The 140,105-nt window shown below is 47.4% G+C and overlaps 5 protein-coding genes across 19 annotated transcripts; 2 read left to right on the top strand and 3 right to left on the bottom strand.

The window, feature by feature from the left end:
- The first annotated feature begins 9,578 nt into the window (after positions 1 to 9,578).
- LOC308676673 (matrix metalloproteinase-14-like) lies at positions 9,579 to 49,430 on the top strand. Its single transcript, XM_081342660.1, has 10 exons — positions 9,579 to 9,832; positions 24,560 to 24,708; positions 30,863 to 30,985; positions 32,025 to 32,332; positions 34,147 to 34,308; positions 35,771 to 35,934; positions 39,481 to 39,619; positions 41,488 to 41,638; positions 43,025 to 43,140; positions 46,843 to 49,430. Exons 1-10 carry the CDS (start codon positions 9,728 to 9,730, stop codon positions 47,157 to 47,159), a joined length of 1,734 nt encoding a protein of 577 aa, XP_081198786.1. The 5' UTR covers positions 9,579 to 9,727; the 3' UTR covers positions 47,160 to 49,430.
- A 9,205-nt stretch (positions 49,431 to 58,635) lies between these two features.
- On the bottom strand, positions 58,636 to 73,716 carry LOC308676736 (large ribosomal subunit protein mL52-like). 14 transcript variants are annotated; one of them, XM_081342745.1, is made up of 8 exons: positions 73,592 to 73,666; positions 69,070 to 69,202; positions 68,853 to 68,928; positions 65,153 to 65,220; positions 64,964 to 65,076; positions 62,088 to 62,388; positions 61,663 to 61,727; positions 58,636 to 58,874 (listed from the first exon to the last, which is right to left on the bottom strand). In XM_081342745.1, exons 6-8 carry the CDS (start codon positions 62,356 to 62,358, stop codon positions 58,728 to 58,730), a joined length of 483 nt encoding a protein of 160 aa, XP_081198871.1. In that variant the 5' UTR covers positions 62,359 to 62,388; positions 64,964 to 65,076; positions 65,153 to 65,220; positions 68,853 to 68,928; positions 69,070 to 69,202; positions 73,592 to 73,666; the 3' UTR covers positions 58,636 to 58,727. The 14 variants fall into 14 exon arrangements, 12 of the variants coding, with proteins under 12 accessions (XP_081198871.1, XP_081198873.1, XP_081198874.1 ...); XM_081342747.1 differs by lacking the exon at positions 69,070 to 69,202 and adding an exon at positions 71,138 to 71,173 and having other exon boundaries at positions 73,592 to 73,639; XM_081342748.1 differs by lacking the exon at positions 69,070 to 69,202 and adding an exon at positions 72,479 to 72,556 and having other exon boundaries at positions 73,592 to 73,631.
- A 4,368-nt stretch (positions 73,717 to 78,084) lies between these two features.
- Positions 78,085 to 105,747, top strand: LOC308676674 (Y+L amino acid transporter 2-like). Its single transcript, XM_081342661.1, has 10 exons — positions 78,085 to 78,125; positions 79,223 to 79,741; positions 91,317 to 91,442; positions 93,987 to 94,131; positions 97,644 to 97,767; positions 98,174 to 98,277; positions 99,407 to 99,503; positions 100,348 to 100,497; positions 103,399 to 103,582; positions 105,471 to 105,747. The coding sequence occupies exons 2-10, from the start codon at positions 79,225 to 79,227 to the stop codon at positions 105,545 to 105,547; spliced, it is 1,524 nt and encodes a 507-aa protein (XP_081198787.1). The 5' UTR covers positions 78,085 to 78,125; positions 79,223 to 79,224; the 3' UTR covers positions 105,548 to 105,747.
- A 1,843-nt stretch (positions 105,748 to 107,590) lies between these two features.
- LOC308676676 (mitochondrial inner membrane protein OXA1L-like) lies at positions 107,591 to 125,106 on the bottom strand. Its single transcript, XM_081342662.1, has 10 exons — positions 125,001 to 125,106; positions 119,368 to 119,517; positions 118,972 to 119,161; positions 116,831 to 116,974; positions 116,492 to 116,577; positions 116,229 to 116,393; positions 114,741 to 114,845; positions 110,594 to 110,756; positions 110,409 to 110,489; positions 107,591 to 107,990 (listed from the first exon to the last, which is right to left on the bottom strand). Exons 1-10 carry the CDS (start codon positions 125,058 to 125,060, stop codon positions 107,881 to 107,883), a joined length of 1,254 nt encoding a protein of 417 aa, XP_081198788.1. The 5' UTR covers positions 125,061 to 125,106; the 3' UTR covers positions 107,591 to 107,880.
- Positions 125,107 to 127,138: 2,032 nt separating this feature from the next.
- On the bottom strand, positions 127,139 to 134,313 carry LOC308676785 (mitochondrial inner membrane protein OXA1L-like). Of its 2 annotated transcripts, none has more exons than XM_081342809.1 (10): positions 134,217 to 134,313; positions 132,553 to 132,684; positions 132,249 to 132,441; positions 131,301 to 131,444; positions 130,934 to 131,019; positions 130,690 to 130,854; positions 130,231 to 130,335; positions 127,925 to 128,087; positions 127,750 to 127,830; positions 127,139 to 127,376 (listed from the first exon to the last, which is right to left on the bottom strand). In XM_081342809.1, the coding sequence occupies exons 1-10, from the start codon at positions 134,274 to 134,276 to the stop codon at positions 127,297 to 127,299; spliced, it is 1,209 nt and encodes a 402-aa protein (XP_081198935.1). In that variant the 5' UTR covers positions 134,277 to 134,313; the 3' UTR covers positions 127,139 to 127,296. The 2 variants fall into 2 exon arrangements, with proteins under 2 accessions (XP_081198935.1, XP_081198934.1); XM_081342808.1 differs by lacking the exon at positions 134,217 to 134,313 and adding an exon at positions 132,796 to 133,043.
- Between the last annotated feature and the right edge of the window lie 5,792 nt (positions 134,314 to 140,105).

The following is a 140,105-nucleotide window of genomic DNA, read 5'->3' as shown; positions in this document are numbered from 1 at the left end:
TTGTCACTCTTTCTCTCTCTCTTCCTCTCTCATTCTCTCTTTGTCTCTCTCTCTCTCTCATCAAAGTTATGAGAGAAAGCGACTTACTATTGATACCTGTCCTTGAAGTTACAACTCTCTCTTCCTCTCTTTTTCTCTCTCTTTCTCACTCTCTTTCCCTCATTCTCTCTCTGTCTTTGTCTCTCTCTCTCTCTCTCATCAAAGTTATGATGAACTTCAAAAAAGTGACTTACTTACTGTCCTTGAAGTTACAACTCTCTCACTCTCTCTCTTTCTCTCTCTCTGTCTCTCTCTCTCTCTCCCTTCTGTGCTGATTTTAAGATTCTTTGGGAGACTTTTAATAAAATTGACGTCTTAGATTAGAAGATCATTTGAGCTGAGACTGGTGCCAAATATCCACCCACAAAGCAGGGCATGCCTAAACATTGGGCGGAGCAAGACCCAAAACAGGGCTGGGCTCTTTCCTTTGTTTCTCCTCTCAACTTCTTTTTATTTACATCTTTAATTCATTTCTCTACTCCTCAGCTGCCTCGACCCCTGAGAAAACTCAGTTATTTGCCAGAGGGCTTTTAAAATTTACAGCCAGGCCCAGGTTTGCCTTCAGGGCCACCAGTTGCCAACCCCTGTGCTAGAGGACTCTGCTTCCATACCCCCAAATCTGAGTGTATCCTGAATGTTTCAGGATGATTAAAAGGCAGCTTTTTTCACGCTGACTCCAGGCTCCTCGGTCATTGCAAATTTCCTTTTTAGCACACCACCAATTTCCTCCGGACGTTGTTTGAAACCTTTCAGAATTTCTGGGGTTTTATCCTCCGTCTTTTCCTAGCCTCATTATTCTTCTCAACCCTGACGGGAGGAGAAAATTCTCCAAACATCCCTCCTGCTGAGAACAAGATTCCTGGAAAATAAAAAAAAAAAAGATTACGAAGCAGGCCCCCCCCCCAACCGTCAAATCTGCAATGCTTCTGATATTTGTGGATCGGCAACCAGAAGTGTCTTGTGTCTTTCTTCTTTCCCCTCACCCCTTCGTTCCACGGATTTTGGGTTTTTATTTATTTTTATTTTATTATTATTATTTTTTTAAAAAATCCTTGCTCTCCAGCTCCAGACGTGGTTTCTGGCATTTACATTCTGCTGATTCCAGATTTTTTTTTCTTTCCTTTCCTTTCCTTTTTTTTCCTTTTTTTTTAAAGCTTTCCCACGTCGGCTTTCTCCGTACCTCCTTTATTCCTTCTTCCTTTTATTTTGGAGGGTATGGCTGGACGCCAGGAAGAATAGTCTCTAGAGAAATTGCACAGATTTTTTAATAAATCTGGGCTGGGGTGGGGAAAAAAGAGATTGATTTATTTTATTCACTTGGGGAGAGAATGGGGAACCGTTTCAAAAGCCCCCTCACCCCACCGCCCCCAGGAGGGATCCTGTGGCTTTCAGAAGGCACGGATCCTCTTTTAATGACGGCTTTCCCAGAAGACAGATGGGCGAGAACTAGGAGCTCAGCAAAATTGGAGGGCTGAGTCAACTGGGCAACCCAGTATTCCCAGCTGACTGGCTGTGGGGTGGGGTGGGGGTCAGGCAGGGGTCATAAAGGCAGAGATGGGAGGAGAGGGCAAATGGAGGGGAAATAATCTGCTGAGAGACAAAAAACAACAAAACACAAACCCACAATTTTTGGAGAGGAACAGCTTTGCATTTCCTTCGGAGAGGATGGATATTTTTTTTTTCAGCTTCTCAGAACAATGTTTCTGAACCTCGGCGACTTCAACTCCCCAAATCTGACCCCAGGCAGTTCATGAATTAACTGATGGATTTATATCCCGTCTTCATTATTATTTTTATAAATAGCTTAAACCGACAAACGTGTCTAATGCTCTTCCCTTCTCCTATTTTCCCAACAACAACCCTGTGAGGTGGGCTGGGCTGAGAGAGGGACTGGCCCACAGTCATCAAGCCGGCTTTTGTGCCTATATAGCAGAACTAGAACTCAGCTTCTGCTAATGATTGCCCCAGTCATCCAGCCGGCTTTCGTGCTTAAGGTGGAACTAGAATTCACTGTCTCCAGGTGATCGGCCTAGTTACCCAGCCAGCTTTCATGCCTAAAGTGGGATTAGAACTCATATCCTTCTAGTGATTGCCCCAGTCACCCAGCCAACTTTCACACCTAAGGCGGAACTAGAATTCACTGTCTCCTTGTGATTGGCCTCGTCCCCCAGTCAGTTTTCACAGCTGAGGCAGGACTAGAACTTACTGTCTCCTAGTGATTGGTCCAGTCATCCAGCCAGCTTTCATGCCTAAGGTGGGACTAGAAGTCACCGTCTCTTGGTGATTGGGCCAGTCACCTAGACAGCTTTCACGCCAAAGGCGGGAGTAGAACTCCGTATCTTCTTCTGATTGGCCCAAAGTCCACCCATCTTCAAGTTGCTGAGGTTCAGAAACAATGCCTCAACCAGCTTTCATGCCTAAGGTGAGACTGGAACTCACTGTCGCCTAGTTTGGGAACTAGACTACGGGTCTTCAAACTTGGCCCTTTTATGACTTCTGGACTTCGACTCCCAGAATTCCTCAGCCAGCATGCCTGGCTAAGGAATTCTGGGAGTTGAAGTCCATAAGTCATAAAAGAGCCGTTTGAAGACCCCTGCTTGTGGACTTCAACTCCCAGAATTCCCCAGCCAGGCACACTGACTGAGGAATTCTGGGAGTTGAAGTCCACAAATCATAAAAGGGCCACGTTTGAAGGCCCCTGAACTAGACCAAATCTTCCTATTTAATTGTGGCCATTTCTATATTTTTAAATCTGAAACCACTTTAAGTCTAGAGAGGCAGTAGCATGCCTGCCATTGCCGATAAATAAATGAAAGGAAATAAAATCAAATATTATTTGACTGTCTTCGAATCAGAAACGGCTTGGGAGCCTCTGTTTTGGGCGAACAAATTTCATTAAAGAGCAGAGGCATTTGCACTGAGCTGCAGCTCGCTTAAGCAGATCACGACAGCCGAGGCCTTTATTTTTTTTTCTTTTCAAAATCTTATTATAAGATAAAAAAATACAGAAGGAAGCTGGATTTGGAAGGCCGAGAGAAAGCAGGAAAAGAGGGCAAAAAGAGAAAGAAGGAAAAAAAAGTCGTGTTTTCACGCTTTTTTCAGGGCAGGAGAATCCGAAACAACATTTAAAAAAAAAAAAAAAAAAAATTGCCGCATGCCTCATGGTCACATGATCAAAAGCTAGATGCTTGGCAACGGACTCAGATGTATGACGGTTGCAGTGTCCCCGGGATCACGTGATCCCCTTTAGTGACCTTGTGGCTAGCAAAGCCCACGAGAAACTAGATTCACCTAACCGCCGTGATACTAAGTTAACAACGCAGTGATCCACTTAACGACTGTGGCAAGAAAGGTCGTACAACAGAGCAAAAGGCACTTAAGAAATGTCTCACTTAACAGCGGAAATTTTGGGCTCATTTGTGGTCGTGAGTTGTCATAAGAGGTGACTTGTGACCGTTTTTCACCCTTACGACCGCTGCAGCGTCCCCAGGGTCGCGTGATCCAAATTCAGACGCTTGGCAACTGACATGTACTTACGGCGGTTGCAGTGCCCCAAGGTCACCTGATCCCCTTTTGCGACCTTCTGCCAACAGGGAAGCCGGATTAACGGCCGTATGACTAATTTGACATCTGCGGCGATTCACTTAACGACTGTGGCAAGAAAGGTCGTAAAATGGAGCGACGCTCGCTTATCGACCGTCTCGCTTAGCACTCTGAGTTGTGATCGTACGTCGAGGACTCCTAGAAACAAAGCGAGATCAATTTTTTTCTTTAATCAAAGCTGTGGTTTTGGCCACTTCTGAGAGCTTTTGCTGTTCCTCAAAATGGCCGAGTTTTGATTTTTTGGGGGGGCTAAAATCAGACAACACAACTTTCCTCCTTCAGGGAGTCTTCTGCCTTGCTTCACAGGGTGCAACTAATGCCAACTAATACTTCTGGAATGCGTTTCCACCAGGTAGGGGATTTTTAAACCGACAGCAGCTTTGTTTTGATCACTGTTGCAAGTGGCTGGCTCACTGGATCCCAGCCGCACCCATCTGGCAGGGCTTCACCTTTCTCCTTGCTCTTTGTCTAAAAAGCACAGCTAAAATAATAGGTGTGCGTACCCGCGCTGCACGGGTATCTATTGTTATACGTAATTATGCTTATTTATTTATTATACTTTTCGCCTGCCTTAATTATTGTGTAGGTAAGTCAAGGCGACAAGCATCCAGAATAGAGTGTTCTTTTCTCCTCTTTTCCCACAACGACAACAGCCCTGCGAAGTGGGTCGGGCTGAGAGAGAGAGAGGAACTGGCTCCAAACCACCCGGCCGGATTTTGTGCTTAAGGTGGGACTAGAACTCACCGTCTCCTGGTGATTGGCCAGAAGCCACCCAGCTGGCTTTCGTGCCTAAGGCGGGACTAGAAATCACCGTCTCCTGGTGATTGGCCAGAAGCCACCCAGCTGGCTTTCGTGCCTAAGGCGGGACTAGAAATCACCGTCTCCTGGTGATTGGCCAGAAGCCACCCAGCTGGCTTTCGTGCCTAAGGCGGGACTAGAAATCACCGTCTCCTGGTGATTGGCCAAAAGCCACCCAGCTGGGTTTCGTGCCTAAGGCGGGACTAGAAATCACCGTCTCCTGGTGATTGGCCAGAAGCCACCCAGCTGGCTTTCGTGCCTAAGGCGGGACTAGAAATCACCGTCTCCTGGTGATTGGCCAGAAGCCACCCAGCTGGCTTTCGTACCTAAGGCGGGACTAGAAATCACCGTCTCCTGGTGATTGGCCAGAAGCCACCCAGCTGGCTTTCGTGCCTAAGGCGGGACTAGAACTCACTGTCTCCTGGTGATTGGCCTGAAGTCAGCCAGCTGGCTTTCGTGCCTAAGGCGGGACTAGAAATCACCGTCTCCTGGTGATTGAACCAAAGTCACCCAGCCAGTTTTCATGCATAAAAACGAGACAAGAACTCACTGTCTCCTGGTTATTGGCTAAAAATCACCCAGCCGGCTTTCATGTCTAAGGCAGAACTAGAACTCACTGTCTCCTGCCGATTGACCCAAAACCACTCAATTGCCTCTCACCCTTAAAGTGGGATCAGAATTCACCGTCTCCTGCTGATTGACCCTAAGTCATGGCATCTATAGCTGCTCCGGACTTACGTGGTTCCCAACCTGGAGATGGGGAGACTTCAACTCCCAGAATCCCCCCACGGAGCTTAGTCACTGCTGAGAACTCTGGGAATTGAAGTCCCAGAAATTGTCCAGTTCAGAAAGACTGTTCAAATGAAAGAGAGAGAGAGAGAGAGATTGAGATTCTTAAATTCTTGCTGCTGTCTTCTTTGTCAAGAGCGAAAGATATCGTAAAATACTCAGTGCCGTTCCTATAATACGGTGAACATAATTTTCCTACTGGGGATCTGTTACAACTTGTTCCCGTTTAATCACAGGCTAAAGGCCGTTCTATGAACCGAGCACTTTCTTCTACCATGTTTCCCCCCAAATAAAACCCAATTGGGGGTTATTTTCGGGGAAATATGGTAAGCGTTATTGGTATTCATTTACTGACCATTCGAAGTACAACGGCGCTGAAAAAAAGTGCATTCTTTATTTTTATTAAAAAAAAGAGACGATTGTGTCTTGTCCCCTTTTTTTGTGCAGAGAAATGCAGGTGAACGAGTTATTTTTATCTGCAACGAAGTCACCATCCTGCATATGACATTACGGATAGTGTCAGAGCGTTCAGAGTCTTATTGCGCTGAGATAAATCTCGAGTAAACACAGTAAACAGTGGTTTGTATTAAATGGTGGTTTATCTTACACTATCTGCTATATCATACACCAGGAACAATACACATACACGTGCTAATACAGCAGGATCCAACAAACCATAATTACAGCAGGAAACGGAAGAGAGAGAACACAGCAGAGCCTTCCCTTTAAAAAATGGCTCTTAAAGAGACACAGACCCTGCTGAGTCATCCCCATCATTACATCTTACATCAGTTGGCTAGTTGTTAAATCAATACCTTCACAGATAGTCCTCAACCTACAACTTTTACTTAATGACCTTTTGAAGCTGTGACCGCCCTGAAAAGAGTGATTTTCATCACGTGATTTCCCCCTCCCCCCGCTTCACAATCTTCCCAGCTGGCTTTGGATGGTGCAAAATCGATGAGAGGAAGCTGGATTTGCTTAACGACCGACCGCATAATTTGCTTCAAGCCTGCAGCAAAAGAGGTTGCAAAATTTGGTTGTTCCTCATTGAATGAGGGACATTCCGATTGTGGTCGCTATCAGTATTTAACATTTCTTGGTGCCAAAATAATGATGACAAAGGAAGTTTCTTCCCCCCCACCCCAAGGAGTTACTACCTAAAATTCAAAGCAGAGCAGAGGGAATGGGGAGGGAGGAGGGGGGAAACTAGGAAAATGTGCATTTATTTTCCTTGCATAAACCCTCAGACTTCCAGGTGTAACCTGGATTTACTCCCAAGCAAATACTTGTGTGGAGTTGAAAGAGGAAAGATTGTATGATCTTCCTTCCTTCCTTCTCTTTCTTTCTTCCTCCCTCCCTCTTCCTTGTTTTTCCTTTTGTCCTACCTCTCTTTTCCTTCTTTTATTCATTCTTCTCTTTTCTCCTCCTTCCCTTTCTTTTCCTACCTTCCCTTCTCCCTTTTATCCTCCCTCCTAGTTTTTTCTCTTTCCCTGTCCTCCCTCCCTCCTTTCCTTGTCCCCTCTCTCTTTCCTTATTTCCTTCCTTCTTCTCTCTTTCCATCTTCCCTCCCTCCCCCTTTCCTTCCTTCTATTCTCTCTTTTATCTTCCTTCCCTCCCTTGCTTCTTTCCCTTCCCCTCCCTTATCCTCTTCCCTTCCCCCACCTCCCTTCCTTCTTTCCCTTCCCCTCTTCCCCTCCCTTCTTCCTTCTTCCCCTTCCTCCCCCACTCTCTCTTCTCCTCTTTCCTTCCTTCCCCTCTTCTCCTCCCTCCCTCTCTCCTTCTTCCCTCTCCTTTCCCTTCCTGCTCCTCTCTCCCCTTCCTTCCTTCCTTCTTCTCCTGCCCGCCGCTCTTTTTCTCCCTCCCTCTCCCTCTCCTTCCTTCCTTCCTTCTTCTCCTGCCCGCCGCTCTCTTTTTCTCCCTCCCTCTCCCTCTCCTTCCTCCCTTCTTCTCCTGCCCGCCGCTCTTTTTCTCCCTCCCTCTCCTTCCTTCCTTCCTCCCTTCTTCTCCTGCCCGCCGCTCTTTTTCTCCCTCCCTCCCTCTCCCTCCTTCCTTCCTTCTTCTCCTGCCCGCCGCTCTTTTTCTCCCTCCCTCTCCTTCCTTCCTTCCTCCCTTCTTCTCCTGCCCGCCACTCTTTTTCTCCCTCCCTCTCCCTCTCCTTCCTCCCTTCTTCTCCTGCCCGCAGCTCTTTTTCTCCCTCCCTCCCTCTCCCTCCTTCCTTCCTTCTTCTCCTGCCCGCAGCTCTTTTTCTCCCTCCCTCTCCTTCCTTCCTTCCTTCTTCTCCTGCCCGCCGCTCTTTTTCTCCCTCCCTCTCCTTCCTTCCTTCCTCCCTTCTTCTCCTGCCCGCCACTCTCTTTTTCTCCCTCCCTCTCCCTCTCCTTCCTCCCTTCTTCTCCTGCCCGCAGCTCTTTTTCTCCCTCCCTCTCCTTCCTTCCTTCCTCCCTTCTTCTCCTGCCCGCCACTCTCTTTTTCTCCCTCCCTCTCCCTCTCCTTCCTCCCTTCTTCTCCTGCCCGCAGCTCTTTTTCTCCCTCCCTCTCCTTCCTTCCTTCCTCCCTTCTTCTCCTGCCCGCCACTCTCTTTTTCTCCCTCCCTCTCCCTCTCCTTCCTTCCTTCTTCTCCTGCCCGCAGCTCTTTTTCTCCCTCCCTCTCCCTCTCCTTCCTTCCTCCCTTCTTCTCCTGCCCGCCGCTCTTTTTCTCCCTCCCTCCCTCTCCCTCCTTCCTTCCTTCTTCTCCTGCCCGCCGCTCTCTTTTTCTCCCTCCCTCTCCCTCTCCTTCCTTCCTTCCTTCTTCTGCCCGCCGCTCTCTTTTTCTCCCTCCCTCTCCCTCTCCTTCCTTCCTTCCTTCTTCTGCCCGCCGCTCTCTTTTTCTCCCTCCCTCTCCCTCTCCTTCCTTCTCCTGCCCACCGCTCTCTTTTTCTCCCTCCCTCTCCCTCTCCTTCCTTCCTTCTTCTCCTGCCCGCAGCTCTTTTTCTCCCTCCCTCTCCCTCTCCTTCCTTCCTCCCTTCTTCTCCTGCCCGCCGCTCTTTTTCTCCCTCCCTCCCTCTCCCTCCTTCCTTCCTTCTTCTCCTGCCCGCCGCTCTCTTTTTCTCCCTCCCTCTCCTTCCTTCCTTCCTTCTTCTGCCCGCCGCTCTCTTTTTCTCCCTCCCTCTCCCTCTCCTTCCTTCCTTCCTTCTTCTGCCCGCCGCTCTCTTTTTCTCCCTCCCTCTCCCTCTCCTTCCTTCTCCTGCCCACCGCTCTCTTTTTCTCCCTCCCTCTCCCTCTCCTTCCTTCTTCTCCTGCCCGCTGCTCTCTTTTTCTCCCTCCCTCTCCCTCTCCTTCCTTCCTTCTCCTGCCCGCCGCTCTCTTTTTCTCCCTCCCTCTCCCTCTCCTTCCTTCCTTCTCCTGCCCGCCGCTCTCTTTTTCTCCCTCCCTCTCCCTCTCCTTCCTTCCTTCTCCTGCCCGCCGCTCTCTTTTTCTCCCTCCCTCTCCCTCTCCTTCCTTCCTTCCTTCTTCTGCCCGCCGCTCTCTTTTTCTCCCTCCCTCTCCCTCTCCTTCCTTCCTTCCTTCTTCTGCCCGCCGCTCTCTTTTTCTCCCTCCCTCTCCCTCTCCTTCCTTCTCCTGCCCACCGCTCTCTTTTTCTCCCTCCCTCTCCCTCTCCTTCCTTCCTTCTTCTCCTGCCCGCTGCTCTCTTTTTTCTCCCTCCCTCTCCCTCTCCTTCCTTCCTTCTCCTGCCCGCCGCTCTCTTTTTCTCCCTCCCTCTCCCTCTCCTTCCTTCCTTCCTTCTACTGCCCGCCGCTCTCTTTTTCTCCCTCCCTCTCCCTCTCCTTCCTTCTTCTGCCTGCCGCTCTCTTTTTCTCCCTCCCTCTCCCTCTCCTTCCTTCCTTCTTCTGCCCGCCGCTCTCTTTTTCTCCCTCCCTCTCCTTCCTTCCTTCTCCTCTTGCCCGCTGCTCTCTTTTTCTCCCTCCCTCTTTCTCTCCTTCCTTCCTTCCTTCCTTCCTTTCTTCCTTCCTTTCCTTCCTTCTCCTGCCCGCCGCTCTTCTTCCTTCCTTCCGTTCTTCCTTCCTTCCTTCCTCTCCTGCCCGCTCTCTTTTTCTCCCTCCCTCTCCCTCTCCCCTCTCCTTCCTTCCTTCCTTCCTTCCTTCCTTCCTTCCTTCTCCTGCCCGCCGCTCTTCCTTCCTTCCTTCCTTCCTTCCTTCTCCTGCCCGCCGCTCTCTTTTTCTCCCTCCCTCTTCCTCCCCTCCGGCCCGGCTTGGCCTCGCCCTCCCTCCTTCCTCCGAGGGGAGCCTCTGCCCGCCCCCTTAATTGGAGCCCGAGCCCCAGGCGGATCCGGCTCCAGAAGGGCCGGACTCAGCCACCCGAGCCAGGCGGGAGCGGCGGGGCCGGGAGGCGGCGCGGGCCAGAGGGAAAAAACCAAACTCTTCCAACAGCAGCAGCAGCAGCAGCGACTCCGCCGCGCTTCTTCGGCTCTCTGCCGTCCGTCCTGCCTGCCCGCCTGCCTTCGAGGCCGAGCGACCGCGCGATGTGGCCGGCGCCCTACGCTCTCCTCCGGCTGCTGCTGCCGCTCGCCTGGGCCTCCGGAGCCCTGCCCGCCGCCGCCGCCGCCCCCCCGCAGTTCAGCCCCGAGGTGAGTAGCGGGCGCCGCTGCCGGACCCGCTCCGGCCGCCCTGGCCCGACGGTCTCCCCCCCCTCCCCCGCCTTTGCCGGGGCCCCGCCGGCCCGGAGGGCGATGGGTTTGCGGGAGGGAGGGAGGGAGGGGCGTCGGGCAGGCGGTCGTCCTCGAGCGGGGTCGCGGCGGGCGCTTTCCGGGCTGCCGTCCCGTTTCTCTCCTGCCCCCGCGCGTCTCTCTGCCGGGGAGCCCCGCTTTGGTCTGAGGGAGTTTTGATTCGCTCCCGCCGCTCCTTTCCTTTCTTTCTCCTTCCTTTCCTTTCCTTTCCTTTCTTCTCTCTTCCTTTCCTTTCCTTTTCTTCTCTCTTCCTTTCCTTTCTTCTCTCTTCCTTTCCTTTCCTTTCCTTTCCTTTCCTTTCCTTTCTTCTCTCTTCCTTTCCTTTCCTTTCCTTTCTTCTCTCTTCCTTTCCTTTCCTTTCCTTTCTTCTCTCTTCCTTTCCTTTCCTTTCCTTTCCTTTCCTTTCCTTTCCTTTCCTTTCCTTTCCTTTCCTTTCCTTTCTTCTTTCCTTTCTTCTCTCTTCCTTTCCTTTCCTCTCCTCTCTCTCCCTTTTCCTTCCTTGCCTCTGTCTTCTTTCCCTTCCTTTTCTATCTTCCCTTCCCTTTTCTATTTTCCTTTCTTTGTGACCTTCCCTTCTCTCTTCCTTTCTTCTTTTCTCTCTTGCTTTCCTTTCTTCCTTTCCTTTCTTTTTTTCTGTCTCCCCCTCTCTCTTTCTTTCCTTTCTTCCTTTCTAACTTCCTTTCTTTTCTTGTTTTCTCTCTTCCCTTCCCTTCTCTTTTCCTTTCTTTCCCTTTCCTCTTTTCCCTCTTCCTTTCCTTTCTTCTAACTTCCTTTCTTTTCCCTTCCCTCTTCCTTTCTTTCCCTTTCCTCTTTTCCCTCTTCCTTTCCTTTCTTCATTTATAACTTCCGTTCTTTTCTTGTTTTCTCTCTTCTCTTCTCTTCTCTTCTCTTGTCTCTTCCTTTCTTTTCCTTTCCTCTTTCCTTTCTTCCTTTCTTCCTTTCTAACGTCCTTTCTTTTCTTCTTTTCTATCTTCCCTTCCCTCTTCCTTTCCTTTCTTCTTTTCTATCTTCCTTTCTTTTCTTGTTTTCTCTCATCCCTTCCCTTTCTTCCTTTCTTTCCCTCTTCCTTTCCTTTCTTCCTTTCTAACTTCCTTTCTTTTCCCTTCCCTCTTCCTTTCTTTTCCTTTCCTCTTTTCCCTCTTCCTTTCTTCTTTTCTGCCTTCCTCTCCTCTGATTTGTCCTCCCCCCCCCCATGCTTTCCTTAAGAGTGGGGGGGGGGGAACTCAGTTTCTGCATTTCTCCCTCCCCCCTTCCCCATTTTCCTGCCTCTCGTCTCTGCCAGGCTTCCCCCTCCTCACCTCTGCTTTCTCTTTGCAGCTGGTTTGCTCGTTTACTCCTCCCTTCTTCTTCTTCTTCTCACTATCCTTTGTTCCTCCCTTTTCTTGGACGAGTTCTGCAGCTGGATGGAGAAGGGCCGTTTCTAGGCCAAGGCACGGGCCTCCTCTTTCGCACTCGCTCCTCCTGCCTGCGGCCAACCTCGTCTCCAAGTCTGGATTCACATCGCCCGGATTTTCTTTCTCTTTCCTGGTTTTCCCCTTTCTTTTCCAGCCCCCCCTCCCCCCCTCCCATCTCTGTGAAAACGTGGTGTCAGTTGACTTTTTCTCCTTTCCTTTCCTTTCCTTTCCTTTCCTTTCTCTTCCTTTCCTTTCCTCTCCTTTCCTTTCTTCTCTCTTCCTCTCCTCTCCTCTCCTCTCCTCTCCTCTCCTCTCCTCTCCTTTCTTCTCTCTTCCTCTCCTCTCCTCTCCTTTCCTTTCCTTTCATCTATCTCCCTTTCCTTTTTTGCATTTACGGGTGCAATCTGTTCTGTAGGATTTATTATTATTATTATTGCAAATGGCTCCTGGACTTGAAAAATGTCTTCTTCTTTAGCTCCCATCCGATGGTAGGTCAGGCCCCCGGCCTCCATTCCTCCTTGTTCTTCTCCTGGGCCAGGGGATGGCTGAGAAGGACCCCCCCCCCGTTCCTCAACTCCATAGGGCCACTAATGGGGTCTTCCTGAGGAAGAGGGGATTTGGACCCCCACTCTCCTAGACTGCAGGATGTTAGGGGAAGTTGAGTGAGTTACTCTTTTTCTTTCTTTCTTTTTTCCTTCCTTCCTTCCTTCCTTCCTTCCTTCCTTCCTTCCTTCCTTCCTTCCTTCCTTCCTTCCTTTCTTTCTCTTTTCCTTCTTTCCTTCCTCTTTCTTTCTTTCTTTCTTTCTTTCTTTCTTTCTTTCTTTCTTTCTTTCTTTCTTTCTTTCTTTCTTTCTTTCTTTCTTTCTTTCTTTCTTTCTTTCTTTCTTTCTTTCTTTCTTTTCCTCTTCCTTCCTTCCTTCCTTCCTTCCTCTTTCCCTTCTCCTCCCTTCCCCATTCATAAGACAGCAACGCATCAGCGTGAGACTCTCTCCTTCTAATTCGAGGAAAAATACCCATTGTAATTGGGGGGGGGGGGAAATGGGAAGGTGTCCAGTTAACTGTTTAGCTTTCTAGGGAGAGAAAAAGAAATAATTTAGCTAATTTAAATCGCATCAAGTCTCCTCCTTCACCCACCTCTCCCCTTTTCCCATTTGGGTCCTCTAGCATCCAACTAAGACAACCATTTTCTGTGAATTTGGTTTAGTGGCTTGTGTGAACTAGTCATTGTGGTTTGACAGCTTCAGTTTACGGCGGAGAGGGACAACCAACCAGCTTTTTTTTTTTAATGTGATGGGAAGACATTGGGATTCCTTGTGTTATATGCCTCTTATTGTGTGTTTGTGTGTGTGTGTGGGGGGGTTGTCTTTCCATTTAACAGTTTTAGAACTTAAACCAGAGGACTTTATCCCCTTGGGGATCCATCCGTGTGTTTAATTCGTCGACGTGTGCCTCAAAATGCCAGCAAAAGCAAGAGCGAAAAGCAATTCCCACAAGCAACAAATCTCTAAAACACATGCTAAGGTCACAAAAGTGGGCCCAGGATGACGGTTTGGCATTATGTCTGGATATATCCAGGGTGACATTTTTTTAAAATAAAAAAAAAACCAAGGTTAATGGATAAAGGCAGTGTGTGAGATCCTACTTTGCATTGTTTTTAATGTGTTGGAAGATTCTCAGAATCTCCTTTGCAAGATGAATAGCTACAGATGGTAGAATCTCAGGACTGGAAGGGAACCTTGGAGGTCTTCTAGTCCACCCTACCCACCCCCACCCCCCTTTCTCCCCCCCACCAGGCAGGAGACCTGATTCTATCCAGGACAAATGCTTGTCCAATCTTTTCTTGAAAACCTTCAGTTGGTCTAACCAATAAATCACTAAGTAAATAAATAAATAGCTCATTCTGCTCACTTAGCCATAAATATCCCTGTTTCTCATTCCATCCTTGCCTCTCTTCTGGTCACGTTCCTTTTTTGATTACACAATAGTTCCTTGAAAGACTTAAAAAGCTGTTTGGGTGCCTTCCCGCTGATTGTTGTTATTTTACATTTTTTTTTAAAAAAGGGGGTGGGCAGTGGGAAGCTATTGTCCACAATTTCTCTCTTCTTCTCTTTACTTTTCCTCTTCCCATTCCAGTTTTTTGGCTATTGGGGAGGAAAAAAAAAGTTTGGTTGTAGTGTTGAAGCCGCAGCTTGAAAGAGTTAGAAAGTGACCCAGTTCTCTCTGTCCGAATTCTCTCAATCTCTCTCTCTTTCTCCCTCCCTCCTGCCTTCTCCTCTCTCAATCTTCGGCTCTCTCTCTCAATCTCTCTCTCCCTCCCTCTCTTCTCTCATTCTTTCTCAATATCTCTCTCTCTCCTTCCCTCTCTCTCTCTCTCTCTGTCTCTCCCTCCCCCCCTCAATCTGTCTCTCTTTTCCTCCCTCCCTCCCCTCTCTCAAACTCTCTCAATCTCTGTCTCTCCCTCGCTCTCTCTCTCAATCTCTCTCTCCTTCCCTTTCTCTCAATCTCTCTCTCCTTCCCTCCCTTCCTCTTTCAATCTCTGTCTCTCCCTCCCTCTCTCTCTCAATCTCTCTCTCCTTCCCTTTCTCTCAATCTCTCTCTCCTTCCCTCCCTTCCTCTTTCAATCTCTGTCTCTCCCTCCCTCTCTCTCTCAATCTCTCTCTTCTTCCCTTTCTCTCAATCTCTCTCTCTCCTTCCTTCCCTCTCTCTCTCTCAATCTCTCTCTCCTTCCCTCCCTTCCTCTTTCAATCTCTGTCTCTCCCTCCCTCTCTCTCTCAATCTCTCTCTCTCTCCTTCCCTTTCTCTCAATCTCTCTCTCTCCTTCCTTCCCTCTCTCAATCTCTCTCTCCTTCCCTCCCTCCCCTCTCTCAATCGCTCTCAATCTCTGTCTCTATCCTTCCCTCCCTCCCTCTCTCAATCTCTCTCTCCCTCCCTCCCTCCCTTTCTCTCAATCTCTCTCTCCTTCCCTCCCTCTCTCTCCCTCTCTCTCTCAATTTCTCTTTCCCTCTCTCTCTCAATCTCTTTCTCTCTCCTTCCCTCCCTCCCTCTCTCAATCTCAGTCTCTCCCTCCCTTTCTCTCAATCTCTCTCTCTCCTTCCCTCCCTCTCCCTCTCCTTCCCTCCCCCTCTCTCTCTCAATCTTTGTCTCTCCCTCCCTCCCTCCCTCTCTCAATCTCTCTCTCCTTCCCTCTCTCTCAATCTGTCTCTCTCCTTCCCTCCTTCCCTCTCTCTCAATCTGTCTCTCTCTCCTTCCCTCCTTCCCTCTCTCTCAATCTCTGTCTCTCTCTCCTTCCCTCCCTCCCTCCCTGTCTCTCAATCTCTGTCTCCCTCCTTCCCTCCTTCCCTCCTTCCCTCTCTCAATCTCTCTCCCTCCCTCCGCTCTCTCTCTCTCCCTTTCAATCTCTCTCTTCCTCCTGCTCTCTCTCAATCTGTCTTTCTTCCTTCTCTCAATCTCTCTCTCTCAATCTCTCCCTCCCTCCCTCCCCCTCTCTCAACCTCTCTCTCTTTTTAAAGGGAGAAAAGGCAGACAGACCACCACCCCTCCCTTCCCTCCCCCCCCCCCCCGTCTTGGAGGAACAAAGACATGGGAAGCGAACGGGGTGGCTGGCTGGTTGGCTGCCTTGGCGGGGATCAAAGGCGCCGTGAAATGTAGTTTGCCCCCTTATAAGAGCTGTGAGACGAGAGAGGAAATAAGGGATGCAGCTTTAGACATGCTTAGCGGGGTGCCTGGAAAGAGAGAACCAGCCAGGAAAAAGGGCATCGGGGTTCGGATTATTTTGGGGCGGAGGGGGGTTAGGGGTGTTGCCAGTGAATTTTACACTCAGAAGGGGGGCGGGGGGGGGAGGAGAAAAGGAGAGGCCGGAAGTGGTCCCGAGCCTGGAGCGAAGCAGAAAGGAAGGAGTGGGGGGGGAGAAACATCCCACGGAAAGGAAAAAGGGGGCTTGGGGTGGCGACCTCTGCCAGAGCTGAGAACGACCACATGAGTCAACGCTCAGAGGATGCCAGGAATGAGGAATTTCGAAGAGGGGAGACAAAGCCGGGCCTTGTCTAGGGTCTTGGGAGGAGGGACTAGCAGCATGACACGACTTGGAAGGGGACCGTGGAGGTTTTCTAGTCCAGCTAGCGGCTCGGAGATGATGGAGAATTTGCCCCGGAGCAGCTTCCGATACCGAATTGGCGCCTTGTGGGCGAGAGGCCTTGTTGGCATTGTGTTACTTTCCCAGAGGATATTTTGGGGACTCTTGGGGGATGACACACACACACACACGGCGATCTTTTTTTAGGGTTTCCGCCAGGGACCCAGGTGGGTAGCTGGCTTGTTGGACGGGGGGGGGGGGGGAACAGAAGCTTTTTTTATACCCAACGTTGGCGAGAAATCTGGAGCACAAAACGGACGAATGAGGTCATTGTCACTCACACACACTCACACACACAAACACACAAATCCCAGGGGGGTTGCTGAAATCCTGCAAACCCCCCCCCCCAAACCGGGCTGTTCGAATCCTTCGTTTCCTCTGCATTTGTGTGGCTTAGCAAGAACGGTGGTTAAGTAGGTTTCGCCCCATTTTGCGACTTTTCTTGCCACTGTTGTGAGGCGAGTCATAGGTCCCTTCTTTCAGTGTCGTCGTAACTTTGAACGGTCACTAAGTAAACCGTTGTATGTTGAGGACTATCTATAGAGCAAGGTATCTTTTGAAGCCACGCTCTGTAAAATTGCTGCGTGCAAAATGTTTGCGGCAGATTTAGCTGGGAACTGAAACAGAAATTGAAAAAGAATAAGAGAGTTGGAGTTGGGACCTTGGAGGTCTTCTAGTCCAACCCCCCCCCCCTGCACATATCAGGAGACACCATACCATTCCAGACAACTGGCTGTCTAGTCTCTTTCTTTAAAAAACCTCCAGTGTTGGAGCACCCACAACTTCTAGTGGCAAGCTGTTCCACTGGTTAATTGTTCTCACATAGGAAATTCCTCCTTAGTCCCAGGTTGCTTTCTCTCCTGGATAAGTTTCCATCCGTTGCTTCTGGTCCTGCCTTCAGGTGCTTTGGGGAATAAGTGGACCCCCCCACTTCTCTGTGGCAGCCCCTCAAATATTGGAAGGCCGCTATCACGTCACCCCTAAGTCCTTCTTTTCACTAGACTAGACACAGCCAATTCCTGCAGCCGTTGTTCATATCTTTTTGGCAGTGCTTTTTTTGTAAAAGAAAAAGGTGCCGGAACTCACACATGTCATACAACCCACCTTGCCTACCCTACAAGGTTCCATCCAAAAAAGGTGCCGGAACGCCGTTCTGAGCGTTCTATGAGGAAAAAAAGCCCTGCTTTTTGGCCTCCAGCCAAATTATCTTTTGTTGCTCTCCTCTGCACTCTTTCCATAGGATCCCTTTTCCTCAGGAGTCTTCAACCCTGGGCCCTTTTGTGACTCGTGGACTTCAACTCCCAGAATTCCTCAGCCAGGTATGTTGGCTGAGGAATTCTGGGAGTTGAAGTCCACGAGTCACAAAAGGGCCAGGTTTGAAGACCCCTGCTTTTCCTAAAAAAACAAAACAAAAGATGTTTGGGCTTTTAATAAGCACCCACAGACTTACAGCTTACCACCGGCCTAAAAATAAAATAAAAAGTGGGCCTACGGATAAGTCGACGTTTGTGGCCTACGAAAACAGATTCTGCTTATCTGCTTGGATGTAATCCTCTCTTCCCCCCCCCCCCCCCACTTCCCCGGTCCCATCTAGAGGAGGCCAAGATTAAACTGATGGGCCTGCTTAAAATTCGGATAATTACAAATAAGTCTTGCCGGGAGAGGAAAGCCGTGTGGGCCAAGCCAGAAACCCAGAGACGTTTTGCCAACGGCTTGAAGCCATGGCAGGAATCTTTTAACAAGAATTGGCTGGGATCAAACCCCAAAGATTATCCCAGATAGCGTCCCGTCCCTGGCTTTTTTTCCCCCCCAAAGCCAAGGAAAAAAAGGATGGATGGGGGTGGGGGGGTTGCATCTGCTTTGAAATTCAGAAGCTTGCAGGTTTGGGGAGCTGGGCCTCTATTTAATTCACATTTTGGTTATCTGGCACCACCCACGCATTGCGAGAGAATGCTGCTAGCAAGGAATTTTTGGCAGTGCGCTTACATTTTACACACGCACACACACACAAACACACACATACACACACCGGGTGCCAGTCAAGGAAACCAGAGCACAGCTGAATAATCTGGATGGGATCCTGTTTGGATTTATGACCCTCTTTGACGGGTGGTTCTCCATTTACGACCGTGAGCGATGGATTTTTTTAAAAAAGTGACTTGCTATTGACGGGGCCCCCGTCCTTGAAGTTACAACTCTTTCTCTCTTTCTTTCTCTTTTTCTTCCTCTCCCTCTCTCTTTTTCTTTCTCTTTTTCACTCTCTTTCTCTTTCTCTCTTTCCTTCTCTTCTCTCTCTCTCTTTCACTCTTTTTTCTTTTTTTCCTCTCTTTTTCCTTTTCTCTCTCTCTCTTTCTCTCTCTCCTCCTATCTCTTTCTCTTTCTTTTTCCTTCTCTCTTCTCTCTTCTCTTTTTCCTTTCCTTTTCTCTTCTCTTTCTCTCTCTCGCTGTTTTTCCTTCTCTCTCTCTTTCTCTTTCTCACTCTCTTTCTCTCACCCTCTTTTTCTCTCTTTTTTCCTTCTCCTCTCTCTCGTTCTTTTTCTCTCTCACACACACTTACACCCACACACCCTGCGGGCACATGATCACATTTCAAGACTTGGCATCTGACTCCCATGTAGGACCAGTTGCTGTGCCCTGCAGTCATCTGACTGAGATTTGTGATGTTTTTTGCTGATTTTTTTTTTTGCAGACGAGGGCAGTTGAATATGCCAGATTCACTTAATGACCACACAATTAACTTACACTAAAGACCACAGCAACTTGCTGCACGATCATAAAATTGAGTCCTGGTCACATAGTGCCTTGACTTATGACCGCAATGATTTAGCACCGAAATTCCAGACAACATTATTAATTTGAAGAATATAAGTAGTCCTCGACTTAACGACCATAACAACCCCAAACGTGGGTTGTTAAGTGAGACAGTGGTTAGTTGAGTTCTGCCCCATTTTATGATCGTTCTCGCCACGGTTGTTAAGTGAATCACCGCATTGGGAACACGGTTGTTCAGTGAATCGGCTTCCCCACTGACTTTGCTTGTCAGAAGGTCGCTAAAGGGGATCCAGTGTTCCTCCGGGACCCTGAAACCGTCATAAGTACATGCCAGTTGCCAAGCATCTGGATGTTTATTGCATGAACATGCAGTGGTCCTAAGTCTGAAAAAGTTATAGGACACTTTTTTTTAACTGCCGTTGTAACTTCCAAATGACCACAAGTGACCGTGAGAGAGAGAAAGAGAGATGAGAGAGAGATAGAAAGAGAGAGATAGAGAAGAGAGAGAAAAGACAGAGAGAAGAGAGAGAGAAAAGAGACAGAAAGAGAGAGAGAGAAAGAGAAAAAAGAGAAAGAGAAGAGAGAGTGTATGAGAGAAAGAGAAAGAGAGTTGTAACTTCAAGGATGGGCCGCCAATAGCAAGTCCCTTTTTTTTGAAGTCCCATCATAAATTTGAATGCTCACAGTCGTAAGTCGAGAACCACCCGTAAAAGAGGGTCATAAGTCCAAACAGGGTCCCATCCAGATTATTTAGCCATGCTCAGGTTTCCCTGACTGGCAACCGGTCACAATTAAGCACAAATCTCCCTTCCCTTTTTGAACCTACTGCCAGTCAGGGGTTTAATTTAATTAATTAATTTTATATTTAAAAAAGGAAACAAGAGCTTGCTTTCTTTCTGCATGAAGCGGAACCTCCACCCGCAGTGGCAGTCTACCTTTGGTTAGCGGAAAGAGGAAAAAAAGCAGCGCTTTGCTGCCCTGGATGGGCCCAGGTGGGCCTGTAGAAGGCTTTTTGACAGGGAAATACGCAGATCCTTGGATTGGGAGAGATTAAATTTAATCCTCTGCCCGTCTGTTAATCCATTGCTGTTGACTTCCTGGATTCCAGCCACTGTCCGACAGACCCTTGGCGTCACCTACATTACGCAAGGAGAGGCTAATTGTGAGCCAGGAAAGAAAAAGGCTTCGGCCTACGCTACAGCTAGACCTCAACTTACAACGGATCGTTTAGTGACCGTTCAAAGTTACAACGACACTGAAAAATGTGACCTAGGACCGTTTCCCCACAGGGATGACCTTTGCAGCACCCCTCATGGGATTAAAACTCAGACTCATGGCAACCGATTCATGTTTATGACCATCGCTGTGTCCCGGGGTCATGCGATCACCTTTTGCCAACCTTCTGATCAGCAAAATCAATGGAGAAGCTGGGTTCACTTAATGACGCGGTTACTAACTTATCAACTGCAGTGATTCGCTTAACAGTTGTGGCAAAAAAGGTGGTGACACGGGGGAAACTCACTTAATAGCAGAAATTTTGGGCGGAATTGTGGCCATACGTCGAGGACTACCTGAGTTTTTCCCCAATCTCAGCCACTTTATGATGCGTCGACTTCAACTCCCAGAATCCCCCAGCCAGCATGGAATAGAATAGAATAGAATAGAATAGAATAGAATAGAATAGAATAGAATAGAATAGAATAGAATAGAATAGAATAGAATAGAATAGAATAGAATAATGGAGTCGGAAGGGACCTTGGAGGTCTTCTAGTCCAACCCCCCACTCAGGCAGGAAACCCATTTGGATTGTCCAATCTCTTAAAAGACTTTTCTGATCAATATTCAATAAAAGCTAGAACTTTTCCTTTTCAAGATTGATGGATAAACAGGTAGAAAAAAGGCAGAAAAGATTATTTCAGTATATAATTCCTGGGTGAGATTATTATATGTACAGAGATAAGAGAGATCTGACACTATCCACTATGGAGGCCTGGATGATGAAGTTGGCAGATTTTATTTTTCTTTTTCCAAATGGATAAACTGACTTTGTTGATCAGAGAAAAGGCAACATCTGCATCTATTGGTGCCAGGAAGCCTCTAATGGATTTTTGCATAACCATAAAAAGCAATAAACTTGCGATTGATGGGTTGATTGATTAAAGAGGAGAAATTTTTTAAAAAGTGTAACAATACAGGCAGTTCAGAACAGACCTGGAGTTTCACCCTGGGCCTTCCCTCCTCAGAGTCACCCAGTTTGGATAGGGTTGCCAAGAATGTGTGGTGAATCACCCTTGAGATTAAGAAAAGGGGGCAAAAAGAAGAAGAAAAAAATGACTTGGCTGTGTGAGTGTGTGTGTGTGTGTGTAATGATGCATCAGCAGCGATAGATAATCACGGGTGTGGATGGAAACCAGCATTTTCCAAAGCCAGGTGGAGGGGCAAATATGAAGAGGGGGCCAGACAGAGTGTCCAGAAAGAAACCTGTCTGCCTTTTCTCTATAATTTTCTTTAAAAAGTTTTTCAACAAGACGATAAAAACTAGGACAACCTAAAATCTAAATAAAAAATAAAATAAAATAAAATAAAATGAAGGAAGGAAGGAAGGAAGGAAGGAAGGAAGGAAGGAAGGAAGGAAGGAAAAAAGAAAAAGAGGGTAAGAAAGGAAAGAAAGTTGAAGAAAAAGAGAAAAGAAAGAGAAAAGTTACCAAGTGGTAGCTTCCAGGATCTTTCAAAGTGTGTGTGTGTGTGTGTGTGTGTGTGTGTGTGTGTGTGTGTGTGTGTGTGTGTGTATGTATAAAGGTAAAGGTTCCCCCGCACATGCGTGCTAGTCGTTTCCGACTCTAGGGGCCGGTGCTCGTCTCCGTTTCAAAGCCGAAGAGCCAGCCAGACATCCGAGGACGTCTCCGTGGTCGTGTGGCCGGCATGACTAGACGCCAAAGGCGCACGGAACGCTGTTACCTTCCCACCGGAGTGGTCCCTATTTTTCTACTTGCATTTTTTACGTGCTTTCGAACTGCTAGGTTCTAACCCACTGAGCCACCACATCCCTTGGGGCAACTCTAGAATGTTCCGTTTTGCCCACAGGATGGCAAGGTCCAGAAGGGCTGCGTCGCATTCCCGCCAAACTGCCGACCTTCTGATCGACAAGCTCAGGGTCCTAACCCACTGAGCCAACGTGTCCCTGTTATATATATGTATATGTATGTGTATGTATATGTACATAGGGACGCGGTGGCTCAGTGGGTTAGAACGCTGAGCTTGTCAATCAGAAGGTCGGCAGTTTGGCGGGTCAAATCCCCAGTGCCACGTAACAGAGTGAGCGCCTGTTACTCGTCCCAGCTTCTGCCAACCTAGCAGTTCAAAAGCACATAAAAATGCAAGTAGGAAAATAGGGACCACTACGGTGGGAAGGTAACAGCGTTCCGTGCGCCTTTGGCGTCTAGTCATGCCAGCCACATGACCACGGAGACGTCCTCGGACAAGCGCTGGCTCTTCGGCTTTGAAATGGAGATGAGCACCGGCCCCTAGAGTCGGAAACGACTAGCACTCATGTGCGGGGGAGCCTTTACATTTACCTGTATATATGTATATATGTGTGTGTGTAATCTCTCTCTGTCTAAAATTACAACATAGATGTAGTCCTTTACTTATGAACACAACTGAACCACAAATTTCTGTTGCTAAGTGAGATGGTCGTTAAGTGAGTTTTGTCCCATTTTACGACCTCTCTTGCCACTGTTCAGTGAATCATTGTAGTTCTTACATTAGGAACATGGTTGTTAAATGAATCTGGCTTCTCCGTTGACTTTGCTTGTCAGAGGGGATCATGTGATCCCAGGACACTGCAACCGTCATAAGTACACACCAGTTTCCAAGCATCTGAATTTGGATCCCATGACCGTGGAAATCCTGAAATGAACATAAGTGTGAAAAACAGTCATGTCACTTTTTTCAGTGCTGTTGTACCTATTGAATATTGATCTTAAAAAAATTTAAGAAGAGATTGGACAACCCAAATGGGTTTCCTGCAAGAGTGGGGGGTTGGACCAGAAGACCTTCAAGGTCCCTTCCAACTCCATTATTCTATTCTATTCTATTCTATTCTATTCTATTCTATTCTATTCTATTCTATTCTATTCTAGTCTAGTCTAGTCTAGTCTAGTCTAGTCTAGTCTAGTCTAGTCTAGTCTAGTCTAGTCTAGTCTAGTCTAGTCTAGTCTAGTCCAATCAAATCCAGTCCAATCCAATCCATTTTATTCTATTCTATTCTTCTATTCTATTCTATTCTATTCTATTCTATTCTATTCTATTCTATTCTAGTCTAGTCTAGTCTAGTCTAGTCTAGTCTAGTCTAGTCCAATCAAATCCAGTCCAATCCAATCCATTTTATTCTATTCTATTCTTCTATTCTATTCTATTCTATTCTATTCTATTCTATTCTATTCTATTCTATTCTATTCTATTCTATTCTATTCTAGTCTAGTCTAGTCTTGTCTAGTCTAGTCTAGTCTAGTCTAGTCTAGTCTAGTCTAGTCCAATCAAATCCAGTCCAATCCAATCCATTTTATTCTATTCTATTCCACTATTCTATTCTATTCTATTCTATTCTATTCTATTCTATTCTATTCTATTCTATTCTATTCTATTCTATTCTATTCTATTCTATTCTATTCTATTCTATTCTATTCTATTCTATTCTATTCCAATCCAATCCAATCCAATCCAATCCAATCCATTTTATTCTATTATATTATTCTCTTCTACTCTACTCTACTCTACTCTACTCTACTCTACTCTACTCTACTCTACTCTGTTCTATTCTATTCTATTCTATTCCTATTCTATTCTATTCTGTTCTGTTCTGTTCTGTTCTGTTCTATTCCATTCCATTCCATTCCATTCCATTCCATTCCATTATAATTTATTTATTTATTTATTTATTAGTTTTTATAAACCGCCCTTCTCCCGAGGGACTCGGGGCGGTGTACAGACGAAGGAATGTATACAGATTGAACAATAAATAATAAGAAACACTAATGAAAACAAACTGGGACCCCAATTAACGCTATCATGCCAGGCCAGACTGCTGGAACAGGAAAGTTTTTAAGTCGCGACGGAAGGTACGGAGGTCAGGGGCCATCCGGATTTCGGTTGGTAAGCTGTTCCAGAGGGCTGGCGCACCTACTGAGAATGCCCTCCCCCTGGGGGCCACCAGCCGACATTCCTTGAGCGGTGGCACCCTGAGGAGGCCCTCTCTGTGGTTCTATTCTGTGCCAACCTAGCAGTTCGAAAGCACGTAAAAATGCAAGTAGAAAAATAGGGACCACTCCGGTGGGAAGGTAACAGCGTTCCGTGCGCCTTTGGCATCTAGTCATGCCGGCCACATGACCACGGAGACGTCCTCGGACAAGCGCCGGCTCTTCGGCTTTGAAACAGAGATGAGCACCGGCCCCTAGAGTCGGAAACGACTAGCACGCATGTGCGGGGGAACCTTTACCTTTACCTTTTTATTTACTATCCTAGTACGACTTCCTTGTGCGTCCAATCACACTTGGCCAATAAAGAAGAAAAAAAGAAAAGAGAGAAAGGAAAGAAAGAAAAAAGAGAAAGAAAGAAAAAGAGAAAACGAATTTCAGTTCTTTGTAGGAGTTCCTTATCAGAGTAAACTTAATTTGGGGTCAATCACTGATTAAAGAGGGGTTAAGAGGTGATACCTTTCGTAGCTGGAGAGCTAAATGAAGTCCTGCTTTTCTAATCTGGCCCTTGCACTACAAAATAATTTTGGTTTGTCCGCAAGTAGTTCCCGATTTACGACCGTAATTGAATCTACAATTTGGGTCGTACATCATGACAGCCATCAAGCAGACCCCCAGGTGACACTGACCAATTTTATGACCCTTTATTTGTGATGGTACTGATTATTGGCTATGCAGGGATGGGTTTTTTGTTTTTTAGGGGTTTTTTTTGCAAAATGTCCTAAATGACAGGTTGGGACTGGGTGACACACTGCAAATGGCCGTAACTGTGGGACATTTGCCAGGAACTCAAAATATGGTCACGTGACTGCTGGAAGGAGTGTGTGTGTGTGTGTGTGTGTGTGTGTGTGTAGAACCATTAAAATCCATTAAAACTCTGAACCTCAAATCCAGTTCGTAAGTAGCTTTCCCAGGGTCCGTCGTAACTTGAAACGGTCGCTAAGCAGCCAGTCCTAAATCAAGGACTTAACTAAATTTGCTTCTACAGTACTCAATTTCGATATCCTTGAGTCTGCTCTTTGATTGGCTTTGAGTTTGAATTTCTTCATGCTCCTGTTTTTCATTTTCCCACCAGGCCTGGCTGCAGCAATATGGGTATTTGCCCCCGGGCAACCTTCGCACCCACACCCAGCGTTCTCCCCAGTCGGTGTCAAACGCAATTGCTGCCATGCAACGCTTCTACGGACTTCGGGTGACGGGCTCAGCCGACGCGGAGACTATGAAGTGAGTGACCTTGTTTTTCTCTCCTGCAGCGGCAAAGTCATTCACCTTTCACCAGCTGCTCTTCTTACAGAATTTATTTTTTGAACTCTGGAAAGAAAACAAAACAAATCCCAATGAATTGGGATATTGTTAATGATAGCTTGCCTACGGTGTGTGTGTGTGTGTGTGTGTGTGTGTGTGTGTGTGTGTGTGTGTGTGCAGGAGAAGGGAAGACCCCCCAAATTGCATGATCTTGTAGATGTGGCTGTAGGCCTTGACCAAAATCAGGATATTTATCTTTCCCTCTTACTGGATGCTAATTATTTTCCTCTGTGTGTTCAGTAGAGAGAGGAAAGCATCTTTGGGATTGTCAAAACGCCCCCCCCCCATTGCAACTGGCAACTTAAGGGCATTGACTTTTAAGTCAGGTGACCAAGAATGAGTTACCAATAAAGGAGAATTATTTGTAGCTTAGTCAAGGCTATGGTCTTCCCAGTTGCAATGTATGGCAATGAAAGTTGGACCATAAGAAAGGCTGAGCGCCAAAGAATCGAGGCCTTTGAACTCTGGTGCTGGAGAAGACTCCTGCGAGTCCCTTGGACTGCAAGGCGATCAAACCGGTCAGTCCTAGAGGAGATCAACCCTGACTGCTCTTTAGAAGGCCAGATCCTGAAGCTAAAACTCAAATCCTTTGGCCACCTAATGAGAAGGAAGGACTCACTGGAGAAGAGCCTAACGCTGGGAAAGGTTGAGGGCAATAGAAGAAGGGGACGACGGAGAATGAGGTGGCTGGATGGAGTCCCTGAAGCAGGAGGCGTGAGCCTAAATGGACTCCAGAAGATGGTAGAGGACAGGAAGGCCTGGAGGAACGTTGTCCATGGAGTTGCGATGGGTCAAACACAACTTTGCAACTAACAACAACAACATCCTCCTCAAGACTGCCCCCCCCCCCAATTCCACCCTCACCGCTAAGGTCATCATTCCGAGAGGTCCAAGGTTCGTTGTCCATAGGGTCGCGATGGGTCGGACATGACTTCGCAGCTAACAACAACAATTTGTAGCTTGGGGTTGAAATGGGGGGGGGTCCTTGGTGCTCTCTAAGCTTGGCTGGTTTTTTGTAGACATTTCATGACCCAACTAGGGAATATCCTCAGTGCTAGAAAGGAGTGGGGTTTGCAGAGAGGAGGGGGAGGGGGAGGAGGAGGAGACGACATCTGACTTGATGGTCCTTGGTGCTTTCTGAGCTTGGTTGCTTTCTTGCAGATGTTTCATGACCCAAACTAGGGAATATCATCAGTGCTAGACGGGAATGGGATTTGTGGAGAGGAGGAGGAGGAGGAGGAAGTTGAAGAGAAGGAGGACTGTGAGGTCCTTGGTGCTCTCTGAGCTTGGTTGGTTTTTTGCAGACATTTTGTGACCCAACCAGGGAATATCATCAGTGCTAGAAGGGAGTGGGGTTTCTGGAGTGAAGCAAGAGGAGGAGGAGGAGGAAGAGGAGGAGGAAGAGGAGGAGGAGGAGGAGATGGGAAGGTTGGGGAGGACTGTGGGATCCTTGGAGTTCTCTGAGCTTGGTTGCTTTCTTGCAGAGATTTCATGACCCAACTAGGGAATATCATCAGTGCTAGACGGGAATGGGTTTTGTGGAGAGGAGGAGGAGGAGGAGGAGGAGGACAACGTCTACTGTGGGATCTTTGTTGCCCTCTAAACTTGGCTGCTTTCTTGCAGATGTTTCATGACCCAACTAGGGAACATCATCAGTGCTAGAAGGGAGTGGGGTTTGTGGAGAAGAGGAGGAAGAAGAAGAGCATGGGGTCCTTGGTGCTCTCCGAGCTTGGTGGTTTTCTTGCAGATGTCTCATGACCCAAACTAGGGAACATCAGTGCTCCTGATGATGTTCCCTAGCTTGTTAACTAGCATTAATGACGTTCCCTAGTTTGGGTCATGAAACGTCTGCAAGAAAACCACCAAGCTCAGAGAGCATCAAGCACCCCCTCAGGAATGAGTTAAGATGGCTGACTTTTGTTTTACTGGAGGCCCCAGAGAACAGAGGAGAACCTTCGGGAATCCGTGTGAATCGGAGAGCAAGGGATCCATTGTGGCTTAGATCCGATCTAGAGGAAGGCCCTTGCTGGAAAAACGGGGCACGAAAACCCAGAAATTGGCTTTTTTTCTAAGAAGTTCTCTAAGGCTTGCCACAAGGCTGGCAGTCAGCAGGAGACGTTATGAAACCACCTCGGATGATGATGTCACTTGGTGGGGGGGAAGAACAGGGCTGTGGTTGTGTGTCGATGGAGGGGAACCAGATGCGAAGCCCCAGCCTTGGCGAGTGGGCAGCGTGGCTACAGGGCATCCTGTGTTGGGGTGGCCCTTGGCAAGCCTACAAAGCAACTAGTGTCTGGTGAGGTTAGAGTTGACCAGTGGGACTCCATACCACAAGAACTTGGCAAAGGGGCAAAGCAGGGGGGAATTGGAAATAAATCTGGGAGCAGCTTCAGACAGGAGATGATGGCTTGAGATTAGTCAACACTGCGCTGGGGCGGGCCGAAGGGGTGACCGTCGCCGGGATTTTTTTTGGACCTAACTAAAAGTCATTCGGTCCCTTTTGGACAGGAGGAAAAACTTCCTTGCTGTAGGCCGTTGGGTCAGTGGCCATTTTGTTACTCAGACAATAAATAAATAAAAGAAGGAACATCTGGGATGAAGAGGAAGAATTCTTCTTTAGCGTTAGGTCGTGTTTTTCACTCTTAGCAATTTAAAGATGTCTGAGCTTCAACACCCAGACAAGTTAAGTTGACTGTGAATGATGGGTTAGGTTTTATCCAGCATGGCTGTTTTGTCTGTCTGTGTCATGGTTCCGACAAATGCAAATATCTTATCTATATCTCCATTTTGTGTGCTCTTTCTCAGTCTCTCTCTCCATTTTGCTATCCATCTCTCTCAGTATCTGTCTGTCTGTCTATCTATCATCTATCTATCTATCTATCTATCTATCTATCTATCTATCTATCTATCTATCTATCTATCTATCTATCTATCTATCTATCTATCATCATCTAATTTATCTTTCCAGTTTGGTTATCTATCTCTATTTTGATATCTGTATCTATTTCCATTTTTCTGTCAATCATCTACATTTTGCTATCTTTTTTGTCTCGTTGTTGTTGTTGTTGTTAGCTGCGAAGTCGTGTCCAACCCATCGCGACCCCATGGATAATGTTCCTCCGGGCCTTCCTGTCCTCTACCATCTTCTGGAGTCCATTTAAGCTCACGTCTACTGCTTCAGTGACTCCATCCAGCCACCTAGTTCTCTGTTTTTTGTCTCTACCTATCTTCATTTTTGTCTGTCTGTCTGTCTGTCTGTCTGTCTGTCTGTCTGTCTATCTATCTATCTATCTATCTATCTATCTATCTATCTATCTATCTATCTATCTATCTATCTCCATTTTGCTTATCTATCTCCACCTTTATCTCTATTTTCCTCTTTGTCTATTTCCATTTTTCTGTCCATCCATCCATCCCCTACATTTGCTATCTATTACTTTTCATCTCTCTCTAGCTGTCTTCATTTTTCTGTTTCTGTCATATATCTATCATCCATCCATCCATCCATCCATCCATCCATCCATCCATCCATCCATCCATCCCTGTCTGTCTGTCTGTCTGTCTGTCTGTCTGTCTGTCTATCTATCTATCTATCTATCTATCTATCTATCTATCTATCTATCTATCTATCTATCTATCTATCTATCTATCTCTATCTATCTATCTATCTATCTATCTATCTATCTATCTATCTATCTATCTATCTATCTATCTATCTATCTACCTATCTATCTATCCATCTATCCATTTTTCTCAAGTTTTTTCCAGAACAGGCAAATGCTGATAACATATACCACTTTTTCTTTAGAACCACCAATAGCACTTAAGACTTACATACCGTTTCACGGAGCTTTTACAACCCTCTCTAAGCGGTTTACAAAGTCGGCCTATTGCCACCCACCGCCGCCCCCCCTCCCCCCCAGAATGTAGGTCCTCATTTTACTGACTTTGGAAGGATGGAAGGCTGAGTCAACCTTGAGCCTGTGAGAATCGAACTGCAGGTTGAGGCTTATAGCTACCGTAGTAGTTTGGAAAAGATTCATTCGGGACTTGACTCTGTGGTTGTGTGTCTGTTTAGAAATGGTTAGGTCATTATTTATGTGGTTCTATTTGCGTGCATGGTACTTTAGGAGGAATGAGTGGTGTCAGTCCCCTGCAGGCTTTACAGTTTAGAAATAGATGCAGAATCAGTCAACAGTTCAGAAGAATAGAGAACGTTGCTATGTTTAACAATTTCTGGCATGTCAGGCTAAAAAAATATTCTAGGGTCAGAGAAAGGCAAAACCTGAAATTGGATTTAGGAGCTGCGGCAACAAAAGCAAGAATTCTTCAGGGTGGTGTACGATCAATGGAATCTATCCAGTATAAATTATGCATTTTTTTTCCATTGCTCTGAGTTCCTGAACTTAATTATAAAAATATAATTAAATAAAATAAAATAAACAAATCTATGCATTTTTCTTGGGAACAATATGGAAGTGATCCTTCCTTCCTTCCTTCCTTCCTTCCTTCCTTCCTTCCTTCCTTCCTTCCTTCCTTCCTTCCTTCCTTCCTTCCTCTCTTTCTTTCTGCAAACATTGACACACCTTTCTTTCTTTCTTTCTTTCTTTCTTTCTTTCTTTCTTTCTTTCTTTCTTTCTTTCTTTCTTTCCTTTCTTTCTTTCTTTCTTTCTTTCTTTCTGCAAACATTAACACGCTCTCTTTCTTTCTTTCTTTCTTTCTCCTCTTCCTCCTACTCCTCTTCCTCTCATCTCCCGCCTCCCCTCCTTCTATCTTAAACTGCTCTCCACTACAGACCTACCCCCCCCACGCCCAAAATCTATTCCACGGCCCACCATCTCAATTATTGGCTTAGGGAAGGACAGTCACATTTGTGCAGCTAAAACTCAGGTTTCGGTGTGCCCCTGGAAATACAGAGTATTTCCCACTTCTTAATTTAGGCCAAAGCATCCATTAAGCCTTCCTTAAGCTTTCTGGTGAGTTAAGAATTAATCAGAGTTTGTGTTCGAGAGTCATCGTGACTCTGATGGTTTTCCCTGACTTCCGATAATGGGAGGGGTCTTCCGAGATGGTTTTTGTTCAGCTTGCCCAGGTGACTTTCAGTCTTGCGGATCTACCTGGCTGCTTTCCCGAATTCCATCTGGGTGTGACCCTGTTTATTTATTCATCTGCATCTCGCCTTTATTATTTTTTTTGCAAATAACACATGTCCAAACACTTCATTTTCCTCCTATTCCTCCTAAGGGATGGGTTGGGTTGAGAGAGGGGGACTGGCCCATAGTCACCCTGCTGGCTTTCGTGGCTAAGGAGAGACTAGAACTCACCGTCTCCTGGTGATTGGCCTAAAGTCACCCAGACGGCGTTTGGATCTAGGGGGAGACTAGAACTCACCGCCTCCTGGTGATTGGCCTGAAGTCACCCAGACGGCGTTTGTATCTAAGGTGAGACTAGAACTCACCGTCTCCCGGTGATTGGCCTGAAGTCACCCAGCTGGCATTTGTATCTAAGGAGAGACTAGAACTCACCGTCTCCTGGTGATTGGCCCAAAGTCACCCACCTGGCTTTCATGCCTGAGGTGGGACTAGAACTCACCATCTCCTGGTGATTGGCCTGAAGTCACCCAGACGGCGTTTGTGTCTAAGGTGAGACTAGAACTCACCGTCTCCTGGTGATTGGCCCAAAGTCACCCACCTGGCTTCTAGAACACACTGTCTCCTGGTGATTGGCCCAAAGTGACCCATCTGGCTTTCATGCCTAGGGTGGGACTAGAACTCACAGTCTCCCATTTTCTAGCTTGGTGCCTTAACCACTAGACCAAACTGCCCTCCCTTGCCTTCACGAACTCAGCCCTGATTGCCTAAGTACTGCCATCAAATAAGCCGCCTCTATTTGCCCCCTTCTGAACGGGAGGGGACGGCCACACTTTCTGCCCTCTCTTAAGTGGGGAAATAGATTACTTTTCAGCAGTTGTGAGCTGAAATTTCTCTGAAGGGTGCAAAAGAGCATCCGGGAACCAAGAATCCACTTCTTGCAAACTTCTAATTTTCTGTGCGTTGTTTTCTTCTTCTTCTAGGGCTATGAAGAGGCCTCGTTGTGGTGTCCCAGATAAATTTGGAGCAGAAATTAAAGCCAACGTGAGGCGCCGGCGCTACGCGATTCAGGGTTTCAAGTGGCAGCAAATGGATCTTACCTTCTGGTAAGTTGGAAGCTGCTGTTATTTTTGTTAAATTTTGGATAAGGGGCAAAGAGAAGAAGAAGCTAGAGAACAGGGCATGGAATGAGAGTTAATTTGAAATCTTGTCGCTCCGTAGATTTCAGTTCTTTCCTGTCCCAAACATCAGGGTGGCTTTTAACATATTTTGGCACAAACATGAGGACTAGAAGCCTTAAAATAGAAAACAATCAGTGTTTCTTGCTGGCTGGGGAATTGTGGGAGTTGAACTCCACCCACCTTAAAATTGTTGAGGTTGGATTTCCTGGATGGGGAATTCTGGGAGTTGAAGTCCACCCATCTTAAAGCTGCTAAGGCTGGGCTTCCTGGCTAGGGAATTCTGGGTGTTGAAGTCCACCCATCTTAAAGTTGCCAAGGTTGGACTTCCTGTCTGGGGAATTCTGGGAGTTGAAGTCCACCCATCTTAAACTGAAACACTGCACTAGATCTTACAAGTCCAGATTCTCAGTTTTCCCATAAGATTTCTTGTACCTTCCTCATTAACTTTTGGAGATGTTAAAAGCGACGATCAAAGATATCAAAAGAAGATGGAGTATCAATTAATAAGGCTGAGAATGGAGGCATTGGGACGTTTGAAAAATTGAGGCTGGGGGCAAAAAGTGAGTCGGTTAATGCAACAAACACATCAAAGCAGCTTTGCTAGCCTGAGGTTCTTCAGCTGTGGTGCAACTACAACCTCAAAAGAATGAATTTCTACCCTGAGCAGGGGGTTAGACTAGATGATCTCTAAAACCCCTTCCACCCTTCCTTTCTATGAATTTATGGAATGCTAGTTGGCAATTCTGGCAGCTGAAGTCCTGAGATAGATAGATAACATTAGGGTGGAGGACACAATGCTGTGTGTTATGAAGGATCCTAGCAGTAGACAAGTTGTCTTTCCATTAAAGAAACAAAATGGCTGTTGTGTGGAGGAAACCCAGTTTGTACATCCTGGTTAGGGATGTAAGACTGTGGGATGTACTCAGCCCTGGCTCTAGGACCTCATTTTTTGCCTCTATTGCAGCATCCAGAACTACACACCCAAGGTTGGCGAGCAAGCCACCTTTGCCGCTATCCGACGGGCCTTCCGTGTCTGGCAGTCGGTCACGCCGTTGCGTTTCCGTGAGGTGCCTTACGCGGCTGTGCGGGACGGCCGTGAAACACAGGCGGACATCATGATCTTCTTTGCCGATGGCTTCCATGGAGATAGCACCCCGTTTGACGGCGAAGGTGGCTTCCTGGCTCATGCCTACTTCCCGGGGCCCCACATCGGTGGCGACACTCACTTCGATGCGGCCGAACCTTGGACCTCTCGGAATGATGACCTTAGCGGTGAGGGTGGAATTGGGGGGGGCAGTCTTGAGGAGGATGTTGTTGTTGTTAGTTGCAAAGTTCTGTTCAACCCATCGCAACTCCATGGACAACGTTCCTCCAGGCCTTCCTGTCCTCTACCATCTTCTGGAGTCCATTTAGGCTCACGCCTACTGCTTCAGTGACTCCATCCAGCCACCTCATTCTCTGTCGTCCCCTTCTTCTATTGCCCTCAATCTTTCCCAGCATTAGGCTCTTCTCCAGTGAGTCCTTCCTTCTCATTAGGTGGCCAAAGTATTTGAGTTTCCACTTCAGGATCTGGCCTTCTAAAGAGCAGTCAGGGTGGATCTCCTCTAGGACTGACCGGTTTGATTGCCTTGCAGTCCAAGGGACTCGCAGGAGTCTTCTCCAGCACCATAGTTCAAAGGCCTCAATTCTTTGGCGCTCAGCCTTTCTTATGGTCCACCTTTCACAGCCATACATTGCAACTGGGAAGACCATAGCCTTGACTATACGGATGTTAAGGAGGATGTTAAGAGGTCCTAATACCTCACGGGAAGTATTAGTACCGCTTTAGTAAGGCCACACCGGGAATCCTGCATCCGGCTTTGGTCACCATATTGCAAAACAGATGTTGAGACTTTAGAAATAGTGCAGAGAAGAGCAGCTAAGATGATAAAAGGCCTGGAGACTAAAACATAGGCAGAATGGTTGCAGAATTTGAGAGTGGCTGGTCTGGAGAAATGAAGGACTGGGGGTTGGGGACATGATAGCGGGTCTTCCAGGATTTGAGGGGCTGCCACAAGGAGAGGGGTGGGGTGGGGTGTCAGTTTATTTCCCAAAGCACCAGAAGGCAGGCCAAGAAGCAATGGATGGGAACTAATCAAGGAGAGGAGCACCCTGGGATTACGGAGAAACTTCCTAACAGTGAGGACAATTAACTTGCCTCCGGAAGTTGTAGTTGCTTCCGTCACTGGAGGCTTTTAAGAAGAGACTGGACAACCACTTGTCTGAAATGGTAGAGGTTCTCCTGCTTGAGCAGGGGGCTGGACTGGAAGACCTCCAAGGTCCCTTCCAGCTCCACTCTCTATTCTATTCTAGGTGGTTTCCTCCCTTGGGGGAACCTGGAAGCCAGAGAGACTATGCAGATGACTCACAGATGGTGATCCATCCGTGGTTAATCCCATCCCCGCTACTCACTCGCTCGAGACTCAGCAGAACGTAGCTTCTCTTTTCCACTTCTCCAGACTTCCTCGGCCACGTTCTCAGTTCCCCTTTTCCCCACCCCCTGTGAGCTTTGGGGTCAGGACGCTGGGGATGACCCTAGGAGAGGCTCCATCCTCCACATCCCCAAAGTTTTGTTGAGCTGTGTTGTCCTGATTTCCTGCTGTAAAGCAATCTCTCTCTCTTCCGACGTTCCTCCAGGTGTTTTTTTTTTAATCCCATTTATATCCTGCCCTTCTCCAAAGACTCAGGGCGGCTTACAATCTAAGAAGCACAAATCAATGTGCTTAGCAATAGCCTTCATTCTATGTATATGCCTGCTTATTAGGGCTTTTGGCCCACCCCCCCAAGCGGCATTATTACAAAGTCAGCTTATTGCCCCCAACAATCTGGGTCCTCATTTTACCTACCTCGGAAGGATGGAAGGCTGAGTCAACCTTGAGCCTGGTGGGACTTGAACCTGCACTAATTGCAGGCAGCTGGTGTTACTTAAGGAGGCATTAGCCCACTGCTCCACCAAGGTTGAGGGAAGTTGCAACAGCTGAAGGATGAGGTAGGGTTTTCGTCAGCGTTCATGGCCCTGGGCTCATTTCCTACCCTCTGCCTTTCAGGAAATGACATTTTCCTGGTCGCCGTCCATGAGTTGGGTCACGCACTGGGGTTAGAGCATTCAAATGACCCTTCCGCCATCATGGCTCCTTTCTACCAGTGGATGGACACGGAGAACTTTGAACTGCCAGAAGATGACCGGCGCGGCATACAACAACTTTACGGTACGACTTTTGCAATCCCACAGTGATCTCCTGATTCCTCCATCAGATTTTATTTTTTTCGTTCATTTTTTCGTTCATTTTCTTTGACGTCTATGGAGATTCTCAGTCATCCAGGTCATGGTTGTCCCAAAGATGCAACTGGACTTTCTTGTTTTTCCTTCGAAAATGTTTTGCTTCTCATCCAAGAAGCTTCTTCAACTCTGACTGGATGGTGAAGGATGGGAGGATTTATACTCCTTGCAGACAGCTGGTCATTTGCATTCTTTTAGGGAGCCACTGAGACCGCTTGGAGGTTTGTCTGTGTCCTCAGGGTCACCTGAGTTGTGTAAATGGGTGTGGAGCCTTCTTGGAACTGCTGAAAGGACTGTGTAGTAGACTGGAGATAGAGGATGCCGTATCCCATCCCCCTTTGTTGAAAAAGGGTTGTTCAATTTTGACACAGAGGTGGCATCCAGGTGGCCTCAACGACTCTCTAACAGAAGGCAAATGACCAGCTGTCTGCAAGGAGTATAAATTCTTCCATCCTCCACCATTCAGTCAGAGCTGAAGAAGCTTCTTGGATGAGAAATGAAATGTCTTCAAAGGAAAAACAAGGAAGTCCAGTTGCCTCCTGAACAAAAAAAAACACCTTTGGGACGGGTTTTTTTTTTACATTTCCAACAGTAACAAGTATGGAGACCATTAAATCTAATCCAGGTGGGGGGGGGCACGTGCTTCTTTCAATGCCTCCCATCTGGATTAGATTCAAGTAAATTGTGGCCATAATTGCTGGTCTACTTCCACCATTCATGATGACAACGTTGTTTTTTTTTCCCCATCTTTGCTTTGCTCAGGCTGAAATAAAAAACAAAAACTTGTATTATCTGGCACTGAGCTGGCTAGAGGCTCTGTTAGAAATTATGTGTACCTTGCCTGTTGACAGGTGTGAATAAAAAAAGATCACCCAGTTGGTCAGGAATAGTTTGATTACACACGTGCCCATCGTGGTATTCTTTTGGAGGTAAGCAGTGCTATACAGAGCTTAGGATAAACAAAAAAAAATAAAGACATGAAATAGGGGGAAAAAAGAAAGAAATGGACCCGAGAGTAGCTTGCCACCAAACCTTCATGAGATCCTCCTTGGTTTTTTTCTCTCTTCTTCCTCAAACACGAATTCAGATATAGCTTTTGGTTTTTGGTCAAATCCAGAATGTCCAGAATAGGAAGGTTTGCTTTCAATCCTTGCTAGAGGGAGATTTGACTAGTCGTAACTGGGTTTCTCAATTCCTAGAACAGAGTTCTTCACTCTAGAACCCATCCTGAGTTGGATTCAACCTCCGTCATTCTCAAGTGGGGGTTGTGGACCCGGGAGATGGCCCACAGGGAGGACAGCCAGTTAGAGAAGCTTCTAGCCCATCGGCCATCTCAGGTTTTTGGAATTCAGGTTAAGCTTCGGACCAACCCTTTTCTTCCTTATCTTCAGGATCTGAAGTTGGCCATCCCACCAAGCCTCCCCCGATCCCTCGCACTACTCCGAAACCCCGAAACCCTCATCGGCCCCCCAAGAACCCGACCTACGGACCCAACATCTGCGACGGACGGTTTGACACCATTGCGGTACTCCGGGGCGAGATGTTCGTCTTTAAGGTGAGATGTTTGAAGGCATCTAGCATTGCCAAGCAGAGAGGAAGGGTGTCGGGTGGGTGGGAGACACACGTTTTTGATTTTGGACCCTTTCCGTAATTCCGCATGGTGCAGAATTCTGCAACCTGAATTCTGCGGGTTTTTTTTTTAAAAAAAATATATTTTGCAAGCGACCTAGCACATATTTCCATGTAATTAGCCATTGGTGGGTTGCTGCCGTGTTTCTCCGAAAGTAAGGCCTACATCAACAATAAGCCCTAGCTTAATTTTGGGGGGTTGGCCTAATATAAGTCCTACCCCAAAAATAAGCCCAATTTTGGGGCGAGGCACACACCTAAAAATCAAGCTAGGGCAGGGGTGGTGGGTGAAGCTGCCCCACCCGCTTCGCCCCTACTCACCTTGCAACCAAGCCTCCTCGCTGGCCCACTTCTTCTGAGGCCTCTTCTACAGCCAGGCTTGCATTTCTCAGTCACAGGCCTTTCTGGAAGGCCTCTGCAGCCAAGAACCAAGCTGTGGGTTCAATCCGTAGCTCGGTTCTATAAGAGATCTGCAGCTGAGCACCAAGCTATGGATTGAATCCATAGCTCGGTACTCGGCTGCTTAGGCCTTCTGGAAAGGCCTGACTGCAAAACGCAGGCCCGAATGCAGCTGCAGAACTTCGGCCCCAGAAGAAGTGGACCAGCTGGGTGGGGCTGTCATTGCTGGAGGTGAGGTAAGGCCTACCCAGAAAATAAGACCTGGTGCCTCTTTTGGAGGCAAAAAAATAATAATAAGACCCGGTCTTATTTTCGGGGAAACACGGTAGTACCACGTTTCTCTTATTAGAAAAGTTTGCTTGAACCTCATCTGAATTACAGATAGTCCTTGACTTACGACTGTCAGTGAGCCTGCAATTACGGCCGCATGTCATTGGGTCACTGTGTGACAATCAACCATCTATCCCTGTTCTATGCTGTTTATATTTAGTGATTTTGGATGCGAGTTGAATTTCCCAAGGAAAAGCACACTGGTTTTCATGCCTAAGATGGGACTAGAACTCCCCAACTCCTGGTGAATGGCCCACAGCCACCCAGTTGGCGTTCCTGCCTAAGGCAAGAACAGAGCTCTGTCTCCTGGTGATTGGACCAAAGCCACCCCATTGGCATTCATGCCTAAGGCGGGACTAAAACTCACTGCCTCCCAGTGATTGGCCTAGTCCAGGGGTCGGCAACCTGAAAAAGGAAAAGAGCCACTGGGAACCGGTTCCATCACACATAAAAAAAAGTGGGAGCCGCGTGCGTGCGTCCATGCACGCGCATGCGCAAAAAACGTTTTGTGCATGCGCAAAACAGTTTTTTTTCTTGCGGGCGCGCGCGGTTGCCATTTTTTTAATGAGTGATGGAACCGGTTCCCGGTTGTGCGACGGCCCGTCTGCAAAGCTGCCGCCTCCGCTCCCTTCCTTCGCCCGGCCTGCTTTTCCAACCTCACTTCCCTCCCTGCCAAAGCTCCTCCTTTTCTACTCATAGATTTTCGGGGTTCCTCGGCTTACACCCCTTGGCGAGAGACCCCAAACGTCCCTTTCTCGCCGCTCCTCCCAGAGGCTCTTGCCCTCTCCGCTGAGTAGCGCCGCTTGGAAGAGAAAGGGAGCAGGACAGGCACGCTCGCCCCAGCGGAGTGGCCGGCCCTCGTTTTAGTAGCGAGACAGTAATCGCTCCCCTCCGCCCCCCCCAATGCTCCCGGTTCTCCCGTTCGCCCGCCGCCCCGCTTTCCTTCCTGAATTTTGCGCTTCCTTACCCAACTCCAAACTTTCTCTAGCGCCCCTGTGCTTTAGGACGGGGAACCAAAGGCGGAGCCGTTTCTCTCTCTCTCCCCCCCCGCTTTTGCCGCTCCCCCACCCAACCAGTATCCCGCTTCTCCATCTTCAAAAGGGCAGTGGTGTGCGCGCACATCTCCAAATGGAGAGTGGCACCACCACAGTTTGCTATTGAGCGTAGGCGCCGCCGAGCTCCCCGACTCCGCCGGCGCTCGAGCGAAGGAACGAGCCTGCCGGTGCTAAAAAGCAGCCACCGCCGCTCTTGGGCTTGAAAGTCCGCAGCCGGCAAAGGCGCGATTCGCTTTCCCTTCGAGAAACGTGCCCTCCGAAGTCCTCACGAGGTCCCCGTGAGCATGTGCGCGCGAGCTCTGAACATTCCCATTTAGGACTGAGATGCTGCCGCACTGCCCTTAGCTTGCCCTTCACCTAAAGATCAGCGGCTTTCGCGTGCACCCCGAAGGCAAGAGTCTGCGGCCGCTGGAAGGGAACCGTCGGGGCGGGGGCGGGAGGGTCTAAGAAAGCATAAAAGTGGATAGTAGGTGTACAAGGGAGGAGGAGGCAGAGGAAGGCAGAGGAAAGAAGAGGAGACCTCGGTCAATGGGAAGGCGTCTTGCAATTAAGGGTTTCAGGGTGGAGGGGACGGAAAGCTGGGGGGGGGCAACAAGGGTCCCCTGGTGAGTTTGCTCACATGCGGATCATCTCCAGTTACCTTTCGCTGTGCCCGAAGCGGCTTCTCTGGGCGATTACCTCGCGCAAGAAACACGAGAGCTTCGGAGGGGTGGACGAATGCTCCGCTGGACTCGCTCCGTGCGCCTCTAACACAGATCCACTCCTTTCTGAATTAACTTGGGGAGCCTCGCATGTAGAGCGGGACCCATCCAAATTTGGCCCAGCTTTGCAGACGGGCCGCGGCAGCTTTCCCAAGAAGCGGAACCGCTGCCCGTTCGCGCGGAGGTACGCGCGCACCTCTCCAAAGGTTTGGGGAGGTGCGCGCGCACCTTCGCCCGTTCGGAGAGGTGCGCACGCACCTCTCCAAACGGGCGGTGCCACACTCCATTTGGAGAGGTGCACGCGCACCACTGCCCATTTGAAGAGGTGCGCGCGCACCGGGCGGCTGGGAGCCGCAGGAGACGGCTCCAAGAGCCGCATGCGGCTCCGGAGCCACGGGTTGCCGACCCGTGGCCTAGTCACCCAGTTGGTGTTCATGCCTAAGGCAAGACTAGAACTCTCTGTCTCCCGGTTATTGGCCCAAAGTCACACATTCGGAATTCATGTCTAAGGCGGGACTAAAACTCACTGTCTCCCAGTGATTGGCCCAAAGTCACCCAGACGGCGTTCGTGCCTAAGGCAAGACTAGAACTCTCTGTCTCCCGGTGATTGGCCCAAAGTCACACAGTCGGCATTCATGTCTAAGGCGGGACTAAAACTCACGTCTCCCAGTGATTGGCCCAAAGTCACCTAGCTGGCTTTCATGCCTAAGGAGGAACTAGCACTCACCGTCTCCTGCTTTCTAGCCTGGTGCCTTAACCGTTAGACCAAACTGACCTTTCTTACAGTTACAGACTCAACCCAGGTCGGCTACATACCGCCACAGATCTATGCCATCTGTGTTTAACAATTTTGGACACGAAGGCACTTAAGAGTTGAATATCCTGAGGAAAAACCCCACTGCCGATGTGTTCTTTTCATTTGCACAATTTGACTGTTGAAACGAAACAAAGAGATGCCGACGTAATGTTTCATGTTTTTTTCCCCAGGATAAATGGTTTTGGCGAGTACGCAACAACCGTGTAATAGATGGATATCCTCTCCCTATCGGTCAGTTTTGGGTTGGTCTTCCTTCCTCAATCAACACAGCCTACGAGAGGAAAGACGGGAAATTCGTCTTCTTCAAAGGTTGGTGGATTATATTTTTGCTTCTGGAAGGGCGTCGTGTTTGACCAAGAAGGACTAGCAGAATGATAAAAGAGTGTTAAAGACAAATTTAAATCCTTTCTCCTTCTCTACAACATGGTCTCCTGGTTGTTGTTGTTGTTTTTTTTTTTTTGCAAACTGAGCCTTCAATGTGACCTTGTTCATTTAGTGACCGATCGAAGTTGGGACGACGCTGAAAAAAAGTGACCGAGGACCATTTTTCACACTTACACAACAACCTTCGCGGCATTCCCAAGTGTGAAAAACGGTCCTCGGTCACTTTTTTTCCGTGTCATCGTAACTTCGAACGGTCACTAAATTTATTTATTTATTTATTTATTTGATTTATTTGATTTATATACCGCCCTTCTCCTGAAGGACTCAGGGCGGTGTACAGGGCAATAAAAATAAGAATACAGGTTACAAGATTTAAAGTTGAATGATTCTGCCCAATGTTGTAGGTTAGTTAAAGTAATGTTAAAACCCAAACTCATCAGGCCAGGCCGGCTTGTTCGAATAGATAAGTTTTTAGATCACGCCGGAAGGAGCGAAGGTCGGGGGCCATCCGGAGTTCAGCCGGTAAGCGGTTCCAAAGGATTGGTGCACCCACCGAGAATGCTCTCCCCCTGGGGGTCACCAGCCGACATTCTCTGACCGGTGGCACCCTGAGGAGGCCCTCTCTGTGGGAACGTACAGGACGGAGGGACGTTGACGCCGGCAGTAGGTGCTCCCGTAGGTAATCCGGACCCATGCCATGTAGGGCTTTGTATGTCATCACCAGCACCTTGAATTTCACCCGGAAGGCAACTGGAAGCCAGTGCAGCTCACGGAGCAGAGGTGTAATATGGGAGTATCGGGAGACCCCCAAAAGAACTCGTGCAGCTGCATTCTGTACCAGCTGAACGGTTGTAAGTTGAGGACTCCGTGTACAGGGACACCAAATTTACTTTGTCGTTTGGTTGGTACATTTCAGTGAAAAAAAATGAAGCCACGCCAATTACATAATACCTCGGGGCTTCAGTTATTCATTTTTCAATCTGACGTTAAATGAATCAGAGGCTTAACAGGACATAACAGAATAACAGAGTTGGGAGGGATCTGAGGTCTTCTAGTCCAGCCCCTTGCTGACGTGGGAGACCCTATACCATTCCAGACAAATGGCTGTCCAATCTCTTAAAAACCACCAGTGATGGAGCGCCTACGATTTCCGGGGGCAAGCTGTTCCACTGGTTGATTGTCCTCACTGTCAGGAAGTTTGTCCTTAATTCCAGGTTGCTTCTCTCTTTGGTCAGTTTCCAACTGTGGTTTCTTGTCCTGCCCTCTGGTGCTTTGGAGAATAGTTTGACCCCTTCTTCTTTAGGGCAGCCTCTCAAAAACTGGAATGCTGCTGTCATGTCACCCCTAGTCCTTCTCTTTGTTAGACTAATAGAATAACAGAGTTGGAAGGGACCTGGGAGGTCTTCTAGTCCAACCCCCTCAAGCAGGAGACCCTAATTCCATTCCAGACAGATGGCTTTCCAATGTCATCTTAAAAACCTCCAGTGTTGGAGCACCCACAACTTCTGGAGGCAAGTTGTTCCACTGGCTGATTGTTCTCACTGTTAGGAAGTTTCTCCTTAGATCCAGGTTGCTTCTCTCCTGCAGCGGTTTCAATCTGTTGCTTCTTGTCCTGACTTCTGGTGCTTTGGAGAATACGTTGACCCCCTCAAATGCTGAAATACTGCTATCATGTCACCCCTAGTCCTTCTTTTGAGTAGACTAGACATGCCCAACCGCTTTGGGTGTATTTAAAAAAAAAAACAAGCAGCAGTGGTAAGTAGCATGACTGATGGACTTTCTTCTCCTTGCAGGAGACAAACATTGGGTGTTCAACGAAGCCAACTTGGAACCGGGATACCCCAAACATATCAAGGAGTTAGGAAGGAGACTTCCCACGGACCGGATTGATGCTGCCCTTTTCTGGATGCCAAGTGGAAAAACCTACTTTTTCCGGGGAAATAAGTGAGTTGGCAAAATATTTACAATCTTCGCTCCTGTTCAGCTGGGGAAAAAGGATTGTCCTGGTGTATTAGTACTGGTAGTCCTTGATTGGAGCCCGTTGCTACGTCAGGGAGTTGTGAAGTAACGTTTGCCCCATTTTACGCCCTTTCTTGGCGCAGGTGTTAAGTGCAGTTGTGAAGTTCCACATTCCGCATTGACTGTGCTTGTCGGAAGGTCGCTAAGGATTGAATGGTTGACACTGCAGTTGGCTTGAAGATTTTTTTGTGAAGCGTGGGTCAATTTCCCACACGGTCCCATAGCAACAGCACTTGGACTTATATGCCACTTCCTAGTGCTTTGCAGCCCTCTCTGAGCGGTTCACAGAATCGGCATATTGTCCCCCAACAATCTAGCTCCTCATTTTATTGACCTCAGAAGGATGAAAGGCTGAGTTCAACTTTGAGCCGGTCAGGATTGAACTCCTGGCAGTCGGCAGAATTAGCCTGCAAGTTTGCGTTCTAACCACTGGGAGGGAGGAAGGGAGAGAGGGAGGAAGGAAGGGAGGGAGGAAGAAAGGGCAGTAGCAATGGATTTATATACCACTTGACAGGGCTTTTACAGCCCTCTCTAAGCAGTTTACGGACTCAGCCTATTGCCCCCCCGCCCAATCTGGGTCCTCATTTTACCGACCTCGGAAGGATGGAAGGCTGAGTCAACCTTGACCCGGTGAGAATCGAACTCCTGGCAGTCGGCAGAATTAGCCTGCAATACTGCATTCTAACCACTGGGAGGGAAGGAAGGAAGGGCAGTAGCAATAGACTTATATACCACTTCACAGTGCTTTACAATCCTCTCTAAGCGGTTTACAGAGTCAGCCTATTGCCCCCAACAATCTGGGTCCTCATTTTACTGACCTCGGAAGGATGGAAGGCTGAGTCCACCTTGAGCTGGTCAGAATCGAACTGCTTGCAATGGGCAGAGTTTGCCTGCAATACTGCATCGTAACCACTGAGAGGGAAGGAAGGAAGGAAATGAAAAGGAAGGGAGGGAGGGAGGAAGGAAGGAAGGGCAGTAGCAATAGACTTATATACCGCTTCACAGTGCTTTACAGCCCTCTCTAAGCGGTTTACAGAGTCAGCCTATTGCCCCCAACAATCTGGGTCCTCATTTTACCGACCTCGGAAGGATGGAAGGCTGAGTCAACCTTGACCGGGTGAGAAACAAACTCCTTTAGTGAGCAGTGAGTTAGCTTGCAGTACCGCATTGTAACCACTGCGCCCATCGTAGAATCATAGAGTTGAAAGGCTCCCTTGAGGTCTTCTAGTCCACCCACCCTTAAATCAGCCTCTTTTTCCTCCGACTCTTCCTCTCTGCACTGGATCCCAACATTCTCTTTTCACGATGCAGGTATTATCGCTTCAATGAGGAGAGCCGATCGGTTGATGCGGATTACCCCAAGAACATTGATGTCTGGGGGGGGATTCCTGATTCCCCCCGGGGTGCATTTATGGGCAACGATGAAGGTGAGATTAATTAAAAAAAGGGGGGGCGAAAATTAAGATCCCTCAACAAGACAGCTGAAAAGAAACTGTTTTTCTACCGTCAGTAGCGTTCCCACTATCTACTATTTTTTGGATCAAGGCCCCCTACTGCTGAGAGTAAAAAATTCCCATCCACCATGTTGGGTGGGTGATAAAGAGGATATCCCAAAGGCTGTTTTTTCCAAAGGCGACTGGACTGTCTTTGTTTTCCCTTGAAAACATTTCGCTTCTCATCCAAGAAGCGTCTTCAGTTCTGACAGAATGGTGGAGATTGGAAAGATTTACATTCCTTTGCAGTCATCTGGTCATTAGTATTCTCTCTCAGAGCCGTTGAGGCCACTTGGAGGTTTACCTGTGCCCTCGAGGTCACCTGAATCAGGGTGCAAATGGGTGTGGAACTATTCAAATGACCCTGAGGACGCAGATAAACCTCCAAGTGGCCTCAACAACTCTCAGAAAGGGTGCCAACAACCATTCAGTCAGAACCGAAGAAGCTTCTTGGATGAGAAGCGAAACATCTTCAAGGAAAAACCAAGTCCAGTTGCCTTTTGAAAAAGGTCCTATGGAACAACCATGAGTTGAATGACTGAGCGTCCATAGATGTGATAAGAGCATGTGTTGGACAACACAAGAGGGCTGCTTGGGGAAGGCTGATTGGCTGCTTCATGCTGGTTTTTTGGCCCAGCTGAGTGATCTAAAACAGTGTTTCTCAACCTCATCAACTTTTAAGATGTGTGGACTTCCACTCCCAGAATTCCCCAGCCAGCAAGGGGAGTGGAAGTCCACGCATCTTAAAATCGATGAGGTTGAGAAATGCTGAGGCTTTGAAGCTGGGGTAGATTGGTTTTTAATACCACACAAGAATCAATTTGGCCTGCCATGAAGAAATCCCTACAACACCCCTGCGAGGTAGGTTTGACTGCAAGAAAATGTCCACTCCAAAGTTTGCCAATGACTCTCATGGGCAAATCAAGATGTTAATCCACATGGTGCTTCTGGCCCAATAATAGTTCTCCTTATAATTGCAGAAGTCATTCTTCGCTACCTCTCCTGTTAGGACGCCGAATAATTTGGGGGAGAACGCCTTAAGACAGCAACATAGTTGTTTTTTTCTAGAACCTTTGAGTTAGAAGGAACTTTAGAGATCATCTAGTTGAAATCCTTGGTTGGTGCAGTTTCACTGCCACGTTCAGCCTCGGTCTGAAGAGATGGTGAACCTGTTCTGTACCAGCCTGCTACCGGCCCTGCAGAAAAGGCAGGGACAACCCCTTTACAAACGGCAGGAGGCTGGAATTACGCCTGCCAAATTTATAGCTTCAAAAACAAACAAGACACGAACCAAGAAACAGGAGCTTTAAGAAACATGAACTATCCAAGTGGTTGCCTTCAGCAAACCAGCCCTCCCCACACATTCCCCTTATATAGAGTTCAGGGCGTGGCTTCTCTCTGCCTCCTTCCGAGAAGCCCCATTGCCTTCCTCTGTTTACTCCTAATTGACTGCCTCCTGCGTCGGGCGTCCTTGAACAGGGCCAGCTGTGGGTCATCTTCATCCACGCTGTCAGGCTCACACAGCTGGGTCTCCGTGGTGACCAAGTGGGAGGGGCCTGGCTGAGGGCTCTCATCAGCAAGATCTTCAACCCCCTCAGCAAGGTCTTCAACACCCCCCTCCTCCTCCTCTGAGTCATCCGACCCAACTGCCGAACCCACAGGCTGACCCTGAATCACAACAGAACCCATAATTTCATGTGGCAAGCTGTTCCACTCTCTTTAACAGCTCGTATTATCAGGAAACTCTTGATGTTTCGGCTTCCTTCTTTTATAAGTTTTAATTCCACTGGTTCTCCTCCCCTTCGTTCCAGTTCATTCCGACTTCCAAGCCAAGGTTGCATTTGGTTTCTAACTGCTGTGATGGGACCCAGAAATGAACGGAACCCGGATGAAAATTGAAATTGATTTAGCCAAATGCAACAAATATACTGCTCAAAAAAAAAAATAAAGGGAACACTTAAACAACACAATGTACTGTATTTAATAGTAGGATGTCTTATTTTCTGTTCCCTTTATTTTTTTTGAGCAGTATACAATTAAATTGGATTCAATTTTGCCTTTGAACGGTCTTAAATCAAAGCAACGAAACCCAGTGGCTTCCCGTGAATTCACATTTTCCAAGCAAGCGTTCTGCCTACATCTTTGAAGGTGCCTTTAAGAGCCTCAAACTCATATTTAATTCATCTCCAGTTTATATTTACCGATAGGAACGCAGATGTGTGGCTAACAGTCATTTCCACCCCGATGAAAAATTTCTGGTGCCTCTTGACGTTGCCTTAATGTGTGCCTCCATAAAACAATTCACCGTCTATTAGTAACGATTATTCATAAATGGGCTGACTTATGTTTATCTTCATCATTTTCCTTATTTGGAAAAAAGCAGCCTTCCTTTCTCGCCCAAATTTGGAAGTCTTGCTTAAAAGTAGGACCAGAATTTCTCAAAATATGCATTGGCAATCCACTCTTCCTTTTGTGTTCAACCAAAATATCTCTCTGCAGATTTCTTATATGAAATGCAAATGAGGTGTCCAAACCTTTTAGTGTTCAGAATAATTGATAAGAATCAAGCAGGGTGATTTTTTTAAAGCGTAATTGAATTCGCATTAAAAAAAAATCAGTGTCTAGGTTCAACCTGGTCAAAACTCATTTCGTCTAAAAATATTTTTTCCAGTAATATCAAATTTGGAACTTTTATTTTGGCCACATATTTTGGGTTCTGAATTTTGCTTACAGGTAGTCCTCGATTTATGATCACAACTTGAGCCCAAAATTTCTGTGGCTAAGCAAGACCGTTGTTAAGTGAATTTTGCCTCATTTTACAACCTTTCTTGCCACAGTGGTTAAGTGAATCACGACAGTTATTAAGTTAGTTACACGGTTGTTAAGTGACTATTGCTTCCCCATTGACTTTGTTTGTCCGAAGGTCGCAAGACGTGACCTTGGGATGCTGCGACCATCATAAATATGAACCAGTTGCCAAGCATCTGAATTTTGGTCACATCACTGTGGGGATGCTGCAGTGGTCGTAAATGTGAAAAATGGTCATTACTCAGGGTCATTATAACTTCAGACAGTTACTAAAGGGAAAGTTATAAGTCGAGAACTACCTGTATTTCATTCCCATGATTCTCCTTCTGGCATTACAAATTCTGAAATGATCATTTATTTTAAAGCAGAGGTGGGAACTATGCCCCTGAACCAGCAAGATGGATTAGAAAACGGGTGGGGAACTATGGCCCCTCCTTATGACTTGTGGACTTCAGCTCCCAGAATTCCTCAGCCAGCAAGATGGATTAGAACAGGGTTGGGGAACTATGCCCCCCCCCCCTTATGACTTGCGGACTTCAAATCCCAGAATTCCTGAACCAGGAAGATGGATTAGAACAGGGGTGGGGAACTAGGGCCCCCTTTGATTTGTGGACTTCAACTCCCAGAATTCCTGAACCAGCATGGCTGGCTCCAGAATTCTGGGAGTTGAACTCCACAAGTCATAAAAAGGCCATAGTCTCCTCACCCCTGATTTAAAGGGAAAACACACACTATCCCATATTTAAAATGGTCGTCACTATTTCTCATTTAACGTACCACCATGTTCTTACTCTCCCGTGTCTGTTCTTCCTTGTTTTCCCTCGATAGCCTTCACCTACTTCTACAAGGGTGACCGTTACTGGAAGTTTAACAACGAGAAACTGAAAGTAGAGCCGGGGTACCCCAAGTCGGTGCTGCGAGACTGGATGGGATGCACGACTGACGACCGTCGCGAGGGAGAAGAAGTCATCATTATTGAGGTGGACAATGCCGAGGAAGGCGGGCTCAACGCCGCCGCGGTGGTGATCCCCATCTTGCTGCTCCTCACCATCTGCGCCGTCGGAGTCGCCATTTTGATCTTCAAGCGTTACGGCACACCCAAACGGTTGCTCTATTGCCAGCGGTCTCTGCTGGACAAGGTGTGACCGGCCTTTGAGATGATGTCTAAGGAGGACAGGTCTCACCTGCTTTACTCCCTGTCTACCTGCCTGTCACAATTCGGGTCCGGTTCCCTTGTTGCCACCTTTTGGGTCATCCTGTCCCGGCGCCCCTCTCTCCCCTGCTTCTTCGTCCATTTTTCCATCCAACCTGTGGTCCATCTCGTCTCCTTGATGCCGTCAGCCACGTTCTCTCTCCAAGAGGTTTCCTTGACCATGTTGGTCCTCTGCCTTGTTGACCTACTCCTTCTTTCCTTCCTGTCTTTCGCTCTGCTTCTCTTTCCCTCTCATGGTGTTTCCATTATCCATTCTTACCCCACTGGGCAAGCGGGTGTGCGGAGCACACTCCTTAATTCATCCAACGAGGCAGAAAGTTGAGGAGGCTACTCTACAGGGGTTATGGCTAGGCCAACCTCATGGCTACCTTCTTGCACGGTGACATCTGTTGACCTCGGATTATCACTAAGGACATACTTAATGACCTTTCCCTCTTGCAAAACTGGTGGGCAGAAGTCCATACCGCAAATAATGTTAGTTCTCCCTGACTGCGTTGTGGAATTTCAATCTAAAACTGGTTGCCATCTTGCTGGTCCTTCCTCCCAAGGGCAAATGGTGGAGCACCATCTCATCGGCGTTGCCGAACCAAACCACAATGGGTAGGGAAGTTGCAGGTTTTGGCCCGTCGGTGGGTGAAGCATTCTAGAGCTCAAATCTAGAGATCATAGATCTGGAAAGGAATTACGGTGTTCCAAAAGGGATCTTCTCGTTCCATTCGGCGAGGGAAGGAGGAACCGTGTGCTGACCGGTGATGGGGGGGTCTACCAATCAGAAACAGCAGGGAGGAAAATGGGTGGGATGCTAGGCTTGGAGGGCCTGTCCCAAACGCCAACTTTTCTTGGGGAGGGGCAACGAAGACTCATAAAGGGCCTAACCGTCAGGTGGGAAGGGGGCAAGCCGAGCTTTCCTCATGACATAATGGAGTGGACCATTGGTACCTTGATCATATTGGAAAATGGGGCATGTTTGAGAGAGGGAGGGAGGGAGGGACCAAGATTATGTGGCCTACAGAAGATGTTTGCCCAGACCAGTTGTCCCATCTTGGTACCTTCCAGATGTTGAGATCCAGGGTGGTCCAAAAAGTCAAGATGGGTGCCGCCATTGACTGCCATCTTGATTTTTTTTTTTAACCACTCCCATGGACACCCCAAGTTGGGACTCATTTCTCAAAACTTGTTTTGGCCAAGAATTTTGGGATGGAGTCCTTCAATATCTGGAGGGCACCTGACTGGTGATGAGGTTGACCAGCCAAATCCAGACGTTGGCAGGGCCGCTTCTGGAAGTGTTAACTTCCCCATCAGACGACACTGGCCTGATGTTCATAGTTGTCCTTTAAAACAGGGGTCCCTTCCTTGGCCACTGTCTTAAAGTGGCCAAGCGTGGGGACCCTTGCCTTAAAATCCATTCCAGATTCTGCGAACACGAAACCGAAAGCAGCGTTTTGCAAAACTCGGGGTGGGCAGGAGAGATGAATCGCACCAGAGAACTGCCTCAAACTGCCTTAACGATCCTGTGTCTTGATTATTTTTTTTAAGTATGTAATTTTAATTATTATACAGAAATGCCTTTTTTAAATAAATAAATAAATAAAAAACAACATCCAAGGGATTAAAAATAGCACATTAACGGGATTGGGGAAATAGAATAGGCATAGGAGGACAATATTAAAATCCTGCAGGCCGGGAACTGGGTGCCTTACATCCTGCCCATTTTTGCTCAGAGCATTTTTAATAAGGGCACTGGGTGGGTGATTTATATAAGTGTTTTCAAAGGGTCTTCGAACGGAATTAAACTGTGTTTAACGATCAAATTGTTTGTGGGTGGGTGGGGGGTTTAATATTGTTTATTGTTCTACTTTTATTATTATTTTGTTATTAATAATAAACACCCGTTCTTTCAAATCGATATATATATATATATGTCAAATGGGTGCAGCCTGTAATGTAGGCTGTTTCCATTCTGTTATTCCTTTTAATGTTAGCAATAATAATAAAAAAAACCCCACACCATTTCGGGGTGGAAATGGACTCGAAACGCTGGAAGTTTTAAAAGATTTATTTTGCTTGGTCCCCCCTTGCCTAAGTTAGGCTGGGACTGTTTTGTTACTTTAAAAAAAAAAACTTTTTTGTTGTTATGGAAAAAAAGAAGCCCCCCAAGATATTTCTCCCCCTTTTTCTTTTTTTTTTAAAGAAAAATAATAAATGCTGGATTTTCCCCTCTTTTTCAAAAGTAGTATAAAGTGTGATTTATTTTTTCCTTTGGAGGGAAAAATAGTGAGTCCTCGCCTTAACAACAGTTCATTTAGCTACTGTTCATAGTTACAACGGGGCTGAAAAAAGGGACTTAAGACCGTTTTCAACACAACCGTTGGAGCATCCCCATCATGTCACGTGATCAAAATTCGGTTGTTTGGCACCTGATTCACGCTTATGACGGTCCTGGAGGGCACATCCTGACAAGCAAAGTCAACGTGGAAAGCCAGATTCACTTAACAACGGTGTTACTCACTTAACAACGGCGGTGATTCACTGAATAAGGGTTGCAAAACGGGGCAAAATTCACTTAACCTCTGTCTCCCTTAGGAACAGAAATGTTTTGACAGTCTATTCGCATTTACGACCGTCGCCGTGTTCCCCGGGTCACGCGATCCTCTTTTGCGACCTTCTGAGAAGCAGAGTCAATGGTGGTGGTGGTGGTGAATCCGGATTCATCGATCAACCGCGTTACTAATTGAACAACTGCAGTGGTTCACTTAACGACCGGGGTCAGGAAGGTCGTAAAACGGGACCAGAGTCACTTAACCAATGTTTCACTCAGCCACGTAAATTTTGGGGCTGGATTGTGGCGGTAAGTGGACAACCACCTGCGGTCCGTTTGCGATTAATTTTGTGGAAAATGTTTTCCACAAAAGTTGGCAGAGGAAAAGAGTTTTAGGAAAGACTCAAAATACTTCAGCATCGCCTCCGCCCTCCGAAATTGACAAGAAACACGGCTATCCAAGGCGCCCTCTTAATGTGTGGCCACGGTGAGGGGGATGGGTGTGGTAGTCCGGCCTATCCAGAGGAACGTCTTGCGTGACGTGTCTTCGATCAATCCGAAGCTACAATTTGGGGGTTAAAGTTTGGATAAAGCTCAAGGCCTTTCCACACACACACACACACCGACCTCACCCGCCCCCCCCCATTTCACACAACTGATTCCGGCTTGAACTCGGGGTGGGTTATTTGAGTTTAACTGGGAGCGACTGGGTAGAGGCGGGCTGTTTACGGGTTTGCACAAATTCCACACACACACACACACACACACACAAAAACAAACCCCCAGATGAACTGATCGCTTATTCCTGCCAAAATTACGTTGTGTACTAATAATCTTGGCACAGCTTAGATCCAAAGTTGAGATAGAGGCATTAAAAATAACAAAAAGCTTGAAGGTTGTGCACTTCCTGTTTCTCATTCCATTTTCCTCTCTTCCCTTTTCCTCCCTCCCTCCTCTCCCTTCCTTTTCCTCCCTTTCCTTCCCTTTCCCCTTCTTTCTTCCCTTTTCCTCCCTCCCTCCTCTCTTCCTTCTTTCCCTTTCTCTTCCTTCTTTCCTTTTCCTCTCTTCCCTTCTTTCCCCTTCTCTTCCTTTCTTTCTTCCCTTTTCCTCCCTCCCTGCTCTCTTCCTTCTTTCCTTTTCCTCCCTTTCCTTCCCTTTCCCCTTCTTTCTTCCCTTTTCCTCCCTCCCTCCCTCCTCTCTTCCTTCTTTCCCTTTCTCTTCCTTCTTTCCTTTTCCTCTCTTCCCTTCTTTCCCCTTCTCTTCCTTTCTTTCTTCCCTTTTCCTCCCTCCCTCCTCTCTTCCTTCTTTCCTTTTCCTCCCTTTCCTTCCCTTTCCCCTTCTTTCTTCCCTTTTCCTCCCTCCCTCCCTCCTCTCTTCCTTCTTTCCCTTTCTCTTCCTTCTTTCCTTTTCCTCTCTTCCCTTCTTTCCCCTTCTCTTCCTTTCTTTCTTCCCTTTTCCTCCCTCCCTGCTCTCTTCCTTCTTTCCTTTTCCTCCCTTTCCTTCCCTTTCCCCTTCTTTCTTCCCTTTTCCTCCCTCCCTCCTCTCTTCCTTCTTTCCCTTTCTCTTCCTTCTTTCCTTTTCCTCTCTTCCCTTCTTTCCCCTTCTCTTCCTTTCTTTCTTCCCTTTTCCTCCCTCCCTGCTCTCTTCCTTCTTTCCTTTTCCTCCCTTTCCTTCCCTTTCCCCTTCTTTCTTCCCTTTTCCTCCCTCCCTCCCTCCTCTCTTCCTTCTTTCCCTTTCTCTTCCTTCTTTCCTGTTCCTCTCTTCCCTTCTTTCCCCTTCTCTTCCTTTCTTTCTTCCCTTTTCCTCCCTCCCTGCTCTCCTCTTCCTTCCTTTTCCTCCCTTTCCTTCCCTTTCCCCTTCTTTCTTCCCTTTTCCTCCCTCCCTCCCTCCTCTCTTCCTTCTTTCCCTTTCTCTTCCTTCTTTCCTTTTCCTCTCTTCCCTTCTTTCCCCTTCTCTTCCTTTCTTTCTTCCCTTTTCCTCCCTCCCTGCTCTCTTCCTTCTTTCCCTTTCTCTTCCTTCTTTCCTTTTCCTCTCTTCCCTTTTTTCCCCTTCTCTTCCTTTCTTTCTTCCCTTTTCCTCCCTCCCTCCTCTCTTCCTTCTTTCCTTTTCCTCCCTTTCCTTCCCTTTCCCCTTCTTCCCTTTTCCTCCCTCCCCCTTCCCTTCCTTCCTTCTCTTCCTTTTATCTTTCCTTTCCTCCCTCCCCTTCCTTCTTTCCCTTTCTTTCCTCCCTCCCTCCCTCCCTCCCTCCCTCCCTCCCTCTCTCTTTCTTTCCCTCCCTCCCTCCTTCCATTTTTTCTTTTCAGAACTAAAATGCTCAACCCCCATTCTAGCCAAACAACTACTAGGCTATTTTTCCCCCTGTAAACATGAGATGGCAGTCCCGTGGGTTAATTGCCATCCTTCTCCATCCTATTGTGTAATGTTTATTTTGAAATAACTTTTCCTGGTATTTTGCTTTGCAAAAAAACAGCTATGTGACAATTCTGGGAAGTTCTCTGTTTGTGTGTTTCTTTTTGTGTGTCATTGCGTGTGTGTTAGGGGAAGGGAGGCTGATGGATAGATAGATGATATAGTGAGCGAGCGAGGCGAGAGTCAGCTGTGTTGGCGTGGCACTCCGCACATGGCCAGGATGCTGTGGTCTTGAGTTTCGCTACAGGTTCAAGGAACTGAAGCTTGAAAAAGTGTTTTTTTCTTGTGCATCTTACAGAAAATTCCTTGACTTATGGTCATAATTGGTCTTGGGATTATGGTCGTAAGTCGTGGCGGGTCACCCTGTGACCCTGCCTGATTTTATGAGCCATCAATGCACCTATTATACCCGTTGGCAGTTTTTTCTCCAGAAACTGGAAGTTGAACTCGGGTTTCTGGCCAAAAATATGCCCCAAAACTCAGTCATTGTGATCATGGGAATCCTGCAAATAATGGGAAATGTGGCAGTCGTTAAGCAAATCACCATAATGGTTAAGTAAATTTTGCGCTTTTTAAGCAAACGCCCCACAATGGGTGCCTTGTTTTTTGGGAAAAATAGTCATAAATTGTGGTCGCTGGATGCCTGCATGTGGCCTCACACATCTATCTGTCTTTCCATCCATCCATCCATCCATCCATCCATCCATCCATCCATCCATCCATCCATCCATCTATCTATCTATCTATCTATCTATCTATCTATCTATCTATCTATCTATCTATCTATCTATCTATCTATCTATCTATCTATCTATCTATCTATCCCATCTAGAGCTACATCTAATGATCATCTATGAGTATCATTATCTAATCTATATCTATCCTAGATCTAATTATGTATATCTATCAATCTATCATTATCTCTAACACTTAACAATTCTTATCCCTTATGTCTATCATCTATCTCATCATTATATCATTATCTCTACTTCTACATCTAATTATCATCTATATCAATCTATCATCTCTAACATTTCTATTTATCTCATCTCTCTCATCTATCAATCATTATCTTATCTGTCTCCTTCTCTCTCTCACACACACGAAGACACACATCTCTTTCTCTCTCATCGTACCATCTAATTTTTTCTTCTTAAAATCAGGTTTCCAGAGATGGATGCGTGAGACACACACACACACACACATACAGAGACAGACACACACCCCCTGTATCCTGTCTCTGCTGATGCAACTGCAATTTTGCCCTCAATTCGACTGAGTCAGGGATAATTCGGCGGGGAGGGTGGAAGGAGGAGGGGGGGGAAGCGTTTGCTCAGCTCAGGGGCTGCATCAAGACCAGCCAGGAGCTCAACTGGGGTGAAATTTGGGGGAAGGAAAGAGGAAGGAGGGGCGAAGCAGAGAACCGCCGCTGGAAGCGCTGAGCTGGCCCTTACGTGTGGGACCTGAACAGGCCTTGTCCCAGCAAGAGGTGTGACTTCGCCCCTCCCCGGCTTGGCCACCCTGGCGGAGGATCTCGTGCGCTTAGCTCAAGACTCCAGCGTTGATCTCATCCCTGTGTTTGCGGTTGTCACATCTGGAAGCAATTACAGAGGCACCCCCACCCCTCCTTCTGTAGGAGGAAAAAAAAATTGTGTTCAAAACACAGATGGAATTAGCAAGGCGGGAATGACCAATCGGGAAGCAAAAGGGCAAAGAGATTGTTTTACACACACACACACACACACACACACACACACACACACACACCCAGATCCTATAGGGCTGGAGCAAAAGGGCAAAGAGATTGCTTTACACCCCACACACACACACACACCCCCACACACCAAGATCCTATAGGGCTGAGCAGCCATGCAGATCTTCTCCACCTCCACACACACACACACACACACACACACACGCCAAAAAAATTCAAGATGGAAATAACAAGAGCAAAGCAACAGCAAAATTTACATTTAAATTTAACAGCAAAATTTAAATTTGAAGCAACAGCAAATTTAAGCCGCTGGCTTAAATTTGGCATCCAGAGTTGCTGTATTGAAAAAGCTCAACGCCCATTAAGGCTCCAGATGTTGAGCGGTGGAGACAGGAAGGGAATCACAAAGATGAAAAGCCGGGGGTGGGGTGGGGGGGGGTGGGAAGGAGCTGGCCAGGAAGGGGGGGAGGGGGCTTCCAAACGGACGGAGCAACAAAGCCCATCGTGCTGAGCCACAGCGAGGATGAATTAAACGGGGGAAAACCTGGCAAGGCTCCTGTTTGGGACAGCCTGGCTGAGCCCAAATTGTAGGGCAGAAATGGTGTGTCTTGCATCAACTTCGGGTTTAATCAATTTAAATTGAGTGTGCCCCCCCCCCACACACACACATCACCTCTGCAAGAAAATAAAGAAAAATCCAAAGCTTTTTCTCCTCATTTTCGAGTGAGGAAAAAAAAAAGCTGGGATGGAAAATGTCGTTTTGCACCGAAGGAGCGGAAAAGAAAAGAAATCCTTTAGGATATGGGAAGAATGCATGCCTCATCCCAGCTCCTATTTTCCTTCATAGGGTCTTGTGACTTGAGTTCTGGCAGGCAGAAGTTTCCCTAGGGCCAGAGCAGGCGGGGGGGGGGGAAGTTTACAGGGACAACCCCCCCCCCCCATGGATGGAAAGAGAGCTCAGGCAGGTCTTCTGCAGAAAAGAATCCCACATTCCTGCAAATCTGGCTGCTGCTTTTTTATTTTTCAGCCAAGATGGGATTTCCTAAATGTTTCCAAAATCTCTCCTCCTTTAGCCAGCTGGATGCATCTCTTTCCTGGCAAAGCCTCCCATTTTCGGCCTCTCCCCCCGGGCTTTTGTCTGCACGGAGCCAAGATGTTTTAAACTTTTAAACCTTTTGTGGATACCTCGATTCTCCGGGCGCCCCGGAGTTACTGCTTTATAAAGCCTCCGTTAAGGCCACACCTGGAATCCTGCATCCAGTTTTGGTCAGCACGGTAAAAAAAAAAAAAAAAGATGTTGAGACTTTGAGGGGAAAAAGTGCCAAGAAGAGCAGCTAAGATGATGAAAGGCCTGCAGACAAAAACGGACGAAGAACGTCTGCAGGACTTGGGTATGGCCAGTCTAGAGAAAAGGAAGACAAGGCAGTCTTCTGATATTTGAGGGGCTGCCCCAAGGAAGTGTGTGTGTGTTTGGGGGGTCCACCGATTCTCCAAAGCGCCTGAAGGCAGGACGAGAAACAACGGATGGAAACTAACCAAGGAGAGAAGCAACCTAGAACGAAGGAGAAGCTTCCTGACCGTGAGAACAATTAACCAGTGGAACAGCTGGCCACCAGAAATTGTGGGTGCTCCAAACACTGGAGGCTTTTAAGAGGAGACTGGACAGCTACTTTTCTGGAATGGTATAGGGCAGGGGTCCTGGCAAATAGATGGGGAAGAAATGGAGGTAGTGACAGATTTTATTTTCCTGGGCTCCAAGATCACTGCAGATGGGGACTGTAGCCAAGAAATTAAAAGACGCTTGCTCCTGGGGAGGAAAGCCATGGCAAATCTAGACAGCACACTAAAAAGCAGAGACATCACCCTGTCAACAAAAGTGCGTATAGTCAAGGCTATGGTCTTCCCAGTTGCAATGTATGGCAGTGAAAGCTGGACCATAAGAAAGGCTGAGCGCCAAAGAATTGAAGCCTTTGAACTCTGGTGCTGGAGAAGACTCCTGCAAGTCCCTTGGACTGCAAGGCGATCAAACCGGTCAGTCCTAGAGGAGATCCACCCTGACTGCTCTTTAGAAGGCCAGATCCTGAAGCTAAAACTCAAATACTTTGGCCATCTAATGAGAAGGAAGGACTCACTGGAGAAGAGCCTAATGCTGGGAAAGATTGAGGGCAAGAGAAGAAGGGGACGATGGAGAATGAGGTGGCTGGATGGAGTCACTGAAGCAGTAGGCGTGAGCTTAAATGGACTACTGAAGATGGTAGAGGACAGGAAGGCCTGGAGGAACATTGTCCATAGGGTCGCGATGGGTCGGACACGACTTCGCAACTAACAACAACAACAACATAGGGCAGGGGTGTCAAACTGCCGGCCCACGGGCTGGGATGCGTCATGCGGAAGCTGCGCCCACTCCATTGCCGGCAATGGCCAAACCGTCCCGATATTTTGCGCAATGTCACGTGACGTCGCGAGTTTGACATGTCTGGTATAGGGTCTCCTGCTTGGGTAGGGGGTTGGACTAGAAGACCTCCAAAGGCCCCCTCCCTTATCCTCCTCCTCCTCCTATTTTTAAAGAAGAGACCAGACAGCCAACTGTCTGAAATGGTGTAGGCCAGGGGTAGGCAACCTTGGCTCTTTTATGACTCGTGGACTTCAACTCCCAGAATTCCTGAGCCAGCATGAGGGAAACTTTGGCCCCTTCATGACTCGTGGACTTCAACTCCCAGAATTCCTGAGCCAGCATGAGGGAAACTTTGGCCCCTTCATGACTCGTGGACTTCAACTCCCAGAATTCCTGAGCCAGCATGAGGGAAACTTTGGCCCCTTCATGACTCGTGGACTTCAACTCCCAGAATTCCTGAGCCAGCATGAGGGAAACTTTGGCCCCTTCATGACTCGTGGACTTCAACTTCCACAGCCTTGGTGGAGCAGTGGGCTAATGCCTCTTTAAGTAACACCAGCTGCCTGCAATTAGTGCAGGTTCGCATCCCACCAGGCTCAAGGTTGACTCAGCCTTCCATCCTTCCGAGGTAGGTAAAATGAGGACCCAGATTGTTGGGGGCAATTAAGCTGACTTTGTAATAATGCCGCTTGGGGGGTGTATGAAAGCCCTAATAAGCAGGCATATACATAGAATGAAGGCTACTGCTAAGCTTGTAAGCCGCCCTGAGTCTTCGGAGAAGGGCGGGATATAAATGGAATTAAAAAAAAGATAAATAAACTCCCAGAATTCCTGAGCCAGCATGAGGGAAACTTTGGCCCCTTCATGACTCGTGGACTTCAACTCCCAGAATTCCTGAGCCAGCATGAGGGAAACTTTGGCCCCTTCATGACTTGTGGACTTCAACTCCCAGAATTCCTGAGCCAGTGTGGCTCAGCTTGGAAACCTCTCCCTTTCCCCTCAGCGTGGGCGCCTCAGGAATTCTGGGAGTTGAAGTCCACGAGTCACAAAAGAGCCCAGGTTGCCTACCCCTGCCCCAGCCAGCCAGGAATTCTGGGAGTTGAAGTCCACGAGTCACAAAAGAGCCAAGGTTGCCTACCCCTGGTGTAGGGTCTCCTGCTTGAGCAAGGGGCTGGACTAGAAGACCTCCAAGGTCCCTTCCAGCTCCGTTCTGATTGACTGAGTGGTCCTGGCCCGTTGTTCTTGCAGCCAGGATCTGGGGTTGGAACGCGGGAACTGATTCCAGGGCAGGAGTTCAAAATAATAATAATAATAATAAACGATCGCTCTCACTCTTTCCTGCTGGAAAGTTTACATTGCAGAAGGCCTGAAGGCAAGACTTGTTTCGCCAATACAGCCTTGAACCTTTCCCTGCCGCAGAGGTTTAGCAATCTTTAACTGCAGATTAAATTGGGATGTGCATATGTGTTAAAAAAAAGGGTGCTGTGGTCCTCCTCCCCACCTACGAACAAAAGAGCAAGGCTTTCTGCAAGATAAGACCCTCTGGATTGAAGGCATGTGACAACTGTGTGTTGAAACTACTCAGCGTGTTGAAACTACGCAGCCGGGCCTTGGTGAACACACGGCTTTGCGATGCAGATAAAATGCCAGGGCAGATGCACAGGCCCTTCCAACCTTGGATCAATAAACAAAGAGGGAGAAAATGAGCTGAAAACAGCGACCACCCAGTTCTCTCCAACATAAAAGCCATCCATCGATTCTGTCAGACGAGATCTGGAAGGGACCTTGGGAGGTCTTCTGGTCCAACCCCCTGCTCAAACAAGAGGCCCTATATCATTCCGGACAAATGGTTGTCCAATCTCTTCTTAAAAAAGGAGGAGGAGGAGGGCGGGGGAGGAGAATAAGAGAGTTTGGGGTTGGGACCTTGGAGGTCTTCCAGTCTACCCCCCCTGCACAGGCAGGAGACTCTTTACCATTCCAGCCGTTTTCCATTTACCATTCCAGATGTTTTCTTAAAAACATCCAGTGGTGACGCACCTACAACTCCTGGTGGCCAGCTGTTCCACTGGTTAATTGTCCTCATGGTCAGGAAATTTCTCCTTAGTTCCAGGTTGCTTCTCTTCTTGATGAGTTTCCATCCCTTGTTTCTTGTCCTGCCTTCAGGTGCTTTGGAGAAGAGGTGGACCCCCCCCTCCTCTTCTTTGGGGCGGCCCCTCAAATACCGGAAGACCGCTATCGTGTTCTCTCCCCCCACCCAAAAAAATTCCTTCTTTTCTCTAGACTGGCCGTACCCAATTCCTGCAACCGATTTTCATTTGTATATTTATACATTCATTACCCAAAGATAGATTTCTACCTAGATATAGATTTAATATATACATAGATTTATCAAATTATTATTATTAATTATTGAAGCTTGAGATTACACAGGAAGGAAAAGCCATTATTTCGGGAGCTGCTGGAGGGTGACTCCTTTCGGCTGAAGTCTCTTGCGTAGCTTCTCTTCTTGATCTTCTTTCTGTTTTTCTATTTTAGCTTCCCACTTTTTCATTCCGTGGTCTAGTTCTGACGAGAGCTGGGCTATGCGCCTCTGAAAGTCCAAAAATCAGAGAAGGGACGTTAAAAGGGACGCTAAACAGGCTGGGGAGATGTGCTTCGCATGCTCCCCCTCCAGGGGACTGGAGGCTAAAACATACGAAGAACGGTTGCAGGAATTGGGCACGTCTAGTTTAATGAAGAGAAGGATGAGGGGGGACATGATAGCAGTTATTCCAGTATCTCAGGGGCTGCCCCAAAGAAGAGGGAGTCAAGCTATTCTCCAAAGCACCCAAAGGAAGGACAAGAAGCAACGGATGGAAACTAACCAAAGAGAGAAGCCACCTAGAACTTCCTGACAGTGAGAACAATTAACCAGTGGAACAACCTGCCTCCAGAAGCTGGGAATGCTCCAACACTGGAAATTTTTAAGAAGAGACTGGACAGCCATTTGTCTGAAATGGTATAGGGTTTCCTGCCTCAGCAGGGGGTTGGACTAGAAGACCTCCAAGGTTCCTTCCAACTTTTTATTATTATTATTATTATTTTGGAAGGGACCTTGCAGATCATCTAGTCCAACCCCCTGCTCAGGCAGGAAACCCTATGCCATTTCAGACAAATGGCTGTCCCGTCTCTTCTTAAAAACTTCCAGTGCTGGAGCATTCACAGCTTCTGGAGGCAGGTGGTTTCACTGATTTAATTGTCCTTAGTTCCAGGTTTTATTTATTTATTTATTTATGGGATTTATATCCCGCCCTATCTCCCGAAGGACTCAGGGCGGCTAACAACAAAACATATAATAAGTACAGAAATTAAGATAAAAATAAAATTAAAATCATCTGTGCAATAAATTAAAATTAAAAACTAAGAGTAAATTAAAGATTGTAAATATAATTAATTAAAATGCCTGTCAGTCCAGGTCAGCCTGGTGGAATAGGATTGTTTTGAGGCCGCGGCGAAAGGATTGGAGATTTTGGGCCATCCGAAGCTCAGGGGGGAGCTGATTCCATAGGGCTGGCGCTCCCACAGAGAAGGCCCTCCCCCTGGGGGTCGCCAGCCGACATTGCCTAGCTGACGGTACCCTGAGGAGGCCTTCTCTGTGTGAGCATACTGGGCGATGGGAGTTTGTTCCCGGCAGCAGATGGTCCTGCAAGTATCCCGGGCCTAAGCCATGTAGGGCTTTAAAGGTAAGTACCAGCACCTTAAATCTCACCCGGAGGGCAACCGGTAGCCAATGCAGCTCACGCAGGAGGGGTGTAATATGGGAGTATCGGGGTGCTCCCATCACAACCCGTGCAGCTGCACTCTGCACCAGCTGAAGCTTCTCTCCTTGATTAGTTTCCATCTGTTGCTTCTTGTCCTGTCTACGGGTGCTTTGGAGAGTAGCTTGACTGCCTCTTCTTTGTGGAAACGCCTGAGATAATGGAAAATTGCTGTCATGTCACCCCTCACCCTTCTCTTCATTAAACTACACATACTCAATTCCAGCAGCCGTTCCTTATATGTTTTAGCCTCCAGTCCCCTAACCATCTTTGTTGCTCTTCTCTGCACTCTTTCCAGAGTCTCAACATCTTTTTTATATTGTGGTGACCAAAACTGGATGCAGTATTCCAAGTGTGGCCTTACCAAGGCCTTGTAAAGTGGAATTAACACTTCACGTGATCTTGAGTCTATCCCTCTGTTAATGCAGCCTAGCATTGTGTTGGCTTTTTTGGCAGCTGCAGCACACGGCTGGCTCCTATTTAAGCATGGCAGCAACTAGTCCGCACAAACAAGCAAAGCCCCATCCGCCGGATGCAGACAGCACACAAAACCACACGCTCTCCGGTCCGTGGAAAAACCCCGCTCTGTGGAACCGGTCCCTGGTACCCAAAAGGCTGGGGACCATATGAAGGACAGTTGCAAGAACATATGAAAAACGGTTGCTGGAACTGGGCACGGCTAGTCTAGTGAAGAGAAGGACCAGGGGAGTCATGATAGCAGAGTTCTAATACTTGAGGGGCTGCCACAGAGGAGGGGAATCAACCTATTTCCCAAAGCACCCCAAAGGCCAGACAAGGACTAACGGATGGAAACTGGTCAAGGAGAGATTCAACCTAGAAACAAGGAGAAATTTTCTGACCGTGAGAACAAGCAAGCAGAGGAACAGAAATTGTGAGAGCTTCATCGCTGGAAGCTTTCAAGAAGAGAACGGACTGCCATCTGTCAGGAATGGTGTAGACCAGGGGTCAGCAACCTGAAACAGTGAAAGAGCCACTCGGAACCGGTTCCCTCACAAAAGGAAAAACTGGGAGCCGCAAAAAATGTGTGCACATGCGCGTACATGCGCGCATGCACAGAACAGGGTTTGACTGAAGAGTGGAGCCAAGGTGAGATATGCACCTACCCTGCATATTTGAATTGATTGGTTGAACTTTTTTAGTCCCACCTTTTTTTTTCTTTGGACTGCACATGGCAGAGGCAGAGGACTGGGAGCCGCAGGAGACGGCTGAAAGAGCCACATGCTGCTCCGGAGGCACGGGTTGCAGACCTGTGGTGTAGGGTTTCCAGCTTGTGGGGGGGGGGGAGGTTGGACTAGATGACCCACAAGGTCCCTTCCCACTCTTGTTACTCTATTCTATTCAGCCGGGTGGTCTTCGAAGAAAAACACGAAAGGTTGGTTTCCTCCTGAAAAAAACACCTTGGGATTTATAAGACATGGACACAGACACCAATTGGTGTGTGTGTGTGTGTGAGAGAGAAAGAGAGAGAGAGAGAGAGAGAGAGAGAGAGAGAGAGAGAGAGAGAGAGAGAGAGAGAGAGAGAGAGAGAGAGAGAGAGAGGCTGTGAGAACGGGTACTTACCACGATCTCCCGGTTTTTTTCCTGTCTTCGGAGTTGGCCTGACATGGGAGGGGCTGGCCTGCCATCTGCCGGGGGAGAGGGGTGGGGGGAAAAGAAATATACAACATTATTAAAGATGCAGGCTGCTGTTCTCAGTGTTCACACATCTGCGCCAGGCAGCAGCTGGAACACGGGCTTCAAGCAGATTTCCTGAGATTGCCCGGGGCGATTCTTCTAACACTTGCGGAAGTACAGGGAGTCCCCGACTTATGACCGGTTACTTAAAAAGACCATCTGAAGTTATGGCGGACCCTGAAAAAGGGGAATGGCAGCCCAGTTTTGAAATTCTGACATCCTGCCCCCTCCGGTCACAGACTGTACAGAGTTGGAAGGGACCTTGGAGGTCTTCTAGTCCAACCCCACTGCTCAGGCAAGGGAGCCTATACCGTTTCGGACAAATGGGTTGTCCGGTCTCTTCTTCAAAACCTCCAGTGATGGGGCAGCCGCAACTTCTGGAGGCAAGCTGTTGTTCCACTGGTTAATTGTCCTCGCTGTCGGGAAATTCCTCCTTAGTTTTAGGTTGCTTCTCTCCTTGATCTGTTTCTTGTCCTGCCTTTCTGGCCCTTTGGAGTCTAGCTCAACTCCCTCTTCTTTGGAGCAGACCTTCAGATATTGGAAGACGGCTGTCCTGTCGCTAGACATCCCCAATTCCAGCATTTATTTTGGGCTCCTGGCAACTGACCCAGACTGTAAGGAGATGAGAAAAATTAATCAATGGAACGGCTTGCCAGCAGAATTGGTGAGTGCTCCAACACTGGAAGTTTTTAAGAAGAGACTGGACAACCGTTGGTCTGAAATGGTCTAGGGTTTCCCTGCCTGAGCAGGGGGTTGGACTAGAAGACCTCCCAGGTCCCTTCCAACTCTGGTTATTGTTATTTATGGCTGCTTATGACAATTGAATAGGGGACGCAGTGGCTCAGTGGGTTAGGACACTGAGCTTGTCGATCAGATGGTCGGCAGTTTGGCGGGTCGAATCCCGAGTGCCGCGTAACAGAGTGAGCGCCTGTTACTCGTCCCAGCTTCTGCCAACCTAGCAGTTCGAAAGCACGTAAAAATGCAAGTAGAAAAATAGGGACCACTCCGGTGGGAAGGTAACAGCGTTCCGTGCGCCTTTGGCGTCTACTCATGCCGGCCACATGACCACGGAGACGTCCTCGGACAAGCGCTGGGCTTTGAAACGGAGATGAGCACCGGCCCCTAGAGTCGGAAACGACTAGCACGCATGTGCGGGGGAACCTTTACCTTTATGACAATTGAGCCCAAATGTTCTGTTGCTAAGTGAGACAGCGAGACACTGCAACCATCATAAATACATGCCAGTTGCCAAGCAGCTGATATTATCATTATTATCATTATATCAAAAATTCCATTTCTGTGTTGAACAGTGTGTTGTCTAGGTATAAAAATATTCGAATATAACAATCTTCACATTCATAGGAATCTTATCCAAATACAATCATGTACTAGGAAACAGCAGTCATATTGTTAAAAACAGTATTTTCCACACTGACATTAATTGAATAACGATCAGAATATTTACTAATCCGCTATAGATCTTCCTCATACAATCCACATTTTCTCATATTTCCAACTTTCTAACCTCTGTTTCTGTCAGTTAACCATTGGTAAGACAAATCCCATGTCATAAAGTACTGTTTCTTCTTTTTCTTTAATTTTTAATGTTAACTCATCGATTTCTGCGCACGCCAGTATTTTTTAAATGATATTCCCCTCTGTAGGAGTCTCTTCATTTTTTCCAATATTGTGCATATACTCTCCTAGCTGCTGTTAATATAGGTAAAACTAAATATGTATTACCTTTATTATAGATTTTTGGTAACGTGCCCAATAAGAACATCTCTGGTTTTAAATCTATATGTTTTTTTTATCATTGCTTCCAGCCATAGGTGTATCTTGATCACGGGGGCGCTGCAAACCGTCAAGTGTCAAAAACCGTGCTAAGTCACTTTTCTTTCAGAGCTGTCGATAACTTTAAGTGGTCGCTAAACGAATGGATGTAAATTGAGGACTACTTGTACTCTTTCACGATGACCAGTTCCGGACGAGGATTTCATGGTTCCGACAAATGCCGTACTTCAAAGAACTTCAAGGCACTGTTTACCTTAAAGAATATTTTAATATAGTTGCATGGCTTCGGCATGCACATATTGGAAGCGAAGATCCGAATTCTCCTCCCCTGAACACATTGTATCAAGCACAATTCCCTCCCTTCATTCAACGTCATAAATCACATTCTCCAATTAGTTTAAAAGGCGAACTTTCCCTCCCGCCAAATTCTTGAGATACATTCTCCCTACTTCCCCCCAGCGTCCACTAATTCTAACTCTAAAAGTAATATTATTTATTTTTATTTTAATTCCATTTATATCCCACCCTTCTCCGAAGACTCAGGGCAGCTTTACAAGCTTAGCAGTAGCCTTCATTCTATGTATATGCCTGCTTGTTAGGGCTTTCGTCCCCCCCAAGCGGCATTATTACAAAGTCAGCTTATTGCCCCCAACAATCTGGGTCCTCATTTTACCTACCTCGGAAGGATGGAAGGCTGAGTCAACCTTGAGCCTGGTGGGATGCGAACCTGCACTAATTGCGGGCAGCTGGTGTTACTTAAGGAGGCATTAGCCCACTGCTCCACCAAGGCACCAGTTAAAGGGAGGCTACATCTCCCTACGTTGTCAAGCAAGAACATCCGATGCTAGCAGCACTGGCAGAGAAGATATAAAATCTGACAGGACATTCTCGGATGTATCCAGGCCTTTCAGAGCTTGAAAAGTGATGACCAGCCGTTTAAATTGGGCTACGCAACCATTTTAATACAGCTGGAACTCCCCGTCGCCCGCAAGGCCCTGGTCAATCAGCGGGCCACTAAATTCCACACGATTATCCTTTTTGAACTGCTAGGTTGGCAGAAGCTGGGACGAGTAACAGGCGCTCACTCTGTTACGCGGCACTCGGGATTCGACCCGCCAAACTGCCGACCTTCTGATCGACAAGCTCAGCGTCCTAACCCACTGAGCCACCTAGCAGTTCGAAAGCACGTAAAAAAAAATGCAAGTAGAAAAATAGGGACCACTACGGTGGGAAGGTAACAGCGTTCCGTGCGCCTTTGGCGTCTAGTCATGCCAGCCACATGACCACGAAGACATCCTCGGACAAGCGCTGGCTCTTCGGCTTTGAAAGGGAGATGAGCACCGGCCCCTAGAGTCGGAAACGACTAGCACACATGTGCGGGGGGAACCTTTACCTTTTAAAATCCTTTTTGAAGGTGATCATTTGTTTCCTGAAACGGTGTCTGAAAGGGGCTTGGCTTTTATTTTTATTATTTTGCTTTCGTCTTGCAGGTTGCTTTAAGGGGCTCTGGCATAAAAAAGCAGTATAAATATCAATAGATAATGCATTTCCCCCCCCCATCCTGGTTTGTTTGTTTATTTACCAGCAAAAGACCAATCTGGAAAGTCGGTGGTCGGACCGCGATCTGTTGGATTTATAGGGAGACCGTGCCTGGGGGAAAAAAAGAAAGGCAAAATTGTTTTGTTCGGCTCTCGGAAATTAAACCGATTGCTAACAGATGAAAGGGATTTGATTCTGCCTTTACCGATAATGTAAATAATATTTTGCTTGGCACGCCTGCTCAGGTCTGAACACCCCTCCCCCACAACAGCTCCCATCTTCCAATTTCCTACACAGCAAACTGCAAAATAGTCAGAAGGGACCCTGGAGCTCTTCTAGTCCAACCCCCTTCTCAAGCAGGAAAACCTATCCTATACCATTTCAGATAAATGCTTGTCCAGTCTCTTCTTAAAAACTTCCAGTGTTGGAGTAACCACAACTTCCTTCTGGAAGCAAGTTAAGATAAGATTAGATAAGCTTTACTGTCATTTTTTTTGTTTTTTTACTGTGGGCACACTGGCACACATTAAAAATGAATTCCTGTTGCCTGCTCTCAAAAGTGTACATGTACGTAACACACATGCAAACATGCTATATAGAACATATGTACAGACCTACACCCTTGCCTGTAAATAACATATAAATATTAATCACCGAATACATAGCAGAATAATAATAATAATAATAATAATAATAATAATAATAATAGGAAGAAGAAGAAGAAGAAGAAGAAGAAGAAGAAGAAGAAGAAGAAGAAGAAGAAGAAGAAGAAGAAGAAGAAGAAGAAGAAGAAGAAGAAGAAGAAGAAGAAGAAGAAGAAGAAGAAGAAGAAGAAGAAGTAGAAGAAGTAGTAGTTGGAAGGGACCTTGGAGGTCATCTAGTCCAACCCCCTGCTCAGGCAGGAAACCCTGTACCATTTCAGGCAAATGGCTGTCCAGTCTCTTCTTAAAAACTTCCAGTGTTTTTTAACAGAAGAGACTATTTCCAGCATTCACCACTTCTGGAGGCAGGTTGTTCCACTGGTAAATTGTTCTAACTGTCAGGAAGTTTCTCCTTAGTTCTAGGTTGCTTCTCTCCTTGACTAGTTTCCATCCGTTGCTTCTTGTCCTGCCTTCGGGTGCTTTGGAGAATAGCTTGACTCCCTCTTCTTTGGGGCAGCCCCTGAGATATTGGAAGACTGCTATCATATCACCCCTCACCCTTCTCTTCGTTAAACTACACATGACCAATTCCAGCAACCGTTCCCTATATGTTTTAGCCTCCAGTCCCCCAATCATCTTTGTTGCTACTGTATGGAACGAAAACTGCGACTGAATTTGGACATTCTGCTTCGGAGACCACGGAGCCCCCTCCCAGGAACTAACAAGGAAAACAGGCCACGGAGAGCGTGTGTAGCGTCCCACACAATCTTGCGGACCCTGCTCAAGCAACGCTTATGTGCCACATCCTGGATGGAAGGGAGGGAACTGCCAATGATCTCTTCTGCTGTCCTCACCACTCTCAGCACCCCCTTCCTGTCCGAAGCTGGGAAGGCTCCCAAACCAGATGGCAATGCAGTACGACTGGATGCTCTCGATCGTCCCTCCGCAGTGTGTGGCAAGGACAGGGGAAGGAAGATGTGCTTTTTCTCATGCGGTGCAAGAAATGCAGGCGCTGCTGTTGAGCGACCAAGCTAGCCTCAACAGCTGCACACCCAGAAACCTGATGCTGCTAACCACCTCCGCTTGTCCTACTGATTTAATTGTTCTGCCTGTAGGGAAATTTCTCCTTCGTTCCAGGTTGGTTCTCTCCTTGATTCATTTCCATTCAATTCCCTCCAGCTAAGGACCGTCTCACTCCAATGGGATTGGCACACCCTACCCATGACGGGCACGTTGCAGAACCCTTGGGTCAAGGAAAAGAGCCTTTTCTGCTGTGGCTCCTACCTTCTGGAGCATCTCGCCCCCTGAGGTGAGACCCAACCTGCCCTTTTGGCCTTCCACAAGGGCCACAAGACCTGGTACTGCCCATCATTCCGGGGCCCCAAGGGGACGTGTCATTCTGAAGGGAGTTACTGGAGTAAGATAACAACAGAAGAGACTATTTGTAGCTCAGGGTTGAACGTTGGGGGGGGGGTCTTTGCTGCTCTCTGAGCTGGGTTGTTTCCCCCGTGTTTAATCTTGCGCTAGCCTTGAGGAGGTTACCTAGTATGGTAGTGGAACGTCTGCGAGAGAAAAACAATCAAGCTGAGAACAGTAAGGGCCCCACAGTCCTCCTCCTCCTCCTGACAAATCCCATTCCCTTCTAGCACTGATGATGCTCCCTAGTTGGGTCATGAAATATCTGCAAAAAACCCCCATCAAGCTCAGAGAGCACCAAGGACCCCACAGTCCTCCTCCTCCTCCTCCTTCACACAGAACCCCCTCCCTACTAGCACTGATGATTCTGCCTTAGTTGGGTCATGAAATGTCTACACGATGTTCTCTGAGCTGGGTTGTTTCCTCCTTGTTTAATCTTGCGTTAGCCCTGAGCAGGTTACCTAGTATGGTAGTGAAACGTCTGCGAGAGAAAAACAATCCACCTCGGAGAGCACCGAGGACGTCACTGGACTCAAATAAGACCCCACCTCTTTCGCCCCAAGGGCAGACATGTCAAACACAAGGCCCGGGGGACGGATCCAGCCCGCAAAGTGGTTTCATGTGGCCCGCGAAGCCATCCTGGAAACAGTGAGGGAACGGCCCCCGCTGCCTTGGCCCTGGCCCAGAGACCCTCCTTCTGCCAGAGACCCTCAGATCTGTCCCACTCCTGCCCAGGCCCCCATAGGCACCCTTGATGCCAACGATGTAGAGCTGGCCATGCCCACCCAGTAGGCCATACGCACTCTAGCCACGCCCACCCAGTAGGCCACACCCACCCAGGCCACACCCACCCAGCCCCTTGAGGGCAACCGCAATGCTGATGCGGCCCTCAATGAAATTGAGTTTGACACCCCTGCCCAAGGGCATCCTGGCCCCCTTCCTTTCCCCCATCTTTGTTAGTTCCTAAATTAATTTCACTGGGACTATTTACCGTTTTAATGTTTTATGGTGTTACTTTTGTTGAATGAAAGGAGCCTAGAATTGCCTCTAGCTGAGGCAATTTATTACAATCAATAAAACATTCGAAGTTACCACAGCACCGGAAAAAGTGACATGACCATGTTTCATACTTATGACTGTTGCGGCATCCCCCCACGGTCACGTGATTTACATTTGGATGCTTAAGAACAGGTTCATACTTAGGACGGTCGCAGCCTCCCAGAGTCGTGTGATCCCCTTTTGCGACCTTCAGACGAGCAAAGCCAGTGGGGAAAGCCAGATTCACTTAACCACCATGTGACTAATTTAACAACTGCAGGGATTCACTTCCCAAAAGTGGCTCGAAAAGACATAAAAATGGGACAAAACTCACTTAACAAGTGACACACTTAGCAACATAAATTCTGAGCTCAATTGTGGTCATAACTCGAGGACTACCTGGATATAGAGGATAGATAAAAAGATAGATGATAGACAGATAGACATAGATAATAGATATAGATGACAGATGATAAATGATAGATGGATAGATGATAGATATAGATAATACAGATGGTAGATGATAAATGATAAATGGATAGATGATATAGATGGTAGATGATAAATGATAGACATATATGATAGATAGATAGATAGATAGATAGATAGATAGATAGATAGATAGATAGATAGATAGATAGCACTCACTTTGCTCTCCATTTACTTCCGGCAAGTTTCATGGTACTGCAATGGAAACTCCGAGCCAATTTCACAAGCTGGGATCCTACAGGGTGAGAAACCAGACAGAAAACGCATGGCTGAACTGGTGTCCTTGGCAAACCATTTAACACCCCCCCTCTCTCTTAGATAGATAGATAGATAGATAGATAGATAGATAGATAGATAGATATACACACACACATACACAAAAGGGACGCGGTGGCTCAGTGGGTTAGGACGCTGAGCTTGTCGATCAGAAGGTCGGCAGTTTGGCGGGTCGAATCCCGAGTGCCGCGTAACAGAGTGAGCGCCTGTTACTCATCCCAGCTTCTGCCAACCTAGCAGTTCGAAAGCACGTAAAAAGGCAAGTAGAATAATAGGGATCACTCCGGTGGGAAGGGAACAGCGTTCCGTGCGCCTTTGGCGTCTAGTCATGCCGGCCACAGGACCACGGAGATGTCCTCGGACAAGCGCTGGCTCTTTGGCTTTGAAACGGAGATGAGCACCGGCCCCTAGAGTCGGAAACGACTAGCACGCATGTGCGGGGGAACCTTGTAAAGCCAAAGCTTTACAAGACTTAGAAAACTCCTACTAGCTGAGCTGAACTTTAAAAACGATGTACAAAGCCTGTGTTCCTTTTTCATATGCTTTCCGAGAGGTATGGATAATTAACTATTAATTAATAATTAACATTTTTTTATTTTAATGTTAATTTTACTGATTATATTGCACACTGCCCAGATCCCATCTCTGAGAGGAATGGGTGGTTAAGAAATATGAAGGAAAGAAAGTGAGAGTGAGAGTGAGAGAGAGTGCAAAGGAAAGAAAAAAGGAAGAGAAGGAGGAAGGAAGCAAGGAAAGAAAGAAAGAAAAAGAGAGAAGGGGAAAGAAGGAAGAGAAGAAGAGGGAGGGAGGAAAGGAAAGAAAAAAAGGAAGAGAAGGGGAAAGCAGAAAGGAAGGAAGGAAAGAGAAAAAAGAAAGAGAGAGAAGGGGAAAGAAGAAGGGAAGAGGGAGGGAGGAAAGGAAAGAAAAAAGGAAGAGGAAAGCAGAAGGAAGGAAGCAAGGAAAGAAAGAAAGAGAAAGAAAGAAAGACAGGGAAGGAAGGAAAGAGATGTTCTATTAAGTTTTATTTAACAAGGTACCAGGTATCTTTCACCCCTGTTGGGGAAGGACATTTCTTGATTTTTAGACAGTGTATCTCCTGGGTGGTTTTTTTTTTAAAAAAATCATATATATATATATATATATATATATATATATATATATATATATATATATATATATATATATATATATATATATATATATATATATATATATATATATATATATATATATATATATATATATATATATATATATATATATATATATATATATATATATATATATGGTTGACTCAGCCTTCCATCCTTCCGAGGTAAGTAAAATGAGGACCCAGATTGTTGGAGGCAATTAAGCTGACTTTGTAATAATGCCGCTTGGGGGGGGCGAAAGCCCTAATAAGCAGGCATATACATAGAATGAAGGCTACTGCTAAGCTTGGAAACCGCCCTGAGTCTTTGGAGAAGGGCGGGATATAAATGGAATTAAAATAAATAAATAAAAATAAATATATATATTTAATTCCATTTATATCCTGCCCTTCTCCGAAGACACAGGGTGGCTTACAAGCTTAGCAGTAGCCTTCATTCTATGTATATGCCTGCTTATTAGGGCTTTCACCCCCCACCCCACCCCCCGCGGCATTATTACAAAGTCAGCTTAATTGCCCCCAACAATCTGGGTCCTCATATATATTGACTGTAAGGAGGCAATACACAACTAGTTTTATTCCCTTTGGACTTCATCAGGTGTATGTAGCTACAATATTATGGCTACATATATTTGATAAGTTTCAAACAGAATGAAACTAGTCCTGCACTGCCTCCAAGTGGTTCAGAATGTATTAACCGAGGTGTTCTCCAGGCTGAGTGAGTAGTAGAGAAAGAATCAGAGGAAAAACGGGAGCTAAAATGTAACAATGAGCACCGCAAGAGTGGAAGCAAGGTTACTAGAATTAGTGTGGGGTTTGCTTCCCAGAAGCCTTCCGTTGCGTGCATTTTTCCCCCCTTTTTTAAAACAATTTTATTAAACATTGCAATCCATAAAATACGGGTGGTCGTCTTATAGCAGTTCATTTGGTGATCATTCGAAGTTACGACGACACTGAAAAAAAGTGACTTATGACCCTTGTGGTCACGTGATCATAATTCGGATGCTTGGCAACTGACCTGCATATACCACCTGGCTTGGATCCTGAAATGTTACTGAATTCAAAAAAAATATATTAAAATCCAAAATCCCAAAGAAAAAAAAATTAAACAGAGATGAAACAAAACTAAACAAAAATATTGAAGAAAATGTGAATTAAAAAAAGACAAAAAACATACTATTCCCCCCTCCCCCGGGTCAATTGCATTGTGTATAGATGTACAGCCTTATAAATTCTGGATGTGCTTTGCAAGGGGGGGGGGACCTACTACAATTAGTCCTTGACCTGCGACCACAATTGAGCCCAAATTTTCTGTTGCTAAGTCATAATCACAATAGTAAATTTGAAAGGGACCTTGGAGGTCATCCAGTCCAACCCCCTGCTCAGGCTGTCCAGTCTCTTCTTAAAAACTTCCAGTGTTGGAGCATTCACCGCTTCTGGAGGCAGGTTGTTCCACTGATTAATTGTTCTCACTGTCAGGAAGTTTCTCCTTAGTTCTAGGTTGCTTCTCTCTTTGGTCAGTTTCCATCTGTTGCTTCTTGTCCTGCCTTCAGGCGCTTGGAGAATAGCTTGACTCCCCAAAAGTGAGACATTTGTTAAGCGAGTTTTGCCCCATTTTACAACCTTTCTTGCCACAGTTGCTAAGTGAATCACTGCAGCTCTCAAGTTAGTTAACACGGTTAAGTGAATCAGACTTCCCCATTGACTTTGTCAGAACCGTCATAAATATGAGGCCTCCAAATTTTGAACACTTGGCCATGGAGATGCTGCAACAGCCATTAGTGTGAAAACCGCGCGAGTTGTAATGGGGGTCTCCCGATACTCCCATGTAACACCTCTACTCCGCGAGCTGCATTGGCTTCCGGTTGCCCTCCGGGTGAAATTCAAGGTGCTGGTTATCACCTATAAAGCCTTACATGGCCTGGGTCCGGGTTATTTGAGGGAACACCTGCTGCCGGCATCAAACGCCCTTCGCCCAGTGCGCTCCCACAGGGAGGGTCTGCTCAGGGTTCCGCCGGTAAGAGATTGCCGGCGGGTGACACCCAGGGATAGGGCCTTCTCAGTGGGAGCGCCTGCCCTCTGGAACCAGCTGCCGGTGGAGCTGAGAACTGCCCCCGACCTCCGATCATTCCGCCGGGGCCTGAAGACTTGGCTCTTTGAGCTCCCGGGCCCAGGCTGAGGAGAAAACTTTTAACTGGGGTTTTTAAGAGTACAGGGTGAATTTAATATTTTTTAACTTGGTTTTTAACTTTTGTATGTTTGATTTTTAATTCCCTGTAAACCACCCTGAGTCCTCAGGGAAAGGGCGGTATATAAATGTAATAAAAATAAAAATAAAATAAAATAAAAATGGTCATACGTCACTTTTTTCAGCGCCATGGTAACTTCAAATGGATTCCAGTATCTGAGGGGCTGCCACAAGGCAGAGGGGGTCAGACTGTTCACCAAAGCACCAAAGGGAAGGACGAGAAACAATGGTTGGAAACCGATCAAAGAGAGAAGCAACCTGGAATCAAGGAGAAACTTCCTGACAGTGAGGATAATCAACCAGTGGAACAGCTTGCCACCAGGAATCGTGGGCGCTGCAACACTAGAGATTTTTAAGAAGAGACTAGACCAGGGGTCTTCAAACTTGGCCCTTTTATGACTTGTGGACTTCAACTCCCAGAATTCCTCAGCCATGCTGGCTGAGGAATTCTGGGAGTTGAAGTCCACAAGTCATAAAAGGGCCAAGTTTGAAGACCCCTGGACTAGACAATCACCTGCCTGAGATGGTACTATATAGGCTCTCCTGCTTGAGCAGGGGGCTAGACTAGAAGACCTTCAAGATCCCTTCCAGCCCTGCCCTGCCCTGCCCTATCCCATTCCATCCCATCCTCTGTTGAAAGTCGATTACCTGTACTGTTGCAATAGATCTGTCAGTGTTAAGGGGGCATATTTTGACCCTTCACCCTTCTGTTTCTCAACTTTGCCAACTTTTAAGACAGATGGACTTCAACTCCCAGAATTCCCCAGCTAGCTGTGCTGCCTGGGGAATCCTGGGAGTTGAAGTCCACCCGTCTTAAAAGTTGCTGGGGTTGGAAAAATGCAGTTCCGGTCACCCACAAAACGGGCTGGATATCAGTTAATTCATTAGCCAACCCCCCACCCCACCCCATTTACTGCTCAATAGGGCCATCGCGGGGCTTATAGTGCAATTTGGACCTTTCTGAATTAGGAATTTGAATTAGGAATTTGAGGTCAGTCTTCCCTGGAGGGTGTCCTTCAAATGTCTGGGAATATTAGGAGTGGATAGTTAGTTGGGCAGGGTCCCTTTTTGCAACCTGGGTCTCCGCACATCCCCTCCCAAGGCAGCCCTATTGAAACCAACGCAACCGACCCCGGCAAAAGCAAAATAAGAAGCCATCCGTTCTCTCGACACGCGTTCCTGCCCGTGCACACGCGCTCGTTCCCGCCTCCAAGAGGTCCATACCCAGGCTCGGGTTCACTGGAAGCGCCATTCAGAAGACCCGAGTTGCGCGGTGCTCGTTTGCCGACTGTGCACGGTTCAAACCTGCCCTGGAGGCGCCATTTTTGGATCGTCCAAACGGAAGTTCCACCTCATCCGGTCACCGGTTGACTGGGAGGCGCCATGTTTGTACGGATGTAGAACGTCTCGCAGGAAAAGGGCAGAACATTGGATAGGGGCGAAGCGTCGAGGCGTCCGCTGGAGCTACTCTCCGGAGACCACCGCTGGGCGGCATTTGGAAAACAACGCGGATTGTATTGTCCGGCTATTGATAGCGTCCATTCGTCTGCGAGAGCCGCCATTTTCGGCCCAGGCGTTAGAGGACTTGGGTGTGCGTGACCCGGAAGCTAAATCAGACTCCATTTTGCAAACGGAAAGGGAGATCCGCTTCCATCTTGGATGAGGCGTCCTTATTCGCCTACGGCAGGGCTAAGCAATCTTGGCTCTTTTATGACTCGTGGACTTCAACTCCCAGAATTCCTGAGCCAGCATGGCTGGCTCAGGAATTCTGGGAGTTGAAGTCCACGAGTCATAATGCCTACCTTGTTCGCATAAACAATAATAACCACTAAATTGCCATCTATTCGTTACTTTGAGGAAAACATCACACTTCTAAGAAAGGCCCCGCCGAGGTTCCAATGTAGCATTCGTGACGTTTCAGAGCATTCTGGCGGCCATGTTTCCTAGGGGCGGAAAGGGCGTCTCGGCCATTTTCCAAACGGTCCCTAGGTTCCCTGGCGCCATCTTGGATGCTGGTTGCTAAGGAAGCCGTTGCCCTTGGCGACGATGTAAACAGTCATCTGGGATTCCGCCTGTTCGGATGGCCGAGGGAGGCCCAGATTGATGCAAGTGACCGAGGAATAAATTAGCTCCTTTCTCTTAACCAGTCTTCCCCAACCGGGCGCTCTCCATTCCTCCCCATCGGGTCTAGACAGTGCCAGCTGGGAATGATGGGATGCGAGGTGGATCATTTGCCCAGCCCCAGAGCGTCAGATGGGAAAAGGCCTCACTTACTTCACTTTCTTCTCTTTTTTTTCCAAGAAAAAGGGTCTTTTCCTCTGTCTCTCTGTGTGTGTTTGTGTGTGTACTATATTTGATTTTATTAAATTCATATAGTGCTCATTTCACTATCAACCAAATCTGGGCTCTGGGTGGCTCACGATAATAGTAAAGCACAATATAATATACACACACACATAGCATATATAGTATATATATAGCATTTAGTATAGTATATAATAGTATGTGTGTGTATATGTGCACACTATATTTTATACATACATACACACATATATACTGTATATACACACACACACACAACTTTGTGGCATATAATAATTATAATATGTGTGGCATATACATAACTACATGTGGCATACATATAGGTTTATGGCATATATACTGTACTATAGGTGGCATAAATAGATAGACAGACATATAGGTGGCATATATACAAATGTGTATGATATATCTTTTCTCATTCACTTATGTCCGCTTGTCAGAGACTACCTCGACAAGTCCTTACAATTTTATTGGCAAGGTTTTTCCGAAGTAAAACCTCCTTCCTAGAGCTGAGAGAAAGTGACTGACTGCAGTTCTCTTTCAGCCAGTCACTTTCACCTTTCTCTCTCTCTCTCAGTATGGCATATCTTGGCCCCCAATTTCTGGAAGAGCATTTAAGACCTGGCTCGGTCAGGTTAGCATGTACAGGTTTTTTTTTAATGTGGATTCTATCGTCGTTTTCCTTTTAAACCGCCCAGAGTCACTTAAACAATGAGATGGGTGGTGTGTAAATTTTAATTAATAAATAATAAATTTAAACGTGGAAAGTACATATGAAAAGGGGACCTAAGCTGCCGAAATTTTCCAGAATTCTTTATTGGACAAAAATAGTCACAAATTAAAAAAATGAAAATGAAAATAACAAAAACAAAGGGTTCGTTATGGCCGAGCTGCGTTTCTACGCAACAGATTGATTTGTGTTCAGTTGGCTAAAATAAAAGTTCCGGAACTACTTTCGATTCTGACTTGTCTTATATTTTATCTCTTCCCCACCCCCTTCTTCTTCTTCTTTTAAGGTTGACCCGTGCTTGAGAACCCTCAGTGCCACAAAGAGGAAATGAGAAGGATTTTCTGCTGAAAACATGTTTACTTAATCGCAGTACACGCTGGTGCTAACCTAGTGGGTACAGTTGGGTCATGAAGCGCCTGCAAAGAAACCGTCACGCTCAGCGCGCACCAAGGACCCCACGGTTCAACCCTCAGCTACGGAGATTCTCTTCTCTTGGTATCAAAACAGTCTGGTGCTATCTCTGGGACTGAGCCTTTGGACTGGGAAGCTATTAACAGGATAACCAAGTTGGAAGGGACCTTGGAGGTCTTCTAGTCCAACCCCCTGCTCAGGCAGGAAACCCTATATATCGTTTTGGCATTGGTTTACTCTCCAAGCTCCAAGTTTGGTTTATGAATGTTTAGTTACCAGACTAGGTAACCCCATTTTCTTGTCCTAGTCCCTTTTAGTTTATATATGTTTTGTGTGGAGATATATAATATGAGGTATATACAGTGTACATATCTCCACACGAGACACGGAGACTCTTTGTGTATGTCTTGTGTACATACGAGGCATATACATTGTACATATCTCCACATGACACACGGAGACTCTTTATGTATGTCTTGTGTACATACGAGGCATATACATTGTACATATCTCCACACGAGACACGGAGACTCTTTGTGTATGTCTTGTGTACATACGAGGCATATACATTGTACATATCTCCACATGAGACACGGAGACTCTTTGTGTATGTCTTGTGTACATACGAGGCATATACATTGTACATATCTCCACATGAGACACAGAGACTCTGTGTATGTCTTGTGTACATATGAAGTATATGCATTGTACATATCTCCATACAACACAGAGACTCTATGTATGTCTTGTGTACATATGAGGTATATATGTTGTACATATCTCCACACGAGACACGGAGATTCTTTATGTATGTCTTGTGTACATGTGAGGTATGTACATTGTACATATCTCCACACGAGACACGGAGATTCTTTACGTCTTGTGTACACATGAGGTATATACTTTGTACATATCTCCACATGAGACACGGAGACTGTATGTATGTCATGTACATATGAGGTATATACATTATATGTATCTTCACATCAGACACAGACTGTCTTGTGTACATATGATATATACATTGTACATCTCTCCACATGAGACAGAGACTATGTATGTCTTGTGTACATATGAGATATATACATTGTACATCTCTCCACATGAGACAGAGACTGTATGTATCTCTTGTGTACATATGAGATATATACATTGTACATCTCTCCACACGAGGCACAGAGACTCTGTATGTAGAACAATTAACCAGTGGAACAACCTGCCTCCAGAAGCTGGGAATGCTCCAACACTGGAAGTTTTTAAGAAGAGACTGGACAGCCATTTGTCTGAAATGGTATAGGGTTTCCTGCCTGAGCAGGGGGTTGGACTAGATGACCTCCAAGGTCCCTTCCAACTTTACTATTATGATTATGATTATGTATGTCTTGCGTACATATGAGGTATATACATTGTACATCTCTCCACATGAGACACAGAGACTCTTTATGTATGTCTTGGGTACATATGAGGTATATACTTTGTATATATCTCCACCGGAGACAAAGAGACTCTTGTCTGGTAATGAAGCCTTCGGAAACTAAATTGAAACAAGCTTGGAGAGCAAACAAGTGCCAGCATCTAAAACCAGAGCTACAAGTCTTTTTTCTATCGTTTCAACCCTCTACCAATTCAGACAAACGGCTGTCCAGTCTCTTCTTGAAAACCTCCAGGGTTGGGGCATTCACCACTTCTGGTGGCAAGTCGTTCCGCTGGTTAATTGTCCTCACCCACCAGGCTATGCCTCCTTAGTCCTAAGGTTTGGATTAGTTTCCATCCCGTTGCTTCTTCTCCTGCCTTCAGGGGCTTCGGAGGACAGGTGGACCCCTTATCAAGGTGAAGCCGAGAGGTGGCCCAAATCTAGGATTTGCGGAAGCCCCCTTTTCCTCCAGAGCTGGGCGCAACTGGCGGCGGGGGGGGGGGGAGAGAGAGAGACTTTGTAGAAGAGTGGATGCAGACAGCAGATACAGGAAATCGCAGCCGGGTTACGGACGTGGCCTAAGCTCTCCTCAGGAAATCTCTGCTACTCTTCTTGGGCATGATTGCGAGAAAAAAAAAATATTGCAGGAACTGGCAGTCCTTTATCTCCCAAAGGATGAGGTAGGCTGTCCCTGCCCCCACCTGGCACCAGACGGACCTTGGACTCCATGGCTCACCCCCCCCTCCTCACTCCTCCCCCAGCCACCCTGCTTAGTTCCTCAAGTTAAAAGTGCTGTCCTGACAGCTTTCAATTCTTTTATTCTTAAGCCGGTCCGGGGACAGGCAGGCAGTTCCGACAGGGGAGAGCTAAGGCCAGATCTGGTGAGTCCTACTCGATCCATCCCTTAGGGCAGCAGCTTCTTCTTCATCCTGGTCCCTTTCCGCCCCCCCCCCCCATCCCCTGCTGGAAGGGATTAGAATCCTGGTTTCCAACCATGGCTGGGACATTTGCCCTGAGGAAAACAAGTAACCCACGTTTTGCCTTCTTATCGTTGCTTGGATTCCACTTGCGAGAGTCCTGTCCCTTTCACTCAAAGCTTATTATTATTATTATTATTTTAGGATATCCAAATGTGACTTTCTGTAGCATTTCTGTCATGTAGAGAATCCGCCAGCCACCTGAATGCTGGACCCGTCTTGCGCCTGCCCATTTGATTTTATTCTTCCAGATTGGATTGGATTGGATTGGATTTTTTTAAAAAATAAATCAATTTAATTTAGAGCTTTCTTCCCTGGATCTAGCAAAAAAGAAAAAGAAAGAAAAAAAAGCCAGGTCCGCGGGAAGCAAAGAAATATGTCTTTCAGCCTTCCCAGTCGTCGCTCCCCTGGTTAGACAAGAGACTAGCTTTTCACTGTACTCAGTCAGATTATGGTTTATTTGGATCCGGGCTTAGCTTAGCCTGTGTGAACCGGCCAACTGCGATTTAGTTAGTAAACCACCTTTAGGTGCGCTGCAGTGTACCAAAACAGACTCTGCATCCAGGCTTGGTGCACTTCGCTTCCGTAGAGACAAGCCAAGCTGAGTTTAGATCGGCAAAGCTTGTTTGGATACCACGTCCCTCAAATTGGGTCCGGGATGGATCCTCGCCTTATTAAGTAAGGGCTAAACGGGAGCACATTTGACGTTGCGGGTGCTTCATCCCTGGAGGCTTTTAAGAAGAGACTGGACAGTCACTTACCTGAAATGGTATAGCATCTCTGGCTTGAGCAGGGGGGGTTGGACTAGAAGACCTCCAAGGTCCCTTGCAGCTTCTATTCCGATTCTGAAGGGCTCCAGGTTGGGGAAGCTAACGAGACATTGTCTGACTCGCTTCCCAAGGAGGGGAAAAAAAACCCCAACCCACCTTTTGGGATGCAGGGGTGGTGGTGGTGTCCCTTCCAGCCATGGCGCTAACTGAGTTATTTTCTCTCTTGCCCAGCCATGACCAGGTCCGGCCAGTATGTGGTGGCGGCCACTCAAGATGAAACCCCGGCTAAGACCACTGCTAATGGGAAGCTGCCGGTGTCCAGCTCATCCTCCGAGGAGGCTATGCAGTTGAAGAAGGAAATCTCGCTGCTCAACGGCGTCTGCTTGATTGTGGGCAACATGATCGGTTCGGGCATCTTCGTTTCACCCAAGGGGGTGCTGGCCTACAGCGCATCGTACGGACTGTCCCTCGTCATCTGGGCCCTGGGGGGCCTTTTCTCTGTGTTCGGGGCCCTCTGCTACGCTGAGCTGGGCACCACCATCAAAAAATCGGGGGCCAGCTACGCCTACATCCTGGAAGCCTTTGGGCCGCTGCCGGCCTTCATCCGCCTGTGGACCTCTCTGCTCATCATCGAGCCCACCAGCCAAGCCGTCATCGCCATCACGTTCGCCAACTACCTGGTGCAACCCTTTTTCTCCTCCTGCGAGGCGCCCTACCTGGCCGGCCGTCTGTTGGCTGCCGTCTGCGTCTGTGAGTACCGTCGGGGAAGGGCTTCGGCGCGAGGGGGTCGGTTGAGGTCGCGGCCAGGACACGGCGCTCTCCTCGAAGTGGACTTCTCCGGCCCTGATCTGGGAGGGGAAACCGTTTTGAAAAGGTTTCTGAGCTTCCCAAGCGTGGGGACCCCGACCGTTCCTTTGCTCGGCGGGCCTTTTGGGTAGAATCTAAAGCTCTTCTGCCAAAGCTTGATTCAAGCCCGGGCGAAGGGCAGATCGCTGCTCCGGGTATCTAATCTCTTTCTCTGCTCTTATCTCGCCCTGACCTTCCTTCTCATTCTCCGCAACAACTCCCTCAGTTGAGACGTGGTCGAATCCTGAAAGCTGTTCAGATGCCACCTTTGCCCACACTGGCTTCTGTTTGCAACTGGAGCTTCCCGGAGTTGCATCTTAACGCTGTTTCCCTCCCCCCCCGCTTTTCCTGCATTTTGGGGGTGGGGTGGGGGTGGCAGCCGGGATAAAACCGTAGTTATCTCGCCTCTTTACAATATGAAGGTTATTCTCAGAGAGGGCCTGTTTTTATTTGCCCCCCTTATCGGGATCCCATTCTCCTGGTTGGCCTATGAGTCAGGCATCCCGCGATAAGGCATGTTTGCGCCTTTCTTTGATTACTCCCGGATTCGGGGACAGTTCGGTCTGATAGGGTTCCTCCTTTGAAAGTTTCAAGCTCAAAAAAAAAAAACACAACCAAAAAAACCCCCCTGTGACCGCTTGGATTTCTGAATGAGAGAATCACAGAGTTGGAAGGGACCTTAGAGGCCTTCTAGTCCAGCCCTCTGCTCAGGCAGGAAACCCTAACCTACACCATTTCAGACCACTGGTTGCCCCATCTCTTCCTAAAAAAAAACGTCCAGTGTTGGAGCCTTCACAACTTCTGGAGGCTCCGCTGATTGAACGGTTCTCACGGTCAGGAAATTCCTCCCGAGCCAAGGCAATCCTAAGTTGCATGAACCGAGGGATTCAATCAAGATCACCGCTCTGTAAAGCCTTAGTAAGGCCACAAGCTAGAATAGCGCAGCCGGTTTTGGTCTCCACACTATAAAAAAAAGATGTTCAGACTTGCAGAGTGCAGAGAAGAGCAACAAAGACCATTTTTATTTTTATTTTATTTTAATCCCATTTATATCCCGCCCTTCTCCGAAGACTCAGGGCGGCTTACAATCTAAGCACAAATCAATGTGCTTAGCAATAGCCTTCATTCTATGTATATGCCTGCTTATTAGGGCTTTCGCCCCTTCCCAAGCGGCATTATTACAAAGTCAGCTTATTGCCCCCAATTTTACCTACCTCGGAAGGATGGAAGGCTGAGTCAACCTTGAGCCTGGTGGGACTCGAACCTCCACTAATTGCAGGCAGCTGGTGTTACTTAAGGAGGCATTAGCCCACTGCTCCACCAAGGGTCTTGGTGGGGGCTGGAGGCTAAAGCATACGAAGAACGGTTGCTGGAACTGGGCATGGCTAGTCTAGTGAAAAGAAGGACCAGGGGAGACACGATAGCCGTCTTCCAATATTTGAGGGGCTGCCACAGAGAGGAGCGAGGTGGTGGTGTTCAACCTATTTTCCAAAGCACCCCAAGGTCCGGACAAGGAATAAAAGACGGAAACAGATCAAGGAGAGATTCAACCCAGAAATAAGGAGAAGTTGTCTGACAGTGAGAACAACCAACCAATGGAACAGAAGTTGCCTCCAGATGTTGTGGGAGCTCCGTCACCGGAAGCTTTCAAGAAGAGACTGGACTGCCACCTGCCAAAAATGGTGTAGGGTTTCCTGCTTGTGCGGGGGTGTGTGTGTTGGACTAGATGACCTACAAGGTCCCTTCCAACTCTTTATTTATTCTGATTCTGATGAGTTTCCCTCCATCGCTTCTCATCAAGCTTTGGAGAATAGGTGGAAAACACCCCCCCCTTCTTTGTGGCAGCCCCTCAAATATTGGAACACAGCAATCATGTCACCCCAATCCTTCTTTTCCTTAAACTACTACCCGATTCCTGCAACCGTTCTGTATAGGTTTGAACCTCCGGTCCCCTAACTCTCTTTGTTGCTCTGGCTGAACGGGAGAGGAGCACGACTTTTTTTCTTCTCTTTTGCTCCACTTCTGGGGCTCATTTTCCGGTGCCACGGCTCTCCCCGCAGGATCCAGAGCTCCTGACGCTCCGCTCCACCCTCATTCTGGCAGGAAAAAAAAACGCAGCCGGAGGCATACCGCGGGCAGACTTGTCTGTACAAGCTTACCTGGAGCTTAATCTTTCAATGGGTGACCTCTTCCAAGAGGCTTAATCCCAGCTTGGATGTCTCTGCATGTGGCTTGGAGGTTGATCAGGAGAAGATGACACATTGTCTCTCCTGGTGAGGATCTCTCCTAAGGTTTTACACCTTGGTGGGGGGAAAAACAACAACAACCAAAGGTGCAGGTTCAGGTTAGGCGAAACCTGGCTCAAAAACAGCAACTGTGAGAAGGACCTAGTGGATGATCACTTAAAACCTGAGCCAGCAGCCAAAAAAAAAAGCTAATAACAATCCTGGGTTGTATAAACAGAGGCATAGAATCAAGATCACGCAAGGTATTGGTACCGCTGTATAAAACCCTAGCGAGGCCACACCTGGAATGCTGCAGCCAATTTTGGTCACCATATCACAAAAAAGGTGTCGAGAGTTTGGGAAAAAAAAATCAAGAGAAGAGCAACTAAGATGATCCAAGGCCTGGAGACTTTTAAAACGTATGAAGAAGGGCTGCAGAACTTGACTTTGGCTAGTCTAAAGAAAAGAAGAAATAGGGGTGACATGACAGCAGTGTTCCAGTATTTGAGAGAGGACAATTAACTAGAGGAACATCTTGCCACCGGAAATCATGAGCGCTCCATCACTGGAGAGTTTTAAGAAGAGACTGGACAGCCACTTGTCTGAGATGGCATAGGTTCTCCTACTTGAGCAGAGGGCTTGACTAGAAGACCTCCAAGGTCCCTTCCATCTTCTCTTCTCTTCTCTTCTCTTCTCTTCTCTTCTCTTCTATTCTATTCTATTCTATTCTATTCTATTCTATTCTATTCTATTCTATTCTATTCTATTCTATTCCTTATTTCATTATTCTATTCTATTCTATTCTATTCTATTCTATTCTATTCTATTCTATTCTATTCTATTCTATTCTATTCTATTCTATTCTATTCTATTCCTTATTTCATTATTCTATTCTATTCTATTCCTTATTTCATTATTCTATTCTATTCTATTCTATTCTATTCTATTCTATTCTATTCTATTCTATTCTATTCTATTCTATTCCTTATTTCACTATTCTATTCTATTCTATTCTATTCTATTCTATTCTATTCTATTCTATTCTATTCTATTCTATTCTATTCTATTCTATTCTATTCTGTGTGGATCATAACAAACTGTGGCAAGTTCTTAAAGAGATGGGAGTACCAGAACATCTTATTTGTCTCTTGAGAAACCTATATGCGGGCCAAGAAGCAACAGTGAGAACTGGACACGGAACCACTGATTGGTTCCAAATTGGGAAAGGTGTCCGGCAAGGCTGTATACTGTCGCCTTGCCTATTTAACTTATATGCAGAGCACATCATGAGAAAGGCAGGGCTAGAGGAGTCAAAAGTTGGAATTAAGATTGCTGGAAGAAATATCAACAACCTAAGATATGCAGATGATACCACTCTAATGGCAGAAAGTGAAGAGGAACTAAAGAGCCTCTTGTTGCGAGTGAAGAAGGAGAGTGCAAAACATGGGTTGAAACTAAACATTAAGAAAACCAAGATCATGGCATCCGGCCCTCTCAATTCCTGGCAAATAGATGGGGAAGAAATGGAGGTAGTGACAGATTTTATTTTCCTGGGCTCCAAGATCACTGCAGATGGGGACTGTAGTCAAGAAATTAAAAGACGCTTGCTCCTCGGGAGGAAAGCCATGGCAAATCTAGACAGCACACTAAAAAGCAGAGACATCACCCTGTCAACAAAAGTGCATATAGTCAAGGCTATGGTCTTCCCAGTTGCAATGTATGGCAGTGAAAGTTGGACCATAAGAAAGGCTGAGCGCAAAAGAATTGAGGCCTTTGAACTCTGGTGCTGGAGAAGACTCCTGCGAGTCCCTTGGACTGCAAGGCGATCAAACCGGTCAGTCCTAGAGGAGATCAACCCTGACTGCTCTTTAGAAGGCCAGATCCTGAAGCTAAAACTCAAATACTTTGGCCACCTAATGAGAAGGAAGGACTCACTGGAGAAGAGCCTAATGCTGGGAAAGATCGAGGGCAATAGAAGAAGGGGACGACAGAGAATGAGGTGGCTGGATGGAGTCACTGAAGCGGTAGGCGTGAGCTTAAATGGACTCCAGAAGATGGTAGAGGACAGGAAAGCCTGGAGGAACATTGTCCATAGGGTCGCGATGGGTCGGACACGACTTCGCAACTAACAACAACAACATTCTATTCCTTATTTCATTATTCTATTCTATTCTATTCTATTCTATTCTATTCTATTCTATTCTATTCTATTCTATTCTATTCTATTCTATTCTATTCTATTCTATTCCTATTCTATTCTATTCTATTCTATTCTATTCTATTCTATTCTATTCTATTCTATTCTATTCTTTTCTATTCTATTCTATTCCTTATTTCATTATTCTATTCTATTCTATTCCTTATTTCATTATTCTATTCTATTCTATTCTATTCTATTCTACTCTACTCTACTCTACTCTACTCTACTCTACTCTACTCTACTCTATCCAATAGTCTATTCTATTCTAGTCTAGTCTAGCCTATTCCATATTTTACTGTTCTATTCTATTCTATTCTATTCTATTCTATTCTATTCTATTCTATTCTATTCTATTCTATTCTATTCTATTCTATTCTATTCTATTCCATTCCATTCCATTCCATTCCATTCCATTCCATTCCATTCCATTCCATTCCACCTCCAATGTCCCTTCCAGCGCTATTCTGAATCTGAGTCTTCACAGAGAGAGAGAGAAAAATAGACTCGCTCTCCGTGTTCAGGGAATCTGAAGGATCCCGAAAGTGTACGTCTTTTGGGTTAAGTTTGTTAGTCCTAATCTCCTCCAGAGTTTTTTTTTTTTGCTAATAAGGCATTTAGGGCATCATGACTCAAGGTCTGGTGACTTTCCAGCTCTTTTCTGCTGCTTGTGCTCCTCTTCCCCTCTTTAACCAGCGGTTAATTCTGGGTTTTGTTTTCTGGGAAGCCGGCGACTTCAGCTGATGGCCAAAGCAGCCTTGCTGACTCGGCAAGCGCTTCTGTCTCAAGCAGCCCACGAGAAGTGCAGCGTCAGGCCCGTCTGAAAAAAACCCCACTCGGTTGCAACACAGAGATGTGCCGGGGAGGGGGGGGAAACGGCAGCCTGGGCCTGTGTGGGTGTCTGTCTGTGTGTGTGTGGGGGGGGGGGTTAGGCAGGAAAAAAAAACCTTCTCAGGGTGGGAGGAAGGGGAAGGGTGGATGCTGGGAGATGGGGGCTGGGAGGGCAGCGAACTGCCCGTGGGGCTGAAGGATCTTGTCTCTTCTAAAGTAACGCAACCCAAAGAAAGAAAGAAAGAAAGAAAGAAAGAAAGAAAGAAAGAAAGAAAGAAAGAAAGAAAGAAAGAAAGAAAGAAATTCTATTCATTCCTTATTTCTATTCTATTCTATTCTTTTTGTATTCTATAATTCTATTCTATTGCATTCCTTATTTTCTATTCTATTCTATTCTATTCTATTCTATTCTATTCTATTCTATTCTATTCTATTCTATTCCATTCCATTCCATTCCATTCCATTCCATTCCATATTTTCTATTCTATTCTATTCTGTTCTGTTCTGTTCACTCCGTTCCATTCCATTCTCCATTCTCCATTCTCCATTCCTATTCTATTCTATTCTATTCTATTCTATTCTATTCTATTCTATTCTATTCTATTCTATTCTATTCTATTCTATTCTATTCTATTCTATTATTTTATTCCATATTTTCTATTCTATTCTATTCTATTCTATTCTATTCTATTCTATTCTATTCTATTCTATTCTATTCTATTCTATTCCATATTTTCTATTCTATTCTATTCTATTCTATTCTATTCTATTCTATTCTATTCTATTCTATTCTATTCTATTCTATTCTATTCCATATATTCTATTCTATTCTATTCTATTCTATTCTATTCTATTCTATTCTATTCTATTCTATTCTATTCTATTCTATTCTATTCTATTCTATTCTATTCTATTCTATTCTATTCCATATTTTCTATTCTATTCTATTCTATTCTATTCTATTCTATTCTATTCTATTCTATTCTATTCTATTCTATTCTATTCTATTCTATTCTATTCTATTCTATTCCATATTTTCTATTCTATTCTATTCTTCTATTCTATTCTATTCTATTCTATTCTATTCTATTCTATTCTATATTTTCTATTCTATTCTATTCTATTCTATTCTATTCTATTATTCTATTCTATTCTATTCCTTATTTCTATTATTCTGTACTTCTCTTCTCTTCTCTTCTCTTCTCTTCTCTTCTCTTCTCTTCTCTTTTCTCTTCCTTATTTCTATTATTCTTCTCTTCTCTTCTCTTTCTCTTCTCCTTCTCTTCTCTTCTCTTCTCTTCTCTTCTCTTCTCTTCTCTTCTCTTCTCTTCTCTTCTCTTCTCTTCTCTTCTCTTCTCTTCTCTTCTCTTCTCTTCTCTTCTCTTCTCTTCTCTTCTCTTCCTCCAGCAGAGGGTTAGACTAGAAGACCCCCCCCCAAGGTCCCTTTCAGCTCTATTCTGATTGATTGATTGACTGATTGATTGATTGAAAAGGAAGGATGCTCAGAGCTGGGGCTGGGGCGGCAGGAAAGTGTGTGCGGGGCGAAGGCCAGAGTGGAGGCCAGCCAGCAAACATCTCTCCATCTCTTCTAAAGCAACCCACGTCCCTGACCCGGCTCTGAAAAGCAGACCGATCCCTTTATCAGAGATACCAAACTGGAGGCCGAGCTCAGGAGGCTCTCTTTGGAAGCTGCCAAGATGGAGCCAAAGATCTTTTTTTCTCCCCACCTCCCCCCCCCCCACCCGGCTTCACCTGAGACAACCCTGAGCTCATGTTTTGAACGTCTCCTCCATGCTGACCTCTGGAGCCATGTCACTCAGGACCCTGGATGAGGCCCGTCTAGGAATTTAACGCAGGGCAAACCTCAAGCTGGCCCGCTCTTAGTTCTTCGGTCCAAGCTGAAGACGAAGGCCGAAGCCCTCTGCTCACAACTCCCTCCCCCCCCCCCGCACAACCCTCAGCGAGGTTGGAGTACAAGGCTGGGTCTTGTGTAAGGGGGGGGGGAGAGCCTTGGTGCTCTCTTGGAGTTCCTTCTTTTTCTTGCAGACGTTTCATTAGCCATCTAGGTCACATCATCGGTGCTGGAAGGGAGCGGGCTTTGCGCCCCGTTTAGAGACCCAGGGCTTGCCTTGTCAGCGTGGGTGGGAGTTTCTTGATGGCTCCCTTGCTTCCTAGCTAATAAAGAGAGAAAGAGCCTGTGGCCTAGGGGTTAAAACAACTGCCTAATATATAATTAGCCCAGGTTCGAATCTCAGATAAAGGGTATGACTGACTGATGAGAACAAAATAAGTTCGAAATGGCCATATCAGCCTCCCTAATTCTTTATTAGCAATTTGAATAATTTACGTGTGTGTGTGTGTGTGTGTGTGTGTGTGTGTGTGTGTGTACACACACATACACATACATACATATATGGTACATAAACAGAGAGCAAATCCCCATTCCCTTCTAGCACTGCTGATGTGACGTCTGCAAGAAAATCACAAAGATCAGAGAGCACCAAGAAGCACACGTTCCTCCTCCTCCTCCTCCTCCTCCTCCTCCTCCTCCTCCTCCTCCTCCTCCTCTTTCTAAACTCCACTCCTTTCTAGCACTGATGATGCTACCTAGTTGGGTCATGAAATGTCTGCAAGAAAACGAACAAGCTCATAGAGCACCAAGGACCCCACAGTCCTCCTCCTCCTCCTCCTCCTCCTCCTCCTCCTCCTCCTCCTCCTTCTCCTCCTCCTCCTCTTCCCCGCAATCCCCACTCCCTTCTAGCACTGATGATGCTACCTAGTTGGGTCATGAAATGTCTGCAAGAAAATCACCAAGCTCAGAGAGCACCAAGGACCCCACAGTCCTCCTCCTCCTCCTCCTCCCAAACCCCACTCCCAGCTCAGCGAGCACCAAGGACCCCACACTCCAGCTCCCAGCTGACCACTGTTCCCTTCGAACCGAAGCACGGGAGTTTGGCACCAGAGAGAAAGGCATTGTTAGAAAACCTGGCAGAACTACCTGTGCCAGCTCCCGCTGGAGAACAGGTGGTGCCGTTGGGCTCGCTCAGATTCAGGCCTGTTCCAAGGATCTATAATAGCGAAGTGGAATTTATTGCCTTGTTTATGAAAAGAAAAAGGCTTGATCAGAAGGCATCCCGAATCCCACCTTCTGCAGCTGGAAAGTCGTGTTTTGAACTTGAAACGCCGCCTGGAGGGTGGCCATTTGCTCAACGCCGGTCTCTTCCTTGTCCTGGTTATGTCTTGGTGATGGGATGGGATTGGCCCTTTGGAGCCAAGCCAGCTCTCCCACAGCCTTCCCCAGGCACAACAACCTGTTCCTTGGGATAAAGATCAAGGTTAGAGGCGCAGAACATAAAAAAGCAAGAAGAGCTGGATAAACAAGTCAGCTTCCTTGCCTCCTCTTTGAACTTTGGGTGGAATCCAGGAGGATCATTCTATCTAGCGCCTTCCACCTGGATTTAACTTCTCGGCGGCTTTACTGGCCACGGCTGTCTGGCAGCTGGTGTCTCGGGGGTGGGGTGGGATTCAGGGAGCTGGGCACAGGTTGGGAAAAGGAGCAGAGGCAGCAGTCAACATCTGGAGAGTTCTTTGCATCCAGGTGTTGGGTATTTGGGGGAAGGGGCTGTTTGTTTATTTATTTAGTTATTTATTTATTTATTAGATTTATATACCGCCCTTCTCCCGAGGGACTCAGGGTGGTGTACAGGGCAATTAAAAGATGACATACATACAAAAGTTAAAAACAGATGAAATTAAATTTAGCCCCCCCCCCAAAAAAAAATAATAAATTATTTATTAAATAAATTAAATTATGAAATTTAAAACCCCAATCCACTCAGTCCAGGCCGGCAAGCTCGAATAACTTCTCTTGCAGAGAAGAGTAATGATTAAAATGCTGGAAACTGACTTGCCAGCCAGCTGTCCGGCTCTTCCAAATTCTGTTCTATTCTATTCTATTCCATCCCATAATCCTATCCTAGCCTATCCTATCCTATCCTATTAATATTATTCTATTCTATTCTATTCTATTCTATTCTATTCTATTCTATTCTATTCTATTCTATTCTATTCTATTCTATTCTATTCTATTCTATTCTATTCTTAATATTATTCTATTCTATTCTATTCTATTCCTAGCGGCTTGAATAGATGAGGAAAAAAAGGAGGTTCTCTCCCCAATACAGGCAGTCCTTGACTTACAACAATTCATTTAGTGACTGTACGAAGTTAGAACGGCACTGAAAAAATGTGACCTATCACCCTTTTTCACAGCTAACGACCGTTGCAACATTCCCCACGATCATGTGATCAAAATCCGGACGCTTGGCAACTGGCTCATCTTTATGACGGTTGCAACGTCCCAGGGTGTGTGTGTCTGTGTGTGTGTGTGTGTGTGTGTGTGTGACACGGAATCCCCTTTTGCGACCTCCGATTCACGTAACAATGGTGGCAAGAAAGCCCGTCGCGTGGGACAAAAGTTGCTGAGCGTCTGTCTCGCTTAGCAACCGTGGCCGTAACGTTCGAGGACTGCCTGCGGGCCACAACGTGTAGGGGTGAAACCTCGCCCCCCCCTTTCGATTAATTCCAAAACTCCAGGGCTGATTTCTACCCTAGTTCCGAGAACAGGGGAGAAAAATGCTGCAATCTTTTCTCCCCGACCTCTTGGAAGCTTTTCCCAGCAGCCCTGCGAGATTGGCTTGGTGGTTGGCTGCGAGTGATGGGATTTGTACTCCCCAGGCATGGAGAAAGCCCCAGGGTGGATAAGTGCTGCATGCTTGAGAAATAAATAAATAAATAAATCTCTTATCTAGGACTTTGTGTCTTATCACCCCGACCTACCCCGTTATCTCTCCCAGTCCATCCAGCCCTCCCAGTTAGCTGGTTAACAATTCAGCTCCCTGTCTTTGCTGTGGGATTGCTTCATAACTCAAAGTTGTAAGGTTTTACACTTAGCCTCACAATTGCCCCAGCATTACTCAGGAATTTAAAAGAGCCAATAGAAATTCCTGAGCCGAGGTTTCGGCAAGCAAACAACTTTTATTTTTGATCAACACAGAGGTGAGTGGCCACATCTCTCTTCGTGGCCGGTAGAGAGATGAAGGCAACAACCAGCAAAGATGTCTTCCACCTTTTATACCTTTCCAGAACAAAGAGATCTGGCCTTGGCACTAGGAACCAAACTGAAAAATAATTCCTAGATGATGACTCATACACAACAACAACCAAGGCTCCACCACAACTCCTTCCCCCCCTCCCCTTACTGTGCTTGTTTCATGTAAGGAATCCCCTGTACCTAAAGCATGAAATATATATATATATATATATATATGTAAAAAAAATTTTGGCTTGCTAACAAAGAATAAAGGGAGACTGTCTACCAGCCACGAAGAGCTGCCACTGCTGTGGCTACTGCCTGTAGATGGCCTTGGGATAGGCTGAAACAGAAAATAAGATTTGTCCCATGTCTGGGACTAAGCAAGTGTATTCTGAATGCTTAACAAACATTTTATTTATTTATTTATTTATTTATTTATTTATTATTATTAATTTATTATTAATCCCAACATATATATATATATAGTCAAATCCCGAGTGCCGCGTAACAGAGTGAGCGCCTGTTGCTTGTCCCAGCTTCTGCCAACCTAGCAGTTCGAAAGCACGTAAAAATGCAAGTAGAAAAATAGGGACCACTACGGTGGGAAGGTAACAGCGTTCCGTGTGCCTTTGGCGTCTAGTCATGCCGGCCACATGACCACGGAGACGTCCTCGGACAAGTGCTGGCTCTTCGGCTTTGAAATGGAGACGAGCACCGGCCCCTAGAGTTGGAAACGACTTTACCTTTACCTTTTATATGAGGATGACGGATGAGATTTCGTCGAAACGTTGCTCTTATACCTTCAATTCTACGTGGGGAAAAAACTCGAATGACCAAAGATCTACATACAAACACCCGCAAAAACCTCAGAAAACATATATATATATATATATATCTCCGGGGACTCTCTGGCCAGGATGAAGCCCCCCCCACCTTTGCATCCCCAGTAGCTTCCATCCATTTTTGATTTTTGAGCAAAGCAAAGACATCACGGTTTCAGATTCAAGAGCTGCTTTGGGGAAAAACAGACTCTTGCAGGCTCTTAGGCTTGCAAGCAACTGCTGCCATTTCATGGTAGGCAATCTTGGCTCTTCTATGACTCGTGACCCCCCCCACTTCTCTTGATTTCAGGCTTCCTGACTTTTGTGAACTGTGCCTACGTGAAGTGGGGAACCCGAGTCCAGGACCTGTCCACCTATGCCAAGGTGCTAGCCCTCATTGTTGTGATCATTGCAGGCATCGTCCGCATTGGACAAGGTACTGAAACACTGGCTGCGGGCTTTTTAATTCTCATACCCCCTGGGTCCGGGAAGCTGGGGTACTTCCACCCCAATTGATCAAATTTGAGTCCCTGTCAGGGGTCAGATTCAAACTGAGTTGAAACCAAGTTTCCTACTGGTGAGGGGTCCTTGGTGTTCTCTGAGCTTGCTTGTTAGCACTGATGATGTTACCTAGTTAGGGTCGTGAAACGTCTGCAAGAAAACAAGCAAGCTCAAAGAGCACCAAGGACCCCACAGTCGTTGCCCTCCCCCACTCCTCCCTCATAAACCTCCCTAACACTGATGATGTTACCTAGCTGAGTCACGAAACGTCTGCAAGAAAGCAACCAAGCTCAGAGACCACCAAGGACCCCACAGTCCTCCTCCTCCTCCTCCTCCTCCTCCTCCCTGCTTATCCCCCTCCATTCTTGCACTGATGATGTCCCCTAGTTGGGTCATGAAATGTCCGCAAGAAAACAAGCAAGCTCAGAGAGCACAAAGGACCCCACAGTCCTCCTCCTCCTCCTCCTCCTCCTCACTTATCCCCCTCCATTCTTGCACTGATGACGTCCCCTAGTTGGGTCATGAAACGTCTGCAAGAAAACAACCAAGCTCAGAGAGCACCAAGGACCCCACAGTCCTCCTCCTCCTCCTCCTCCTCCTCCTCCTCCTCCTCCTCCTCCTCCCTGCTTATCCCCCTCCATTCTTGCACTGGTGACGTCCCCTAGTTGGGTCATGAAACGTCCTCAAGAAAACAAGCAAGCTCAGAGGGCACCAAGGACCCCACGGCCACCCTCCAGCTCTTCCTCTTCTTCCTCCTCTCTGCTTATCCCCCTCCCTTCTGACAACTGCTCCAGCTGGAGCCGGGCGCTGATCCTGGTGCTGATCTAACCTTAGAACTAAAGAGAAAGCTCTCAACGGTGAGACATAGTAACCAGTGGAACGCCTTGCCACCAGAAGTTGTGGGCGCTCCATCGCTGGAGCCTTTGAAGAAGAGACTGGACAGCCATTTGTCCAGGATGATATAAGACAGAGCTTTTCAACCTTCTCGAAGATCATACCACTTTTAGGACATGACATTCGAGGACCACCAGTGTTCAGCAAGGTGTCAAAAACTTAATGACTAAAAAAAAAAGGGGGGGGGATTTTTGGGCTTTACTGGTTAGATTCATTTGTCGTGATAGAAATGGCTAGTTTATAATATTATGGAAAAGTAAAAAGTTGGTGTTGAGTGTTAATGCTTCTTTCTACTGCAACCGAGGAGGTCAGAAGTCAACGCCTTTTCTTTTTTCCCTCCCCCCCCTCACTTTTCTCTTTTTCTCTCACCCTTGGCTCGCAAAAGGCCCTCACTCTCTCGCTGTCTCACTCACTCACTCACTCACACTTTGCTCGCAAAGGCCACTCTCTCTCTTTCTCATTCACTCACTTTGCTCCCAAAAGCCCCTCCCTCTCGCTCTCACTCATGCACACTTTGCTTGCAAAGGCCACTCTCTCTCTCATTCACTCACTTTGCTCCCCAAAGCCCCTCGCTCTCGCTCTCACTCACGCACACTTTGCTTGCAAAAGCCGCTCTCTCTCTCTCTCTCTCTCTCTCTCTCTCCCTTTGCTTGCAAAAGCCTCTCGCTCTTTCACTCACTCTTTGCACGCAAAGGCCTCTCTCTCTCTCTCTCTCTCTCTCACTGCTTTGCTAACAAAAGCCTCTTCTCTTTTCTCTCTTTCTCCATGTATTTTTCTTTTCTCTCCCTCTCCCACAAAACCTGCTCCTTTTATAGCTTTTCCTCTCTCTGCCTCCTCTTCCTCCTTTTCTCTTCTGGGTGCACTGGAAGCTCTAATCAGCATGCAGCTGCACGCGCAGATCCTGGGGCACCCTGCAGCTCCAGCTGATCTCCTCCAGGTCTGTGTGGCACCTCTTTAACTCATTCCTTCAGCCACTACACTTGCCTAGGGTTGGCGTACCACCTGCCAGGTGCTAAAGTACCACCAGCGGTACACGTACCACCAGTTGAAAAGCCCTGATATAGGATCTCCTGTCACGGGCAGAGAGTTGGACTAGAAAACCTCCACGGTCCCTTCCAATCCTATTATTCTAACAGGTAGTCCTCGACTTACAACAGTTCATTTAGGGACCCTTCAAAGCGACAAAGGCACTTACGACCATCTTTCACATTTATGAACGTTGCAGCATCCCCGGATCAAAATTCAGACAATTAGCAACGGATCCGTTTTTGTGACGGTCGCAACGTCACAGCGTCCTGCGATTCCCCCCTTTTTGTGACCCCCCCGACAAGCAAAGTCGACGGGGGTGGGGGTGGGGAAAAAGCCCGATTCGCTTAAAAACCCACGCTACCAACTGGAGACCTAACGGCGGATCGACTTAACAACGGCGGCAGGAAAAGTCGCAAAACGGGGGCAAAACTCACTCGAACAAGTGTCTTGCTTGGCGACGGAAACTTTGGGCTCCGTCGGCGGTCCAGAAGCCCAGGATTACCCGTGTGCTGTGCATTTTGGGCAAAACCTTTTTTTTTTGTTTTTCCTCCTGCAGGACATTCGGAGAATTTGGCCGACGCTTTCGAGGGATCGGCGTGGGACGTGGGCAACATCGCCCTGGCTCTCTACTCCGCGCTCTTCTCCTACTCGGGATGGGACACCCTTAATTTTGTCACGGAGGAAATCAAGAACCCCGAAAGGTCAGCCTTGCCAAATGGCTGGAGGGAAAACGTTTTCGGAGGGGGAAAAAAAGAAAAAAGAAAACGTGGGATCCTTCCCGGTTTGTTGAGATCACTGGGCTTGGCGTGTTCCCATTCCACGTCCAGGAGGATAAGGGCAATGTTGCTTCCCCACCCCTGTTTCCCTGGAAGGACTTTAGGATTTTATGCTGACCTCCCGAAGGGGCAAATCGGAGGAGGAGGTTGTTGAACCTTGATTAACTGGCCCTTCCTTGTTCTTCAGACTTTGTCTTCAGTCCATAAATTCCTCGCTGGAGATTAAGCTGGCAGGAATCCTTGTTCGGCTGAAGGATCCTTCTCTTTCTTGGCTGCTGGAATTCACATGGTCTAGCCCCTTGTTTCTCTCTCTCTCTCTCTCTCTCTCTCTCTCTCTCTCTCTCTCTCTCCATTTTATTACATTATAGAGTAAAATACAAAATACAAAGCAAATAGCACAATAGGGAAGGGAAAGGGAAAGGAAAGTGAGGGGGAGAGGGGGAAAAAAGGAAAAAAAAAGATATTACCGTAACTTCCCACTTTCTCTGTTGCAGTAGAATAAAGCATTAACATCTAGCCTCAACTTTTTACTTTTCCACCATAGTCTAAAAGTAGCCCTTTCTGTAGCAACAAATCAATCTAATCAGTAAAACCCAAAATCCAAGCTTCGTTGTTGTTTTTTCCCCAACCCCAAAGTCCTGAAGAGGTCTCCATGTAGAAACCAAAGTACTTATATTCTTTTTTTTTTTAAATCAACACTTGTCACTTTAGCCCTCTCTGCCAACTCCATCAGCTTCTGTAGCCTTTCGTCGACGGCGGGGAGCGAACCGTCCTTCCATTTTTGTGCACGGGGTAGCCTTGCTGCCGTCAACGTATATAAGATCAACGTTCCAATTTTTCCCCCCCAATTTGTTTTTTTTTTTGTTTTTGGCCTAGACCCAGGTGTTTCTCAACCTGGGTGACTTTGAGGGAGGTGGACTTCAACTCCCAGAATTCCCCAGCCAGCACGGGGACTGAATTTTGAATTGGCGTGAACTGAAGTTGAAATTGAAGCAGGGGACTTGACGTCCAACTATCTCAAAGTCGCCCAAGTTGAGAAACACGAGCGCTCTCCTCTGTTAAAACTACAGGTAAGCCTCGGCTTAATCGTTTGGTGACCGTTCAAAGTTACGACGGCACTGGGAAAAGCAACTGACGACTTTTTCACACGAATGACTGTTGCAGCATCCCTCCACCGCTCGTCTCAGGATCAAAATTTGGATGCTTGGCAAATGGCTCATATACTCGGAACACTGCATCCAGGTCTGGATCCCCACGATGTAAAAAAGATGTGGAGACTCTAGAAAGAGTGCAGAGAACAGCAACAAAGATCATCGGGGGACTGGAGGCTAAAACATATAAGGAACGGTTGCAGGAATTGGGGATGTCTAATTTAATGAAGAGAAAGACGAGGTGGGACAGGATAGCAGTGTCCCAATATCTCAGGGGCTGCCCCAAAGAAGAGGGAGCCAAGCTATTCTCCAAAGCACCCGAAGGCAGGACAAGAAGCAACAGATGGAAACTAGTCAAGGAGAGAAGCAACCTGGAACTGAGGAGGAATTTTCTCACAGTGAAGACAATTAGCCAGTGGAACAGCTTGCCACCAGAAGCGGTGGATGCTCCAACACTGGAGGTTTTTAAGAAGAGACTGGACAGCCATTTGTCTGAAATGGTGTAGGGTTTCCTGCCTGAGCAGGGGGTTGGACTAGATGACCTCCAAGGTCCCTTCCATTGTTGTTATTGTTATTGTTATTATTGACGGTTGCAGCATCCGGGGGCTGAGGCGATCCCCTTTTTGAGACCTTCTGACAATAAGTAAAGTCACTGGGGAAGTCAGATTCACTTAATAACCGTGTTGCTAACTGAACATCTGCACGGATTTCCTTAACAACGGTGGCAAACAAGGTCTCAAATGGGGCAAAACTCCCTTAACAACTGTCTCACCTAACAGCCTGAAGTTTTGGGCTCAGTTGTGGCGGTAATAGAAGGACTATCTGTATTGTAGCTCGGCTGCGATTGTTGTCTGTCTATCTGTCTGTCTGTCTGTCAGTCTGTCTGTCTGTCTATCATTTATCTATCTATCTATCTATGTATCTATCTATCTATCTATCTATCATCTGTCTATCTATCTATCTATCTGTCTGTCTGTCTGTCTGTCTGTCTGTCTATCTGTCTGTCTGTCTCTGTCAGTCAGTCAGTCTGTCTATCTATCTGTCTGTCTGTTTGTCTATCTATCTATCTATCTATCTATCTATCTATCTATCTATCTATCTATCTATCATCTATCTATCATCTATCTATCTATCTATCATCTATCTATCATCTATATATCATCTATCTATCTATCTATCTATCTATCTATCTATCTATCTATCTATCTATCTATCTATCTATCTATCTATCTATCTATCTATCTATCTATCTATCTATCTATCTATCTATCTATCTATCTTGGATTCTCTAAAGTGCCCTGGGTAAAGAGACTGCCCCTTAGGCAGGGGGTTAGACTAGAAGACCTCTGAGGTCCCTTCCAGCCCTCTGATTCTATGAAGTACCCAAGCTTTGTTCTTTCCTTAATTGAAATTCCTGGGAGGGTTTATTTGGATGGAATGAGGTGGAGAGCAGGCGCCACCTATTGGGCAAAGGTAGGCATTGCAGCCTGGCTCTTAACAAGTTGGCGGAAGGCTTTGAAGTCTGAAAAGTTCTGCTAAGATGGATTTCCCAGAGAAAGCAAAAGCAGGGAGAAATCCTGCAATTCCACCCCCCCCAAAAGCAGTCTTTCACCCCCAATGAGGTCTCTTGCAAGACTAGAAAGTTTGATGATGAAATGGAAGGAAGCACCAGATTTTCCCACTGAGCTGGGATTTTTTTTCTTTTAAATTGAAGGAAAAAACGAATTCTCAACCCCGGTGTTGGGAGTTTCTCCCCGTCCTTTTATGAAATGAAAGGAAAGCCAGGAGAACTCATTGCCGCTAGAAGTGAAGGGAACGGGAGAGCTTAGCCAAGAAATTTAGCCAAAGCTGGTTTGGTGTAGTAGTTAAGGTGCTGGCCTAGAAACCAGGAGACGTTAGCCATGAAAGCCAGCTGGGCGACTTTAAAACAATCACCAGGTGACGGGGAATTCTAGTCCCACCTTGGGCATGAAAGCCAGCTTGGGGTGTGTGTGGGGTGTGTCTTTGGGCCAATCATTCTCCCTCAGCCCAACCCACCTCACAGGGTTGTTGTTATCGTGGGGGAAGATGGAGGAAGAAGGAGCATTCGATATTTTCCACCGGCTTGAGTTGTTTATAGAAATAAACCAAAAGAAAAGTCAAATCAAATAAATACATTTGGTTTCTCAAGCTGCCTCTCCTAGCCTGGGCTGCTCTGAAACGGGTGTTAGCCAAATCACAGAGTATGCGGAATAGCCAGAGCAGAGAGCCCGAACGTGACAATGTTCTCTTTCTGCTCCTCTGCAGGAACCTTCCCCTCTCCATCGGCATCTCCATGCCGATCGTCACGGTGATCTACATCATGACCAACGTGGCCTACTACACGGTCCTGAGCAAGACGGAGATCCTTTCGAGCGATGCGGTGGCTGTGGTTAGTGAGCTCAGCCCTTCCCATTCCTCAGGCACATTAGTGGAATCCAGCAGCTGACTGGCCCTTAGAGCAGGATGGTTCAACCTGGGCGACTTTAAGTCCTCTGGACTGCGACTCCCAGAATTCCCCAGCCAGCCATACCGGCCAGGATGGTTCAACCTGGGCAACTTTAAGTCCTCTGGACTGCGACTCCCAGAATTCCCCAGCCAGCCATACCGGCCAGGATGGTTCAACCTGGGCGACTTTAGGTCCTCTGGACTTCGACTCCCAGAATTCCCCAGCCAGCCAGGAATTCTGGGAATTGAAGTCCACCGATCATAAACTTGCCATAATGGTCCACTCCTGCTCTCGCATAAAGTCAGCGCCAGCAGCTTATCGAAGACTCTCTCTCTCTCTCTTTTTTTAGACTTTTGGTGATCAAGTTTTTGGAGTGATGAGTTGGACCATCCCCCTTGCTGTGGCTCTATCCTGCTTCGGAGGCCTTAATGCTTCTATTCTAGCTGCTTCCAGGTACGCCATTAGACGTATGTTCTCTTCACTGCTCAAGAAGCTTCCCAAATTCATGTTTAAACTTCTGCTTTGCAGGGGAATAATCCTCTGAAAATCAAAAATGTTCACTATTCCGATGCGTTTCCACCCGTTGCTTCTTATCCTGCCCTCAGGTGCTATGACGAACCAGTCGGTGCCCTCTTCCCTGTGATACCCTTCAAGTATTAGAACAGGGGTCTTCAAACGTGGCCCTTTCATGACTTGTGGACTTCAACTCCCAGAATCCCTCAGCTGGCGTGCCTGGCTGAGGAATTCTGGGAGTTGAAGTCCACAAGCAGCGGTCTTCAAACTTGGCCCTTTCATGACTTGTGGACTTCAACTCCCAGAATCCCTCAGCTGGCGTGCCTGGCTGAGGAATTCTGGGAGTTGAAGTCCACAAGCAGCGGTCTTCAAACTTGGCCCTTTCATGACTTGTGGACTTCAACTCCCAGAATCCCTCAGCTGGCGTGCCCGGTTGAGGAATTCTGGGAGATGAAGTCCACAATTCATGAAAGGGCCAAGTTTGAAGACACCTGTATTAGAAGATGTCTATCAGGTCTCCCCTAAGTCTTCTCCTTATTAGACTAAGCATATCGAGATCCCTTAGCTATTCATACTACAATTTAGCCTCCAGACCTAAGGAATAACAGAATAATAAAGAGTTGGAAGGGACCTTGGAGGTCTTCTAGTCCAACCCCTTGCTCTAGACTCTACACCATTTCAAATAGTTGTCCAAACTCTTCTTAAAAACTTCCAGTGTTGGAGCATCCACAACTTCTGAAGGCAAGCAGTTCCACTGATTAATTGTTCTAATTGTCAGGAAATTTCTCTTTAGTTCTGGGTCGCTTCTCTCCTTGATTAACTTCCATCCGTTGCTTCTTGTCCTCCCTTCGGGTATTTTGGAGATGAGGCTGACACCCCGCCCTCTTCTTTCTGACAGCCCCTTAGATATTGAAACGCTGCCACCATGTCCTCCCTGGCGCTTCTTTTCATTAGACTAGACCTACCCAATCCCTGCAACCCTTCTCCGTATCTTTTAGGAGTCGTGCATCTTTGCCTTCTGAATCGGCCGGCGGGCCACGTAAGAGGCTTACTCGCTCTTTCTCCACAGATTGTTTTTCGTGGGCTCCCGGGAGGGACACCTGCCAGACGCCATCTGCATGATCCACGTCGAACGGTTCACCCCTGTGCCAGCCTTGCTTTTTAACGTACGCCCACGGGTATCGTGTGAAGCGAATGAGTGCAGGGATCCGCTTGGCGGGACGGAGAGAAAGGAATCGGCCTTAAATTCCCCCGTCCCTTTTCTCTAGCGATCTTGAGTGATTTGCCCGATACAAGGAGCAATCGTCTTTCCCTACCTGTTGAACTTGGCATCTGATGGACTCCAGCTACGGAATGGGATGCTTAGGCGCTGGCTCTTTGCCGCGCCCCTTTCGCCCCCAGCCACCCATCTCAGCCGATTTACAGCTTGCTTTTCTCCTCCACTGGCCCTCCTCCGGCCATTCTCCAAGGCTGGTGGGTCCCTGGCCCTCCCACCCAGGCCCCGTTTGGCCCGGGCCTTTGGCTGCACAGGACAAATAGCCCCCAGCCAAGCGGGTGGCAGGCAGAAGCAATGGCGCAGCAGGGGCAGCGTGCGATTGGCAATGGGAGGGATGATCCTTGGACAGTGATGGCCAACCTTTTAGAGAGCGAGTGCCCCAAAACCGCTCCTGCCCTGCCCCACTCCACCCCTCCGTCCCACCCCACCCAATTCCTGCATCGGGCGGGAAGAGTAGGTGTGAGCTGTCAGCAGGCAGCTATGTGAGAAACCACAAATTCAGCTCCAGGAAGCGAGAGGGATACCAAACGATCCGAGTCCCCCGTCATGGAGGTCTCTGCGGTGCCTTGGGACAGATGTAGGCAGAGCTGGTTGTCTTGAACTCTGCTCCTTGGATTGGTTGTTGTTTTTTGGGAGACACGTGGGTGGACGGGAAGTTGCTGGAAAACCGAAACGTCATTTGGCTAACGGTGATGAACGCGGCTTCATCCCGGTGTCATGTCTGTTTGTTGCAGGGAGCCATGGCTTTGGTGTATCTTTGCGTGGAAGACATCTTTCAACTCATCAACTACTACAGCTTCAGCTACTGGTTCTTTGTGGGCCTGTCCATCGCGGGGCAACTGTACCTTCGCTGGAAGGAACCATCTAGAGAACGTCCACTCAAGGTAGAGGGATCTGCTAGCCTTAGTTGTGTAATGTTTAAAAACTCCGTGGCCTCAGCTCACCGTTAAACTGGCAAAGCCAACTGTACAGGGTTGCCCTCGACTCAGCAACACAATCGAGCCCAATTGAGCATTTGCCGACGGTAAGTAAATTTTGCCCCACTTTGTGACTTTTTTTTTTGGGCCACGGATGTTAAGCGAATTGTGGCAGTTGTTCAGTGAACCGCACGGCCGTTAAGCGAACCTGGCTTCCCTCAATGACTTTTGCTTGGTCTGAAGCTGGCTGGGAAGGTCGCGAAAGGGGATCACGTGACTCCGGGACGCTGCAACCGTCGTAAAGTACATGTCAGTTGCCAAGCGTAAATTTTGATCACATGACTATGGGGATGCGGCAACAGCCATGTGAAAACTCGTCAGAAGTCACTGTTTTCAGCGCTGTTGTAACTCCGGTCAGTAAATCAGGGGGTCTTCAAACTTGCCCCTTTTATGACTTGTGGACTTCAACTCCCAGAATTCCTCAGCCAGGCAGTGCCTGGCTGGGGAATTCTGGGAGTTGAAGTCCACAAGTCATAAAAGGGCCAGTTTTGAAGACACACACCCCTGCACTAAATGAATGGTTTTAAAGTCCAGGACTATCAGTATCCAGGTAGTTCCTGATTTATAGCTGCAATTGGCACAAGATGCCTTTGGAGATTTTCCACTTTCCAAGTCATGGTTGTCCCAAAGGTGCTTTTTCCACGAGGCAACTAGACTTTCTTGTTTTTCTTTGAAGACGTTTAGCTTCTCATCCAAGGAGCTTCTTCAGCTCTGACTGAATGGTGGGGAATGGAAGGATTTATACTCCTTGCAGACACGGTCGTTTGCCTTCTTTTAGAGGGTCGTTGAGGCCACCTGGAGGTTTATCTCTGTCTTCAGATTCACCTGAGTGGTGCAAATGGGTGTGGAGCCTTCTTGGAACTGCTGAAAGGACTGTGTGGTAGACTGGGGATAGATGGTGTCGTATCCCATCCCCCTTTGTTGAAAAAGGGTTGTTCCTTTTTGACATAGAGGTGGCATCCAGGTGGCCTCAACGACTCTCTGAAAGATTGCAAATGACCAGCTGCCTGCAAGGAGTATAAATCCTTCCATTTCCCCACCATCCAGTCAGAGCCGAAGAAGCTTCTTGGATGGGAAGCGAAACGACTTCAAGAAAGTCCAGTAGCCTCGAGGAAAAAAAAGCGCCTTTGGGACAACTGTGACCTGGATGAATCTCCCTAAAGAAAAAAAAACTGTTTAAAAAAAATAAAATCCATTCAGTTTTATACAGAATGTAAAATTCAGTAAATCCTTAAATTGATTATGAAATCTAGACTAGAGGTGCCCAACCTATGAGCTATGGCTCACTACCGGGCCACAGCCTCTCGTCCAATGGGACGCGTGAGTAGCTGGGCAGTGCACACATGTGTGCGCGTGCTCACTCCCCCTCATGCCACCGTTGCCACAAGTGTTGTGTGGGCGGTGGTAGCATTGCTAGTATCGCTTGGGCGGCGGCATTGACCTGAACCTTGCATGTGGGGAGGCAGTGCCGTGAGTGGCAGGTGGGCAGCAGTGTGCCACATGCAGGTGGCAGCATTGCCACAAACCTTGTGCAGGCGGCGTCAGCGCCGCAAGTGGCAGGTGGGCCACGGCACGAGCCTCGCACCGGGTTAGCATTGCTATGGGCCACGGCACGAACCTCGTACAGGGGCGGCATCACTGCGGGCCCCGGTGCGATCCTCACATTGGTGGACTATCGCCACGAGCCTGGCAGCATCGGCGCCACAAGCCTCACAGGCGCCGCTGTTACCTTGTGTGGATGTTCGCAGCCCCATTTGAATGGCAAGCATGCTCGCAGCCTGTTTGTACACGCACACACATGTATGACATTCATGTTTGTGCATGTGCCTGCCACTCCGCCTCCCACTGGGCTACCAACCCAGAAAGGTTGGAGACCTCTGATCTCGGTCCCCAACGCCTGGTCCATGGACCAGTACCGGGCCGTGGAATGCCAGAAACCGGTCCGCAAAAACAAGCAAAGCCCCATCCATGAGATGCAGGCAGCACACAAAATGACGCACTCTCCGGTCCGTGGAAAAATCTCTCTCCAAGGATTTGGTCCCTGGTGCCCAAAAGTTTGGGGACCTCTGATCTAGACCCAGGCTTCTTAATTTCAGAATATTAGGACATTTAAAAAAAATGATGACAAATACATCACTTGAATCTTATTTGTATTTATCTCGCCATTATGATTTTTTATAAACAGCTCAAGGTGGAGAAGGGTCTACGACAGACATGTCAAACTCACGATGTCACGTGACATCGTGCAACGTATTGGAGCTTTTTCGCCATTGCTGGCAATGGGGTGGGTGTGGTTTCCCAGTGATGCATCCGGCCTGCGGACTGGCAGTTTGACACCCGTGGTCTATGACAACTTTCCATGGCCAACTTGGCGCAGCCAACTCACCGCAGGCAACTCGCTGCGGGACGAGAGCTACACTAATATTGAAGAAATAGTGGAACGGAATCATTAAAAAAGGATGCCAAAGCAGGGGGCGCAACAAAATGCAAATGCCAAAAAATTAAAATTATGTTTCAATTATTTTAAGTCACCAAATCGAATTGCTGACTTCTCCCGCAGCAAGCGGTCCTATATATGGCGAGTTGGTTGTGCTGAACTGGCCGCGGCGAGTAGGCTGTGGCGAGTTGTTGCCGTTCTGAAATTAGACAAAAGGGCGGATTTCCCCGACAGTGAGAACAATTCACCGGGGGAACGCCTTGCCTCCAGAAGTTCTTGGTGCTCCAGTCTGAAATTTGGTTTGAGAGCGTCGCGTGATGGATGGTGTCGCTCGTGAGACCTCAACCAATTCTTACTTCCGTTTCCTTTAGTTGACGATCGTTTTCCCCATCATTTTTTGCCTGTGCACCATCTTCCTGGTGGCTGTACCGCTCTATACCGACCCCATCAATTCGGCCATCGGCATTGCCATAGCGGCCTCTGGACTTCCGGTCTACTTCCTGGTGGTGAGGGTCCCAGACCAGAAAAGACCATGCTGCTTACGGCGAGTGACGGGTGAGTGAACCGGAGCTGGGATTTTTGAGGTGTCTCTTCAGTGAGCCCCCGGTACAGAGAGTTCTCCGCTTAAGGCCCACAGATAAAGACCAAAATTTCTGCTGCTAAGCGAGGCAGAGGTAAGAGGAGTTTCCTGCCATTTTACACGGCCTTTCTTGCCACAGCTGTGAAAAAAGCGAATCGCTGCAGTAACACGGTCGTTAAGAGAATCTGGCTTCCTCGTTGTTTTTTGCTTGTGAGGTGGTCACAAAAGGGGATCACGTGACACCACCCCCGGGGCGCTGCGACCGTCATAAATATCAGCCCGTTGTCAAGCGTTCAAATTTCGATCACGTTGACCACGGGGATGCTGCAATGGTTGCGTGAAAAAAATGGGTCGCAAGTTGTAACTTCGAATGGCCATTAAACAAACTGTTGTAAGTCGAGGACTGGTGTAGAACTGACCCGACGACTAACCAAGGGAAGAAGCTGGGAAAATGAGAATAAACAGATTGGGTAGCAAAAAAAAAATTTTTTTTGCCCCTTTTCCCAGACTTCCAAATATTCCAAAGAACATCTCCCTTTGCAGGAGGTGGAAGAATTCCACCAAATAAGTAACACCATAGAAAAATCTTCCAACTTGGGATTTCCAATTTAGAATGAGGGGGGAGTTAATAAAGAGGAATTGTTTAATTTAGCCCCAAAGTCTTCAGGACAGTATCCTGGACTCTTAATTTGAAAATAACAAAGAGTTGGAAAGGGACCTTGGGGGTCTTCTAGTCCAACCCCCAGCTCAAGCAGAAGACCCTAGACCAGTGATGGCGATCCTTTTAGAGACCGAGTGCCCAAACTGAAACCCAAAACCCACTTATGTATGTTGGGTGCCGAGTAGGCGTGGCCCATTGGGTGGGCGTGGCTGCAGGGGTAACGGCAGACTGGGTGGTATTAAAAAGTTCAATCAAACTATTCCAACTTTGCAAGATCTTTTTTTTTTACCTGCGAGAAGTTGAATTTTTTTTTTAATCCCATTTATATCCCGCCCTTCTCTGAAGACTCAGGGCGGCTTACAATCTAAGAAGCACAAATCAATGTGCTTAGCAATAGCCTTCATTCTATGTATATGCCTGCTTATTAGGGCTTTCGCCCCCCCCCCCCCCCAAGCGGCATTATTACAAAGTCAGCTTATTGCCCCCAACAATCTGGGTCCTCATTTTACCTACCTCGGAAGGATGGAAGGCTGAGTCAACCTTGAGCCTGGTGGGACTCAAACCTGCACTAATTGCAGGCAGCTGGTGTTACTTAAGGAGGCATTAGCCCACTGCTCCACCAACTGATTGATTGAACCTTTTTTCTTTTTTTGCACATGGCGGTGGAGGCCTAAAAGCGAAAAGGTTTTATAAAACCCAGCTGGGGTGATAGCGCACGTGCCCACAGAGAGGGCTCTGCGTGCCACCTGTGGCACGTGTGTCATAGGTTCGCCACCACGGCCCTATACCATTCCAGGCAAGTGGCTGTCCAGTCTCTCCTCAAAAGCCTCCAGCATTGGAGCACTCACAACATCTGGAGGCAGGCTGTTCCATTGGTTAACTGTCTTCCCTGTCAGAAAATTCCTCCTTGGTTCCAGGTTGCTTCTGTCCTTCATTAGTTTCCATCCGTTGCTTCTTGTCCTGCCTTCAGGTGCTTCGGAGAACAGCTTGACTGCCTCTTCTTTGGGGCAGCCCCAAAGTTTTGAATACTGTTATCACGTACATATAACGGATCACTTCGGGAAAGTAGGGCGTTTGTTAGAACCAGCTTCCTGCTAGAAATCCTTAGTGGCTTTCCTCCTGGGACCATTTCTTTCTTAGTTGAATCGTTCTTCATTGCCAGGCTTCCCCTAATGCTGACCGATCTTTTTTTTCCTTCCCAGCTCGCCTGACCCGCCTTATCCAGTTAGTGTCCCTGTCTGTCCTGACCGAGATGGATCCCGAAATCAAGTCTCAGTGATGACCACCATCCGAGAGAGGCCGGCTTCTCCCGTCGTCCCCCTGCAATGGACTCCTTCTAATTTATTATTTGATACCTCTTCGTCGGGAGTATTGTACTTACTACAGGGATTTTTTGTGTGTGTTTGCGTGCGTGTGCGCGCGGTGGCTGTTATGGGGCAGAGTGGGCCTGTCCTTGGGAGCCAAGCCCAGTAAATGCTCAGCATTCCACAAATTCCCATTATTATTATTATTTAAAAAAAGGTCTTTGGTATGCAACGTCTCCGTAATTTTTGCCACGCCTCTCTCCCAATACAACTTTTGCCGTTTTTATTTTCAAAACCGCAATCCACAGTTGTGCCGTCTAAATGTCTTCCATATCTTCACATCCTGCCGTTTACGGAAGCTACGATGCAAAACATCTGGAGGGCCCGAGCCGATGTAGGGTTACTATTAAAACCCCTTTCTTCCTTGTTTCTGCCGAGATATATTCACCCACACCCTCCTTTCCCCCCCACCCTTCCTGAACGTACAGGTAAGTCTCAACTTACAAACAGTTCATTTCGTGACTGTTCAAAGTTAACCAGAGCGCTGGAAAATGTGACTTACATTTTTTACACTTGTGACCGTCGAGGGATTCCCATGACCAAAATCCACATGCTTGGCCTCTGACCTGTTCTGTGACCGTCACAATATCCTGGGGGGGTCACGTGATCCCCTTTGGCCACCTTCTGAGCAAAGTCAATGGCTGGAGCCGGGTCTACTTAACAACCGTTGTTACTAACTTAACCACTGCAATGATTCACTTAACGGTGACAAGAAAAGTTGTAAAATGGGGCGTCTCACTTAAAAAGCAGAAACGTTGGGCTCAATTCTCATCCTGAATCGAGGGCTACCTGAACATGGGCCAAGGGAGACGGTAGGACAGGGGTATTAAGGCAGCCCGTGGACCAGTAGTGGGCTGCGGTGTGCCAGCAACCGGTCCGCACAAACAAGCAAAGCCCCATCCGCGAGATGCAGGCAGTACACAAAACCAGGCCCCCTCCAGTCCACAGACAAACCTCTCTCCACGGAACCAGTCCCTGGTGCCCAAAATGTCGGGGACCTCTCCGTGGTGCCTAAAAAATGAAGACTGTTCTCCTTGAGGACCTAATAGGGTCGAACTCCTGCATCCAAGGAGACCTCAAATACGATCTGATCACATCTAGAATTGAATTCTGAACCATTGCCAAGTTTGTACCCGGTGCAAGACACTAACAATTAAAAACTGGTGTAGCTATTAATCATGCCAAGCTAGAAAAGGGGAGACCGTGACACTTACTTTCTACCTTCGGCCCAACGCCGAACCAATCGTCTCTTGGCCCAAGCAAGGAGATAGTGAGGAAGGCAGTGACACATTATTTCTAAAAACGTTGGGGAAAAAGCAGTGCCTTTTTCATTTCCTCTCTGACCAGGGTCTCCAATCCCCGATCTTTGGACCGGTACCGGGCCGCGACATGCCAGCAACCAATCTGCACAAGCAAAGACCCATCCGTGGGATGCAGGCCGCACACATAACCACGCACCCTCTGGTCCGCGGAAAAGCCTTTCTCCACAGAACTGGTCCCTGGTGCCCAGAAGGTTGGGGACCTCTGATCTATGAGCTTTTCAAGCAGTCGGTAGCTGAGGGTTACAGCTGTTGCCACTGACTTTGCTTGTCAGAAGGTCGCAAAAGGGGATCACGTGAGCCCGCGACAGTCATAAATACATAGTCAGTTGCCAAACCTCTGAATTTTGACCAGGTGATCCCGGGGATGCTGCCACGGTTGCATCCACGGTGTGTGAAAAACGGTCACCAGTCCCTTGTCAGTGCCGTTCTTATCTTTGAGCGGCCGCTCAGCGAACGGTCGTTAAGTTGACTACCTGACGACCTCCATGCGGCAAGGAAGGGAACCGGCAGGCTGGGCTGGAGGAAGGAAGCTCGTATCCCGAGTAATTTCCAACGGTTACTGAGCGTAGGGTCGTTAAAGTCGAGGACTACCTGTACTTCTTTCAGACTCTTAAGCTGGCAACAGCAGGCAGGAACAACACCAAAGAGAGCATCCTTTATTAGTGATGAATGGAACAATGACAGTGGCCCCCCAACCTTTGGGGCTCCGGGGACCGCTTCTTCCGAGGAGTTTTTTCCCTCACGGACCGGAGCATGGCACTGTTTTGTGTACTGCCTGCATCCCACGGATGGAGCTTCGCTTTTTTGCACGGCCTGATTTCCGGCATGCGGCGGCCCGGTAGCGGTCTATGGCTCCGGGGTCGGGGACCTCTGAACTATGAGACGAGGGGATACGGAACTCGAGAGGAAATGCAGTCCTGCTGCCTTCAGATTAAGGTGTCTTCCCAGGGTCTCTTTTTCGTCGTCGTCGTGGTCTTGCTAGACTCGAGCTGCAGATCCTTCAAAGGGTTCTCGGCAAAGGTCTGACGCAGCGGCCCTGCGAGCAAAGAAAAATGAGAATTGCAGGATGCAATCTGGGCTGGTCGCCGAGGACCAGAGGCTTTTTTTTTTTCTCGTCTGAGCTTTGGGACTTGTGCTGAAGCCCCCCCCCCTTCTTGAGGCAACTTCTCCCTGGTCAGAGAGAGAAGGCTGGAGAGAAGTTGCCCCAAAGGAGAGGGGGGTCAAGCTATTCTCCAAAGCGCCTCAAGGCAGGAGAAGAAGCCACGGAAGGAAACCCACCAAAGAGAGAAGCAACCTAGAACTAAGGAGGAATTTCCTGATGGAACAATTAATCGGTGGAACGACTCTAGAAGTTGTGGGTGCTCCATCCCTGGAGGATTTTTAGAAGAGACTGGAGAGCCAGTTGTCTGGAATGGCGTTGCGTTTCCTGTCTGAGCAGGGGGTTGGACTAGAAGACCTTTGAGGTCCCTTCCAAATCCTATTTCTATTTCATTCCATTCCACTCCATTCCATTCTCCATTCCTATTCTGTTCTGTTCTATTCTACTCCATTATATTCCTCTATTCTATTCTATTCTATTCTATTCTATTCTATTCTATTCTATTCTATTCTATTCTATTCTTATTCTATATTCCATTCTATTTCTTATTCCATTTCATTCCATTCCATTCTATTTCTTATTCTATTCCATTCCATTCCATTCTATTCTATTTCTATTTTCCATTCCATTCCATTCCATTCCATTCTATTCCCAATTCCAATTCCAAATCCAAATCCAAATCCAAATCCAAATCCAATCTGATGTAGTCTAGTTCCCTGAGGATGGGCCCCAGCACAAGTCCAAAAACTCAGAAGACAAAACCTTTGTTCCCGGTGACCGACCCAGATTGGATCCTGCCACATTATCCTGGGACAGCTACGTTCGCCTTCAATCGTGAAAAAATAAGCATTCCTCCCCAAGGCGAGCAACCTGCCTTCCTTGCCCAGACTTTGAAGCATTAAATACGGGCAGTCCTCGACTTAACAAACACAACAGCCGAAAATGTATGTCGCTAAGTGAGACATCTGTTAAGGGTTTTTTTTGGCCCATTTTATGACCTTTCTGGCCACAGTTAAGGGAAATCACTGCAGTTATCAAATCAGGAACACAGTTGTTAAGTGAATCTGGCATCACAAAAGGGGATCACGTGACCTTGGGACTGTCAAGCCCCGCCGGTCCGCCGCCCGCTCGGGCCTCGACATTGCCACCGTCGGGCCCCGGAACCTGCCGCAATGGGCGTGGCCGCATCCAAACGCTGCGGAGCGTGCCGCGGCTCCGCCGAACAGCTGGACGCTGAGAAGATGGGCGTGGCCTCGCCCGAGCACCGTGGAGCGCGCCGCGGCTCCGCTGATCAGCTGGCCAGCGCCCAGCTGATCGGCGCAACCCCTCCGGATCGTCGGGCCCCGGGCAATCGATCGATGGGCGTGGCTTCGTCTGCCGCCACAGCATGCCGCCGCAGCCCCGCTGAGCAACCAGCCGCTCCCCAGCTGATCGGCGCGCCCGGGCAGCACCTTTCCCGGACCCCGGACGCCCATGTAGGGGGCGTGGCTTCTCCCGGACTTCACGGAGCGCGCCGCTGCAATCCCGCCGAGCAGCTGGCCGACGCTGGACTGCGGATGGCGCCCGGGCAGCAATGGGCTGAACCAAGCGGGCAGTTGGACACGCTCCAGCAGACTGTGGAGGGGTGTGTGGCTGTGCCTATTTCGCCACCCTCTGTTACTGGACTCGGGGGGAGTTTAACGCCCGCAACACCGGCACGGACTGGGGCGCGCGAGGGAGCGGAAGGACAGAACTCACCTGGGAGGGGCTTTGACGGGCTGCAGCAGTGCACACGATGGGTGGTGGCTATGCACGGTGATGGGTGGGGTGTTTATGGGGAGGCGGGCGGATGCCGGTTTGCTTTGAAGGGGTGGGGTTAGGGTGTGGTAACATGATAAAAGAGCGTTGAGGCTAGGTGCCTCAACGCTGACTTTACCGCGGTTTGCTTTGGAGAGGAAATAAACCTTGTTACCCGTTCCTTTTGAAGTGCTTTTGTTTCCTGGCAGAGGACGTCGTGACAGGGACACCGCAACCGTCATAAATGTGAACCAACTGCCAAGCATTTGAATTTCGATCACGTGATCAGGGAGAATGCTGCAAAGTTTGTAACTCTGGAAAAATGGCCCTAAGTCTGTTTTTCAGTGCCGTTGTAACTCTGAACGGTCAGTAAACGAACTGTTGTAACTTGGGGACTAACCCGTGCAAGCTGGTGGCCAAACGCCCCGAATTTTGCTCAGGTTGAACTACAGAGATGCTGCGATGGCTGTACATGTCAGCACCGGTTGCAAGTCACTTTTCTCCAGTGTCATCGTAACCTAGCGTGGTCGCTATATGAACGGCCGTTAACAGTGAGGGCTACCCATCCGAGCGACTTACCCGACGCTGCTATCGTCAGGTGATTTTTGATGCGGTCCTCTCGTTCCTGCAATCGTTTTTTGGCCTGGAGGCTCTCCCATCCTAGGAGAGAGCAGAGGAGAAGGGACGCCGAGGCCGCTCAGCACGCTGGACCTTATGAAGGACATAAACCCCTCCCAGCCTTCGAACCCCTTTTCTCAACTCACCCGTTTTGAAACTGTCAATTAAGCCTTTCGGGGCCTGTCCCGCTGCAGGCTTGTGAATCTCCGGTGTAGGCATGTGGAGAAAGGCTCGGACGGTGGGCGAACGTAACAGTAACACTTGTCCCAGCGAGTACAGGTTGGACGTCAACCAGTAGGTGAAGATGGCCTGCATGGAAGGTAAAGGTAAAGGTAAAGGTTCCCCTGCACATGCGTGCTAGTCGTTTCCGACTCTAGGGGCCGGTGCTCATCTCCGTTTCAAAGCCGAAGAGCCAGCGCTTGTCCGAGGACGTCTCTGTGGTCATGTGGCCAGCATGACTAGACGCCAAAGGCGCACGGAACGCTGTTACCTTCCCACCGGAGTGGTCCCTATTTTTCTACTTGCATTTTTACGTGCTCTCGAACTGCTAGGTTGGCAGAAGCTGGGACGAGTTAACAGGCGCTCACTCTGCTACGCGGCACTCGGGATTCGACCCACCAAACTGCCGATCTTCTGATCGACAAGCTCAGCGTCCTAACCCACTGAGCCCCCCCCCACCAAAAAAAGAGAGAGGTCAAAACCAGGTTAGTCCTCGGTTTACAACCGTCCGTTTAGCGACCGTTCAAAGTTCCAAGGGCGCTGGCGAAAAAGCGAGCTGTTTTTCCGCAGTTGGAGACCTTCGCGAACGAGGGACTCGTTTTGGTAGCCCAGCCGAGATAAAGGAAGCGAAGGGTTTCACAACAGCGCTCAGGTGCAGTATGATACCGTGCACAAATTCGCAGTCAAGGAAGTCCGAACTCACACAAACGGGGCAACAAACGTAAACAACTGACGATGTTAGCTAGCTGGGTCGTGAAACGGTCTGCAGGGAAACCACCGAGCTCAGAGGATTCCCCCGGTCCTCCCCCTCTCTCTTCCTTTCCTCTCCCTCTTTTCGACCTTCCCCCCTTTCTCCCTTCTTCTCCTCTCCTCCACAAATCCCACTCTTTTCTAGCACTGATGAGGTTCCCCAGCTGGGTTATGAGACATCTGGAAGAAAACAATAAAGCATAGAGGACTCCCCCACCCGGTGCTTCTTCTCCTCCCCCTCCTCCTCTTCTTCTCCACTCCACAAAGTAATGTTCCTGATGACGTTGCCTAGTTTGTTATCTAGCACTGTTGATGTTGCTCAGTTTGGTGATGAAACGTCTGCAAGAAAGCAACCAAGCTCAGAGAGCACCAAGGAACCCACAGTCCTCCTCGTCTCTGCAAACTCTACATACTTCTAGCACTGATGATGTTCCCTAGTTGGGTCATGAGACGTCTGCAAAAAAAGAATTCTTCTTCTTCTTCTTCTTCTTCTTCTTCTTCTTCTTCTTCTTCTTCTTCTTCTTCTTCTTCTTCTTCTTCTAGACATCTTGAAGGTCTTCTAGTCCAACCGCCTGCTGAAGCAGGAGGCCCTATACCAGGGGTAGGCAACCTTGGCTCTTTTATGACTCATGGACTTCAACTCCCAGAATTCCTGAGTCAGCTAAGCTGACTCAGGAATTCTGGGAGTTGAAGTCCATGAGTCATAAAAGAGCCAAGGTTGCCTACCCCTGCCCTATACCATTTCAGACAAATGGTTGTCCAGTCTCTCTTTGAAAGCCCCCAGTGATGGAGCACCCACAACTTGTGAAAGCAAACAAATGGTTGTCCAGTCTCTCTTTGAAAGCCTCCAGTGATGGAGCACCCACAACTTGTGAAAGCAAGCTGTTCCATGGGTTGATTGGTCTCACCATTAGAACATTTCTCCTTAGTCCTAGGTACTTCTCTCCTTGGTAGGTTACTAACCAAGGAGAGTTTTATTATATAGTTACTGTATATCATATTATAGTAATAATTATATTAATTAGTTATATTATATTACTGTCAGGAAATTTCTCTTTAGTTCTAGGTTGCTTCTCTCCTTGGTTAGTTTCCAATCAGAGCTTCTTGTCTTGCCTTCTGCTGCTTTAATCTCTTATTTGTGGCAGCCACTCAGGTATTGGAACATGCTATCATGTCACACCTAGTCCTTCTTTTCACTAAACTAGACATCCGTCCTGTCTCCAACCTTCGCTTCCTTGCGAAGGTCGTTGAGAGCGTGGTGGCACGACAGCTCCCTTTGAACCTGGAGGAAGCTGAATATCTAGATCCGTACCAATCGGGTTTCAGACCGGGGCACAGCACGGAGACGGCATTGGTCGCGCTGGTGAATGCGGGCCCGAGATAGAGGTTATTCTTCTGTCCTGGTCCTATTAGATCTATCAGCGGCTTTTGATACCATCGACCATGGTATCTTACTGCGTCGTCTTGAGGGGCTGGGAGTGGGAGGCACCGTTCTGCGTTGGTTCTCCTCCTACCTCTCGGACCGTTCGCAGACGGTGTTGGCAGGAGGGCAGAGGTCAAGCCCTAGGCCTCTTAATTGTGGAGTGCCTCAGGGTTCGGTGCTCTCGCCCCTCCTGTTCAACATCTATATGAAGCCGCTGGGAGAGATCATCCGTAGCTTCGGGGTGAAATATCATCAATATGCTGATGATACCCAGCTATTCATCTCCACCCCGAACCAACCCAGTGATGCCCTCGATGTGATGTCCCGTTGTCTGGAAGCGGTACAGATTTGGATGGGAGAAAACAGGCTTCGACTCAACCCGGCCAAGACTGAGTGGCTGTACATACCGTCATCTCGTTTAGTCCAAGAGGTTCCATCTCTGACTATAGGAGGAGAGATGTTACCTCCCATTGATAAAGCACGCAATCTGGGCGTCCTCCTAGATTCACGACTCAGTTTTGAAGATCACATGGGAACCGTGGCTAGGGGGGCATTTGCCCAGATTCGTCTTATATACCAATTACGCCCCTTTTTGGACCGAGATGCCCTACGTACAGTCACCCACGCACTCGTTACCTCCCGTATTGATTACTGTAATGCTCTCTACATGGGGCTGCCCTTGAAGACCACCCGGAGGCTTCAGCTGGTGCAGAATGCAGCTGCGCGGGTTGTGATGGGAGCTTCCCGATACTCCCATATTACACCCCTCCTGCGGGAGCTGCATTGGCTACCAGTTGCCCTCCGGGTGAGATTTAAGGTGCTGGTACTTACCTTTAAAGCCCTACATGGCTTAGGTCCGGGATACTTGCAGGACCATCTGCTGCCGGGAACAAATTCCCATCGTCCAGTACGCTCACACAGAGAAGGCCTCCTCAGGGTACCGTCAGCTAGGCAATGTCGGCTGGCGACCCCCAGGGGGAGGGCCTTCTCTGTGGGAGCACCAACCCTATGGAATCAGCTCCCCCCTGAGCTTCGGATAGCCCAAAACCTCCAATCCTTTCGCCGCGGCCTCAAAACACACCTGTTCCACCAAGCTGACCTAGACTGACAGGCATCTTAATTAATTTATATTTAGTATTTTTAATTCATTTTTAAATTCTCTAATTTTTTATTGCACTGATGTTCTCAATTTCATTTATCTTGATTTATGCACTTATTATATGTTTTATTGTGAGCCGCCCTGAGTCCTTCAGGAGATAGGGCGGGATATAAATCCCATCAATAAATAAATAAATAAATAAATATCCAATTCCTGCAATCATTCTTCATATGTTTTTCAGCCCCTCGCCAATCATCTTTGTTCCCCTTCTCTGCACTCCTTCCAGCATCTCAACATTTTTAATATATTGTGGCGACCAAAACTGGGTGCAGTATTCCAAGTACTAAAGCAGTAGTAACACTTCACATGATCTCGATTCTATCTCTCTCAATAGATTCAATAGATTGAAAAGCACAATTCAATAGGTTGTACAACTAGATCACTGTACAAAGAGTCCCACTCAACAGAAATTTCCATAAGAAGAAGAGAAGAGTGTTTGACAATAGAGTTTGTCTATTGAACCAGACCCACAGAATGATTTTTCCTCTAAGAAAAATCTGTTTGACCATGACAAGAAGATTGTAGCCTCCTCCTCCTCCTAATGTCAGCAAACTCCCCCCCCCTCTGCCTAGTTCCTAGAACGTCATCCAAGCATTTCTCCCTGACAAACCCAAATAAACCGATGTCCAGAAAATGCGCAGGTTTCAAATCAGCCCAAGGCTGAGTTGTTTGTTGTGCCTGCAAGCAATCGGTGGCCTTTGGTACGATGTCGCCACGAAGGAAGAGGCTCTTCCTTGCTCACCGTTGGGAAGTTGATCGTAATCGGCAACAACACCAGAGGCATCACCCGGAAAACTGTTTTCATCACGTGGTAACTCGGATTGGAGACTCCCGTTTCTGCCCCAAACTGCAGAGGAGAGAGACGGCTGCTGTCATTACTGGGTAGTGTTTGACCTTCTACAACAGGGTCTTGGTGACTTTTGAAGACCTGTGGACTTCAGCTCCCAGAATTCCCCAGCCAGCACGTGCTGGCTGGGGAATTCTGGGAGCTGAAGTCCACAGGTCTTCAAAAGTCACTCAGCTTTGGACATCTTGTTCTTCAAATTCCTCTTTTCACATCTGTCCCCCCCCCAACCACCCCAGCTCCGAATTTTCCCTTAAAGGGAATCATTCTGAAATTTGGGGCTGGCCATTACAATTTCCATCTCAGATCCAAGCGTTGTGGCCACTCTTAAGTGGTGACTAAAATCAAGGAGTTTCGACTCACTTTTAAAAAGAAGATTTTATTCCACCTTTATTATTTTTCTAAATCAGGGCGTGAACACGCCTAAAACTGCTTCTTCCTCCTCTTTCTCCCCAAACAACAGCCCTGTGAGGTGGGGTGGGCTGAGAGAGAAAGGGAATGGCCCCAAAGTCCCCCAACCGGCTTTCATGCCTAAGGCAGGACTAGAACCCGTGGCCTCGTGCTGATTGGTCCCAAGTTAGTCAGTCAACTTTCATGCCTAAAGGAAGACGGGAAGTCCCCGTCTTCTGGCGACTGGATCAAAGCCAACCAGTCTAGTCGTGCCTAAGGCAGGACTAGAACTCCCTGTTGCCTGGCAATTGGCCCAAAGTCACCCAGTTTTCATGCTAAAGGCGGGACTAGAACGCCTTGTTGCCTGGCAATTGGCTGAAAGTAACTCAGTTTTCATGGCTAAGGCAGAACTAGAACTCCCTGTTGCCTGGTGTTTGGCCCAAAATTGTCCAGTCATTTTTTGTGCTTCAGGCTAGACTAGAATCAACCCGCCTCCCGTCTACTGGCGATTGGCCCAAAATCACCCAGTTTTCATGCCTAAGGCGGGACTAGAACTCCCTGTTGCCTGGTGTTTGGCCCAAAGTCACCCAGTCAGCTTTCATACTTAAGGCGGGACTAGAACTCCTTGTTGTCCGGAAATTGGCTACCAGCTAGTTTTCGTGTCTAAGGCAAAACTAGAACTCCCTGTTGCCTGGCGCAAAGTCACCGAGTCACTTTTCGTGCTTAAGGCTAGATTAGAACCCCCACATTTCCTGGTGATTGGACCAAAATCACCCAGTCATCTAGTTGGTTTTCATGCCTAAGGTGGGACTAGAACTCCCTGCTGCCTGGCGATTGGCCCAAAGTCACCGAGTCAGTTTGCAGGCTTAAGGCTGGACTAGAACTCCTCGTCACCTGGCAATTGGCCCAAAGTCACCCAGCCAGTTTTCATGCTTACGGTGGAACTAGAATTCCCAGTATCCTGGTTTCTGGCCCAGTATCATAACCAAGTCCTACCTCCAGAACAGCCCACATGGTGACAGTTGTTATCAGGGGTAGAGCGTAGTACGGATCCGGGGTTGTGAGGTCTGTAAACCACCACAGTCCCCCTGTCTGCATGCTGGGCACAGGACACTCCGCCATTTTGCGTAGGGCAAAGAAGAACGAGATAAAAATGGGTGCCTGAGACAGAGAAGAGAACAGGTCAGGCTGGTAAGCTGTAGAGCTAATACAAATTCCAAACATGTTAAGGGGTCAAGTGGAATTTTGTGGAAACAGACCTGGATCAAGGGTGCGATGAATCCTGCTTTAGGATTAAGATTGTGCTGTTTCTGATATTGGTTCATTTCCGTGTAAGCCCTCACAACTGGGAGATTAAAGGAGAAATAGTTTCAGGATGAGCAATGTTGAAAAAAACATCGCTAATTTTACTTCTTTCTTTCCTTCTCTCTCTCTCTCTCTCCTCCTTCTCGCTCAGCCTCCCTCTCCCTCCTTCCTTCCTTTTCTCTCTCTTCTTCTTCCTTCCTTCCTTCCTCCCTCCCCCCTCCATTTAATCAAATCCTCAATTCAATCCAAGCATCTCTTGGGTCCTCGGGTTTTTAACCACACTCTAAACGTACATTCTTTCCGATTCCCCGATTTCCTGGCGTCGGTGATTCTGGAATTTATCTCGCTCATTTGGGGATAATGGTTATTGAGGAGGACTGCCTGTCGCTGGCTTTTCACAATCAGGGGGAAGACCAAACAGCGGGCCACGACTGTTCCTAAAAATTTGAGACGGAGAGAAGACTTTGATTATTTTCAGGAGGACCAGCAGGTTGAAAATTACCCACAATGCAACAGTATCCGTGTGAGGTAACTTGAGCTGAGAGTGAGTGGCACTAGGTCACCCAGCCCGTTTCCATGGGTAAGGGGGACTGGAACTCACCATCGCCTGGCGACTGGTCCAGTCACCCAGCTGGCTTTCACAGCTAAGGCGGGACTAGAACTCACCACCTCCTCGTGATTGGCCCAAAGTCACCTAGTTGGCTTTCATAGCTAAGGCAGGACTAGAACTTATCGCCTCATGGTGATTGGCCCAAAGTCACCCAGCTGGCTTTCATGCCTAAGGCAGGACTAGAACTCACCACCTCCTTGTGACTGGCCCAAAATCACCCAGCTGGCTTTCACAGCTAAGGCGGGATTAGAACTTACCACCTCCTCATGATTGGCCCAAAGTCACCTAGCTAAAGCAGGACTAGAATTTATCGCCTCATGGTGATTGGCCCAAATTCACCCAGCTGGCTTTCATAGCTAAGGCGGGACTAGAATTCACCACCTCCTGGCGATTGGCCCAAAGTCACCCAGCTGGCTTTCATGCCTAAGGCAGGACTAGAACTCACTGTCAACTGGTATCTAGGTTCAACAACAGTAATCTGAAACCCTGATTTTTTTTTTATTCCATTAAGTTGGATTCAATAAAAGCAAACATACTATCTTAATCCTCCCTGGTCAGGATCCTGCAGGATGAAGAATTTTACCTTAATTTAATACTTTATCTTGTGCATTGTGCTGACCTCTTATTTTACATATATATGGATTTGATGATAACAGAATAACAAGAGTTGGAAGGGACCTTGGAGGTCTTCTAGTCCAACCCCCTTCTCAAGCAGGAAACCCTACACCAGGGCTCTTTAAACTTGGCCCTTTTATGACTTGTGGACTTCAACTCCCAGAACTCCTCAGCCAGGCACGCCTGGCTGAGGAATTCTGGGAGTTGAAGTCCACAAGTCATAAAAGGGCCAAGTTTGAGGACCCCTGCCCTACACCATTTCAGACAAATGGTTGTCCAATCTCTTCTTAAAAAGCTCCCGGGGTGGACCATTTTATGTCGACGTCTAAATAATAAACCTTTTATTGTCAAAGTACAACATGTGTACATTGAGATTAGCTGAGCCTCCCCCCCCCCGTGCTCTCTCCCCCCAACACACAGTGACAACAAACCCTCCATCCCACCACACTATGTGAACCAACTACACCACACACCGGCCTCCCAAGTCAATTCTGCATAAGATTATGTCCCATTTAAAAGCCTAACAGCCCACGGATAAAAGCTATTTTTCAGCCTGTTGGTACGGCTGGCTATATTCCTATATCTGGTGGTAGGAGAGTAAAGAGATACCGTCCAGGGTGTGAGTCATCCCTGAGAATCTTCCTCACTCTTCCAAGGCAACGAGCCCTGGCGAGGTCATCCAGTGGTGTCAGGGAACAGCCCTCAAAGTCTTGTTGCTGTGCTCACTACCCTCTGTAATACTTTCCTATCCGCGGCTGTCAGACCAGCATACCAAACCACAATACCATACGAGAGGACGCTCTCTATAGTAGACCGGTAAAAGAAATATTTTACTTGAAATATTCCTGTGTAAACATTCAAGTACGTGACCCTTTATTTAAACTTATATTTGTGCTCGTGCGTTAGGTGATGTGTTGTTAGCGTGGTCTACCCGTGACTGCACGGTGTGTTGAAAGTGCCTTATGCTAGATAAATAAATAAGAGAGAAGGATTCCCCCGCCCCCCCGCATAAACTTCCAAGGATATCTTTTTAACGGGATTCTCCAGTGGGCGAACCTTTATTATTATTATTATTATTATTATTATTATTATTATTATTATTATTATATTATTATTATTATTAATTATTATTATTATTATTTCCCTATCTAGGAGGTAAAAATGCCTGCCTGTTCCAATCTGCTTAACAACCCCAGCAGTCCTCTTTACCTCCGACGATGGCTCCCCACCAAGGCAGCCCCACGTCCAGGTGAAGAGACTCCAAAATCTTCATGATTAGACCCACTGGGCTGAAGCCTCCCAGACCCAGTTCGGCCAAAGTCGAGTCTCCCGCAACTTGGCTAAGTTCCTCTAAAGGAACGACGGTCTCTACCGGCGCAGTTGCTGCAGCTTGAGCAACCTGAAAGAGAGACGGGGGGGTGGGGGCCAAGAAAGAGGAACACGCCCTGATTATTTATTATTTATTTATTATTAGATTTATATACCGCCCTTTCCCGAAGGACTCAGGGCGGTTTATAGGTGGTGTGGGATATCCCCCCCCCCCCGAGTCGTACGTCTCCCTTGACCTGGCGTTGCTTTCCAAGCTCGCAGGCGTGTTCTCCTTACCTGCGTGCCTGCCGCCGCCGCTGCCCCTGCGGTGCTCTGGTGTCGGATTGCGGGCCTGAAAAGCACGACGGCGCAATTCGGAGAATGCTGCGGAGAAGCTAACCGGCTTTTGACCTGGCACCATCTCAGAGGGGTGGGTGTCCCGTGAACCTGGAAAGGAAGAGCCACAGCACTCGAGACTTATATGCCGCTTCGCAACACTCTCTGAGCGGTTTGAAGAGTCAGCATCTTGCCCCCCCCCCAAACAAACAAAAAACCACAAGAACAATCCGGGTTCTCATTTTATCCACCTCGGAAGGTTGGAAGGCTGAGTCCACCTCAAGCAGGTCGGGATCGAACTGGGGGGGGGGCGGTCAGCAGCGTCAGCCTGCAGTACTGGGTTCTAACCACTGGGAAAGAAGGAAGGAAACAAAGGGACACAAAAAGGGAGGACGGAAGGGCAGTTGCAATAGGAGTTAGACTTATATACCGCTTCGCAGTGTTTTACAGCTCTGTCTGAGCGGTTCACAGAGTCAGCCTATTGCTCCCAACAATCTGAGTCCTTGTTTTATCCACCTCGGAAGGATGGACGGCCGAGTCCACCTTGAGCCGGTCAGAATCGAACTCCTGGCAGTGAGCAGTGAGTTGGCCTGCAATAGTGCATTCTAATCACTAGGAAGGAAGGAAGGAAGGAAGGAAGGAAGGAAGGAAGGAAGGAAGGAAGGAAGGAAGGAAGGAAGGAAGGAAATGAAAAGGCAGGAAGGAAAAAAGCAGGAAGGAAATGAAAAGAGGAAGGAAACAAAAAAGCAGGAAGAAAATGAAAAGCAGGAAGGAAACAGGAAGGAAGGAAGGAGAGAGGGAGGGAAGGAATTTATTTATTTATTTATTTATTTATTTATTTATTTATTTATTTTGTATACCACCTTTCTCCCGAAGGACTCAGGGCGGTGAACAGGGCAATACATAATAAAAACAAGATACAAAAATTAAAAATTATTAAAAAGTAATTAAACAGCGATGCCCGTAATAAATTAGTACAGATTAAAAGTTAAGACCAATTTATAAAACCCAACCCCATCCCATCAGGTCAGGCCGGCTTGTTCATAAAGGTGGGTTTTAAGATCGCGCCGGAAGGAGCGGAGATCAGGCGCCATCCGGAGCTCGACCGGAAGATGGTTCCATAAATCCGGTGCGCCCACAGAGAACGCTCTCCCCCTGGGGGCCACCAGTCGGCATTCTTTGACCGGTGGCACCCTGAGGAGGCCCTCTCTGTGGGAGCGTACTGGGCGGAGGGAAGTTGACGCCGGCCGCAGGTGCTCCCCAAGGTATTCCGGACCCATGCCATGTAGGGCTTTGTAGGTCATTCCTAACACCTTGAACCTCACCCGGAAGACAACTGGAAGCCAATGCAGCTCGCGGAGCAAAGGTGTGACATGGGAGTGTCGGGAAACTCCCAACACAACTCTCGCGGCTGCATTCTGTACCAGTTGGAGCCTCCGAGTGGTCTTCAAGGGTAGCCCCATGTAGAGAATGGCAGTAGCAATAGCATTTAGACTTACATACCGCTGCACAGGGCTTTACAGCCCTCTCTAAGCGGTTCACAGTCAGCCTGTTTGCCCCCCCTCCCCCCAAAAAAATATCTGGGTCCTCATTTTATCCACCTCGGAAGGATGGAAAGCTGAGTCCACCTTGAGCCAGTCAGGATCGAACTCCTGGCTGTGGGCAGCGAGTTTAGCCTGCAATACTGCACGCTAACCAGTGTGCCACTAGCGACGTTTGTGAAAAAGAACAGGCTTATACAAATTTGTCCTCGGGTTACGACAGCAATGCCGGACAAGTATCACTAAGCGATGCGGTTGTAAAGCAAGACGTCACCCAACGGCATCGCTTACGCAGGTAGTCCTCGAGTTACAGCCGTTATTGTCGCAACTGCTCAGGTTTGCAAAGGCGCCGAAGAAAGGGACGTCTGGCCGTTTTTTTTTCGCACGGCCTGTGCAACGTCCCCAGGGTCACGCGATTAAAATTCGGAGGCTCGGCAACTGGCATGGACTTACGACAGTTGCAGTGTCCCGGGGTCCTGGGATCCGACCTTTTCCGACGAGGAAAGACAAGGGGCGAGCAGAGATTCGCTTAGCAGCCATTTTACTAACGAACCAACTGCAGTGACTCACTTAGCAACCGTGAAGATGCCGCTAAATAGCTTGAGTAATGAAACCTCTGCAAGAAAACAAGCCAGCTCGGAGCGCACCAAGGACCCCACAGCCCTCCTCTTCCTGTTCTTCTTCCTCCTCCACTCCACAAACCCAACTCCAGATTGATGACGTTACCTAGCTGGGTCATGAAACGTCTGCAAGAAAGCAACCAAACTCAGAAGAACCCCACAAACCCCCCTTCTTCCCTCAATCCACAAACCTCAGTCCCTACAAAGAAGAGCAACTAAGGGGATTAAAGGCCTGGAGGCAAAATAATATGACGAACGGTTGCCGTCGAGAGAAAAGAAAGACTGGGGGGGGGAGGAAGGGGGGACAGAAAGGCAGGATAGCAGTCTTCCAATATTTGAGGGGCTGCCACAAGGAGGAGGGGATCAACTTATTTCCCAAAACGGCAGAAGGGAAGAGAAGAAGCAATGGGTGGAAACTAATCAAGGAGAAAAGCAACTTGGAATTAAGGAAAAAAAAAAATTCTGACGGTGAGGACAATTAACCAGTGGAACAGCTTGCCACCGGACGTTGTGGGTGCTCCAACACTGGAGGTCTTTAAGAAGAAACCGGACATCCAGTTTTTTCTGGAATGCTACAGGGTCTCCTGCGTGGGCAGAGGGTTGGACTGGATGACCTCCAAGGTCCCTTCCAACTTAAAAGAGTTCCTTTTTCTACTTCTGTTTCACTGCCCAGCTATGGCACCGAAGTACAAGACAGATTTTTCTTAATCTGCAGCAAACCTCTTCACCTTTTGTACGCGGCAAATTTTACGGAGCGCGGCTTCAAAAGGTACCTTGCTGTACGGGTAGTCCTCGATTTACAACGGTTCGTTTAGCGACCAAAGTTACCACCGGCACTTGGTAGAAACGATATCAGCTCTCCTTGCTTGAAGAGGAGGTTGGACTAGAAGATCTCCTGACTGATTGATATTACTGAGTTGGGTCATGAAATGTTTGTACGAAAACAATCCAGCTCAAGGGAACTCCAACGACCCTACAGCCCTTCTCCTCCTCATCTCTGCAAACTCCACAATATTTCTAGCATTGATTATGTTACCTAGTTGGGTCATGAGACGTCGCAAAAAAAACACAACCCACAAAAAACCCCAGCCAAATTCAGAGAGCCCAAAGGACATCACACTCCTCCTCTTCCTCCTCTCTGCAAACTCCACACGCTTTAGCACCGACGATGGTGACTGCTGGTGACCTTCTACCGTTGCTCCACAGAGAGCATTCGAACCTATTGCATTTGTGTGTGGTTTGCTTGCTGCAGAGTAGCAGATAGGAAAGCACTCCAGAGGGTCATTACCATCACCCAGAGGATTATTGGCTGTCCTCTTCCTCCTCCGCCCCCCCTCCCCCCGTCCCCAGGACGAACTGTACAGTTCCCGTTGTCTTAGGAAAGCTCAAAAGATTCTTAAAGACTCATCTTATCCCAGACATTGTCTGGCAGACGGGACAGGATAATAAAAACAAAGACAAACAGGCTGAAAAAATGGTTTTTAATCCCAGAGCTGCAACCATATTAAATACTACTGTATGTAGTGCAATGCTGAAGTGCAATATTAGGGGGCAGCGCAATGGTGCATAGAATTTCATTCACTAAATTTCATTTTTAGGACAGAGAAGGAGGTGGCTGGATGGAGTCACTGAAGCAGGAGGCGTGAGCTTAAATGGACTCCAGAAGATGGTAGAGGACAGGAAGGCCTGGAGGAATGTTGTCCATGGGGTCGCGATGGGTTGGACACGACTTCGCAGCTAACAACAACAAAAAAATTTCATTTTTAATGTGTGCCATTGCGCCCACAGTAAAAATGACAATAAAGGTTATCTATCTATCTATCTATCTATCTATCTATCTATCTATCTATCTATCTATCTATCTATCTATCCATCCATTCCTATCTATCTATCTGTCTGTCTGTCTGTCTACCTACCTACCTACTGTATCTATCTGCCTTCTGTCTATGTGTGTCCATCTGTCCATTTATCCATCCAACCGACAACTATCATTTATCTGTTATCTGTATATCATCTGTCTGTCTGTCTGTCTATCTAATGAAAGATGCGTGCATACAATGTATCTTCTAATTTGTGGTTTTGACATGGGTGTAGAGTGGACGGCACTTAATTTCCTTGTGAGTCACACAATGACAATAAAGATACTCTTATTTTCTATTCTGTACTGTTCCCCAGTCTGGTCAGGAGATGCCTGCCAGGAAGCAACTCAGCTCAGGGACCACCCAGGACCCCAGAGTCCTTCTCTTCCTCCTCCTCCTCCTCCTCCTCTCTGCAAACTCCACATACTTCTAGCACTGATGATGTCCCCCAGTCTGGTCATGAGACGCCTGTCAGGAAGCAACCCAGCTCAGGGAGCACCAGCCCAGGACCCCCTCCTTGCAAAACAGCCCCAGACTCGGGAGGGGCTTCAAGGGGGCCATTCCTGCTTTTGCAACTTTCAGGGGGCTGGGAGGGGAACCCCTTGTAGGTGATGCCGAGGAGGCACCATGAACGGGGGGGGGGGGGAGGAGAAACCGGCTGACATGACCCCCCCCGCCCCCCCCCCCCGGTTTCGGCCTAAGTTCAGGATCCAGAGGGGAGGAGGAGGCCAAGCGGAGGCTTCTCCTAGGGTGGGGGGTGGGTGAGTCTTCAAACCTGGCCCTTTGATGACTTGTGGACTTCAACTCCCAGAATTCCTGGCACGCCTGGCTGAGGAATTCTGGGAGTTGGAGCCCACAAGCAGGGGGTCTTCAAACTTGGCCCTTTTATAATTTCTGGACTTCAACTCCCAGAATTCCTCAGCCAGCATGCCTGGCTGAGGAATCCTGGGAGTTGAAGTCCACAAGTCATCAAAGGGCCAAGTTTGAAGGCCCCTGCTTGTGGACTTCAACTCCCAGAATTCCTCAGCCAGCATGCCTGGCTGAGGAATCCTGGGAGTTGAAGTCCACAAGTCATCAAAGGGCCAAGTTTGAAGGCCCCTGCTTGTGGACTTCAACTCCCAGAATTCCTCAGCCAGCATGCCTGGCTGAGGAATCCTGGGAGTTGAAGTCCACAAGTCATAAAAGGGCCAAGTTTGAAGACCCCTTCTTGTGGATTTCAACTCCCAGAATTCCTCAGCCAGCATCCCTGGCTGAGGAATTCTGGAAGTTGAAGTCCACAAGTCATCAAAGGGCCAAGTTTGAAGGCCCCTGATCTAAGGACTTCAACTCCCAGAATTCCTCAGCCAGCATCCCTGGCTGAGGAATTCTGGGAGTTGAAGTCCACAAGTCATCAAAGGGCCAAGTTTGAAGGGACTCCCCATCCGCTCCCCGACGGTTAACCCGCCGCTGGGTCAGGCTCCCCTGCAAGGACAAGCAGCGCCAGGCCTGAGGCGGGCCCGACGGACTACAATCTCCCACCGCGCGACGGGCGCGTGACGTCACAGCGCCCCTTCCCCCCCCCCGGGCATACCCACCTGAGGGTGAAGCCCCCCCGCCGCGATCCACGCTCGCCGCAGCGCCGCGAAAGCCGCCATGGTCTCCGGCTTGACCGCCGCGGAGGACCCGGCTGCCTTGTCACGTGACCGGAGCGTGGGCCGGAAAAGCCGTGTGGACGCTCTTCCGAGGCCGCCGCGGCCCTCTTGGTTAAGGGCACGCGGCTTTGCGTGTCTCTCTCTCTCTCTCTCTCTCCCCCCCCCCCCCCGTGCGACCTCTAAGGCGAAGGGCGACTTTTCTCGCGAGGGGGGCCGGCGTTGATGGGCGGAATATAAACCCCCCAAATAAAATAACGACTTTGAGAGTGAAACGCCGCCGGGCAAAAAGGGTAAAGGTTAAGATATTATCCATCGTGGCCATATTTGTCACGGGCACTTCGGATATTTCCTTTGGGCTTCCTGGTGCCTGTCGAGGCGATACGGAAGCGTAAGCGCGACCATCTTTCTCGCGGGCACGGATGCTTCCATGATAGGTTCGGGCAAGTCTTCCCAGCTTAATATTTTTCCGCTTTGGCAACTTGGAAGACAACGCGTCTCCTGCGCCGGTTGGAGCGTCCTCGTTCTGATTGGCTTGCCACCCACTCCTCCTTCCGATTGGCTGGCAAGCCTCCACCAATCAGAACGACTCGCTTGCGTAGCAACAAGGCAGAGCGAGCATTTTGGCGGGCTTGTCGCCTGAGGCGGTTCATTATGGGGGCGTTTTGGTCTCTGAAGGGCCTGACGTAGTTTGCTGAGGAAAATTCTTGCCTTTTTGACTCAGCTGGTTAGGCGAACAGGTTGCCGCCAGCAATGCAGTGACTGGCATTTAATACTTCTCACTACCCTAGATACGGAGGCCGACTTCTTGATAGGGTACCATTTCCCCAAATCAAGTTAATGCACAAACTGGAGATCCTCCCAGCAAGAAATGCCTTTGTATCTACCTCATGTGCCAATTGTGTTGTTCCTGATTCTGGACAATCTGTGCATTCGTGCCTTAAGTGATTTCCTGGTTGGGCTTCTGCAATGTATTTCTATATGGGGCTGCCCTTGAAAACATTTGGAAATTGCAGCTGCTCCAGAAGGTGGCAGTGTGTAGTTTGGAGACCATATTTATGCCCGCATAACGGGATGCAGCGGCTCAGTGGGTTAGGACTCAGCTTGTCAATCAGAAGGTCGGCAGTTTGGCGGGTCAAATCCCGAGTGCCGCGTAGCAGAGTGAGCGCCTGTTACTCGTCCCAGCTTCTGCCAACCTAGCAGTTCGAAAGCACGTAAAAATGCAAGTAGAATAATAGGGACCACTCCGGTGGGAAGGTAACAGCGTTCCGTGCACCTCTGGCATCTAGTCATGCCGGCCACATGACCACGGAGACGTCCTCGGACAAGCGCTGGCTCTTCGGCTTTGAAACGGAGATGAGCACCGGCCCCTAGAGTCGGAAACGACTAGCACGCATGTGCGGGGGAACCTTTACCTTTACCGCCACTATGTGAACTACATTGGCTTCCATTAGATTTCTGGATGCAGTTAAATATTCTGGTTATCACCTTTAAATCCCTTCATAATATGGGGCCCGGAAATCCGAGAGACACCTTCCGTTGGATGTCTGGTAGGGTGGATATGCTCTAGAATCTTTGTGCGAGACAATGTCATTTAGAGAATACAAAATGTGTCTTCTCCGTCCTTTGAATCAGCCTACCCAGTCACCAAGATGCCTTTTCTTTGTTGGCTTTTGGTAACGCCTTTAAAACCTGGCTCTTTCATTAGACATAAGGACAGAATAGTCATTGGAGCCCGGTTTCTGTATTTATTGCATTACTTGAGAAATGGATTACTGTTATGTGCCATCTTTGTTATTTGTTGAACTGTTTTTATCTGTAATTTTTGTTTCGTGCTTTGCTCAAATGGGCTGCCATATGCATTTATGGAATAAACCAATAGCCTTACAATCCACTAATAATGCCCAATGTGGGATTTCTTGTTATTGCAGACCAACCATCAGGGTGGACAACATCAACTTGATATAATTATGTGAACATCCTTTTGAGGGTGAGTTGCATACATTACATGTTTTTTCTGACCTCATGCTCCTGATATACCGACCTTTTCTTTTTTTTTTTGCAAAATATTTAATTTGGAAAGATTTGTTAATTCAAAGCATAATTTTATGTAATAAATTTACAGACACATTTACACACATGCTCTCAGAGCAAATGGAAAACAAAATTAATAGTTTAAACTAAAGCAAAAGGATGAGGGAGGTGGGAAAACATTTTTGCCTTGAACACAGTTTGGTAGCATTCATCCTAAATCTCTCTTTTGTGGTGATGGTTTGCTTGGATGCTGTGAGGTTTTATGGGAAAAGGTTTGGTGGAGTGACCCTGTGAATGAAAGAGAGCACAACAATATAGCTTCTGTGTATTTTTTTCAAAGTAAAAACCACCTTGTATATCTCTCCCCCCCACTCCAAGCAACTTCTGCAATCAAGCTGAAAAAAAAGATCGTTTGGATCTTGTCAAAAATCTATTAGGCTTAGCAGCCTGAATCTCACATTTACAAACCAGATGTTTTAAAAGGCTGTAGGTAGACTTTCTCTGGATGCTGCTGAACTACAATTCCCAGCATCCTATACCAGGACCTATGATGACGTTGTAGTTCAGCAACGTCTGGAGGATCAGACCTCCCCTTTCTGAAATGCAAAATACAAGCATTTGTGATCATGGATGGCAGCAAGTAACAGTGAAAGAGGCTTACCTTTGTGTGTCGAATCCAGTTGTTTTTTGAGGTACCTCTGTCTTTCGTCTAGCTGATGAGCCATCTGGATATTCTGCCATCCTAGGAGAGATTAGAGCAGGAGGCAGCCAAGCTTGCATGACCATGTGAATCTGGTCAACCCATTCCTGCCTTCAGCTATTATCTCTCAACTCACCTTCCTTGATGCTCTTCAGAAAATCTTCCTGCGGGGTTAAGCTCGTAGGATTGTGTGTCACCCTCTCAGGAATGTGAAAAAAAGTACGAGTGGCAGGTAAACGAAACAGTAATATTTGCATAATAGAGAATAAGTTGGATGTCAGCCAGTAGGTAAAGACGGCCTGCATGGGAGAAAGAGAGCACGGAACATCAGATGATCTGCTGGGTTCTAGGTTTGCTTCGCTCCTTCCTGCACTGATGTTGTTATCTAGCCTGGTATAGAAATGTCTGCAGGAAAACTAAGCTCACACCAGGAATCCAACACTGAGCTAGGTATATTCTTTATTGAAATTATTAGGTGATCTCTCCCTGCACCACTGAAAACCAGAAATGACAGAGTGGATGCAGTCCTACCTTATATGGACTAGACGCTTAGTTGATAATAACCTGCTCTACATCTCTGCCCCTGATGAGCTACATGATGCTGCTGAAGTCCTTCCTTAGTGCCTGAAAGTTGTGGGGGAAGAAGAGGCTTTAGCTGAATTGAGTGGCTTTTAGGTTTTAAGGCCTTCTGTATGTGGGGATTTACCATCTTTGTGTTGGATGGGGTTGCCCTGCCCCAAGCAAACCTCGTGCACAGCTTGGGGGTTCCTCTGGAGTCAGGACCCCTGCTTGAAGAGTAGGTGGGATCTGTGGCCAGGAGGGCCTCTGCACGGCTTCATGCAGTGTGCCAACTGCGCCCTTTCTTGGGTCAGGAGACTCTACTTTCTGTCATTCCTGCCGTATTCGCCTTCTGAATGGACTACTGTAATGCACTCTATGCGGGGCTACCCTTGGAAAAAATATCCAGAGGTTTCAGTTGGTGCTGCTGCAGTAATAATGCCTGCTCCAAGATCTGCACTTGCTACACTCTGCTACGTGAGGTGCCCTGGTTGCCAGTTTGCTTCTGGGTCCAATTCAAGGTGTTTTTCTCCTTTTAAAGCCCTATGTGGCATGGAATTGAGATATCTGAACGACTGCCTCTCCCTGGTTATATCCATTCCTATCAGGCCTGGCAGGAGAGACACGTTGTGGGACAGGGACTGTTTTATTTGGGGCTAGGAAAAAAGCCCTTTCTGCTATAAGATCCCAGCCCTTGGTAGGGGAACACTTGGTAGAATGGAGCCTGTTAGATGCTTGTATGACTTTTTTAAAAAAATATCTTGCTTTTATTATTTTTGTAAATAACTTGAGGTGGCAAACATACCTAATCCTCTTCCTATTTTCCCCCCACGACAACCCTGTGAAGCGCTTGGGCTGAGAAAGAGTGACTTGCCCAAAGTCACCTAGTTGGCTTTCGTGCTCAAGGCGGGACTAGAACTCAAGTCTCCTGGTGTCCAGCCTGCAGCCTTAACTACTAGCCCAAAGTACACCCTGTATGTTTTTTTCACCACTTTTTTCTTAATTTAATTAAATACGTTGTTTTAATGGCTTTAATACGCTCTAGATTATTACTACGCATGCTGTCCAGAGTCACTGTGTGAGACGAGTGGCTATACAAATATGATTAAATAAATGAACAAATAACTTGTAGAACAAAAAGGTCACTCAGTGTGGAAAGTATGTGTTGTGATTCCTCGCCAGCCAGTGGATCCGGCAGCTGAGTCTGAGGAATCAGAGGAGGGGCCTGGAGTGACATCAGAGTCGGAGGAAGGCTCTGAGGAGCTCCAAGACTTATAGTCGGACGAGGAGCCTGGCCCCTCTACTCACACTCAGGCTGAGAAACAGCTGTGCTGGGAGCCTGAGTTGGACAGTGATGAAGAACAGCTGGGACAAATCACAGACGCATGAATGCGCAGGCAAGAGAAGCGAGTAGGACAGAGGAATGCAATGGGGCGGCTCCAAAGGCAAAGGAGAAGGCGTTAGGAAGCCACGCCTTGGCTGAATTATAAAAGGGAAGGTGTGGAAAGTGCTGGTTGCCAAAGGCAACCATTCATGTTGAGGATTGAGTTTCTGTGGATTGTTGTTTTGTTTGCCTTCGACATTGATTCAGGTCTGAGAATAAAAGGGGTTGGTTTTTTTGTTGCGGTTTCTGCCTGTTTCTTGGAAGAGGGGTTTCTCCTTGTGAGCATCACAAGGAGTCACGTAGGCTGGGACAGAACAGCATGCAGGCTTCCAACTGTGCCACCTTTGAAGCTATGAGACTTAGGAAAGTTATGTCTACCTCTTTGCCTTGCACAACTACAATCTGCAAATGACAGTGAGACAAGACTGCCTATAAATTTGATCAATAAATAAACATCTGTGTGGGGTTTTCCGCAGAACCCAGCCGAAATGCCCTCTTACCGTTGGAAAGGAAATTATGAAAGGAAGGAAGAGCACAGGCATCACTCGGAAAACCTTTTTCATTAGGTCCAGGTTTGGGTTTGGAGGTCCCGCTTGCATTGCAGTCTGAAGAAAAGACAGGTGTTATCCAGTGGCCACTGCTCAATTTTCTACTCTTCCTGCTTCACGTACCTATCCCCAGTCCTCATTTCACACCACCAGGATGGTTTAGAATCAGCCTGACAGGAAACAAGGTTACAAGATCCAGGTAGAGCCAGGCTTCGGATAAATGGAGAGCCAACTCAATCCTTAGTCAAGATCTGGGTAGATTTTTATATGGTCCACCCCAGAAGCGTGCTCTCATACCTACCAACGTCTTTTAAAATCCTGACAGGTGGAGGAAGAGATTTGGGGGAGCGCTAAGTAATAGCAAAAATCTGTGGCTAACCAGACTTCACTTTCAAATTGCCCAAATCGTACCTCTGTAACGATCCACATGGTGACGGACACCATCACGGGAAGTATGTAGTAAGGATCCGAGGCTGTGAGGTCCGTGAACCACCAGAGTCCCCCTGTCTGCATGCTGGGCACAGGACACTCCGCCATTTTGCGTAGGGCAAAGAAGAACGAGATGAAAATGGGTGCCTGAGACCGAGAAGAGAAGAGGTCAAGCCGGTAAGCCTTGCACACGATAACAAGTTCCAAGCACGCCATAGAAGCTGACCTGGACCAAAGGCGTGATTAATCCTCGCAGGGGGTTAACATTATGGGTCTTCTGATAGTGTTCCAGATCCATGACGGCCTGCGAAACTGGGAGCAAAAGAGACAGGAAATGTGATGCTAAGATACAACTAAATCTGCCTTGCAAGTGTTGCTTATGAACACTTCCTGTCCTCCAGATAGTGGACTACAATTCCTTTCTCCCTCAACCATAGTACTGCATTTTAGAGGTCGGGAATATTAGTGGAAGATCACCTTTCCATCCACTTTGCCCTCCTTAAGCCTGATCTCAACGGCTGCTGTTGCAGACTTTGATCGATCCCCAAGCTTTGTTTTAACCCCACGCAGGTTTGATCCCATTTTAAACTCACACTGTTGTCTGTTGCCAGTCTTCTTGGCTTCGCTGATTCTAGCAGTTAATGCAGTAATTTGGGGTATGTGGTTGTTTAATTCGACTGCGTCTCGCTGGCTCTTTACAATGAGTGGGAAAACCAGACAGCGTATACATACCGTCCCTGGAAATTGGGCAGGAGAGAAGAATTGCATTACTTTGCAGGGCAACTACACAAGGTTCAGGCCCTCAAGAATTTACCCTAGAGATGCAGAAAGCCCATAGCTGGATGCGAGGCTGTGATGAGCCACAGGAACACAAGGTGGGAGGTCATTTCCCAAAAATAAAATTATTTTTTTAAAGTTTTTTTTTAAAAAAAAACAACAACTCAAGACTTCACTCTGCTGATTTGGGACACCTGTGAGAATGAAAAAAAACATATAGAATATACAATTCTGTCCACCAATTTTGGCCTGGCTTACCAGCCAGTTGTGATTTGACTTCTGTTCCTAGTCACAATGCGCAATTCCTTGTCCACTGGCATACACGCAGTCCTCGACTTGCAACAGTTCCATTTAGTAATTGAAGCTACAGCATCATTGAAAAAAAGTGACTTATGACCTTTTTTCCACGTTTATGACATTGCACGGTCACGCGATCAACATTCAGACGCTGGGCAACCAACTCACATTTATGACGGTTGCAGCGTCCCGGAGTCACGTGATCGCCTGTGGCGACCTACTGGCAAGCAAAGTCAATAGGGGGAAGCCAGATTCACTTAACGACCGTGTTACCAAATTAACAACCGCAGTGACTTCCTTAGCAGCTGTGGCAAGAAAGGTCGTACAATGGGGCAGAGCTCACTTAACAAACGTCTCGCTTAACCAGAGAAATGTTGCCCTCCACTGTGGTCGTAAGTCGAGGACTACCCGTATAAGCAGGTTTTTCTGTTCCCATCTGCTTATAAGTATCCCATAATCCCCTTTACCTGCCACAATGGCTCCCCACCAAGGCAGCCCCAGGTCCATGTGGAGAGATTCCAAAAGCTTCAGGATAAAGCCCACCGGGGTGTAGCTTTCCAGGCCCAGTTCAGCCAAAGTCGGTTCTTGCAAAACTACTTGACCAAGTTCCTCTAAAGGGATGACTTCCTCCAGAGGTAGGGTGGATACACCTTGAGCAACCTGCCAGGGGAAAGGTATAAATGAAGGTAAGGGCGGTCCCCACATGCAAACGTCACTCCCGGATGGGTTTTCCTTTTACATCCCTTCGAACAGTCCAAGCAGTTGCCCCACCTGGATGCCTGCCACGGCTGCAGTGCTCTGACTCCGGATTATGGGTCTCCAAGGAGCGAGAGGAAAACTCTTCAACCGAGGAATGAAAGTTCTGGCCTGGGACCACCTCAGAGGAACAGAGGTCCTGTGAACCTACAAAGGAAGGGGCAAAAAGCATCTGAATACACCGGGAATTGCAATGCCACAGTCCTCCTCCTCCTTCTCCCTGCAAACGCCATTCCCTTGCAGCACAGATGATGTTACCCAGTCCGGTAATGAAATGTCTGCGAGGAAACAACCCAGCTCAAGCGAGCAGCCAGGACCCCAGAACCTCCTCTTCATTGCAAGTGCCGTTCCCTTAGCACTGATGTCCCAAAGGTGGACTTCCTTGTTTTTCTCCGAAGACATTTCGCTTCTCCTCCAAGAAGCTTCCTCAGCTCTGACTTAGACGGCAGGGAGTGGAAGGATTGATACCCCTTTTGCGGTCAGCTGCTCAGCTGCCTCCTTTGGGGCCCTTCGGAGGTTTACCTGTGTCCTCAGGGTGCCCTGAGTGGTGCAAGTGGGTGTGGAGCCCTTTTGGCTGCGGGATGTTTTTCTGCCCTGTGTGCCTTCACTGTTGGAAGACAGTGAAGAATGCAAATGGCCGGCTGTCTGCAAGCTTGAGCTGAAGAAGCTCCCTGGATGAGAAGCGAAACGTCTTCAAAGAAAATCAAGTAAGTCCTGTTGCCTCCTGAAAAAAAAAAAGCACTTTTGGAACAACCACCACCTGGATGACTGAGAATCTCCATAGACGCTTCCAGCACTGATGATGTTACCTAGTCTGGTCAGGAGACGCCTGCCAGGAAGCAACTCAGCTCAGGGACCACGCAGGACCCCAGAGTCCTTCTCTTCCTCCTCCTCCTCCTCCTCCTCTCTGCAAACTCCACATACTTCTAGCACTGATGATGTCCCCCAGTCTGGTCAGGAGACGCCTGTCAGGAAGCAACCCAGCTCAGGGAGCACCAGCCCAGGACCCCCTCCTTGCAAAACAGCCCCAGACTCGGGAGGGGCTTCAAGGGGGCCATTCCTGCTTTTGCAACGTTCGGGGGGGGGCGACCCCTTGCAGGCCATGCCGAGGAGGCACGATGAACAGGGGGGGAACCGGCTGAGATGAGCCCCCCCCAGGCTTGGGCCTAAGTTCTGGATCTGGAGGGGAGGAGGCCAAGCGGAGGCTCCTCTTAGGGCAGGGGGTCTTCAAACTTGACCCTTTGATGACTTGTGGACTTCAACTCCCAGAATTCCTCAGCCAGCGTGTCTGCCTCAGGAATTCTGGGAGCTGAAGTCCACAAGTCATCAAAAGGTCATAGTTCCCTCACTCTGGCTGAGGAATTCTGGGAATTGAAGTCCACAAGTCATCAAAGGGCCAACTTTGAAGACCCCCTGCTTGAACTTCAACTGCTAAAACTCCTCAGCCAGGCACCCTGGCTGAGGAATTCTGGGAGTTGAAGTCCACAAGTCATCAAAGGGCCAAGTTTGAAGGCCCCTGTCGTAGGGACTCCCCATCCGATCCCCGACGGTGAATCCGCCCCTGGGTCAGGCTCCCCTGCAAGGACGAGCAGCGCCGGGCCTGAGGCGGGCCCGACGGACTACATCTCCCACCAGGCGACGGGCGTGTGACGTCAGAGCCCCCTCCTGGGCATACCCACCTGAGGGTGAAGCCTCCCCGCCGCGATCCACGCTCGCCGCAGCGCCGCGAAAGCCGCCATGGTCTCCGGCTTGACCGCCGCGGAGGACCCGGCTGCCTTGTCACGTGACCGGAGCGTGGGCCGGAAGGGCCGTGTGGACGCTCTTCTGAGGCCGCCGCGGCCCTCTTGGTTACGGGCACGCGGCTTTGCGTCTCGCTCTCTCCCCCCCCGCCCCCGTGCGACCTCTAAGGCGAAGGGCGCCTAACCTCCCGAGGAGTTCCTCTTTAGGGGCCCGGAGTTGATTGGCGGAAAAAAGAAATAAAATAAAAGACTCGGAGAGTCGAGAAGGATAGACTTCTCCAGTGTAGCCATGTTTGTCACGGGCACTTTCGAGCCTTCCTTTCGGCGTAGCGAAGCCATGTTGATTGCCGTCGAGGTTAGACGGAAGAGGAAGCGCGGCCATATTTCTCACGGGCAATGATGCTGCCATGATAGCTTAGGGCATCCCTCCCAGGCTAGCTATACATACATACATATATATATACACACACACGCATATATATATACATACATATATATATATCTATATATCTATATCTATATATCTACATCTATCTATCTATATCTATAGATAGATAGATAGATAGATATAGATATAGATATATAGATATATAGATAGATATAGATATATAGATAGATATAAATATAGATACAGATATATGTATACGTTTCAACCTTGGCGACTTCGAGTCTTGGAGACTTCAACTCCCAGAATTCCTCAGTCTACGCTTCTTAAAGCGGTTAAGAAGATCTTAACTACTGTAACTCCTTTGGTTTCATTTCTGCCAAGTGGCCACGGCGGGGAGCTGCTGCATGCATTATTTTCTTGTTATTCGTGCTAATTTTTATTTTTATGTTATATATTAAAAAAGCTAATTTAGGAACGTAATTCAATTCAACAGGCAGGATCAACAGCAGCTCCCCACCGTGGCCACTTAGGAGAATGAAGCCAAAAGAGCAGTTTTGACCTTGGTTTTTTATTTCTTCACTGTACTTTGGATTTCTGCTTTGCCAGCAATTTGGTGGTACCCATCCCGAGATCCTCATCCAGAGTTCAAACCAGCAAGGACGAGATTGTCTACTCCAGGGATAGGCAACCTTGGCTCTTTTATGACTCGTGGACTTCCAGAATTCAACTCCCAGAATTCCTGAGCCAGCATCCCCTCCCAGCCCCCTGAAAGTTGCAAAAGCAGGAATGGCCCCCCCGAAGCCCCTCCCGTGTCTGGGGCTGTTTTGCAAGGAGGGGGGGTCCTGGGCTGGAAATATAATAGTCTGCCTTTTTAATGTCCCCAAAATATTTCTTTCTCCGGGGTGTGTGTGCTGTCCTCCCACATCCTTTTGCGACCTGCTGACAAGCAAAGACAATGGGGAAGCCAGATGCACTCAACAATGGTGTTACCAAGAGTGATTCGCTTAACAATCAGTTGTACAAGGCAGCAAGACTTTTAGTAGGGCAATATTGGAAGAAGGAAGAACTGCCGACTATATTTATTTATTTATTTATTTGTTTGTTTTTATAAACCGCCCTTCTCCCGAGGGACTCGGGGCGGTGTACAGAATAAGGTAGGCATACAGAATGAACAATAGTGAAAAAAACAATAGTAAAATACAAACTGGGACCCCAATTAGAGCTATCAGGCCAGGCCGGACTGCTGGAACAGGTAAGTTTTTAATTCGCGCCGGAAGGTGCGGAGGTCGGGGGCCATCCGGATTTCGGTTGGTAAGCTGTTCCAGAGGGCTGGCGCACCCACTGAGAATGCCCTCCCCCTGGGGGCCACCAGCCGACATTCCTTGAGCGGTGGCACCCTGAGGAGGCCCTCTCTGTGGGAGCGCACAGGACGGTGGGGTGCTGACATTGGCAGAAGGTGCTCCCGTAGTGCCATGTAGGGCTTTGTATGTCATTGTTAGCACCTTGAACTTCACACGGAAGGCAACTGGAAGCCAGTGCAGCGCACGGAGGAGATGTGTGATATGGGAGTATCGGGAGGCTCCCAAGAGTGTCCGTGCCGCTGCACTTTGCACCAGTTGAAGCTTCCGAGTGGATCTCAAGGGCAGCCCCATGTAGAGAGCGTTACAATAGTCTAGGCGAGAGGTCACAAGAGCATGGGTGACTGTACGTAAGGCATCCAGGTCCAGATAAGGCCGTAATTGGCGAACTAGTCGAACCCGGGAGAAGGCCCCCTTGGTCACAGCTCCTATGTGATCTTCCAGGGAGAGCTGCGAGTCAAGGAGGACACCCAGGTTGCGGGCCCTATCAACAGGGGGTAGTAACTTGTCTCCGATGTTAAGGGATGGGATGTTCTGAGTATCCTGGCTTGCCGGTACGTACAGCCATTCAGTCTTGTCCGGGTTCAGTTGAAGCCTGTTCCTCCCCATCCATTAGAAGAATGGACTTTAAAAGTTTCCAACCTGGAGGAAATGGCAAAGATCTCAGCGTACTTGAAAGACCATTCGCAACAGAGATATATTGTGGAGTGGAAAAAATGGATTGATTATATTCAGAATAAATATGGGACTAAAAAGTTCCACTTAGCATTTGAATAAGTATTGATGTGATATTTATATTGCTTGTAGTTATTTTATAAGAGTTAAAGTGCGATAGATTTAATAGTTTATTGTTGTTTGCATATGGTAGATTATGATTGTTTCTACTTTTATACCTTGTATTTAGCTCTGGGAAGTCGGGGAGGGGGGAGGGGGAGGGAGGGAGGTGTTGGGGAGGGTTGGGAAGAGGGGAGGGGGTTGGGAGGGGTTTTGTTTTGTTTTGTTAAAAATAAACTGTACTGTAAAACTTTTCAATAATAAAAAAAAACAACCAGTTGTACAATGAGGCAAATCTCATTTTCCCTGTTGACTTTGCTTGTAAGCGTTTCTACATATTCTACAATTTCTACAGTTATGAGTAGTAATGATAATCAAATAATTTCTCTTGTCTTTGGTGTAACCCCCCCCCCCCCAAAGTAGACCCTCTCTTCTGTAGGCCCTCAACTTCTTGAGATATATATTTCATGTGAGATTTGGATGTCTGTCAGGATTTCAACCACATTTAATCTAGATTTAGAGTTCAGTGGTTATCTTCTTATCCCATCGTGGGCTTCTGCTCAAGAAAGATGAACATTCTACTGCAAAAGCTAAAATATTATCTTCTTTGTCTATGGAGATCCTCAGTCATCCAGATCATGGTTGTCCCAAAGGTGCTTTTTCCAAAAGGCAACAGGACTTTCCTGATATTTTTCCCCCCTTGAAAATGTTTTAGCTTCTCATCAGTTCTGAAGGAGCTTCTTGGATGAGAAGCAAAACATTTTCAAGGAAAAAAAAATCAACATAGTCCAAATACCTTTTGGAAAAGCGCCTTTGGGACAATCATGACCTGGATGATTGTGTGGGAATAATCCAGAGAAAGAAATATTAAATATGGGAATATTAAAAAGGCAGAATATGTTTCCCCAAAGGAATAATGGAGAAGATCTTTAAAAAGGCAGAAACTTCTCCACACAACCCGCCCCAGCCAGACAATTCAGCAGAAACCAGCTTTTAGACATGCAGATGCAATACTCCATTCAGGAAGTTTGGAGCCCTCCAGATAGACGTTGAAGAGATCAGGAAGACCCTTAAAATCTACAGTACATACCCCACCCAAACTCTAAGACGGGACATAATAGGATTAACCCACCACCATCAGAATACCAGAAAGGCACATTCAGACTCAGATCAAAGTTCATGACACAGGAACAACTCCAAACAAAAGCCCAAGAAGGTATAAAACCTCACTCCCTACTACATGTGCTCTCTTTTTTTTCTAGAGCCATTTTTCTGTCTGGCTCTCCTCTTCAATAAACTACAACCTTCTTTTTAAAGTAGTCTCCACGTTTATTTATTTCCGGCTTGGACTGGACCTTGAGGAAGATTTTTCCTTCAACAATTGAGAATCTCCACAGACAAAAGAAGACCTCTAATCCTGCCAGTTTTGGCTGCCTAATAATAAACAGGAAGACATAAAGCATGAGAAGGAACAATGTCTCTGGCCTTCCTAAGTATTTCCTCCCCCTTTTCTCTGTGCATTGTCAGAGAAAATTGCCAATGTGAAATAACAAAGAGTACACCTGCTAACACCCATTTTAAAAAAGTCATCTCAGAGCTGGGAGGTTCAAGAGAATTAAAATGATTGCATGTCTGCGTCCCCCATTAAAAATACTGTTTTGCACACCTTCTTCCTTATTCTTTTCTCACCCACTCTTCGGGTCCCAATTAAAACAATGTTTTAAAATTCATTTTCAGGGTGGGGAATTGCTTTAAGAAGCAAGGAGCAGTTTCAAGGTTGCCGTGTAATTTAAATTAAACTGAGAGTATTCAACGAGTCTGTTTCCCAGAGTAGATCAAGGAAGCCATTCATTATACGCAGAGACTAGAAAAAATGAAAAACACAGATATATATATATATATATATATATATATATATATATATATATATATATATGAAGGGACACGGTGGCTCAGTGAGTGCCGCGTAGCAGCTTCTGCCCACCTAGCAGTTCGAAAGCAGGTAAAAATACAAGTAGAAAAATAGGGACCACTACGGTGGGAAGGTAACAGCGTTCCGTGCGCCTTTGGCGTCTAGTCATGCCGGCCACATGACCACGGAGATGTCCTCGGACAAGCACCGGCCCCTAGAGTTGGAAACGACTAGCACGCATGTGCGGGGGAACCTTTACCTTTTTATATATATATACACACACACACACACACACACACACACACATATATATATATATATATATATATATATATATATATATATATATATATATATATATAATGTTGCGTAGGGGAGAACACGTAACACTCAAGGGGATTCATTAGGAAGATGTGTATACGTAGTCCTCTCCTAATGATGGCCGTCGGGAGCGGATTTATGTCGCCCAGTGACCCAGTTTTTAAGTTCTCTGGAACTTCCTGGTTGCCATTGCTAAGTGAATCACTGAGGGGTTGTGATAGCCAAATCTGGACCTAGGTTCTGCCTCAGTTTACCTTTCCAATAAGCAACCGAGTCGGAAGATCATTTAAAAGCAGTTTATTAGGGAACCCTGATAAAATGGGATCTCTTTATGAAAAAGGGGAGAGAGAGAACCACCAGACCCATGTTACATTCCTTTTCAGAGTTAACACAATAAAGAAAAACCAAAGAAGATAGTTGGTTGGACAAGTTAAGACTAACCCCACCTTGCACAGTAAATCAACCCCAAAGCTTGTATGAATTTAGATAACCAGATGTCGGTTGACACTAAGAAACTTTTTCTTATCAGGAGACAGATTCCAGACACCCTTCTGTAAATCGTCTTTTCAGTTTAGGAATATTAAAAGCTATCTAATCAATCTATTCAGACACGGGATAAGACGTTTTCCCACATTTCAACCTGTAATGAACCTGAACATTATTTTAAAAGAGAGAAAATACATCCGTTTAAAATACAAAATAACCGCGTTAGTTAACAAATGACAAAATCTGCGTCATGTGCGCTTCAGCTGTTAAGCGAGGAGATCATGTGGTCGCCATTTGTTACTTTCTGCCAGCTAATTTCATTGATTTTCCTAATGTCAACTGTCCAGTAGGCATTTCCAGTAAAAGAAACTCCTGGGACAGGATTTTACCAAGAGTATACTACTTTACTGAAAATTTACATTGGCACAGAAGAAAGCAAAACCAACTCTTGTTTTCCCACGTGAAAGCATACTTAGTTAAATAATAGATTCCCTCGCGCCAACCCACTGGAAACAGTCCACTTCTCCTTCGAGAGCTGGCCTTGGGCTCTTGGTCACCTAGACACCATTCCTCCCACCCTTGCATTCCAT

The sequence above is a fragment of the Vipera berus genome (assembly GCF_964194415.1).
Source record: "Vipera berus genome assembly, chromosome: W".
NCBI classification, from domain to species: Eukaryota; Metazoa; Chordata; class Lepidosauria; order Squamata; family Viperidae; genus Vipera; species Vipera berus.
This window is presented reverse-complemented; position numbering and strand designations above follow the sequence as displayed.

Bases quoted from the DNA above. Each gene is read 5' to 3' on its own strand.
- LOC308676673 (XM_081342660.1), top strand. From the start codon at position 9,728: ATGTGGCCGGCGCCCTACGCTCTCCTCCGGCTGCTGCTGCCGCTCGCC. The intron at 30,986-32,024 runs GTAAGTTGGAAG...CCTCTATTGCAG, and splicing joins CAAATGGATCTTACCTTCTG to CATCCAGAACTACACACCCA. The intron at 34,309-35,770 runs GTACGACTTTTG...CCTTATCTTCAG, and splicing joins CGGCATACAACAACTTTACG to GATCTGAAGTTGGCCATCCC.
- LOC308676785 (XM_081342808.1), bottom strand. From the start codon at position 132,939: ATGTCTTCGGAGAAAAACAAGGAAGTCCACCTTTGGGACATCAGTGCT. The intron at 131,445-132,248 runs GTAAAGGGGATT...CCCAATTTCCAG, and splicing joins GTGGGGAGCCATTGTGGCAG to GGACGGTATGTATACGCTGT. The intron at 130,855-130,933 runs GTCAGCTTCTAT...TCTCGGTCTCAG, and splicing joins TAATCACGCCTTTGGTCCAG to GCACCCATTTTCATCTCGTT.
- LOC308676736 (XM_081342745.1), bottom strand. From the start codon at position 62,358: ATGCTGGAATTGGGGATGTCTAGCGACAGGACAGCCGTCTTCCAATAT. The intron at 61,728-62,087 runs GTATAGGCTCCC...CTCCCCCGGCAG, and splicing joins CAACCCATTTGTCCGAAACG to ATGGCAGGCCAGCCCCTCCC. The intron at 58,875-61,662 runs GTAAGTACCCGT...TTGGACTTTCAG, and splicing joins AAAAAAACCGGGAGATCGTG to AGGCGCATAGCCCAGCTCTC.
- LOC308676674 (XM_081342661.1), top strand. From the start codon at position 79,225: ATGACCAGGTCCGGCCAGTATGTGGTGGCGGCCACTCAAGATGAAACC. The intron at 98,278-99,406 runs GTACGCCATTAG...CTTTCTCCACAG, and splicing joins TCTATTCTAGCTGCTTCCAG to ATTGTTTTTCGTGGGCTCCC. The intron at 103,583-105,470 runs GTGAGTGAACCG...TTTCCTTCCCAG, and splicing joins CTGCTTACGGCGAGTGACGG to CTCGCCTGACCCGCCTTATC.
- LOC308676676 (XM_081342662.1), bottom strand. From the start codon at position 125,060: ATGGCGGCTTTCGCGGCGCTGCGGCGAGCGTGGATCGCGGCGGGGGGG. The intron at 119,518-125,000 runs GTGGGTATGCCC...CTTCCTTTCCAG, and splicing joins CGGGGGGGCTTCACCCTCAG to GTTCACGGGACACCCACCCC. The intron at 116,578-116,830 runs GTACGTTTAGAG...TTAATCTCCCAG, and splicing joins ATCGGGGAATCGGAAAGAAT to TTGTGAGGGCTTACACGGAA.